At 34.2% G+C, this 144179-nt stretch overlaps 7 protein-coding genes, 1 long non-coding RNA gene and 8 other non-coding genes across 17 annotated transcripts; 3 read left to right on the top strand and 13 right to left on the bottom strand.

The window, feature by feature from the left end:
* The first annotated feature begins 9254 nt into the window (after positions 1 to 9254).
* Positions 9255 to 12444, top strand: LOC102616638 (protein AUXIN SIGNALING F-BOX 2). The gene is made up of 3 exons (XM_006468806.4): positions 9255 to 10344; positions 10861 to 11356; positions 11442 to 12444. Exons 1-3 carry the CDS (start codon positions 9890 to 9892, stop codon positions 12201 to 12203), a joined length of 1713 nt encoding a protein of 570 aa, XP_006468869.1. The 5' UTR covers positions 9255 to 9889; the 3' UTR covers positions 12204 to 12444.
* Positions 12445 to 12702: 258 nt separating this feature from the next.
* LOC102616349 (uncharacterized) lies at positions 12703 to 14684 on the bottom strand. The gene is made up of 3 exons (XM_006468805.3): positions 14523 to 14684; positions 14121 to 14400; positions 12703 to 13016 (listed from the first exon to the last, which is right to left on the bottom strand). The coding sequence occupies exons 1-3, from the start codon at positions 14566 to 14568 to the stop codon at positions 12953 to 12955; spliced, it is 390 nt and encodes a 129-aa protein (XP_006468868.1). The 5' UTR covers positions 14569 to 14684; the 3' UTR covers positions 12703 to 12952.
* Positions 14685 to 15984: 1300 nt separating this feature from the next.
* On the bottom strand, positions 15985 to 17663 carry LOC102616066 (hydroquinone glucosyltransferase-like). The gene has a single exon (XM_006468804.4). The coding sequence runs from the start codon at positions 17644 to 17646 to the stop codon at positions 16075 to 16077; it is 1572 nt and encodes a 523-aa protein (XP_006468867.3). The 5' UTR covers positions 17647 to 17663; the 3' UTR covers positions 15985 to 16074.
* Positions 17664 to 25572: 7909 nt separating this feature from the next.
* LOC102615765 (GEM-like protein 5) lies at positions 25573 to 26999 on the top strand. Its single transcript, XM_006468803.4, has 3 exons — positions 25573 to 26097; positions 26226 to 26500; positions 26588 to 26999. Exons 1-3 carry the CDS (start codon positions 25713 to 25715, stop codon positions 26795 to 26797), a joined length of 870 nt encoding a protein of 289 aa, XP_006468866.1. The 5' UTR covers positions 25573 to 25712; the 3' UTR covers positions 26798 to 26999.
* A 449-nt stretch (positions 27000 to 27448) lies between these two features.
* On the bottom strand, positions 27449 to 27520 carry TRNAD-GUC (transfer RNA aspartic acid (anticodon GUC)). Its single transcript has one exon. It is a non-coding gene; the product is annotated as a tRNA-Asp (tRNA).
* A 17017-nt stretch (positions 27521 to 44537) lies between these two features.
* Positions 44538 to 47140, bottom strand: LOC102615464 (uncharacterized). Its single transcript, XM_006468802.4, has 6 exons — positions 46823 to 47140; positions 46560 to 46658; positions 46343 to 46451; positions 46175 to 46246; positions 46045 to 46050; positions 44538 to 44954 (listed from the first exon to the last, which is right to left on the bottom strand). The coding sequence occupies exons 1-6, from the start codon at positions 47002 to 47004 to the stop codon at positions 44838 to 44840; spliced, it is 585 nt and encodes a 194-aa protein (XP_006468865.1). The 5' UTR covers positions 47005 to 47140; the 3' UTR covers positions 44538 to 44837.
* A 2012-nt stretch (positions 47141 to 49152) lies between these two features.
* Positions 49153 to 49311, bottom strand: MIR169E (microRNA MIR169e). The gene has a single exon (NR_161506.1). It is a non-coding gene; the product is annotated as a microRNA MIR169e (primary transcript).
* A 4179-nt stretch (positions 49312 to 53490) lies between these two features.
* Positions 53491 to 53643, bottom strand: MIR169D (microRNA MIR169d). Its single transcript, NR_161505.1, has one exon. It is a non-coding gene; the product is annotated as a microRNA MIR169d (primary transcript).
* Positions 53644 to 53741: 98 nt separating this feature from the next.
* Positions 53742 to 53897, bottom strand: MIR169I (microRNA MIR169i). Its single transcript, NR_161510.1, has one exon. It is a non-coding gene; the product is annotated as a microRNA MIR169i (primary transcript).
* An 8820-nt stretch (positions 53898 to 62717) lies between these two features.
* On the bottom strand, positions 62718 to 62824 carry LOC112497411 (small nucleolar RNA R71). The gene has a single exon (XR_003064207.1). It is a non-coding gene; the product is annotated as a small nucleolar RNA R71 (small nucleolar RNA).
* A 30539-nt stretch (positions 62825 to 93363) lies between these two features.
* MIR169H (microRNA MIR169h) lies at positions 93364 to 93525 on the bottom strand. The gene has a single exon (NR_161509.1). It is a non-coding gene; the product is annotated as a microRNA MIR169h (primary transcript).
* Positions 93526 to 102980: 9455 nt separating this feature from the next.
* LOC107175623 (uncharacterized) lies at positions 102981 to 103412 on the top strand. Its single transcript, XM_015527226.1, has one exon. The coding sequence runs from the start codon at positions 102981 to 102983 to the stop codon at positions 103410 to 103412; it is 432 nt and encodes a 143-aa protein (XP_015382712.1).
* A 10297-nt stretch (positions 103413 to 113709) lies between these two features.
* On the bottom strand, positions 113710 to 113864 carry MIR169C (microRNA MIR169c). Its single transcript, NR_161504.1, has one exon. It is a non-coding gene; the product is annotated as a microRNA MIR169c (primary transcript).
* A 1659-nt stretch (positions 113865 to 115523) lies between these two features.
* Positions 115524 to 115640, bottom strand: MIR169P (microRNA MIR169p). The gene has a single exon (NR_161570.1). It is a non-coding gene; the product is annotated as a microRNA MIR169p (primary transcript).
* A 5336-nt stretch (positions 115641 to 120976) lies between these two features.
* Positions 120977 to 123206, bottom strand: LOC102615280 (uncharacterized). Of its 2 annotated transcripts, XR_008052488.1 has the most exons (5): positions 123095 to 123206; positions 122876 to 122926; positions 122053 to 122125; positions 121147 to 121179; positions 120977 to 121056 (listed from the first exon to the last, which is right to left on the bottom strand). It is a non-coding gene; the product is annotated as an uncharacterized LOC102615280 (long non-coding RNA). The 2 variants fall into 2 exon arrangements; XR_003064010.2 differs by having other exon boundaries at positions 120986 to 121179.
* A 10850-nt stretch (positions 123207 to 134056) lies between these two features.
* LOC107175622 (uncharacterized) lies at positions 134057 to 136193 on the bottom strand. Its single transcript, XM_052434882.1, has 4 exons — positions 135715 to 136193; positions 135553 to 135616; positions 134588 to 135241; positions 134057 to 134518 (listed from the first exon to the last, which is right to left on the bottom strand). Exons 1-4 carry the CDS (start codon positions 136191 to 136193, stop codon positions 134057 to 134059), a joined length of 1659 nt encoding a protein of 552 aa, XP_052290842.1.
* Positions 136194 to 144179: the final 7986 nt, after the last annotated feature.

Raw genomic sequence — 144179 nt, forward strand, 5'->3', positions numbered from 1 at the left:
AGAGGATTCACAGTTCAGAATAACTCATCAAGATTGAATAAACTTGGTTTATTTGAACATTCTTAGAAAATGCAAATGAATATATGGGCATCTTTACTGAATGAAGCTTTCACAAACCATATGCGGAAGAATTTGTAATGCCTGCTTTTTCTTGGTTCTCTCACAGCGTCTGCTCAATGCATTGGTTACACGTTGTTTATGATTGATGGCTAATGAAAATGAAATGCAATAATAAAGTATAGATAATAATAATAATATTCGCACGTTAAAATTATATTTTAAAATCGACATAAATTCAAATTAATAGAAGATTTTATGATTTAGCCTTTAGGCAACCGTCCGTTGATCATTATTATCTTGCGCCGGCGGCTGGGACATGTAACATGTAAAGTAGTGATACACAAACAGTTAGACCAGGGTCCATCTTAAAGTTTAGCATGGACCCTGTGGCCATGGTAAGATTGCGGTTCATATTGTAACACGGCCCTCTTGTATCAATGGAGCCCCCCACTCAACCTCTTTTTTTGGGCTCTAATAATACCGAACAGGGCATTATCAATTGGCCCATGAGTTACCATGGTCCCTTTAACTGGCTGATTGCATCAGACATAAAAGCAGAACATCCCATGAATACCTTCACATCTCATGAAAATGAAAAACAAAATAAAAACTTTTTAGAAGCTTTTATTTTGTGTACACGTTCGTTTCCTTAAATTCTTGTCATGCATGTGCTTGTTTTACGTGATTAGTTTAAAAGTACGATTGTCAAGAATTCAACTGTAACATTGAAAGTACTCGAGACCTTTTCGATCGTTAAAATTTAAGATAGTAATTTGAACACATGTAGTGAAAGTGAATCCACCCCTCTACAGTCAGTCAATATATGCTACACTGTATCCATAACTAACTAATGCGTAACGTAAGAGCGTAGGCTTCTGTGTACACTCATTAAATTCATATCATGCATGTGCCTATTTCACATGAGTAGTTAAAAAATGTACATATGACAAGAATTTAACGATATACAATGTGAATCCACCACTCTACTGTCAGTTGAATAAGCCATGCTATACCAATACTAATCCGTTACGCAAGAGCGGGAGAGTCGTCAATGTGAGCCAAACCTGAACATTTCTCCAAATGCATGCAGATTGATGGATACTCCCATCCAGGACCAGCTGACAGGAGCACTGCACAATTAGATATGATCAGAAATTGCATATGGGTAGGTCTGCTCTTTACGTTACTCTATGGAAAATGAGAGAGGCTAACAATACATCGGCCGACCAAAATTATGTGGTCCTTTTACACGTTCATTCATTGTCTTTGTTGATTTGTAGTATTAGTAATTGCAAATGAATGTGAAAAATTGGACCACCTCAAAAAGAGACGTCTAATGTTTCATCTCCCTTTCAACCAAAAAAGCCCGTGGTCATATATATATATGCGAACGAGCCTTAACAGAGGACCACACTGCATTTTCCATGCGTTATCATTTCGCATGTTGCTTCAGTTATTCAATTGGCTCCAAAGATATGAGTGTGGATCAAATTTTATTGGATTCAAGTAACCTCATCTATTCAAGCGTTTTGATGTCATATACATGCCGAATTCAAATGTCTAACTAAGTACTTGATGGTTCACCTGTTAAGACCTCTAAGAATATTAGGACCCGTTCGGTATTGTTTCTCAATTAGTATTTTCTAAAAATAAAAATGAGATTGAAAATGATGTTTTGCAGTTGCTGTATTTTTAATTTAAGTATGCATTTGGTATCATTTTCTATATCTTGTATTTTAAAATTAGAAACAGTAATATGTGTTCGGTAGACACAATTGAGAATAATAAAAACATTTAAATATGTGTTTGGTAATACCATTTTCAAAAATAGATTTTACTAAATATTTAAGTCATACTTATAATTAAAGAGTAATTGTTTAACTAATACATACACAAACATACCATAAATAATTTAAACAAAATAATTATATAAAACTAAATGATAATAAAATTTAATTATTAGCATTAATTGAAAAAAGTTTTATATTATCTTTATTTTTACACTATATTTAAAATATTACAATACCTATGATTTAAACAAAATAATTATACAAATTACATGATGGACATCATGCATTATGTGTGTAATCATGCTGTATAGAAATTACAATTTTATCTCTTATACCATTCATCTCTGCAATTTAGATATCATATCAAATCATTCATAGAAAAGAATTAAAATAGAATAATAATTTAATTTTCAATATTCACATTTTATCAATGAGGAATACAACAACAATCAGTTATTTACAAAAGTAATTAATACAATGGAATCAACCCAATAAAAACAACGTTGTACGAGAGAGAGAGAGAGAGAGAGGGAGAAAAAGGACACCGGACAAACACATATCTTAGTGAAAAAGTGATGACAAGAATCATTCATAAAAAATGATCTAACAGGAAGTGTTTCTTGTGCAATAAATAAATGGTTGAGATTGAAAGTATTGCCACAAAAATTGCCATGAGCACATGCTTTCGGTTATGATGCGCTACATCTTGATCTCAAGGTCTTAGAGTTTGGGGCCATGCCTTTAATATTGCCTGCTGCGATGGAAGGTCCAATCTCAGTCTCACATGTCGTTGCAACTTCACGAAATTCATCCTTTTGATTCAAGGTATGAAATGGAAGATATAGTTTAAAAATTAAAACAAAATTATCATCGTCGGCGAGGAAATGAGAGAATACAACGAGCCTCTGAAAATTATATCGAACATGCCCTAAATATTCTTGAAAGAAATTCATAGTTTGAATTATGTCATATGAAGAGTTAGATTTTTCATTGAAGTAGTAATTAAACACAAGAAAAAACTATCCATTAGACATAACTCGGTTGGTTGTGAGTATTTTGCATCGTTAATCACATGAGTTTGAATAATGTCAAAGAATGTAAATTAATATTTATTGGGTGAAATTTCCCATCTTTATCTAAGCTCTTTGAAAGAGTAAAAAAAGAAATGCTATACGAAATCAAAATTTCCACTTCAACATTTATCATCATTAAGTCGTCGAATTTATAATTTTCAATGGATTACATTATTTATTTATTTTCTTGCTTTGAAATAATAGAAAAAGCAGATAAGTTAGTTGGATAACGTTGATTTAGTTTCAAAATCTTCATGTACTTCACATGGCAGCAATCGTTGCAAATGATGGGGGGTAGAGGCATATAAAGATGGAGACGATCATGAGTCATGACCACTTTGAAAAGAATAATAATTTTTATTGCGTCTCAATTATTTTCTTTCCTCTGCTTGTAATTATATGCAAGTGGGGCTATAATTATATTTGATTAGGCAACCCTTTTGGCCTAACCACTCCTCTTTTTAAATGCAGATCCCAATCCTCTGATTGGGGTATTGCCCATGCTCTTTAATTAACGTCATCTCTTGTTACGTATTTCTTGTTGATTTGTGAAGACGGTAGCCCGATGCCAGACAAAATTTGCCTCACTTTCACTTGGTTTATATTTTATTTTATTTCTTTCTTAATTTAATCCAAAAGCATATACACTGCACATGTATTCCCATTCTTCTTAAGCATCACCTTCGTCTTCACGTTAAATTATATAATTACTTTCTAAAGCGACATAGTTATTTAAGGCTGCCAATTACATATTAAACCAGGCTATAAGCCGATCGAGCAGTGGCCTTCCCACATAACCATTTATCTAACTTTCATACGAGCATGTAAATGTTTGTGATCAACAATAAATAGATCGTTTCCATAATTAAACAATTTACTTCACGTGTTATGCCACTGTCAGGATCTGGGTTAACTTCACTAGCAAGATTAGTTAGCAATTATAGAGTAATTAGTATGGCATCTTATACAACTCTAATGTCTTGCATTTTGATGAGGTATCATAGTATCTAAATCTAATGTCAGTAGCTCGCAATGTTACATTAATGTCTCTAATGTTGCCGATTAAGTTGTTCGTTTTATTATCTTAGCAAGTTTTTAGAATTTTGGATTAGGACAAAAGAAGATGCTCATAACATTTTTTTTTTTCTTTTTGTTACCTATATTTCTGCAAACATTCAATTTTGGTGAACAAAGGAAGCTTTAGATGGACAAAAATGAAGGGAAAAAGATAGACAAGAATGGCTTGTTCTTTTAACATTTGTGTGACTCAGGGTTTCACTGTCACATGCATGCATACGCTGGCTGGACATAAGCTAAATTGCTAACATGGGTCAATTTTAATGTAAAGAAATTAACTCGTAGCGTACGGGCTTACGGTTAGGCCCACTAAATGATAAAAAAAAGGGAAAGAATCATCGGTAAGTAAAGAAAAAATTTGATGTCCCACCATCACATGGCGATTGATCGATGATCCTTTGGCTGATGATGGCCCACTTTAAAGAAAAATTGGGGTGGGAAAGAAGAAAAAAAAAAAAAAAAAGAAAGGCGAAAAAATTCAAGTGAAGTAGGTGAAATTTGGAAATATCAGAGCCACGAGATCCACTAAAAATCTTCCGCATGGCATGGCGTTTGACTGGGGGCTGGCTCTGCATAGGGAGGGTCTATATCAGTTTATTTGGTTTGGTCTAATCTATGGTCTAGCTAGATTGGTTGCTTTACAAATTATAATTTATATAGCCTTTGTTGCTTTCCTCTGCTTGCTTGCTTGCTTGTGGCTGTGGATTTGCCTGCTCACAGCTTTTTCAACACAAAATCTCTCACCCTCCAATCTCTCACTCATTTCAACTATCAACAACTTTTTTTTTTTTAATAAAACAATCCATGAGGAAAAAAAATTAAACAAACAAAATATTTGATTTCATTTGACGTGAGAAATTTTATAATAATATATCATAACAAACATTTACATCAATTTACAAACAATTCATGAAGGTAGATAGATGAATAAATCAATGTGATTTTATTGACAGGCAAGGAGGAAAATTTGTATATAATAAATTTTTAAGTATTACCAAAAATACTCCTATATATATATATATATATTATATTATTCTCCATCGCTTGAGTAGGTCATGCCAGTTGATACGATGATGAACATTCTGAAAAGATCGATATATATTATTTATAATTCTTTATATATAAAATCTATAAGTTTTAGATCTACAAACGCAACACACGTTATAATTAAAAACAATAATAAAAGACCCAAGAAAATACCACAGATTTAGATAAAAGAAGACCAAATCTTATTCACATATTAGAGATTGAAGAAAACAAACAGAAATATAATAAGGAAAGAAAAGGAAGCGTGTCCGCCAGAGAGAAATTCTTTCCGGTTACATTAACACTTATTAGTAGTTTCAAAAAGTCAAATTAGGATTTTATTAGGCAAAAAATGGAATATATTCATACTTTATAATCGTTGGTCTAATTTATTTGTTACAAAATTTTGCAACAAGTAACTGAAAAAGGATTTTTTTTTTTAAAAGAAAAGAAAGAATATTATGGTGATTTTTATTCCAGTGTGTGAAGACTGAAGAATCTCTCCCTTATGAAAAAAAAAAAAAGAAAAAGAAAGAAAGCATGAGTTATCTTCACAGTAGTGTCAACATCTCTAAGAACAAATTTAGAACATGATGATAAATGCAATCGAAGTTGAATTCATAAGGCTAATCATTATTCATTTAGCTCGTTATCATGGAGATGTTGCAAATATCCTGGGTTGACTGATTCCTAACCTGTAATGTTGCAGCATCACCAATCATCTTCCCCTCCAGAATATTTAGCTCAACTCCATCAAATTGCTACCAGAAAATTGACACATACTTATATTTTATTTTTTGGTAAAAATAACTGCTTTAGGCCCAAATAACTTTCCACATATTTTAAATGCCCGTTATGCATGATATTGAATAATTATAATTTTTTCAATTAGAAATCTCTGGTTATATTAAATTTATGAATAAATTAAAAATAATAAAAACACGTACTCTAATACAATATATTTTATTCTGTACGATATTAAAATTTTTTGTTTTTTTTTTTTTTATATTTTTCAACTTATCCCAAAATTTAAGTTCTTACAGTAACTTTGATAATATCAAACTGTAACTTTGATATCATACTAGTAAAATCACATGACTCAAACAATTGTATGAAAGTAAGATTTAACAGCCAGTGATCAAAAGATTCAGATTAAACAGTTTATTTTATTTTATTTTTTTCAATGTTCAATCCAAACGAAACAGAAAAGCAAGAGTTTCTTTCAAAAAATACAAAATAAAAATAATTTTTTTGTTCTTCAAGGAGTGCGCTAACTAGAAGCAAGGATTAACACTTGGCTGTATGTATATAACGACCAAACAAGAGCGAATCCAAGACAGCAACCTTAGGTTACAATTAAGGACACATCAATATACAATATATAATATATTTATACACGCCTCAAATTTATCTCAAATTCAAACGATCGCAAATGAAAACGGCCAATACACTGGCCGTTCGGACCAGACACACGACAGCCTAATGCCTAGTTATTGCTTACAGTTTATGTCGTCTTGCAAAATGGGTTTTGGTCACGTAACAGAGAAAGATGAAAGGGCAAACTTATGCTCGGCAGGGAGTGAGTGCGACACAGCCATGCCCGTGTCTCTGTTTAAGGTCAGTCTGTGTGACGCCATGGGTTTAAGAAGCACAGGAACTTACTGTCTGTTACGAATCTTGAGACGCTGTGTTTTCGATTCCAACAGAGCTTAGATAATTTTTCACCCACTGTCCTAACAATTACTGCACGTGTCCAGCTGCATTCATTCAAATAATTTTATTTGATTGGCCATTCGATTTAAATTTTTTTGAGAGTTAAGTCGTAAAATATCAATTTGAATTTTGTCTATTCTTTTACTTATTTAAGACAAAAAAAAAAAAAAGTTACTACAACTACGTATTAAATGGATGAGACGAATTTGCAATAATTTTATCAATAAAATATTAGTAATAGCTGATTTTTTTTAATTACTAAATATAGTTATATTTCTCAATGGACCTTATCTAGATTGATTTTATTGTAGCACGATTGGGCGTTTGTTGGAATGCATGTGCTCATTTTTAGTTGTCACACACCCAAAATTTAGGTGAAATTCAGTCTCAATTATTGAAATGAGAGGCGCAGCTGATGAGCTCAAAGCTATATTATGAGAAGAGAACAAAGGAACCACCAATTTGACATTTCACGGTAGCCGAAAAGGACAAAAACAAAAATCATGAATTTGCAAAATCTTATAACAAAAGATTTGGACTAGACTTTTGAGCTTAGTGAAGCCTAATTCTCATTTCCATTTCCACACCGATAATGATTTCAACGTTGCAATTTAAGTTTGACCCATAAGCTAGTGCATCAATTCTTAATGGGAAATTGGATTTCTTTTTAAATAGGAATTTGGAGAAAAAAAAAAAAAAGGTGGATAATTGAGAGCGTATGGCAAATAGTCAAAGTGATAAATGATTGAGAATTACACAACCAAACCAATGAAACTCGAACAAAGTCTTCTTTTTCAATTATGCTTAGACACTTTAGCTAGTGATTTTTGTAATGGAATTCTCGTACTACGTATAGTAAAATTTACTTTTTATTTATTTATTTGTGTATTTAATTTAATTCTCTGGTGAGAATTGATCGCTTATCTTAAACCTTTGCTATTATGATCCAAAATTGACTTAAAAAAACACTTTACAATCACTTTTTCATTTAGTAATAAAACAATTATTATTTTGCTCACTATTTATGTAAGACTTTTCTAAATACCAAATTAAACAAGATTAAAAGAAAATATTTATAACTCTCATATGAAAAATATGAGTTCAACTCTAGCTCACATATGTGTTGATGAATAACAAAATTTTTATGCAAAATATATTGAGAGAGAGAGAGAGAGAGAGAGAGAGAGAGAAGAAATGTGTACCTTATAAGAATTTCAAAAGGGATTTAAAAAAAAAAATTCAAATGAAACCAAACAAAACATGCTAAGAATGCCACTAATGTCCATCTTGGACGATGTAGTTGGATTCACTATTTTAAATGTTTCAAGTATCAACAAAATGACAATAAACCATTATGATTGCAATTTTCTCACGAGTACTATCACAAATTGTACATCTCTACCTACAAAATCTAGACTTACCCTTTGAGCACATTTGCCGCTACCGAAGTGTGAACATAGAAAACTGAATTTACCTTTTCTAGATCATCACTAATTTGTCAATGGGAGACTGGCCGACTTGTCACACGCATGATTTATTTAAAATATGGGGTATCTAAGAATTTCTTTTTCTCTTAAAACAGAGATTAGGGGATTTGGAATTATTTTTAACATCTTGAAATGGAAAAAAAAAAACTTCATAAAAGAAAGTTTGAATCTCGCTTATGGTCACCACTCGCCATGAGTATGATGGATCATAATGACACAAAAATACCATACCTCAAGCTACACCAATACTTGCACAGTGGTTCATCATCATTAATGGCAGAAAAATACCAAACAAAAAAAAAAAAAAAGACAGAGATGCTCCTCACATTTAATATTATGAGGACACATTTAAAGCAGGTATAAGATTTTGTCAAAAATCATTTTCTTCTTCTCTTTTACTGAATTTCCTAATCATTAAAAAGCCCATGATTCAGATATATCCAATGTCATAAAGAGAGAAAAAGGGAAATAAATTTTTTTTTATAGAAAAAGAAAGATGTACAGTACAGTAAAAGTAAATTTCCTGACAAAACACTAGATTAACTGTAGAAGAAACGCAAAACCCACACCCGCGAGTATTTAAATCTCACACTCGCTTTTCACAATCTGTATGCTTTTACATCTTTCGCGTCAAACATCCCCCACATGAGGTGTCTTCGTCAGGGGCCGCGAGTTGAATCCACACGCGCAGGTACGAACAAAAGAATCTTATCTACACCGTGGCATCATCGTAATTTTCAATAAAACGAGTGTCGTTTTTCAGAGAGTCCATTACCGATCTCTTTGGTAAGACCTTTATCAGAGAGAGAGAGAGAGGGAAAGGGAGAGTGAGAGAGAATGAGAGAGACTTCGAAACGAGAGATAAGGACACATGCATGATGCCCCCCTGCTGAACGGTCAAGATTCTCTCAATCTTTTCATCAAAGCAACGCTGACCGTCAGATCCGTAACCCGGTTAATACTCTTAACCACGGTTGAAAACTAACCCTGGTTAATTACCTAAACTCAGAAAAGAGTTTCTTTTTTTTCCCTCGAGTTAGAGCGAGAGCTTCACTGAGTTACAAACACAAGCTCTTACATTGTGTTCTTTTTTAAGCTTGTGTTTTTCTTATTTATTTTCTTTCTCTCTGTATAGTTTTATCATTTCATTAGATTTTCGATTTAGTTTTTGTTAGTTTCTATTTACAGAAAATTTAGATTTTTTTTTCGAGATCTATGAATTTAATCTGTTTTTCAACGTTTTTTCATCGCTGTAATCATTTTGCAGATGATCACTGAATGAGAAAATAAGAAGATAAAAAAAATTTTCCTTCACTTTCTCTCTAAAAAAACCACGTTTTTTTTTTCCTCGCGAAAATTCGAGTTCTTTCTCTTTCTCTCTGTTGCCTTTAGATCTTAATAATCTAAAGTAGTAAAGAGAGGCGACACAATCTCAGTTGTCCTTGCACTCACATCATTCTGTCCGTACGTAGTAGTTTTTAGATTTTCAGATCTGGTCTCATTATTAGATTTTCCAAATAATTTTAAGATATTCCCCAAAATTAGATCTGGGTTTAATTTGTTCTCTCTTAAAAAGATAATTTTCTCGGGAAAGTTGGGTTTTTTCTGGGGAATTTTTTTTTTCTGGGAAAGTTGAGGAGTAAGACTGAATGTTAAGCGAAAGATGATGAATTATTTTCCAGATGAGGTAATAGAGCACGTGTTCGATTTCGTGACATCGCAGAAAGACAGAAACGCCGTATCGTTGGTGTGCAAATCATGGTACAAAATCGAACGACTGAGCAGGCAAAGTGTGTTCATCGGGAACTGCTACGCGATCAGCCCAGAAAGGGTGATCGGGAGGTTTCGGGGGCTGAAGTCGTTGACTTTGAAGGGGAAGCCGCATTTTGCGGACTTCAACTTGCTTCCGTATGACTGGGGCGGGTGGGTGTACCCGTGGGTCGAAGCTTTGGCTAAGAGTCGGGTCGGGTTAGAGGAGTTGAGATTGAAGAGGATGGTAGTGTCTGATGACTGTCTTGAGTTGCTGTCGAGGTCGTTTGTGAATTTTAAGTCGCTGGTTCTTGTTAGCTGTGAGGGGTTTACCACTGATGGATTGGCTGCTATTGCTGCCAATTGTAGGTAAGAATCTTTATTTATCATTGTTATTATTATTGTTTTTGAATTTTTTGTTGTTACTATTTGTTTTTGATGAGTTCTTTTATTTGATTGGTGGTGAGTTTTGGAGAGTTCACTGATAGGCTTGTTTCACTTTAGCCTATTTGAAAGTTAGCTTGTGATAGACTTGTGATAAGTTATCTAATGAATGCTTAGTCTGATGGTTCTTCCATTTTTGATGTTTTACTGCTAATGTATATCGATCCTGAAATTTGTAAGGAGATACAGAAATGTTGCCGATATAGTTTTTATTACTGAGCATGCTTGGCTACTTAATTTAATTGTTGCAGTGTCTTTTATAATTAAAAAACGATATCAATGGCTAAGTGGACAACTTTCGTTCTGTCAATCAATTTTCTATACTGTCTGTTTAGATGGTCTATTGTGATGTAATTTTCCTCAGTATGTTGGCTGGAGGTGAATACTTGGCAATTGGCATGGACTATGTTCCTAACTTTTCTTTGTTTTTGCTGTTCTTAGGTATCTTAGGGAGCTTGACTTGCAAGAAATTGAAGTAGATGATAATAGAGGACAGTGGATTAGCTGCTTTCCTGATAGCTGCACCTCTCTTGTCTCCCTGAATTTCTCATGCCTCAAAGGAGAAATTAATTTGACAGCCCTTGAGAGACTTGTAGCAAGGTCTCCTAATCTCAAAAGTTTGAGGTTAAATCGGGCAGTGCCTCTTGACACCCTCCAAAAATTGTTGATGCGAGCTCCTCAACTAGTAGACTTAGGCATCGGCTCATTTGTATATGATCCATCTTCTGAGGCCTACATCAAATTGAAGGCTACCCTTGTGAAGTGTAAGTCAATAAGAAGTTTGTCAGGATTTTTGGAGGTTGTTCCTTGCTGCCTGTCGGCTATTCATCCTGTTTGCCAGAACCTAACTTCGTTGAATCTAAGCTATGCTCCGGGCATTCATGGTAATGAGCTAATAAAGCTAATTCGGTTCTGCAGGAAACTTGAGCGATTATGGGTATGTTCTTAAAACCTGTTCACTCTTGCATATAAGATTATTTTCAAAGTGAGATGAATGACCATATCTTCCATAACCTATGCAGATACTGGATTCTATTGGAGACAGAGGACTAGGAGTTGTAGCTTTCACCTGTAAAGAATTGCAAGAATTGAGGGTTTTCCCATCTGGGGTCGACAATGCTGCTGTAACAGAGGAAGGCCTGGTTGCCATATCAGCTGGTTGCCCGAAGCTGCATTCATTGCTTTACTTCTGCCAGCAAATGACTAATGCCGCCCTAATAACTGTAGCCAAGAATAATTCAAATTTCACTCGCTTCAGATTGTGCATCCTTGACCGTGAAAAACCTGACCCTGTCACCATGCAGCCTTTGGATGAAGGTTTTGGGGCAATTGTACAATCATGCAAGCGTCTAAGGCGATTGTCACTCTCTGGCCTTTTAACTGACCAGGTTTTCCTTTACATTGGAATGTATGCTGAGCAGCTGGAAATGCTTTCTATTGCATTTGCTGGGAATAGCGACAAGGGAATGCTGTATGTATTGAACGGGTGCAAGAAGCTCCGCAAGCTGGAAATCAGGGACAGCCCCTTCGGTAACACAGCACTTCTGACGGACGTGGGAAAGTATGAGACAATGCGATCCCTTTGGATGTCGTCCTGCGAAGTTACCCTTGGAGGCTGCCAGACACTTGCGAAGAAGATGCCTAGGCTCAATGTGGAGATCATAAATGAAGATGATCAGATGGAGTTTAGCCTGGATGATAGACAAAAAGTAGGGAAGATGTATTTGTACCGCACCCTGGTCGGGCCAAGGAAAGATGCGCCAGATTTTGTGTGGACTCTCTAAGTTTATCTGGGGTGTGCATCATCGTCTTCTTGGCTCGGGTGGTTGTTTTCTTGTTATGAGTAGATGTACTTTGCGTAGGCCAGTTGATTTTATGGACTTTTAGGCTGTTGGTTATTTAGTTTTATGCTATTGCTTTTTTAATTTACCGAGGGATTTGCTATTTTTGCTATTTTTGCTATTTGTACTCGTTTGTGATTATAACAGATTGGTAATGGATCTTCAGGGTCTTGGAGCTGTCTTAGGAATTATGTTCTGTTGCTTGGTGTCTTATGCATCCGAGAACCTACCCTACTCTTTGGTTAAAAAAAAAAAAAAAAAAAACTCATTTAATATTCTCAGACCAGATCACTAGAACACCCAGACCAATTTGGTACTATCAACGTGTAGCAAACTGAGCAATCGATGAGTTGTCATCAGTAACGGCTCACGCTTAAGCCCTTCTAAGCTTAAAACGGTATGAATGAAAGGCTTCTTCAGAAAGGCATGTACAATGTTCAAATACAAAGTTTTAATATAGAGATTTATTTAAGGAGAAAGCTTCCATAAAGACGAATGTATTTATTTGTACAGCAAGCACACAGTCACACTACAATGATATCTTCTGCTTACAAATTCAAGAAAATGAAGTATTACATTTGAACGGGAATAGAACTACCAATATAAACATAAAACCTCTAAACAACCAGAATAGGAATTGAAAATTTATAAAAGCTGGTTTACAAGCTCCATTTCTCCGCCATGGGAAGCAACTAAATGCATCGAAGACAGCAGCAGAATTCCTCCATCATACAACAGCAACAAAGTGCAGCCAAACTACAATGTGAAAGAAATTAACTGATCAATTCAACACACAAGTAACATCTAATAGGCTTCTAATTTATTCCAAATATTGGATAATACTAGACTCCGGAGAGATATCTGATGCAGCCAATAAATGCTTTTTTGGACCATTCACCTACGTCTATATGAAAGGAAATATTACTACAGTTCTAATAACCATGCAAATGCTGCGTTCTTCAGTGACGCCTCTGTATGATAACTGGGAGGATTCAGCAAACCCTAAACACCCAACAGCTGGCACACCTGAACCGTTTACAACCTTGGACAGAATTAATTTGCTCATACAGAAAGAAACTCTCTCTGCTAGATGCATCAACTCTTAGGAAGCTTCAACGGGGCCACTTAAGAGGTAAAGGCAGGATGAGAGACTAGGCCAATGAACTCCTTACTGCCACGCTGAAGTGTAAGCATAAGCTTCAGATGGTAATATTGCAGGCACTAGGGAAGGATAATCTATAAAAAAATGATTAAAATGATAATATTGCAGGTTTAGCCCTGCTTTGCATCCTCATCCTTCTCTTTACCTGAAACGAGTAAGTAAAAGTCCATTCACGAATGCCCTCCTAAGCTAGCCTGCTCCAGGTGGCTTTTGGAAAAGATTATGAATCAAAGAGGTAATGACCTAGAGAATGAAAACTCAATGGAGAAAGAGATGCAAGAAAGGACCAACAGTAGGACTTCTTAGATAATAGCTGAAGGACATGAGATGAAGATACACTACAGTCGTAAGTCCTAAAAACCTAGAAGAGCAAAGGAACACGACACTTTTTAAGCATAATCTCCATTGATGATCATTCACTAAACTAGACCACAACTCCTCGTCTAAATGATAATTACACTCCAAAACTACCATCGCTTATTGATACTGTCATAATTTCCTCCTGATTAAAGTATAACAGAACTCTTAAATTCAACATAGCCATCAAAAAAGTCCGCTGAGACTAATCAATTATCTATACTATAATGAATGCAATTACTAATAGTCTAAATTAAAAGTACACAGCAATCAACAAATATGATATTTTGAATCCCAAATGAAGAAACGATGACAAATCAGAGAGAAGATATTTGACGTACCAGCCTTGTAAAATCGAAAAACAGCCATCGGACTGGTTCTGGTAATGATAGTGCTCGTAGTGACAGTGCTGCGGCGGAGGCGGCGGTGGAGGATGAGGATACCCTTCAGCAAAATAACCTTGGTACCCTTCATAAGGACGTGGCCCTCCAGGTGGCGGCGGCGGCTGTGGGTAAGGATACCCATGCGGCGCCGGTGGAGAAGGATACCTCTCGTACGGCGGTTGCGGTGGCGTCGGCGCTGAGGGGTACCCTGGTGGTGGTGGATAAGCAGATGAGTAGCCTATAAGAAGAAAAATATCCAAAGAAATTAGCAAAAAAATAAAAATTTTGAAACTTAATTGAGCAAAAAACAATTGATAAATAAAAATGAGTTTTAATTTAATTTATTTTTCATTTTTGTACCTGGAGGAGGGTAGGGTTCGGGATTATGTTTGTGGTGGTAACTCATTTTTCTTTCTCGTCTCTGTGACCGCTGACGCTGTGTATACTTAAAGAGGGTGGAAAACAAATCGATTTAAAGATTTTTCTTTTCTTTTTCTTTTTTCAGTCAACTTGGTTTTGCCAGCCTGTAACCACTCAGCTTTTGCCATATCATACAAAGTTGTTTTTTAAATTATTATTTTTCTTGGAACAATCATGCCATTAATGCGGGGCGTTTTAATCGCTTAATCGGAAAGAGATAATTGATTCTACTGGCCTATAAACTACAGCCCAATGTTGCAAAGGCTAGTGAAGCTTCGAATTTTGGACTTAAGCCATGACGAAAAGGGTGGGAACACTCCAAATTTTTCTCTCCATTTATTTAAAAAATTAATTCATTATTAAAAATTTACAATTTTAAGATCTCAAAATTACTCTTTGTTAATCTTTTTTTTCCTCTATCTTACAATCACATATTCTCTATTTACTCTCACATCTTATAATGTAAACATTCAATTTTACTCTCTTTAGAATTCATTTTTTTAGTTTTTTCTTATATCATAATTTTTATTTCATACTTTTTATATGCAATAACTTTTTTTTATATTCATTAACTTTTGTATTTAGTAAAAATTAATTTTTTGATATTTATTAACTTTCATAACGATAAAAATTGGTTAATATTTATTTTTAAATGATGGGTTTTGTTTTTCTTAGTTAATGATACCATTTATTACAACTTAAAGAATAAATTTGAATAAACAAACAATAATTTGTGAAATTGAGAAGAGAAAGAGAAGAAAAGATTAATTAAGTGATTTTTTAAAAAAAAATTTAAATAATAAAATTCTTAATTAAAAATAAGATATAGAGAGTAAATTTATAGATTCAAATAACTCTACCTAAAAACAAATCTACAATGTATGATATAGCCTCCAAATAATTAATAACAAATAGATGAGAATTTATAAAATTAAGAAGAAAAAAAGAAGAAAAGATTAATTAAGTATTTTTTTTAAAATATTTAAATAATAAAATTATTAATTAAAAAGAGGATATAGAGAGTAAATTTATAGAATCAAGTAACTCTACCTAACAAAATATCTACAATGTATCATCGTATTAACATAACCCACGCATGAAACTATATTATGTTTACAATATAACCTCCAATGATTAACAACAAGTATTATATTTAGGATGCGTTTGAAATGAAAGTTAGACTACTGTAACTTAAAAATTACAATAATAAAATATTTAGTAAACAATAATTACTCTAATTTGAAAATTATATCGATATAATTTTTTTTTATTTGTACAATAAAAATTTTATTATATCTTTAATAATTTTATCAAAATTATTATTTAAATTTTATATTTATTATATATTATTAACTTTTATTTCATAATTATAATTTTTTTTCAAAAACTTTAACTTTTTAACTTAAAAGTTAAAGGAACTTAATTCTAAATATAACCTTCAAATGGTTAACAACAAATAGATGTGAGTGATGTATTAAACGAAACCAAATAATTAATTTGTATCGTTTTCTAGGTTCTTCCACTTTTGAGCCACGTTGGCTAGTGATTTGGTAGAGAATCCATCTGGGCTCAAAGCATTTGCAGCAGCATCCTTTAGTACTCTCATCTTGTCCCTCAACAACTTGCCATCTTCTCCTTGAATCAATCCCCTCGCATATGTTGCTACCTCTTCTCTCCCCACTAGTCCATCTTCGTTGACTTTGACCCTCCATGCAACCTTCAAATCATCTGTGAGAAGCACAGCATTCATCTTTTGCTCTGCATACAGTGGCCACGCAATTATAGGGACACCATGCACAATGCTTTCTAGAACTGAGTTCCAGCCACAATGGCTCAAGAACCCTCCGGTGGAGCCATGGCTCAGGACTTGAATCTGAGGGGCCCAAGAGGGCACCACTAGACCCACACCTTTGGTTCTATCTAAGAACCCTTTCGGTAAATAATCAAAAGGATTTTCTTCTTTCATGCCGTGGACACCAAAGTAAGTGGCATTCGTAGCTTTCTCATCTGGGCATTTTACAACCCAGAGAAATCTTTGTCCACTCATCTCAAGTCCTAAAGCCAACTCATTTAACTGCTTTTGTGACAAAGTTCCCCCACTGCCAAAACAAACAAACAGAACTGACCCATTTGGCTGGTCATCTAACCACTTCAAACAGTCGGTTTTGTCGGATTCATTGATTGATCCGGTCAGAATCAGCGGTCCAACCGGGTAAACCGGAGGCAGCCTGAAGCTTGATTCCCTACTTTCCATTAAAGCCTTGAAAGCCCCCGGTTCCAAATCCATGAAACTATTAACCAGAATCCCAGCTGCTAAAGGGTACTGTTTGGCCAAGTGGATAATAGATTGATAAGTCTCGCTGTTTCTCTCTTGGAGACAGTCTTCCAAATCAGGACCGCAAATCGGGACACAGCCGGGCAATTGGACCGGTTCTGGCAAGTCTTTAAAGTCACAAGTAAACTTGTGATCAAGCTCAGGCAAATAAAATACCAGAGACAAGTCCATGGCTGTTGTTGAAAAGAAAACGTATATCGGAACACCGAATTCTCGAGTCACAGTGAAGGCCTCCAAGCCAAAAAGATCAACAACTAGAGCAACCAGTCGAGTTGACTGATCAGTTGTTAAGTTGTTGAGTGTCTCTCGCAGAGCAGAAAGAGAGCGAGTGAGGGTGAGCGTGATCCGAACTTCGATGCTAACGTCCTCGTGATCAGGCAAGTCGTCGAAACTCACAGGAGGAAGAAGGATGGTGGAGATGGAAGTGGGTGGCAAAGATTCAAGCACTTGTTTTCGTGGCTGCATGGGGGAGCCGTCGTGGGGGATAATGAAAGTGACGTGAAAGTTGTGTTGAAGAACGAGTCGCTTAGCTAGCTCAACTAGTGGAATAAAGTGACCCATGCCTGGTGTTGGCACCAGGGCCACGCTGATCGATTGTTTTATGTGTTGCGTGGTCTCCAACTCCATTGAGAGAGATAAAAAAAGAAAGAAATTAAGAAGACGATAATTGCGCATTGAAGATGAGAACAAAAGGCCACCGTAAATGTATAAATATTGATATGGGGCCATATCGTGCGGTCTTTGCGAGAAAAGATCAGTGGAGTTTTCATATTGATTTTGATGTACCACCCAGAAAGCAAATGATGGATGTTCTTGACTTAGTCCTGAATAGTGGTAGCACTGCAACAAAGGCATTATCATATGCCACGTACCTGCAATCAACACAAGACCTGTGTCGCCTAAAATAATCGGCTGTTTGAATAGGTCTGCAGAAGTTTATTAAGGTGTTAGCTGAAAACTTTTTGTACTTAATAGCAATTTGAAATACAAAAGGGTACGAGGGGTTAAATGAAAATTTACATACTGTAACAAATGATAAAAAAGTGACGTGGTACGGCTGTTTTAACATAACTTGACGTAGGGTTGGCAAAAATCTCTACGGGGACGGGTACTCTTGAGGATTTTTCTCATTCGGAAAAGATATGAGGATAATTTTATACCTAATTTTTTATTCGGGGAGGGGATGAAGATTATTTTTTACCCAATTTTTTATTCAGAGAGGGAACGGGGATGAGGTGGAATCCCCATCCCCTACCCATTTCCCCATTTTAATTTTTAATTTTATTTTTATTTTTAAAATTACTAATAAATAAATAAAAAAATTATAAATATTGTTAAAAATAATAAATATTAAAATAATTATATTATTAAACTTTTAAACTTAATTAACTAATTAAAGTCTTAAATTTTTAATCCAAACCACAATGATACAGGAGAGAGCTGCCTAATTATAATTTACAACAGTTCTAATCCTAATTCGTATCCTACATTAGCTTGAATTGCTAGAGATATTTTGGCAATTCTAATTACAACAGTTGCTTCTGAATCAGCTTTTAGTACCGGTGGTAGAGTTGTGAGCCCACACCGTAACAAACTTCATCCAAGCACATTAGAGGCCTTAATGTGCTGTCAAAGTTGGTTACGAGCTTACAATAGCAGTATGAGTTTATTTTACATTGTAATTATATTATACAGTTATTAATATTTGCGCTTATAAGTTACATTACTTATATCATTTTTCTTGTTTTAGGTTTGAAATCTGAGGCTATCTCTCAATTTGCCACATTTCTTGAGGAAGAACAGGAGGAGCAGGAGGTGAATAGTTTTATTAAAAATATTAATTAAGTATCTACATTTATTTCATTCATTTTATTGCCGATATAAAAATAATTTTTTCTACATTTATTTCATTCATTTTATTGCCGATATAAAAATAATTTTTTCTACATTTATTTCATTCATTTTATTGCCGATATAAAAATAATTTTTTTCTTTTTATTGTAGGATTATGAAGATTGAGTTATTGACAAAGATAATTATTTTAATAATTTATATTTTGAATGTGACTTTGTAATGGATCAATATTAATGCAAGATATATTTTGAACTTTATTTTTATCTGAATTTTTTATTTTAATATGATTAATTTAAAATCGAAAATAAAAAAATGTATTAGACTATTAGTTATTCGGGGACCGGGGACCCTCGAGGACCCCCTGTTATTATTCGGGGAGGGGATGAGGATTCTCTTAAGCAATTCTGACGGGGACGGGGACATAACAAAATATCGGGGATGGGTATGGGGAGATTGGTCCCCTCCCCTCCCCTCCCCATTGCCATCTTGACGTCTCAGCTTTTAGCGCATAATGCAGTGATTAAAATTACAGTATTAATATCATATTTAAATATAAATTATGTAAATAAAACATAAGATTTATAAATTAACATTAACTATAAAATAAAACATAAATTACGTAAATAAAGTATAAGACTTGTAAATAGAAAGTAAAATAAGTAAATTAACATACGAGTGATAAATTGATGTATCAACAGCAAATAAAACAAAAACTTATACATAAAACATAAAACTTGTAAACTAAAAATAAATGTCAAATAAAACATGTCTGGGAAATAAATATAATATTGAAAATGAAGCGCAACGTGTCGATGTGAATGTTATATGACTATAAGTTATTCTAGTAGGATACCCGACCTATACTAGCTACACTTGGTAATTAAGCGGGTACGTAAGGTACACCACATCAGAGTTAAAGAAAATATCCAAAAATACCCGCCACGCGTGATATTTCCATCACCCAAAGAGAATATTTGATTTGCCAAAATTAAATAAGGAATATTATATTAAAAAAGAGGATACAACTAGTTGTCACACCTACAAAAAGCAAAAAGCAACATGTAAAATATAGTGATCCTTAGCTGCCACACCCAAAAATTGTCCAGACAACCTCGGCAGAGCTGTCCTAGACCATCGGCAGCATGCGCCACGTGCACAAAACAACAAACCCTACCAAATAACCGACTCCTTACTTCCCAAGCATGCTCCTAATGGCTCAAAAAGCATGATAAAGGTAAAAATGATGAAAATATCTCATAAATAATAGTAGAATCACCACTACAGATGTGCCACATGGCATGGTACTTAGTGTATACTATATAAAGGCAATAAGGTTATATCTTTCTCAAACTTATCAAAAAATACACACAAAAAGGGGGCTTACAATCTCTTAACTCTATAAAAAGTTTAAGTAGCTGACTTAAACATCCGTAGTGGTCGCTAGCTACCGCCGGCTCCATCTCTAACCTCCTTCTATTATTTTACAGGTCCAAAGGCGTTCTTTTAAACCCTCTTCCTCCACGTCTGATCTCTCGCCATTATAAGTCTTTTTGCCACTCTTTTTCATTTCCTTCAAAGCTCTAAAACAACTCACATATTGTAGTTAAGTGAGGTACCTTAAATCCCAAAAAATAAATTCATCGTTGTGGTGGGATTTTGTCTCTTTTTCTTGCATCCAAAATCTACTTAAAACAAAACATAAATAAAGTAAATAAAAAATAAGACTAACAAATGGTAGGTAAAACAAGTAAATAAACATAGAAATAGTAAATATTACTAATAAACAAAGCAAAAACTTATAAATGTAAATTAAAACTTGTAAATTAATATTAAGTGTAAAATAAAACATAAATTATGTAAAGGAAAAATAATTCTTGCAAATGAAGGGTAAAACAAATAAATTAACATAGGAGTAGCAAATTAATGGATTATTAATAAACAAAATATGAACTTACAAATATAATATAAAATTTGTAAATCAACAGTAAGTGTAGAATAAAATATCAATTAAGTAAATGAAATATAAGACTTATAAATGGAAGGTAAATCAAGTAAATTAACATGGCAGTAATAAATTAAAATATTATTGGTAAATAAAATAAAAACTGATAGATGTAACATAAAAATTATAAATCATCATTAAGTGTAAAATTAAATATAAAATATGTAAATAAAACATAAAATTTGTAAATATAAGGTAAATAAATAAATTAATATAAGAATTATATTGAAAAAAATTAAACCTACAAATGTAAAATAAAAACTCATTATAATAATGATTACCTAAATTGAATAATGATAGTTTTAGGTTTATGTGATACATATGATATTTGTGAAACTTTATTAAGGATAAAACTTGTACTTAAAATAAGATTTTGAAAATTATTTTTTTATGTTTTCAAAGTTGTTTGTAATATAAAATATCTTGTGTCCTTCTAAACTTCCTGGACAACAACCCCAAATGAGTTTTAAGTAAAAAAAAATTAAATTATATGAAGTATGTATAAAATATAAAATTAGATTTGATTTTATTGATGTGTCATATACGTCTAGTAATATAATAATATTACTTTATTAATAAACAATACTATGATATTATGAATGTCTAGAATGAGTATAGAATTTATAGTTAACAAATTCAAAATAACACTTATTCTAATTGTTTTCATTACATTTTTTTTTCAATTCTCAATTAACAAGTGACTTTCTTATTTGTTTAACGAAATTTAATAAAAAAACTATTTTTTGTTTAATGAAAGTTTAATAGTGTTTAATGAAAATTTAACATTTTTTAAAATAAACTAAACATTTCATTCACCATAAGTGAAAATCAGTGCATCATCACATCTAGTACAAACATAGAATTATATAAACAATCTCAGCAGATACCTATTATAAGTACACAATTGATTGAATTAATGTATTTTTACATTGAAGCACAAAAGGCCAAAATTGATACACTAAATATATTTGAGTGACGTGTCTCTTCCAACAAAGAAGTACCAAACAGAGATAAGCCTTGTGTAATCATATGCCACGTACCTGCAATCAACACAAGACTTGTGTCACCTAAAACAATCAACTGTTTTCATAGGCCTGCAAAAGATTAATAGGAGTTGGTTGAAATATTTTGTACTTAAAAAACAATTCGAAATAAAAGAGAGTGCGAGGGGTTTTGTGAAAACTAATGGTAAGTTTACTCGAGAGTAAAGAATGGAAATCAAGAAATGAGAATAAAATTTATATTTATTTGATAAAATATAATTTAGTAATGAGAATAAAATATATGGGTTTTACATAATTTTGGAATAAGAAATGAGAATCTCATTCCATAGAAGGGGTTGGGAATGAGGATTTCCATTCTCTGAACTGACTTTTATATCCCTATAATTTTTTTATATTTTCTGAATTATCCTCGTTTAAATTAAAATTAATTTTATTATTTTAAATGTCATTACTATTATTATTATTATTATTAAATTTTATTAACTTTATTATTTTAGTTATTATTAATTATTTTTATTATCATTATTATCATTTATTATTATTATTAATTTTATTTTTGTAATTAATATCATTTTTATAATAATATTTATACATGTATCTTTTTAATGAAAATTACATTATTTAATACTATATGTATTTTGGTAAATTGATTCACATTTCCATTTCACATTCCCATTTATTTTACTAAGTAAACACATCAATGACATTCCAGTACATTTCAATTTCCATTTATTTTTGCCAAGTAAACATTAGAATCCCATTCTCATTTCAGTTCATTCCTATTCCACCCTATTTCTATTCAATGAAGTAAACACACCATAAGAGTAGTGTTGTAACAAAAAATAAAAAGGTGAGGTGGCACCACCATTTCAAGTTTTGGACATAGTTGGACCTCATAATATTTACTGGCTTTAAAAAAAAAAAGATAAATCACATGCCATAAATGAAAATTCTATGTCTATACTAGAAAGGGTTATTATATAAAAAAACATATTTAAAAAAAATTGCAGAAAATAGCTGGGACTTGAGTAAGTTCCAGTAATTTTTCCAAAAAGTTTTTTAATCATATCTTTTTACTCCACTTGAAAGGCCATAAAGGGCCTTTATATAATAATTCTAAATATCGAGAATTTATTAAAGGATAATTTTTAAAAACCTCCCCTGAGGTTTGGGCTTGTTGCAAGTAGATGGCGAGAATCCGTTTATTTATAAAAAACCTCCTACCGTCAGTTAATTTTAACATTGACCGTTAGTTGACTATGCAAAGACAATATTGCCCTTAACAATAGTTTGTAGACTGACATAACGAAAAAAAAACTAAAATTATTGGCGCGAAAAGCACAAATCCTATTTTTTGACAATTTTATCCTTGTCAATTCTAAAAATTTACAATATCATAGGTAAAGATTATGACTATTTCATTTTCAAGTTTTTAATTTTATTTTTCTTGTATGAACTTTAAGGAAATATCAATAATTTAAAGAGGATTTTTCAAGTTTTTAATTTCATCTTTTTTGTAGGAACTTTAAGAAAATATCAATAATTTAAAGAGGGTAAAATAGCCAACAATTTTAGTTTTTTTTTTTAGTTATTTCCGTCTACAAACTATTGTTAAGGGTAATATTATCTTTGCACAATCAACTAACGGTCAATGTTAAAATTAATTGACGGTAGGGGGCTTTTTACAAATAAATCAATTCTCGCTATCTACTTGTAACAAGCCCAAACCTCAGGGGAGGTTTTTAAAAATTACCCATTTATTAAGCTAAGTAAATATGAAATATTATTTTATAACAGAATTCTCATAATTAAAATAAGAAAAGCAAAACAAATGGTGTTCAAATCGATATCTAGGAAAAAAAAGATAAAAATCCTAAAAGAAACAGAAAAAAATATAAAAATATCTTAAAACTAAAAAATAACCAGAAAAGAAGCAGAATTTCTTACTCGACCACGAGACATAATACCACAACGATTGTGGGTTTCGTTTATCTCATTGTAAGATTTGAAATGATGTATTATAAACCTAAAACAGACATCTACAGTCCAATTTATGGCCTCTGAAAATATTCTACTCATCCCAAGCAACCGTCCTACCTCAAAATGACTATTACAATTAAAAGTCTTTTTAATCAATGATTTTTTGCTTGGCTGCAAACGAAATGAATAGAGAGAGGAAGCTTAGGAAGAACAAATATTTAGGTTTATTCTCAATTATGACAAGTTTGTAATTTCTATCAATTTATTTTATTATCACTCAATAATCTGCGCTTTTCAAAAAAAAAAAAAATTGCAACAAGCTATTGCAAAGTTAAATTTTTAAAACATACCGCCCATATTTATTGATTCTTTTTGTTTCTCTCTTTTTTTTAAAAAAAATTATTTATCAGGTACTTCATCAACATTATTTTCTTGTGATTGAGATGGCCGATTTGGGTCAAAAGAATACGAGAATTGACTGCAGTGTATAAATCTGGCAAAAGTGTTTTGGAAACTGTGCATTTGAGTCAAAATGAGTCTATTTACCTCCCGGCTTTCATGATTTTGATAACCCACCAGAGGGTATTGGATATTGGTTATGTAATGATATGTATGGGAATACTATTTCCCGCTCTGTTTTATCCTAATTTTTATTAGGCTCCATTGTATCAAAAAAATACATCATCATTCTTGCACCAATGCGGAAGATTGGTTTTGTGATTTAGAGACGATTGTGAAGAACAAAACATTGTGTTGCTGCAGGTGAAGAGAAAAAGAAGAAAATAAATGAACAACTAAATAGTTTACTTAACTGACCGAACTTAATAAATTTATAAAAGAAGCCCCTAAATGGTGATACGAAAAAATTTAGTGGTGAAACAAATATCCTGTTGGTCGGTTGCTTTTTGTATAATTACTTTTTTTTTCCTTCCTCAATATTCATGTGTATTGAGAGCGATCCAATAGTGGCTGGATTTTGTATTGAATAATTTTTCTCCCTCTTGATCATGTGATCTTTAAGAAGACCCAGATTAAATTATAGCGTTAAATTAAAAAAGTTGAGAAATCATACCGCACGCATGATTATTAGACACAAAAATAAATGAATTATACCTCACTCAAAAAATTATAATTTGAAAAAAATAACATATAAAAATAAAAAGAAATAAACTTTTGAGAGATAAATTGCCGCAATACCCTTCCATGTAAGATATTTTAAAATATTATTCTTATATGTACTTTTTCGATATTATAGTTAGAATTTTACTTATATTTATTCTGAGAAATCTATCAGTACTATTTTTAATAATTTTAATATGGTACAATCGAGTAATATCGAGGAGATATCTATTCTATTATATTAATAAAAAAACATTTTTTTTACTCCTATTCATATTTATAATAAAAAATTTATTAAAATTATTCTTAATAATTCTAATATGAATACGAACCAACTCAAATTTCTATATAACATAATACTGGAGAAATATCTATTTTATCCTATCAATGAAGAGGCTCAGCATCTAACTTGAATCCGTACATTCTGGCTTGAGTGCATGGATTGTTTTTTGTGGCCATGGGAGAAGAGCCCATTGGCAAGTCTTACTTTGATATGAGGTAACGTTTTGAGTAGCAATAACATTATATGATATAATTATCCTTTTTTTTTTTCGAATAAGATATAATTATCCTTACGAAAGGACACGGCTAAGCAACCGCCAAATCACTTATTCGGAAACCGCGTATCCGATTCCCAAGTCAAAGTTTTCGCTTTCACATGAAAGATCTCTATTTTATATAAATATTAATAATCGAATTGCTCATCCAATTTACGTCTCCCCTTCAAGAATCAAAACCACCGCACGCCTCACAATATTCCAATCAATCAGGCATAGAATCCCTCAAAGAAGCTCTTTCTTTCTTGCAAATTACTTGGCTTCAAATTTAAAACCAAAATGAACGGCACCACCACCCAGGAATCAAACCCTTCTCATCACCAAACATCACTAAGCAGTACTAATCAAGAAATGCAATCTCATCAAGCTGCCGGTCCATCATCGTCATCTGGACCAGCAAGCACTGCAAGTGCTGAGAAATGGGGAACTCATGTAATGGGGACGCCTGCTGCTCCCACGTGTCATCCGGACAACAAGAAAGCAGCCTTGTGGGGAGCTGGAGCTGCTGGTGATAATCGAGCTCAATACAACAATCATCACCACCCGTACCTCCAGTACAGTCCCGTTGAAAGGCCAAGCGGCAGCCCCATGGAATCTATTCTCAATGTCTTCAACTCTTGGAGCAACAAGGCTGAGACCTTGGCCAATAACATTTGGCACAACCGTAAGTGGTTCACACAGCTAGTGATCTGATCGCTTATGCTGTATATTGAATATTGTTTCAAAGCATAATTAATTAGATGCAATGAATATTTTGTTGAAATTAACATGGTTAATGCTCTGACTTTGCAGTTAAAACGAACTCATCTGTGTCAGAGGCAGCATGGGGGAAGATGAATCTGACTGCCAAAGCAATAAAAGGAGGAGGGTTTGAGACTATATACAAGCAAACTTTTGCAACCCACCAGAATGAGACTTTGAAGAAGACATTTGCCTGTTACCTTTCAACATCAACAGGACCAGTGGCTGGAACTCTGTATCTCTCCAATGTTCATGTGGCTTTTTGCAGCGATCGCCCCCTGTCTTTCACTGCACCCTCTGGTCAGAAGACTTGGAGCTACTACAAGGTATAAATTAATTACGTTATTAGGTTTTGAGTTTCCTTAATTAGAGATGTGTAATTTAAGAAATAGTTTGCTGAATACTTGACACAGGTTATGTTACCTTTGGCCATGATTGGTGCCATCAATCCAGTGATCATGAGGGAAAATTCTTCCGAGAAATACATCCAGATTGTTACAATCGATGGGCACGAGTTTTGGTTCATGGGGTTTGTTAATTATGACAAAGCAACTCGGCACCTTTCCGAAAGTATCTCAAATTTTGTAGCTACTGGCATAGCGGTTCAACCAAATGGTGCTTGATCTGAGAGCGGTCGTTTTTGTTAGTTGCTCTTTTTGTGAATTCCATCAGAGATTAGTTTCTGTTTCGGTTTCTCTTTTTCTGCCTTGATTATGTAAGCATGGATTTGTTGTACTGTAACCAATTCTTATCCTTGTGGTTTCATAAATACCTCGTTTGAGTTTACCTAATAAAGCCAGTGTAACGAAAAATTTTCTAGTTTAATTTGGTTATGTCATCTAACATGGGCAATGGCATTTCTATTTGTTGATTATCTGCTTGATGTTTTCGTCAAGAACCCTGCAGCTGCAATCCGAATACTTGCCTTACGTACACCGAGCAAGTGAGCATACCATTTTTCAGATAACTGAATCATTAGTTATGAATGGTTAAAATGCTAAGCAAGCAAAGGCCAAAATTTCAAATTTCCTACTTGCAGTGATCATAAAACTAGGCAAAAGGGCTTCGAAAATTACATAGCATCTCTGGGTAATGTTATGCGATGCCAGGAATTTGTTGATTTCTCGTTTCAGTATTTGTAGCTGCATGTATACTCCCAATATTATAAATGAGTTTATTGTTATGATGCAAGAGCCATGTAATGACCAACAGAAGGCATTTTGAGTACTTCCAAGAATACATACACGGAAAAATTCGTGAATTAAAAAAACCTACGCCGTTGCCGGGGATCGAACCCGGGTCACCCGCGTGACAGGCGGGAATACTCACCACTATACTACAACGACTTGTTGCCTTTCTTTTCATATGAAATTATATTCTACCTTTCTGTATGTAATAATGCAAACAATACAATTTTTGATGCTATACTGTATTAATTTTTTAATAATTAAAATCATATCTTATAAAAAAAATATTTAATATTATGAAAACTTAGAAAAATACTTGATATCAAAACCACTTAATTAGCTTTTTTTTATAGTATAATATGTAAAATCTATCAATATTTTGCATTATAATAAAACTATTAAATTTTATAATTGTGGACAAACATACCATCTCTTTTTTCCCACATTTCTCAAATATGTATTTCATGAAAAATAAATCTCCAAGGAAATAAAATGAATAACCTTTAATTTAACAAATATCTCAGTATAAATAAATATTTAAAAATGTGCTGTATTGAAAAACCAAAAGAAAACTCCCTACTCACTCTACTTCCTTAGAATACAACCAACCAAATAGCTATCCTCAACAGAAAATTAAATTTGCTACACTCGGACTCAGTTTACTTACACGACACATATTTTCATAGAAACAAATGAAAAATCCTTTCTTTATAAACATATTCACAGTAGACAAAGGATCCTCTTTTTCCATATCTTAAGAACTTCAAAATTCATCCATGTCTGCCAAAGTCTTGTCCTTCTCTTGGAAACATAAAACATATTAGCTTGAGTGCAAGATTATTCCATTTCCATACCACCATAACCATCCTCTTAAAGCACATCAAATTGGTTGTCAAAAAGTACCTTGTCAAAAAGTACCTCAAAAATCACTATATAACCTAAAAATTAACAAGTAATCACATAAAATAAAAAGGTTAAGAAATGACGAATTTTACAAACATTTGATTACGATATCGAAAAGATCAGGTCTTGCATTTGCAAGTCTCATTTCAATAATCAACCACCACTAAGAACCCCACAATTCAAGCAGAACATGCAAAACAAAATGATAAAAGTGGACGGCTATACTTACCTATAAATACAAGTAGTAGGAGATACCAAGCAAAATCCATATGGTGACAGCTTTAGGTTAAAGGCCCCTTTCAAAAAGTAAAGCAACAAAAACATTCCCCTGGTTCTTGGTTGATCAATTGGTTGGTTTATTCTTATATAGGAAAAATAGGAACTTCCATCATTTGGAGCAATTGGTTTCCCAACTTTACAAATGCTTCATTATGTCAGAAACGATTATTTCCCATATATAAAATAGCAAAAATTTTGTCGTAGTTTAAGGGATTAAATTTTTAGCTCATTGAACGAACAATTAAAACAACATTCCAAGACTCCAACTAAAGAAATAACTACATTCCATGCTCTGGTTTCATTACCTTCAATGTCTATGATATTAAACTAAGCATTATAAAACAGAATAAAGAAAATGATATCAGATATATTTGGGTCCAAATTCAATGTCACAACTCATTCACCTATAATTATTTTCAGATATTAATTATATCCAGTTAAGCAACTGAGATGGTAGCACATTAATGTTTGAACTTAAGTGAACGAGTATCCATCAATTTAGTTACAGAAAAACCATCCATGGAGAGGCTAAAAGCAAGGCTCTAAGAAAGAAAGAAAAGAAATAATTTTAGTAATGCTTGAATTCATTTACTTTATCAAATAGCAGCAGCAAAAAGAACTTTAATGTTAATTATAAAAGTTATGAACAATCAAATTAAAGAGGGTGTAGTTACAAATTTAAAATAATTTTGTGGACGTATGAACAATCAAATTCTCAATGATTGTTACACAATCAAATTCTCAGTAACTTTTAATTTATGTCGAATTATGGATGCTAGTTAGCTTAACTAGTAAAATCTCTTGTAATGATAAGAGAGAAGTGTCGCTCACATGAGTTGGAAGGGGTTTGGGTTGTTATTAGGCAACTTTTGAAATGAAAACATTCATCTGTCATATTTCGAGAAATCGTGGTGAAGCTAACTCCCGAAATGAAAAAGCTTTCAAACAAGAAGAAACAGGTGATTCTACATGCACTAAAATTACCCGCCTTTACTATTTCCTGATTTCGTAGATTTCCTTTGGTTGAGGATTATTTATCAATTACATCATGTAATTATTTGTGCTTTTTCCATCAGGTGTGGCATCCTAATAGTTTCGGATCACAGGGACAATGAATGCAGCAATAGTTACAAATTGAAGGTCTTTAATTGGGATATTCTTATTCTGAGTTGTTGATATTATTACTTGGGGCTGCTACCTTAGCTTTATAAAATAAGAGCTTGCTAGTCAGGTTTCTCATTAAAGATCATAAATTTCATTCGGTTGTGAAAATTCATTTGATAAGACTGATTGACACTAAAAAATGTATATTTAATAATGATATAATTATCAGTTTTTTATTTATAGTGTTGATTAATGTGCTTATTATTTCAAAATTTTCTTAACACTCTTCAAATATATTTTTATGTTAATTAATTTGTAATATGTTAATTTTATTTTAATTTTATATTGTAAATATATTTCAAGAATAAAGAAGAGTTGGAACTACGAGCGGAAAACAAAAAAGAATTGTTGGATCCATTTAAAATACATTATTAAGGAGATGTAATAAATAAATAAATAAAAAGAAAAAGTGAGCAAACATGCTCGTGATGGTCAGGTGGTCATTTTGCCACTTGACCATCACACTTCTCTATGTACATATATTATAAAAAATAAAAAAAAAATAAAAAAATAAAAAAGAGGATGCATTCTTCTCGCCTATAAAAGGTAAGAGAGCTGAAGGAGAAAGCCGGAGGGAAGGGGAGGAATTGTTTCTTTCTTTCTTCTTATATATATTTTTTTATTTTCTAGTGTAATCAATTTTCTTGTAATATATTCAAGAAATTTGTTAAATAAAATGAGTTTTTTTTTTTCAATATGAGTGGCTAAATTTTCTGAGCTAAGATAAAAAGTAAAGCTTAAGAATTTAAATTATTGAATTAATTACTTTCCCAAGTAAGTCTTAAATTTTATTTTATTTGTTGTATTTTTCTTCCTTACCAGTTTTTTTATGTCACTTTAATTTATAGATTTAGATCTCTTCAGATTTATATAGTATTTTGACATAATGTCGACACTTCAATATAATTGGGACACATTAGGTACTTGGTCTATACTTATCACACTAATAGATAGTTAAGAATTAAATAGCATAATAATTAACTGGCAGAATAAATGCAAAATACAAATATAAGTCAGTGTTATAATCATAATTTGAAATCCAAGAGTGGATCCCATAATCTTAGCATATTTTTAGATTGATTCATATTAATTTATTTTCCCGCATTTAATTTTCATTGCTTAATAAATTAACTATTATATTTTAAATTCCATGTGGTTCGACTTCAAACTTACCAGATTATACTATAACTAGACACTTTTATACATGAAAGTTATAACACTTTTGAGTCGTGTCAAAGACTATTACCATCTATGTCAAACTTTTGATCAGATCATATAAAGTCATCTAATTATATAAAATTTTGCTACTAAAACAGCCCCCTGACTATTGGAAAAGTCACAAAGTTGAAGAAATGAAATGGTCTACTTAGATTTAATTACTCTATTAAATAGCAACAGCAAAAAGTAACCATGGTGATGAAAGAGCATAAATCAATTTAAGGTTGTGAAATCAACAACTCATAAATCAAATTGAAATCAAATGGACATCATAATCAACAACTCAAATCAAACCTAAGAAGATTTAAAAAATAATTTAAGATTCAGTAATCAAAACCTTGTACTAACCTGCTACTGATGATTGAAGTAATGAAGAGCAAGCGGGGGATGGCGGAGCAGTGGCCATAGTGTCACGCAACACAGTGATGGCGTCAAGCGACGATGATGCGATCGAGGGCTGGTGCTGGTCTAGGTGAAATTTGTCGTGAAGGAATTTTGGTGTGAAAGGTTACAAAATTTTTTAATTTCTTGTTTTGGGTTTGTATTGTGAAGTGGTGTAAACCGCACCCCTCCCTCGAGTTTGGTTTACGCAGATTTCACTGCATTAATTTTTAAGTTAATGTAATGCCCATGCGTTGAATTTGGAGCCAAACATGAGTTAGTATTAAGTTAATACAAAATAGAAGTTTTATGTTATGCTATGTCGGCTGCAAAACACAACCATAGGTCATTATTTCACGGGTTGCTAACATTTGACCAACATCAAATGGTCAATCAACTCTAGCATACCTTTTGAGTCAAACTTCAGGTTTGTGGCACTACGGTTTCTTCTAAATTCAATATCAGTCTCTACGAAGTTGAATGTTTGAGAGGTGTACCTCCACATTTAGCAATATGCGATTTTTCTTTTTTCAAATAATGAAAATGGTTCCTATATATTCATCTCTCGAGTTTAGCTACAGTTCCCTGCTTTTTGTCCATATTCGGTCTAGTCGTTAGATTTTCATTACTTTAATCCAATGGTTGTGGTTGTATAATGGAATAATGATGTGTAGTCAAGCTACCATGAAAACCAGTAGCAGCAAATTGGTTATGGGGTTCTGCAAAACTTTTCTATTATTGGAAAATTCGTCAGCCGTTGGCGACTAATCAGAAGTAGCTCTAATTGCTTAAGTCTGGAGCACAATAACTCAAGCAACAACAACTTGTGAATTCGGATTCATGACATTCATTTATTCAAGCCACTTAATATTTAATCGTTCAACATCGATTTTAATTATGCAATAGGTAGTAATACCTGATGCCGAAGAAAAAATGAAGCATGAAATCCATAAAGCAGTATGTAGCACAAGTATAGAAAAAGTAAAAAATAGAAAAAGACAAAAGAACCAAGAACCAGGAACTAGAAACCAGGGACTAGGAACCAGGAACTAGGAACCAAGAATCAGGAACCAGGAACAAGTCAAAAGTAAATAGGAAACCAACAAATAAAAGAAAGCTGTAATAAAACTCTAATTAGTCTAGAAGCTTTGGAACGTTTTTTGAGAAAGAGACAAAAATAAGGCTTTAAATAAAATTCTAACTATGCGGGGGAAGTCAAGGAAAATTAGGAATTAGTAAGACCTAGGACACTAAAAATTTGTATTATAAATAGAGAATCCCAAAGGAGTAAAGGGGGGAAGAAAAATTTCTTGGCAAGAGAGTAGCAAGAAAAAAAAAATCCATTGTAATCATTATTTCATAGTGAATTTGTTCTCTCGACTTCGTGGACGTAGGCTAAGCGTTAAACCACGTAAATCTGTGGCGTTTTTGTTCTTTATATCATTCCCTTTATTCAATTCTTTGGTTGACCAAAAATTAGCGTCAACAAATTGGCACCATCCGTAGGGAAAGATATAATTAAATATAAAAAATCTTTTAACTCAACATCATGAGCCAGCGAAGCCACCGCAGTCATCACAATTTACCGCGAGTCCCCAGCTCCCCAAGGAGGCAGCATAGCAACATAGGCCCACTCCAACACTTGCCCAAACAAGTGGTTGATTTGACACAAAACATGAATTTGGTGCTCCAGTACATAGAGGGTCAAAGGAATCGAGGGTCTGCCCGACCAATAGAGGAGCAATGGCAGCATCACCATCAGCATGATCGTGAAAATGAAAGATCACAAGATGGCTAACGAGTCAGGAGCCATGCCAGTCACGCTAATTATGAAGAACTCGATCTACGACAAGCGTTGAACTCTAAAGATCTACGGGAGAAACTAAATGAAAAACGCCAGTCAAAAATCCAATCCAGAGGGTGTGAACTTGTTGAGTCTAGTGCTGACTCGGCAAGTTTGGAAGCGAAATTGAGAAAGCTCAAGAAAAGAATAGATGATATTGAGAAAACTCTGGTTGGACCATATATGGAGGAGACAGATCCTCATTTCACTAAGGATATATTGGATGCACCTCTCCCTTCAAAATTCAAGATGCCCCAAATAAAATTATACGGAGGAGAAGGAGACCTGATAGAACATCTAGAAACTTATAGATCTTGAATGGAGCTGCAAGGAGCGTCTGGAGCAGCCATGTGTACAGATTGCTCGCTAACACTCACAGGAGCAGTGTGAAGGTGGTATAGAAAGCTAAGACCAGGATCGATTTCCTCATTTGCCCAGTTAAGTCAAATATTTATTAGCCAATTTGTTGGAGATAGAGGCCATCAGCTTCCACCGACTCATCTTTTGTTGGTTAAACAAGGGAAGGATGAGTCGCTGAAAGATTATATTACCTGCTTCAACAAAGAAGCTGTAAGGGTAGAAAACTATACCGATGTAGTGGCCTTACTGCCATTATAGTAGGATTGCAACCAAGAAAGTTCCATTACTCGCTAGCAAAAAATCCACCAAGAACTTTCACAAAGCTACTATCAAGAGCCCAAAAGTATTTAAATGCGGACGAATTGAGCAATGTGAAAAGGTGGGCTGATTCAGATTCACAAAGAGTGGGAGAAAAGAGGAAGAGAAATGAGGAACAAACTGAGAACAAAGAGAAAATGAGTAGGCCAAAAAACAAAGGTCCAAGAATTCTGCAGAGCAGGTTTCCAGGCTACACACCACTTGTTCTACCCAGAGAACAAGTACTGATGCAAATTAGAAACCAAGATTTATTGCGAAAGCCAAAAGATATTAAGGCAGCACCCAATTGGAGAGATATGAGTAAATATTACTGATACCACCGAGATCATGGCCACAACATAGAAGATTGTTTTGATCTAAAGGAAGAAATAGAGTCCTTGATCCAAAGAGGATATTTTAAAAGATTTGTAAGGAAAGATGGTGGAAGAATAGAGGAGTCGTGTCATGTTCCACAGAAAATAACATCAACTGCAGTAGCTATACGAGCAAAAGGCCAAGGCATTACGGGTGGCACACCTATAAGGACTATATTTGGTGGACCCGCAGGTGGACGAGATTCTAATAGGGCTTGAAAAGCTCACACTAGAGAGGCCGAAAACACAACAGAAGTTTTCCTTGTAGATTTGGCCAGTAGACCTAACAAAGAAGCCAAAATAAGACATAATACCATCACATTTGCAGACGAAGAAGCAAGAGAAATACATCAGCCCCATGATGATGCCCTGGTCATCTTCATAATCTTGGCAAATATGAAGGTCTATAGAGTTTTGATCGACAATGGACGTTCGGTAAATATTTTGTATGCAGCAGCATTTAACAAAATAGAGAATGGAAGCGAGAAATTAAAACCAGTACGCACACCTTTTATAGATTTTGAAAGAGAATGTTTGATCCCTTTGGGTAGCATAAAGTTACTAGTGACAATTGGAGAACCACCTCACCAAGCTACTAAAATGATAAATTTTTTAGTAGTGGAACATCCGTCGGTTTATAATGTCATTTTAGGAAGACCTTCTTTAAATATGTTCCAAGTAGTAACTTCAACTTATCATTTGATGATGAAGTTTCCAACAGAAGGAGGAGTTGGAGTCTTAAGAGCTGATCAAGAGGAGTCCAGAAGATGCTATGCTACAGCTTTGAGAGGCAAGATTACGCTTGACCCAAGAGAAGAAAAAGGTGAGCAAAGGGGTTCTCCAGTAGAAGAATTGGACATAGTTCAGTTGCAACAAGGAGATGAAAGTAAGTGCACCTGAGTTAACCAGTCGTTGACTCCATAGCTACGTGCACAAATTGAAAATTTCCTTAGGGCTAATTCTGGCGTATTCGCATCATCCCATGAAGACATGTCTGGAATAAATCCTGAAGTAATAACCCATCGATTGAATGTTAATCCAGGCTTTAAATCAGTATGACAAAAAAAGAGGTCCTTTAATCCAGAAATGTATGAAGCAATTGTTGAGGTAGTTGATAAACTGCTAAAAGCGGGATTTATTAGAGAAGTGCATTACCCTGCTTGGTTAGTCAACATAGTAATGGTTAAAAAACCAAATGGAAAGTGGAGAATCTGCATAGATTTTACTGACTTGAACAAAGAATGTCCCAAGGATAGCTTTCCTTTACCAAGAATTGACCAGCTAGTTGATGCAATCGCCGGACATGAATTACTCACATTTATGAATGTTAATCCAGGCTTCAAACCAGTATGACAAAAAAAGAGGTCCTTTAATCCAGAAAGGTATGAAGCAATTGCTGAGGAAGTTGATAAACTGCTAAAAACGGGATTTATTAGAGAAGTGCATTACCCTGCTTGGTTAGTCAACGTAGTAATGATTAAAAAACCAAATGGAAAGTGGAGAATCTGCATAGATTTTACTAACTTGAACAAAGGATGCCCCAAGGATAGCTTTCATTTACCCAGAATTGACCAGCTAGTTGATGCAACCGCCGGGCATGAATTACTCACATTTATGGATGCGTACTCAGGTTACAACCAAATTCAAATGCATCATTCAGACAAGAAAAACAACATTCATCACAAATAAATGCTTATATTGTTATAATGTAATGCCTTTTGGGTTGAAAAATACTGGAGCAACTTATCAAAGGTTGGTCAACAAGATATTTCCGCGACAAATTAGAAGGAATATGGAGGTTTATGTAGATGACATGCTTGTTAAAAGTAGAAAAATGGAAGACCACGTTGCAGACCTAAAGGAAACTTTCAAAATACTGAAACAATTTAGTATGAAACTTAATCCAAGTAAATATGCTTTTGGAGTCTCCTCTGAAAAATTCTTAGGATTTATAGTCAGTCAACGAGGAATAGAAGCTAATTCAGAAAAAATTCAGGCTCTCTTAGATATGGAGTCACCAAACACGATAAAAGAGGTCCAAAGACTAACAGGGAGGGTTGCTGCCTTGAATCGATTCATTTCGCGAGCAACAAATAAATGCTTGCCATTATTTAAAACTCTCAGTGGAGGAAAGAATTTAGTATGGATAGATGAATGCAAGAAAGCATTCCAGGAACTGAAAAAGTACATGGGAAGCCCACCAATTCTTTCCAAACCAGTACCAGGGGAAAACTTGTACATTTACTTACTAGTGTCGGACTCAGTGGTGAGCTTAATATTAATAAGAGAGGAGGATAGAGTGCAAAAACCTATCTACTACATGAGCCATGCATTATTAGACGCTGAAACGAGATATTCGATGATTGAAAAAATGGCCCTGGCATTGATGGTCTTTGCTAAGAAATTAAGACCCTATTTTCAAGTCCACACGATAATAGTACTGACAAATCAACCCCTTAGACAGGTCATGCAAAAACTAGAAGCGTCTGGAAGATTAGTCTAATGGGCAGTAGAACTGGGAGAGCACGATATTCAGTATCAGCCTAGAACAACAATCAAAGGACAAGCTGTTGCCGATTTTGTGGTAGAATTTACCAGTATCAGCTCAGAAAGGAAAGAATTAACTATGGAGCTTTGCAAACCTGGAAGTTATATGTGGATGATTCATCAAATCGACAAGGAAGTGGGGCATGACTAATTCTAGTGACTCCAGAAAATATTGAACTGAGTTCTGCCCTTTGATTTGGATTCCAGGCCTCCAACAATGAAGCAGAATATGAAGCACTACTCGCTGGACTTAGATGGGCAAAAGAAATGGGGACAAAAACGTTGGAAATATATAGTGATTCACAATTGATTGTGAACCAAGTCAAGTCAGAATACTAGGCAAAAGAAGATAAAATGATGGAATATCTTGGGAAAGTTAAGGGATTGCGACAGTTTTGTGAAATACACCAACAACAAAAATTTCAAAGGAAGAAAATGGTAAAGCAGATGCTCTTGCTAGGTTAGTCTCAATTACTGACACAAGCCTAACCAGACTTATTCTTATGGAATTTTTACCAAGCCCAAGTATTAATGAAAGGAAAAGTGTTAAAGTCAGTCTCATTGTCACAAATTGGAGTTGGATGGATCCCATCATCGATTATCTAAAAAATAAAAGGTTACTAGACAGCAAACAAGAAGCAAGAAGGATAAGACCGAGGTCAGCACGGTACGTGATTCTAAAGGATGTATTATACAAAAGGGGATACTCATTGCCCTACCTTCGATGCCTGGATCCTGAAGAGACAAGTTATGTGATGAGAGAAATCCATGAGGGAATCTGCGGCAACCATTCTGGTGCTAGGTCCTTAGCTCTAAAAGTAGTTCGCCAAGGATACTTTTGGCCCACGATAAAAGAAGAAACATACAAGTTTGTCCAGCAGTGTGACAAATGTCAGAGATATTCCAATATCCCTCGCTAGCCTCCAGAACAACTCACCCCAATCACCAGCCCCTGGCTGTTTGCTCAGTGGGGCATAGACATCATTGGTCCAATGCCAACATACAAGGGACAAACCAAGGTTGTCGTAGTGGCAGTGGACTATTTTACTAAATGGGCCGAAGCAAAACTTTTGGCGCAAATTACAGAACAAAAGACAACGGCTTTTGTATGGAAATATATTATATGTAGATTCAGAATCCCTCAAGCTACTGTAATAGATAATGGAAAGCAATTTGACAATCCTCGTTTTAGGGGATTATGTTAGAGTGTTGGAATCAAGAATTTCTTTTCTTCACCATCCCACCCTCAAGCTAACGGGCAAGTGGAGGCTATTAATAAAATAATAAAGCACCACCTAAAGACCAAGTTAGAAAAGCACAAGGGAGCTTGGGCAGATTAGCTCCCATTCGTATTGTGGTCATATAGGAGAACGCATACTACAACAACTAGAGAAACACCATATTCCTTAGCGTTTGGTACGGAGGCAGTGATTCCAGTTGAAATAGGGATGCCATCATATAGAGTACAACATTTTCAGCCAGAGCAAAATGAGGAGCAGCTGAGATTCAGTCTTGACTTATTGGAAGAAAAAAGAGAACAAGCCCGACTTAGAACAAGCAAAAGGTAGCTCGATATTTTAATTGAAAAGTAAATTCAAGAAGCTTCCGGGTTGGGGACTTAGTAAATTCAAGAAGCTTCCGGGTTGGGGACTTAGTCCTTAGAAAAATATTTCAGAACACCAGAGAGCAGAATGTCGGGGTATTGGGGCCAAACTGGGAAGGTCTCTACAAAATAACAGAAATCGTTTGTCCTGGAACCTACAAGATAAAAGACATGAGTGGAGTCATGCTTCCACATCCTTGGAATGCAGAACATTTAAGGATCTACTATCAGTAGAAAGTTTAGTAATTCTTCAGTAGTAATAGTAAAGTTTTCTTTAAGCCATTATAAAATTTTGGTTGTTACCAAAGGACCATTTACGGTCAAGCTTATAGTTATTTATTAATAAAGGCATTTCTTTTGTCACAATCTATGTTCTTTTCTTTTTAGTTTCATGTTCTAACCAGAAAGAACCAGGAAAAGCTAAGAGCAAAGTTAAAGCAATTTCCTCAAGCGGGAAAAATTAAGGCATGCAAGAAAAGTTAAAGCATGCCGAAAAGAGTTAAAATAATTGTTAAAGCCTTGGTGCAGGAAACAAGAAAAAAAAAGATTGGTTCTTGAGTGAGAGAGAAAAGATCAATTGATGGGTAGAAGAAGTGACAACCAAGTATAAATGAGCAACGAAGTAGCTCTTTTGAGCTTGAGTAATAAAGCCCTAAAAGAGTTAGGGGGCAACTGATTCCGAAGAGAAAATGAAGCATGAAATCCATAAAGCAGTATGGAGCACAAGCATAGAAAAAGTAAAAAATAAAAAAGACAAAAGAACCAGGAACCAGGAACAAGTTAAAAGTAAATAGGAAACCAACAAATAAAAGGAAGCTGTAATAAAACTCTAATTAGTCTAGAAGCTTCAGAACCTTTTTTGAGAATGAGACAAAAATAAGACTTTAAATAAAATTCTAACTATGAGGGGGAAGTCAAGGAAAATTAGGAATTAGTAAAGACCTATGATACTAAAAATTTGTATTATAAATAGAGAACCCCAGAGGAGTAGAGGGGGGAAGAAAAATTTCTTGGCAAGAGAGTAGCAAGAAAGAAAAACTCCATTGTTATCATTATTTCATAGTGAATTTGTTCTTTCGACTCCATGGACGTAGGCTAAGCGCCGAACCACGTAAATCTGTGGTGTTTTTGTTCTTTATATCATTCCCTTTATTCAATTCTTTGGTTGACCAAAAATTAGCGTCAACAATACCAATAAACTAAAGGTAGGAGATTATAGAGTTTCTAAATGTTAGGCCATGAGGTTGACGCAATTACAAATTTGAAAATACATGGGTTATGTCCATTGATGGTTGAATTTAATTATGAGAATGTGGCAACATTTTATTGTGATAGGCAGATTAGAAGGGGGATTCCGCTTGGATGATGCAGCAGAAGTTTAAGCTTCTAATATTTCGTTGGTTCTTAGAGAATACTAGAATATGAGAATGGTTTAAATTTACATTAATTAAAAAGAATATCATGAATCTAGGGGGTTAAGGCTAATTGATTCTGTAGAATGCTGAGAATTAACTAAATTAAAAAAAAATCACATAGAGTTCTGATAACTGAAAATATTGTTGAACTCAAATCTACTTTCAAAAGCTATAAGAAAGAATTATTTATACTAATAGTAATTATTCTAAGCTATAAAGAAAAAAGAAAACAAATTCCTAAACTAGTAACAAAAGAAAAAAAAAACTTTTAGACAACAAGGAAACAAATTTAGATATGATTTAGATAAGGATTCCTAATCTACATCGATATCACTGAAGAAAAATCTAATACATGAAATTCTTTTTATTAGGTTATTGATGAATGAATGATGTTTTTGGATAGAGAAAACTTGAGAGCATGTTTATTTGCAAACAATTTTATGATTAACTAAAACAACTTTAACTGATATGTGGGCTTGTAAGTGCTTGGACACTCTTCCCTTATGAGCTAGATTTCAAGGATGATTTCTACATGATTTATGCATAGCAATTGGTATCAGCTAGGGATGGCAATTGTACCCGCAAACCCGCAAACCCGCCCAAACCCACCCGCCAAAATCCGCCCGTTGCGGGTAATTTTATCCGTTGCGGGCGGGTTTAGTATTATAAATTAAAACCCGCACATGGATGCGGGTGGGTTTGGTATTAACCTTATACCCGGTGGATACCCGCATGGATATCCACCAAACCCGCAATATTTTTTCCAAATATTTTTAATTTAATTTTAATATAAAAATGTATAAAGAAAATAATGTCATTAATCAAATTACCAAATAGCTAAAGACTCAAAGTTGTATATGTGTGTATGTGACCCATCTCTTATTCTAAAGTCATAACCTAAAGAAAATTAAAGGCATTTCCCTTCGAATTAGTGTTTGAAAATATTAATCTTAATTATTATTATAGGAATTGTGTTGGATGTGTGCTTATGGTGGTGAATGAAATGAATATCTTCTCTTGGAGCTTGTTTTAAATGATAATATGAAATGTAATTATTATTTTTAGATACTAGTTTGTGTTTTTTAAATGGATTTGTATAATTTATACTTAAATTTGAGAATTTGTGTTGAATTGATGTGGAAATTTTAATTTTTCATTTACATTGTTTAAATATAAAATTGAGTATGTTATATGAAATTTGAGGTTATTATTATAAATTTATATATTAAACATTTGTGATTTTAAATACGGAAACCCGCAAAAAATCCGCCGGATACCATTGCGGGTTTGGTAATTGTTAAAACCCGCTGCGGGTGGGTTTTTTTAAAAAAATTAAAACCCGCTGCGGGTTGCGGGTGGATTTGGTAATTCAAATTTTGTGCGGGTTTGGGTTTGGTAATGGCAAACCCGCTGCGGGCGGTGCCCATTGCCATCCCTAGTATCAGCGCAGGTTTTTTCTTTGAGGACGACCCTTGTTATGGCTGGTCCCGGCTTCGTTCCTTAGTGTGTCACCTAGCCGGGATATGAACCACCGCGTACGTCGGTGGACCTATAGGCATTTGAGCTCTTTCTACCCTGTAAACGTCAGTGGACTTATAAGCACCTATACTCCCTCTCCTTACAAGTCGGTTCTTAAAAATAAATTCTTATTTCTACCCATTGTGTGCGTTATATTAACTAAATTCTAATTACTTTTTCTAACTTTAATCACATTTATCAATATAAAATATTTTCTCGTTGTTATTGACACCAATATTGCTGCAACATCTTTTATGTCTAATTCAAAATACAAATTTCTAATAATGTTAACTTTTTTATTTCTCACAAATCATTAGATTCGTGAATTCTATTTTTATAATACATATTTAATTTTGACATCAATAAAGTTCTTTTTAAAATTTGATTCTCTAAATAGAAATCGAAATCATTTTCAAAAATTAAACTCACCCAAATGAGCACGTCTCAAAACACTATGTATGGATAGTACAAACTACTCAAAACAAGAATTTTTGAATAATGAACCATTGGAGCTATTACACAAAATCAATTTAATTAAGAGTTGAGTCAAGTGAATGAATGGATAGAGCCCTAGGGTTCCAATTATGGGGAAACAAAAAAAATAATGAGATTCAATTCTCAATTTGGATGATTATCCAATCTAATTAAATGTTAATAATTCAATATCTTTCCACCTCACACTATTATTGTTAATAGATCAACGAAATAGTGGCTTCGGTTTCAATTCGTTATGAAGGCAAACAAAGTAAAACAATCCTGTTTCATTTAATGATATCCCATCTAATTTAAATAAATATTGAGTCGATCCCTAATAGGCTATTCTATATGTTGTTAGATTTTACTTGAGACTTGTTACACAAATGGTTACCTTTTCTTTACCTGCTTAACCGGTTTATCAAGCTGTACACGTGTCATCTTTCGCATTGATAGATTTGCTCTTATTTCACCCAATGGTTGTTTTCAAAAATGACAAAAAAGGGGGTTGGGGCATGGTGTATCGGGTGCATTGTTGATAGAGCCTCATTTCTCATACTAAAAGAGTAACAGATTCTTTTCTATCTTTAAAAATAATTAAATAAACACAATTTTATTAAACCAAACATAAATACAACACAGATTTCATTTTAGCAAGATAACATCACTTATAAATAAAGTACAACCTCAATAAATTAATAGCTTTGGAATCATAAAAAAATCTATTAATTTAGCAAATATTAAGATAGATTAATAATTTATTATTTTATAATAGAGTTGGCAAAACCCCGAGTTCAGGTAAGGTTTGGACTTGCTGCGGACTAACTTGGATTCATAAAACAACTGCTTGGAACTAAGTTCATGCCCGAATTTATCACATACATGCCAGGTCAAGGCCGGCACCTCTTGGACACAAGTTTTTAATCCAGGCTTCCCTTGCCCCGGATATGAACTGAATTAAAAGAAACTGTAATAGTACAAATTTTACATAAATAAAAATTGTTTCAATCTACTTTATACTACCTAAAGTCATTCAATCTCTATAAAAAATTTAAATTCAGCTTGGCGGAACGATGGTGGCTGAGAAGGTGACGAGGGAGATTATGGCTATGATGGCAGCGGAGTCAGCTGTAGCGGTGGGTGGTGGCTGCTGGCATGGAGTGTTGGAGAATTGGAGATGACGCCGATGTGTGGAGGGAGGTTCGGGGAGGCACAACGCAATGGTCGCCGGTGGGTGGTGGGCTGATGGTTGGTGGCTTGGAGTGTTGGAGGTGCGGCAGCGATAGTACGACTTGTGGCCTTGTGCTTGTTAGAGTATTAATGGGTTACAATTTAGGGTTCATTTTGGGCAATGTTTGTTTGCATTTATATTTTCCTTTTTTTAATTTATTTATTAAAAAAGTGGGGGCAAGGGTCCTAGTTCCGGGTTTTTGGTGCCATGCTCAGGCCCGTGCTTGAAAATATCCAAAACTATTTTATTAATACATGTAGGCCAAGTTTTACTTGGATCACATTGGTTAGGTCCGGTCTGGATCCAGTTCAAGCGTATATTATTGCCACCTCTAATTTATAATGATAATATTACATTCGTACTATGAATTTTCATGAAATATAGATAGAGGTAATATAATTAGAGAATGTAGTAATTCTATCGAGTTGTAAAATACGATTCTTATTTGAACTTGATTAATTGATTAAATCAGTCACTTGATTATCATTTGGATGGATTACAATTATATAATAACTCATTAGAGTAGACCTATCAAAGGCAATTTATTAAATCAATCTCTCTTATTTCTCTCTACTTTTCAAATTAGAATACAACAAGGCTTCTCATTTGAAAGGTGTAAAGAAAGCAAAAACAACTGATGAAATGTACAAAGCATTATGCCAATACAACAGAGAAAATCATAAATATAAGTATTTAATTTCAAATTAGTTAATTATTAATTTATGTATTGATTGAGTCTTATAGAAAATTTAAGATTTTTTTAAAAAAATTATTACCTAATAAATTTATTGAATTACTCTTTCGCCTTAAGCTGGGATCAACAAAAACTATTATTTAATCAAGATTATCAATTTATTAAATATTAATTTAATAAAATTCTACTGTGATCTATTAATAAACAGGTGGTTGTAGTAATTTATAGTAATTTATCTTATTGAAGACCAAGGAGGACGACAATGCACCGAAGATACCTTTTTGAGATATTGCCATTAACGTTTGATATGCAAGTAACAAATTCGAGCCGCACAAGGAATAACTCAGCTCTTTTCCAATCCACCAATATATTCAACTATTCCAGCAGACACGATAACAAACTTTCTACAAAGATCCATCTTCTATGGCTTAAAATCTTCGGAATGTAAAGAGTGGAAGCCTTAGATTTAACGAAAACCATGCCATCACATTGCAAAATAACCAAAAAAAAAAAAAAAAAAAATCCACAAAAGGCATATGTCTACCTTCACAATAAATGGAAGGACAAAACATGTAAAAGGAGGAATAAAAAGTTTTGGTGGTGTATATAGAGTCTGGATTGAGCGGGAGAGAGTGAGGGGGGCTTCGCAGTCGCCCCCTTAAAGATTCCTTTGCCGTCGCAATTCAGACGATGATTCTTCTTCTTCGTCTTTTCCTTTTTGTAACAGCCATACCAAAACAAACAAGGTAAGTTCGATGACGACAACCTAAAATTCTACCAGGACTAATAATTTAAAATTGGAAGAAGAAAATCTTATTCGTCCATTTAGCAGGACTCAGCTCATTAAATGATCGACCAATATGCACCGAACAATCTTCCGAATATAGTTCACTATATAACGTTTTGATTTGACCACTCTTCAAAATCAAATCTGATCTAATAAGACCCAATGATCTATGTTTAGAATCTTAAAAGCAAAAAATTCAGTACACAATGCTAACTGGAACTAGGATTTAACAGTATATAATCCTGAGGTTCAACTTAAAAAGTGAAGATATAATTAATTTCCTCCCAAAAACAAAAATTGTGCTAAGATTGAATCAAATTACAGAAAACTGTCTCAAGTGTGGCTTTGATTGCATCGCTCCATTCTGGATTATAGCTCAAACTACTGCTTAGCGCTTCTTTTTGCTTCCTTTTGCAGCTGACTTTGATGGGGAAGTGATCAAATACACAAACAGAACAATAATGGAGATAACCGAGATTTGAGAGCCGTACTTTGCCAACAACCTCTGCAAAATAGGAAATGACGATAAGATCAAGGGAAATGTATACATACATATTCGTTTAGGCAGTGATCAAGAGAAATGTATACAATCATTATACAAACCTGATGCATATATGGTATATTAAAACAAGTTTTTAAGATAATTGAAATACAATTATTCAGAGTCAGTATAAACAATGCCTCTGCTTTTCAACCTACTTGGGCAAAATACAATATATTTGGCTAAATACTTAAACAAATAATAGGCTTGGTTAACACGAGATCCAGAAAACCATTAATCCATTGCAAATAGAAAACAATTAATACCTTGCACATTAAGTTGCCAAATACATTTTCAGATCATAAACTGTAAATTTCATGGACCAATCAGTAAAGATTTTTAGCATTGTAATTGGAATCTGATTTATCAAATGGAAATTAAACAAAAAAAAAAAAGAATTTTGTACTTTTGAGATCTGAGAAGCATTTCAAAGACAATTGTCTGAAAATAAAAAAAATCTTAGCTTTGGAACAAGTATCTTATGGAACAGGATTTTGTTTATTTTCTTTGTCCCACTTTCCAGAAATGTGGAAAGTGTTTTAACTGTTTTTGAATTTTAAAACTTTTTTCTTCAGCATGAATTGAGCTTTATAAATTGCAAGAAAGGCCAGTCTTCCGAAACAATATAAAACACGGCTTTTGTAGTTTGGTTCCATTCTGTAGTTTATCTAAAACCACTTCACAAAATCCTTAGCAAGCAGGACCAAAATAGAAACACTGAATTGCTTTTTCAGAAAAAATGCAACACTTGCTCTTCTACTTTCACAATACATATATGAAGTATGATAAAAAACAATCCTTCAATTAGTTACCAAATGTAACCATACACAAATCACTTCATCTAATTGCACTGTCATCCAAGGTTAAAAGATTCCAAGATTATTTAAGCAATAAAATTCATAAAATTGTCAGCTAATCATTATTATTTCAATCATCAAGCCATGCTCCAATAAACTATAGATTCAAGTCACTTCAAATCCATACAGAATCCAAACACAAGTTAAAAGAGAAAACTTCATAATTCAAATATTGTAAAGAAAAATATCATTCATACCTTAGCCTGCAGACGTTTTCCCACAACCAATGAAGATCATCCCATGAAACAACAACAAAGCATTGATGTTAAACCACAAGTTTACTCAATACATCAGCTACATTTTTTAACACAAAGAAAAATAACATACCAACTCCAATTTATTTTCAGTGGGTTTCTCTGCAAGGACATCTAGTGGCAACATGGGGGTCGAGTATGCCTCCTACATAAAAGAAACAGCACAATAAATTACAACTGCCTACGATTTGTGTTTATGCAAGATTTGAACACTGAACACTGAACACTGAATAAATCACACCTGAAGGGCAGCCTTAGTAGGGATACGGAAAGTAATGAGAGCTGGAGAACCATGAAACATTCCTTTAACTTTGGCATCCAATTCGAAAGAATGTGAAAGAATACCACCGCTGCAATTTCAACATACATAATTCAGCAATTACTCGTCGAATTCAAATTTTCGTTTAAGAGAAAAAAAATTATGAAAAATAGCATTACTGCAAATAATTATAACTCACGCATCAAGTCTTTCCCATGACTGTGAAATGTTACCGCTGATTACATCAAACTTATCTTGTGGCCAGCTATCATCTGTCAGGCTCACATCATAGGCAGTCCTGTCAAAAAGATTCTCAATCAATTTCCTCATACGATGTCGTTTTAGTTGTGATTATAGATTTAATAATTGAAAACATGCGCGAGATCAATCAAACAAAACATCAAGACTAGATCTGAATGAAGATAACAGAAGTGATTATTATTCTACGAAAAATGGACTTACGAAGTGCCTTGATTGTAGATATCGACGGAGACGGAGACCCGCTCGGCGCCGGATTTGAGGCGTTTAAGAGAAGCCTTCTTGTGGGCAACGATGAAGGGAACGTCTGAGCTGGCAAATGATGACGAGATCAAGAAGAGAGCGATCAAAACTGAGATCAGAGACTTGCTGATCGGACTCGCCATTGATGCGGGGGAGATTCGGACGATACGGCGATGGAGGATACGATAGGGCTTTGCAACAATAATTCAGAGGAGACGATGAAGTCAAAATGAGAGTTAGGGTTCGTCCATTAATTATCGTCAACTGTCGAAAAATCTCGGATCATGATGTGAAACGACGTGGTTTTCATATTTTGTAATTCCTTTTAGTTACTTAATTTCCAAAAGAAAAGAAAAAGAAAAAGAAAAAGAAAAAAATGGTGGAAGAAATTTGGATAAATATATATTTTCGTTTTTTTTTTTGGGATTAGGATAATAAGGTAAGGAAAGTTCAAATTCATTTTTTCTTTTACTTCTTTACAGATTCCAACTAAGATGATCAATAAAATAAAAGTACTTAAAAATTAACTGACCACACTTTCAAGAACATATTTTTATTGTTATAATAATTTATGTGCATATTCTAATATTATTTATTTGAAAATATCCAAAGTGTTTATATTTAACATGATACATTGGATATGAAAGGATAACTACGTGATTTTTTTTTCTTTGGTATAAAATACGTTCAATTTTTGTGAAATAATTTTTTTTTTGAAATTTGACATGCCTAAACATGAGAAAAGGATTGCATTGATTATAAGAATTGGCCACGATGGATAGTGCTGCCATAACGTGATTTTGAGTTGATGCGGTAAATCATAAAATAATTGCTATTTTTATTGTTATCCTTTTAATTTGTACTCCCACAACCATAATAAAACTTGAATCTTCATCTAATGATTGTTTATGATTTTCTTTGATATTGAGGTATTGTAATTTTTAATCTACAGCTGTTATAACATAAAATTAGTAGCAGTACAAAGAAAAAAAAATAGTTAAATATTTAATAAATCTAATAGTTGTGGAGTAAAAATTGATAATATTTTTAAAAGAAAATAGTTTTATGACATTAAGAAACTATTATAAAATAAAAAAATAAATTATTTAAATTTTTTGTAAGAGTATTTAATTACTTTCTTTAATAGACAATTAAGTCAATCTTAGAGTGGAGCTTTTAACATCCCTCTAAAATCCTTTTAGCACCCTTTTGAATTCATTTCCTCCGTTCATTTAATAAAATACGAATTCAGATATTAAAATTAACCATCTTTCCATAAAATTTTACCCAAAAAAGTATTTATTTTTTAAATCACATGCAAATATTAAAATATTCAATTTTTATCTTAATTTTTTCTTATTATATAAGTTCTATCTTCATAACTCTATAATTTTATAATTTTTTAAAAATTATTTCTCAATTAAAATTTAAAATATAAATATAAATTATGAAATAAGGTGGGTGTAAAAAATATGTTAAAGAATAACTCGTAAATTAATTTATCTTAAATTATTTAAGTAATTTTAATCGAAAGTGAATTTTAAGAGAAAATATTTTGAGGGGTGTCAAAAGCCAACACTAAATATTATTAATGGACCGACCTTGAGTCCTAAACACACGCAATGTCTCACCCGGCCCATGTTGTTTTATGCATTTCTGTCTGATATAAAGCATCATTATTCCTTTTGTTTGCATGGAGCGACAGAACTCAAAAGCATTATCGATTGGTGAGCTTTAATGATATTTTACTAGCAACTGTATCGTTAGATTACATCAGGGATCAAAAGAATAACCTTTTGCTTGCGTAGAAAATATCTCGTGATGATCTTCTTAGCTTTTATCTTAACAAACACGTAAATATTATTTTTAGTGAATAAATTAAATTGTGAAAAAAAGAGATTAATTACATATCTTTAAAATTTCAGAACAACTTGATAATTAACGAGAGGCTATCCCACTAAGATATAATTCCTTTCCGTCTTTTAATGATTTGTACAACATGAAGATGTAAGCTGGATCTTTTATAATAACTTCTTAATTACTTTACTGAATAATTGAGACAGTGACACGAAAATATCCTTCGGTTCAGGGGAAGGTTTGTTTTTCCATCGATAAATAAAATAAAGTAATTATGCTAATATTTAATTAATTCCAAGAAAAACCTATCTAATAATGCTTTTATTCATTACATCGCTTTTCTTCTTCGTTAATTTGACATATATATACTGAACTCTGGAGTTTCTTCATATTTAATGAAAAATAACAACAGAAGTGCAAGATCCAAGAAGAGAAGGCCTAGCATGAAAGATAAGAGCCTGTGACTTAGCCAAGGAGACTGCCTGGCAACCAAACAAGAGAGGCTTCCAGCCACTTGAAACCCTCGTCTTGCAATCAAGGTGCAGGCAAGTCATCCTTGGCTAACAAACAATGATATTATATTCATGTAAGACCCCTCTCCTTATATTTATCTGCATCAAACCTTTCTGCTAAGTGAGTAAGCACCAAATATTTGAGCTTCGTGAAGAAGAGAAAGGCTTACCGTGAAAGACATGCAAGAGACTGTCAAGTTAGCCAAAAGACGACCGCCTAATAATACCCCAAAGGGGTTTTAATCAAATTAGTAATTTAACCAACATTTGGACACCACTTGGAAATTAAGATCAGGCGCGAGTCATCCTTGGCTGCTAAACTATACTCTTGGCTTCAGGTAAGGCCTCTGTTCCTCTATTTATAGCCAATCCAAGATTGCATGTTAGACTCGGATCACCACATCTTTTGCCTCGTCATTGAGTTTCTTTTTTTTGTTTTAATATTTATTTTAACCCATTCCACTGGAGTTGAGATGAGGGAATATAGGGTGCGTTTGAAGTTGAGGTTGGACAATTATAATTTTTAAGTTATAATATTAAAATATTTAATAAATAATAACTACTATATTGATATAATTTTTTATTTATAAAATAAAAAATTTATTATTTAATAATTTTATTAAAATTATTATTTAAAATTTATATTTATTATATATTATTAATTTTTATTTTATTATTATAATTTTTTTCTACCACAACTGTATTTTAAAACTCAATTCTAAATATGACAATATTCTATTAACTTGCAGTGATCCCATGCAATTTATTTCAACTATTGTGGAGATAGAATTTCCACTGCTAATTAGGAAAGCCCTGGAAGGTATCCGCGTGGCAGAAGTGGAACTGCTTTCCAAGCACAATTGCTGGTGCAACTTGCTCTGACTCTGACCTCCAGAAATATCTTCATCCCTCAAAAGATAATGTAATAAACTAAAGCTGTAAGCTGATATTATGCCTTGCTTGTCCATGTTACATTGAACACTGATGTTGGCCATGGCACTTGGCGTGCACATGCATTTTGAGAGTTTGGATTCGATCGATCTGGTTGGCTCCAGTTGATACAAATTAAATTCATGGGCTTAAAGGCATACATAAGCCAAGCTTACATGCAAGCCAATTATGGCAAGCGATATAAGCCAGGGTTCATTCCATGATGTCCATATATATTCTTTAAGGACATTATCTTTATGTATGGCGCTCCTCTGACCTCTTTTATTTAATTTCTAGTAAAATATTTCTGACCTTTAAATTTCGAAACCTTTTGATACTTGATGATTTTGACCTCACATATAGAAGGGTAGAATAATATTATCAAGAAAAGATTTATTTGAAAGGTTTGTATATGGTTGATTTGCTCACAGACGAGAGCCACCGACCACGTCCCATTCTTATGCCTTTTCCCTATTCTTCTCTTCTTTAGGAGGCATCGTCAATCCATTAAGATTTCCATAAAATTTAAAGTTCTAGAAATAACATTAAATGTTATTTTCAGCATCTATGGAAGTGAATGCAACAGCTTATTAAATGACTGTTTTTAGTAGATTTTGAGAGTGTGAGTGAAAGTCACAAAATTAAATTAAGAAAAATGAATTTATTTTTGTTGGGATGTAGGATGTTTCGCTTGCTCTGGGTGAATTTTTTTTTTTTTCATAAATTTTAAGGAGTGAAGGAAGAGTGAGAGGATGATGGATAAAGTGAGAGGTTTTAATCCCGGCTAGGAGAGCTTGTCGAGTCGCCTTAGACCTACAAAATAATGAAAAAAGAGGTCATAGGTGGAGCTGAGGGTGGCTGACGACCACACTCTGACACTCAAATTAGAGTTGCTCAGGTTAGAGAGCTTGCAAACTCTTAATAATGGAGGTTGGAGGTAGAAGAAACTTAACCCTTGTGGTGTGTGTGTTGGCCCTTCTGATAAAAATAAAACACGGGTATTTTATAAGGTGTACCCTGACTGACGTACCACCTGGCGTTATTTTATTGGTGTTCCTTATTGGTACATCAGAGATATTCTTATCTTTCTCACGTGTGACTGCTTCAGTGTTTCAAAATATGCTTGGAGAGCAAGTATGAGGCGCATATACGTGTTAGGCGTAGAGGGATGGTCCCACATACCTTTGCTAAAGCTGTTGAGAATTTGCAGGCTTGGCAGGAGAGGACAGGTGGTCCCAACTGTCCTAATAACAACCTTTTGGCCTGTTTGAAGGCGTGACATGTTGTTGTTTCCTCTTTTTCAGCACAATATTCCCTCGTTGATTTCTTATTTTTTACTAAGGAATCAACCAATCTTTTTTCAAATAATGCCTCTTTTATCTCCTGACATTTTTAAAATATATTTTTGAGCTTTTTACCCTTACTCGGCGTACTTCGGGTATCCCACAGAACTACTGGAGTACTCGGTGTAAGCCAACATTTTTGTGATGACTCCAGCTACAAAACTCCATATCGACACCTGACATTTTTATTTCGTCTTCTACTTCTCCCCCAAACAATGACCTCATTATATATATATATTTTTTCCCATCAAATTTCATTGCTTGACTTGTTAGTAACATCTTCATTAGTTTTATCCATTTATATTGATGAATTTAACATCTACTCTTACTATATATCTTAGTGGTGACTAGTCGAATAGGTGGTAAAATCTCTTTGGATGTGGTACAAGTGATTTGAGATTCAAACCTCATACTCCTACTTATATTGGAAGAGATTTATTTTTATTATGTAATATAAGAAAAGAGTAGGTATACACGCACTCTAATTAAAAATATTATGAATAAACACCCTTATTTTAATAAAATTATTTATTGCAAAAGTATAAATAAGCTTTCTTCAAATACATAATCTCCAATTCACAGGCTTCTTTTACATTTATATTTCTATACTTATCTCAATTGACAAGTCACTATTCGAAATCTGTCATATATTAGATGTTTTTCATCATAATTGTTATAATTTCACATTATATGTCAATAAATTTCAAATCATATATATACCATATCATTTCAGATACAAGCTATAAATCCCAAACCAAATACATATTTGTAGCATTGCTCTATACATCATCAATGTTAAATGCTTTCTTACAGGAGTTTATTCATCAATTATTAACGTTTCAACAGTGTGACACTTATGTTCTAATACAATTTCCTAGATGATAATTTTTCTCTTCAGGCTGAAGGGGATACTTTCAAATATTTAAAAGAAATGACCTCTCCATTGATGCACACAGAACTTGAACCTCTTATCATTCATTAAAAAAGAAAAGTAATTTACCATTAACCAAATGGATAGCTTCCCAAATAAATATCAAAATTTGTGGACATTGAAGGGTCGACGGTGAATGCGCGTGCTTATAAGAATTTTTTGGCGTTCGGTTGATTAGCTAGCTTTTGCTGTCAGTCATGTCTTCTATTATAGTTCCAAAAACTGTGTTTTTGGAAGAATTTGTTCACCGTCGAGTTCTGAACAATATGGATTAACTATATATTGCCTTATATAACATGTCGAATAACGGACTTATTTCAAAACAATAAAGCTACAGTTTTCAATTAATATCTCAAAATTTTCATTAATTTACTAGTAAATTTTTGAGAATTTTAAAATTACTTATTAATTAGGAAGTGTATAGTAATATTACTCATTTATAAAAGTGAGGATTATACGTATAAGAATTCTTGAATTTTTTGTGAATGAAACTGCGAACGTTCCTTGATTCATCTTGCAGACAATACAAGGGACAATACGTACTACTTACAAGTTTGTGCGTAAATTAATAGAAATAAGGAAAGCTACCAGTGCGGTAATTACCTCCTGAATATTGATCTTGTTTACTAATAATTAAATAACACATTACTAGCCATTTGAGTATGATTATGGCTTGTAACGGTTGGTGAAGATACTGCTTGATTTCCTTTGATTTTTTCATGTGCAGAATTACAGAGTAATTAAAATGACTCCTTGATGGAGAATCCATTAGCCACGGCAGCAAAAAGGTCATGGAATTATATACAATGAAAATAAGAAAGCTGCATGTCATCTATCATAATTCAGAAGTGGCGTATATGTTTGTAATTCGTGTTACCATTTTAGTTTTTAGATTCGCCTCTGTAGCTTGCATTGCATATCTATTTACATACCTCTAATTTTCAGTTGTCCATTGTTTCACGAAATGCATTAATATGTAATTGCTGGCTAGTTTGAGCCCTTCGCACGACGGTACATAAATCAAACGAGCTGTGTCTTTATCGAGGAGGAAGAAAAGGTTTAGCATGAAAGAGAAGAAGCTGTCAGCTTAGCCAAGGAGACTGCCTGGCAACCAAACAAAAGGCTTCAAAGCTTGAAACCTAATTATATTGCAAGCCGCAGGCAAGTCATCCTTGGCTAACAAAAATTACTCTTATCTTCATGCAAGACCCCTCTTCCTTATTAGATTATTCATGCTTCATTTAGCACAATGCAATTGCTTTTATATAGTTTTGAGAGATCTTACTTAGCTTGGAGAAGAAGAGAAGGCCTAGCATGAGAGACAAGAGACTGTCAAGTTAGCCAAGGTGACTGCCTGGTAACCCATCAATGGCTTCATTTAAAAAACTAATTAATCAATATGATTAATCTGAAACCGCTTAATTGGAAGAATCAGGCAAGTCATCCTTGGCTACCAAACTAGACTCTCATTTTCATGCTAGGCCTCTCTCCCTCTATCTATGATATCGTATTCATTCACCAATATGGGAATTGTGGAATGGTTTTGTTGTGTTTTCAAGTGTCTATTTATAGGCGCCAACGAAAGGCTTGTTAGGTTCGGTCCATTGGTACCCAATTTAGCTAGTGATATATCATCTTATCAAATTGCCACATCGATAAATTTCTCTTTCCTTTCATTTTCCTCACATTTTTCTACTTATCGAGTTCACTACCATATTGCGTTGCCTGGCATTATATAGTTGGGATATATTCTCTTGAGTGACCCTATGCATTTTATTTCATTTAATTTATTTCCATTTTTGGAAAGTTTCCCACTAGCAAGCAATTGCCTGGGAATGGTTCAATTAATTAGCGAGGTGGCATAATTACCGGGTGATAACCTTTAATTATACCCTCTGTGTATAAGGCTGCTGTAAGATGATATATTATATATATGCCTTGCAGCTGGTTGCATTGATTCTTGGAATGTGCATGCATCTATAAAGGTTTGGTTATTAATTGTCACCAGTCTGAAACACATAAGCCGGAGAGCTAGCTCTCACTATTTTCGGACCAATTATGATAAAGAGTTCATTATTCATGTCATTACTTCTTTTCCGTTTTTATGTTGCGTTTACTTTTTGGATTGGAGTGGGAATCCCGAGGAGTGGGAATCCTTGGATTAGGAGTGTGGAATGAGAGTGAGAGTAGGTTGTTTACTTACACTAGAATGGAAGCATGAAATAGAGATCAGAATCCAATTTATGTGTTTACTTTGTCTTGGATTGGGAGTAAATAGTTTCAAATTACAATTTTATCCTTATTTAAAGAATTATAGTTTTTAATTACAAAACTAATAAAAAATATATTTAATGAATAATATTTATTTTATTATATTTATAAATTTATTATAATTATTAATATTCTTAATTATGAACAATAAATTATTAATTTTAATATAAAATGAAACCTTATTTTATTTTATTTAATATAATTATATTAAATTTATTATTATATAAAATAATAATATAATATTATTTAGTACAAAATTAATATTTTCTTAGAATAAACTATTTATTATTATTATTATTAAATAAATATAGTACTATTATTTTTAAAATAAATATAGTACTATTATTTTTAAAATAAATATAATAATATTATATTTATTAATTCTCTATTAATGTAATAGTATTATTTTAAAATAATTTTAACTTAGAATCAATGTAAATTATTATTTAGTTAAATATAATATTATTATTCAAATAAATATTATTTATTTTATTTATTAATTATAAAATATTAAATTAAATTAAATTAAATGAAAGGGTAAAAATGGGAGAGGTGGGAGTGGATTCCCACTCCCACCTCCCCCAATGGGAGTCCCACTCCCACTCCCCACTCCAAAAATGAGTGGGGCCAACGAAGTGGGATTCCCAATCCGTGGCCATTTTAAGCAAGTAAACGCTGGAGTGGGAGGAATCCACACTCCTCACTCCCACTCCAGCAAATAAACACAACCTTAATAAATTCTTTGACCTTTCTAGATTCTTTTGACATTATATGATTTTGACATCCCATGGAATGGAAGGAAAGAAGAATAATATGAAAAAACAAATGTTGCAAATGGGATATGGTGGCACTGAAGGCTGTCATTTGCTCAGATAACCAAAACCAATTAATCCCCATCTTCTTCTATTTTTATAGAGAAAACAGCCAAAATCCCCCTGATTTTTAACATAATCCTACCATTTTAAAGACTACCATAACTTCCACATTGTTAAAACATTCATGGTTAGACTCACTTTTTGAAGATGATAATATTCTGCTAGCTTCCATGATGAACCTGCTCTTTGTTGCTAAAAAGGTGGGTTTCTTTTAGTCTCTCTCTCTTTTAAGATTATTTGTTATATTATGTTTAGAAGCTAACTAAGGTAGTATCTTTTTTATCTGAAATTTGAATAAATTTGAATTTTGCTGAAGTTTGAATAAGCGTGAATATAAATATCTAAATAATATGTTTATTTTTTTTAAACGTTTAAATATAAATGTTAAGTTGTTTGTTTTATGAAAATAAATGTTTTAAATTTGGTATTTTGACATTTATGTTCTCTGTAGGTGGTATATATAATAATTTTTACATTTTTGTCTGTTTGTAAGAAATGAAATGAAGAAAATCAAGAAATTTAGATTTATTTATGTTTCCTTTCAAAAGAATAGATTTTATATTTTGTAATAATTTTTATGTATTCGTCATCAATAATAACAATTCTTGTATTTTCATAATGATTTTAATTATTATTGTAATTCTATAAGAATTTGTTTGATTTATTGTAATCCATATTGTGAAATTACTTTCATTTCTTTCATATTCGGTAATGAAAATATTTGTCTCCAAATGCAACAACTTGCGACTAAACCAATTTTGTTGTAAATTACGATATTAAGCAACAAACATTTTTTTATTGCATGATGATAGCCAATTCAATTCCCTTGTCATTTTCAAACTTATTGGCAACGTTTTTTTTTAAACAATCTGAGACAAAATAAATAGTTGTAATATGCGTCATTTAGCAAATGAATTTTTGAACATTTTCAAGCTTCTTTTGCAATGGTTTTTAAACTAAATAAATCATTGTTATACGACCTATTTGGCAATGAAATTTTTGCTAGATAATTTCGTTGCAAAATATTTTCTAAGATGGACATTTAGCCCCTGAGTTTCAAAAAAAAAATTTATTTTGTGGAAAAATGCATTTTGCAATGATATTCTTTATTCTATGACGAAATGAGTTTGTCATAGAATATAATTTTTCTTTCAGTAAATACAAATGATTGAGATATACATAATGTTGAATAAAATTTATTTACGAAACATGTATATAATTTTTTTTATTGTGTATATATAATGATTGATAGGTAAAACAAATATTTTATATTAGTAAATTTTTTATTTTGTCATCTCAATATGATTGGCAATAATAATAATCTCTTTTTTATTTACTAATTAATAAGGATAATTTTTATTCTTGTACTATGCATAAAGATATTATGGAATTATATTAAGTATAAAACTGATTTTAGAATTAGATTTTGAAAAGTAACTCCTTCCTTACTTTTTAAAATTTATTGTAAGATATGATGATTGTTTTTAAAAAATTATCAAATATCAAAATTTTTAAAAAATTATCAAATATCAAAATTTTTAAAAAATTATCAAATATCAAAATTAACTTTCAAAATTACTTTCAAATATCTTAAAAGCAATTCCAAATGGACCGTCAGCCACATTTTGTAGCCTTAATGTTTGGCATTTGGTTGCCATTTAAGAGCCAATGAAGGATTTTGACAAAATTCGTAGTAAATCTTGGCGAAGGTTGAGTTTGAAGTTAATTTGCTGTGTTGAGCTTTGGTTTCTGAAGGGGACATTTTTTACGTCTCCATTCCTTGATCAGTTTCGATCCAAGCGTCATGTATGTTGACAATGGTATTTGTTGATGTTTGGATGGTATAGTTTGTTGTGTTGATGTTAGAGTTAGACTATTTTGTCCCCCTTCTCTTAGATGTTTATTTATTTTTATTTTTTTAATGCATTTATAATCTTCCAATAATTTTTTTTTATGATCTGTAAATATATTGTCCCTCAAAATTGACAAAAAATTAAAATAAGAAGAGTTGAGATCTTGTGATTATGTAATTATTTTTATCAATAGAAATTTGTGTTTTCCATTGTATAATGGATATGGTACCCGCTAGGGAAAATATCCCACATTAACTGAGTATTGAACTTGGGTTAAGTTTAAGTATATAAAACCTTGTCACTCTTAACTCTTGAGTTGGCTTTTGGATTAAGTTAGGATTGTAGACTTCTATATGATATCGGAGTCAAACTCATATACTACCTTATTATGTGATGGGAGTATTAGGGAAAATATCCTATATCAACTCAGTATTGAACTTGGATTAAGTATAAAAGACTTAAGGAACCCTTAACTCCTAATCTAGCTTTTGGGTTGAGTTAGGCTCGTTGGTCTGTAGACTTTTGGAATGCGTTTAGCCTTAGACTTCTATAGTAAGTGCTTCAACATAAATTAGAAATTAAAGGATTTTTGTTTTCGCCATTACGAATGATAATGCCAATATCTTTTTAGCATATTTGCATCCTTGACTATAAAAAATAACATATTTAATTCTTAGGAGAAAGGTACTTACGGGGTATTTACTAACTAGCAATCTGTAGGAGAATTAAGGAACGAGAATAAATAATGAGTTTACTTGCTTAAATGAGAGGGAGAACTAAAATTAAAGCGGCAAGCTCCATCTAAAATTAGGAATAATTATGAGAGTTCTCATTCCTTGGACTGACCATACTACCTTCCTTAATGTTTAAAATTCTCATTTCGTCATTCTTTATGTATTTGAAAAAAAATATCAATGTTCCTGCCATTCGTCATTGTCACAACTACTTACTGTTGTCATTGCACTTTTGCTACTATTGCTACTGCTACTACTACTACTTGCTGCTGTTGTTGCCGTTGTCGATCGCTGATGATGATGATGATTATTATTATTATTATAATTATGGACATTTTTATTATTGTTAAAAATAAAATTTTCTAATAATAAGTTTTTGAATTATAATAATCACAATTATTTTAGCAAATAATAACAATGATATTAATTAAGGGTATTTTAGTAACTTATAATAATCCATTCTGATTTTAAGATAAAGTAAACACATCAATGATAATGTAGTTTATTCTAATTTTGGTTGCTATAGATCAAGATAACATATTATTGTTATTTTGATGAGAAGAATTAGGATGTGATTATTTGCGCTATAGAAGCTACTATGAATACTCTTATTTTAATAAAATAATTTATTGCAAAAACACCCATAATGTGAATTACTATTTAGGACTACTTATTATGAGCTAATATAGGAAAATTCTATGATACCATAATTAAAATCACGACATCAATGCCATAATTATTGTTTATCGTTAGATTAAATCAACGACACATGATAATTATAATATAATAATTATTATATCACGCGGATTGAATGATTCCTAATCCAAGGAGGTGTTATCTCTTCTTTTTCTTCCGTGGTTTCTCAGCCACTTATTGTATAGTTCTTTCATCTCGAGTTCATGCTCGTCATCTTTCCAAAGAACACTATTTCTTATTTCTTCCTTGTTAAAAAGATCTGGTGTAGTCACAATATTTGGTGAGAGAGGGCTGTGAGTGTTGTACAAGGGCTGCATGTTGTAGACTTCCCCCAATGCTTGTCTTGCATGTAGGTATCCATTCCACATTGCATGATGGTCATCTCTAGTGTGATCATGATCTACAACTCGAACTAAAGGTGGTTTGTCTTGTCCCCAAATATCTTTTAATTTTACTATGACTATAGTAATTTGAGATATTTGATACCTATTGATTAGCTTCAATGTGAGGGGATCTTCATAGATTGGAGCAAAAAGTCTATCGAACCACCTTCCATAGTTGTACCTTCGGCTTTTGTGGATGACATGAGGTTGGAATAACATAGCCATAGGATACATGTTGAGGAGTAACAAGAATGAATAATATGCTCATGGCATAGCATCACAAATCACATAATGTCCCCAATTTGTGTATTCATTAATAACATGATGGAAGAATAGAGTAGGTTGAAAGACAAACTCATGGATTTGGTCTATGTTTGGTTATGGATTGAAAAGTTGAAAGTATAAGAACTTTTCTCCAACTTTCTTTGCTGTATAAAGATGAATGCTGTCGATCAGTGCCCAAACTCTCCATTTTGTATTGCTAGAGCTTGTCGGGTAGGTCAAATGGCTTGTGACTTTGTCAAAGATTAACTCTTTGAGTTCGGCAGGGAGATTTTCAATTATTTCAGAAGGGCTGTAAGAAAATTATTTTTCAAATCATGCTGGTGGCAACCTTCTGCTGGATTCTGGTGGATGTGACTTTACTGAAGCTGGTAATTGATACCACTTCAAAGGTTTCTTTAAAGACTAGGTGCACCATGTTTGAGAGATTGCCATGGCTGGTCTTGAGAGGAAATCTGCAACTGTGTTGGATTCTCCTTTGATGTGTTTTACCTCAAACTTGAATCTCGAGAGAAACTCAGACCATCGTGTTAGTTGAGGATCCAAAATTTCTCCTTCTTTTCTTCTGAGTAATCCTTGGAGATATTTGTAATATGTTTTAATCACAAAAGGAGTAAGTGAGAGAAAGAATTAGAACTTCTTGATTTCTTTGATTACTGCTAGCACTTCTTTCTTTGAGGATGGGTAGTGATGCTAAGCTTCACTGAACTGTCCTGATTTATAGCCACAGACTCTCCTGTTTCCATTGGATTCTTCAATCAATATTGCACTCCAATAATGATCACTACAGTGCTGTGCACAAATCCTTCGTGATGGAATGTGAATGGTGCAATGAGGCTAAGGAAGTCTGTTCTAAGCAGTAAATCTTGTACCAAAGAGTCATAAGCAAAGAAACTATGCCTTTTACTAAATGGTAAAGTTCAATAGTTTTAGTGTACTTATGACTATAGAATTGATCACCACTTGCTGTTGTAAAATTGACTTATGTTGGTTGATAACTCTATGAAATGAGAGTTATTACATCAATTCTAAACTTAAATCAAGATCACTTAGAGAGCAAATAAGATGTTTTTATTACATTTTGGTTATATTTTGCATAAACATTCATTTTAGTTAAGTCTTAATAAGTTTTGCTCGAATCAAAGTAATTTGTGCTCAAAACAGTTGCATAATTATAGGTTTTCAGAAAGTCTTAATTCATGAAGGGATGCTGAGACATTAGATTAGCAAGAGGAGGAAATAAGATGGCCGCAAAAAAAGTAAAGCACAATCGGGAACAGTGCAGTGTTGTAGCTGTTGTTAGAGCAACTAGTGCTGTAGCAATTTGGGAGCAATGAGGGAGAAAACTTAGACGCGGGCCAGTTGCAGAATCGCGATTTGCATGTTTCCTAATTTAACTCATGAACACCCACATACTTTTATTTACCCCAGTTTGCAGCATAAAAGGGGGGGCGCGCACCACATAGAAAGGCGGCAAGGAAATTATCGTGAAATCATTAGAGAAGAAAGGAGAAGAAGATCAGAATTGAAGAGTGCAATTTTGGCAACATTGAGGAATTGTGCAGAGTTATTTGGATTTGCTTTTTACCATTCTCAACTTATACTTCTCTTCTTTATTTGATTGTTCTGATGTATCCCATGAATAATATATTTATGTTTATTTTTGTCATTCAGAATATGAACTAGATTTGCTTGTAGTTGAGTGACAAACAATCCAATGGGTTTTTTGACTATTCTTATGTGTTGTTATGTCGTTGCTGTAGCATTTTACTCTAGTAGTTATTATTAATATAACTGTTATTTCGGTTGACCACCCATTTAATAGTTCAAGTTAAGATAGAGCCGTAAAAGGGAATATCTCAGTGGATATTATTAGAGTATTACTCGATCTTAATTTAAGTTTCTTGGATTAAGTTATCTTGAATCCTATAAGAGCTATACTTGAAGTTAAGATTTGTGACACACTAGACATATGTGATCACCTTGTAGGGTGGAGAGACTAAAGGATCATAAAGCCATATTATAATTAGATTAGCAACTGGTCATTGTTAATAGATTTAAGGGTATGAGAGTTCTAATATGCGACAGCTGAGGATGCATATTAATTCTACCCAGTGCTGCAGCACTTGCCGTAACAACTGGTGTTAACTTGATAAAAAACAGTCAGCCCATAAGGAGAGTTTGATCATTCAGCTACCATAGTCTTAATTGAATCTTAGACACATTTAATTTAATTTATTGCATTACGACATTGTTTTACTTTATTCTCTCACAATCATCAATTACGATAGAACCCACTTTATATTTGTTAACTTCGGACTTAAGTAGTTTGCATTATTGTGATTGCTATAACATTTCAAGTAACATCAATCCCTGTGGAGACAATCTTGAATATTCATCACTTTGTTACTTGTTGTGTATACTTGCACATTGGCATCTGTAGCATTTGATTATAAAATTAACCAACAAGTTTTTGGTGTCATTACCGGGGATTGATTGTTTATTTTTGAAGTGTGAAGTAAATCTTGATAGCGCCAATTTGATTTGATTTATTTTATTTATTGACAGATTAGTACTTGCATGCACAAAGACGAGTCTGTGGTATTCTAATTCGATCCTGAGATTGAAAGGACTGTTAGGAGACTGCGAAGAGAACAAAGGAATTCAAAAACTGTTTCAGGCATGAATAATTTGCAGGATGCAGGAAATTTGGACCCTCAGGGGCCCTTACAACTAGTGAACATTCAAGAAGAGAAGAATGTACATGCTAACGAGAGATAGCCAGGCAATAACAACATTATTTACATGGCTGATGACAGAGATAGAGCTATTAGAGATTATAATGTGTTAACTCCTCAAGTTGTACACCCTGGGATTATCAGACCTAAAGTAGAAGCTGCAAACTTTGAGTTGAAGCCAGTGATATTTCAAATGTTGCAAACAATTGGTCAATTCAATGGATTGCCAAATGAAGATCCTCATCTCCATCATAAACTGTTCTTGGAAGTGAGTGATACTTTCAAGATTGCTGGAGCAACACAAGATGCCTTAAGACTGAGGCTTTTTCCTTATTCCTTAAGAGATCGAGCAAGAGCATGGTTAAATTCGTTACCATTTGATTCCATTACTACATGGAATGAGTTGGCTGATAAATTCCTAATGAAATATTTTCCACTGACAAAAAATGTAAAATTGCGGAATGAGATTACTTATTTCCATCAACTTAAAGATAAGAGTTTGTATGAGGCTTGGGAAATATTCAAAGAACTGCTCAGAAGGTGTCTTCATCATAGCGTATGAGGCTTGGGAAATATTCAAAGAAATGCTCAGAAGGTGTCTTCATCATGGCATTCTTTGTTGCATTTAATTGGAAACTTTATACAATAGGTTGAATCCGAGTACAAGATTAATGGTGGATGCTTCAGCAAATGGAGCCCTGTTAACCAAATTGTACACTGAAGCTTATGAAATTCTGGAGATAATTGCAAATAATAATTATCAATGGCCATCAGCCAGGCAACCAGTAGCAAGAGGAACAACAAGGGTACATAACATAGATGCATTTACAGCATTATCAGCACAAGTAACCTTATTGACTAACATGGTAAAGGCCATGACATCTGCTCTAGGAGTGGTAAAGCAAGTTACTGAACTTTCTTGTTTATACTGTGGTAAAGAACATGACTTTGATAATTGTCCTGGAAATCCAGCTTTAGTAAACTATGTGGGTAATTTCAATCGACAGCTTCAGAACAGCCCATATTCAAATATTTACAACCCTGGCTAGAAACAACACCCAAATTTTTCATGGAGCAGTCAGAATCGAAATACTCCAGCATTAAATGGACAAAATAGGAACACTCAACCACTTGGTTTTCATCAGCAGAGTCAAGGGTAAAAACATATCAGTTAGGATCCAATCACTTCACTGGAAGCACTGATTAAGGAATACATTGCAAAGAATGAAGCAATTGTACAGAGTCAAGCTGTATCCTTGAGGAACCTGGAAAATCAAATGGGACAACTTGCCACAATAATGAGTAGCATGATTCAATGAAGCTTACCTAGCAACACAGAAGACCCTAAAAGAGATGGCAAAGAACACTGCAAAGTAATTAATTTGAGATCTGGAAAGAATATTGATGTCCCAGTTGATGTGACTAAAAAAGGGATGGAATTTATTTCCTCACAAAAACCACCTCAAGATGGAAGCATGTTACAGCAACCCAACCATCAAGACACTAGTTACAAGGGCCAAGCTACAGCAACTTCAAAGGGACCTCAACCAGAACATACTGAAAAAGAAGTTGCAACACCAGTAGCAACGACCTACACCAAACCAAACAAGCAGAGTTTGGTACCTTCAGAAGCTACCTAACAGTTTAGACATCCGCCACTTTTCCCACAGAGATTCCAGAAGCAAAAACAAGACAAGCAGTTCAGCCAATTCCTGGAAGTGCTGAAGCAATTACACATCAACATACCTTTTGTGGAAGCTTTAGAACAAATGCCTAATTATGTGAAATTTCTAAAAGATATCTTAGCACGAAAGAGAAGGCTGGGAGAATTTGAAACTGTTGCTTTAACACAGGAGAGCAGTCATATGCTCCAAAGTAAGATTCCTACAAAAGTGAAGGATCCAGAAAATTTTACAATACCCTATTCTATAGGAACTAGGTACACTGGCAGAGCACTTTGTGACTTGGGAGTCAGTATTAATCTGATGCCATTGTCTGTATTTAAACAGATGGGAGTAGGAGAATCCAGACCAACAACAGTTATGCTGCAATTAGCTGACATATCTTATGCATATCCTGAAGGAAAAATTGAGGATGTACTGGTGAAGATGGACAAATTCATCTTCCCAGTAAACTTCATTGTACTGGACTTTGAAGCTGATAAAGAGGTACTCATTATACTTGGAAGACCTTTCCTATCAACTGGAAAGACTCTGATAGATGTGTAGAAATGAGAGCTCACCATGAGAGCGAATGATCAACAAGTCATATTTAATGTACTAGAGGCTATGAAGAAACTTGATGAAGTAGAAGATTGTAATTTCCTAAGTGTTGTGGATTTTGTTGTAGCAGACAGAATGGACAGATGCTGCAGTAATGAGATCAACAGAGGCACCACCTTTGAAGATTTAGAAGAGGAAGATGTTGCAGCAAACCAGATAGATTGGATGGAAGAAAAGCAATATGATAGGCATAACAGGTTTATTGAGCATCTGAATCTTTCAGACAGGGAAGTAAAAATCACTTTATCATCTATTGAATCACCTCCTAGTCTTGAATTAAAATTGTTACCTTCACATTTGAAATATGTTTATCTTGGTCAAAAGAACACACTCCATGTAATCATTTCCTCTACCTTGAATGTAGGTCAAGAACAAAGTTTAGTAGATTTGCTTGGAAGATATAGAAGAGCAATTAGATGGACCATGGCAGACATCAAGGGGATAAGCCCATCAATATGCTTGCATAAAATCCTGTTAGAAGATTGCTACAGCAATTCGGTGGAGCATTAAAGAAGGTTGAACCCTATTATGAAAGAAGTGGTGAAAAAGAAAATCATCAAATGGTTGGATGCTGGAATCATATATCCAATATCAGACAGTTTATGGGTGAGCCCAGTTCAATGTGTTCCAAAGAAGGGAGGGATAACAATGATAGCTAATGAGAGGGATGAACTTATTTCTATAAGGACAGTGACTGGATGGAGGGTATGTATGAATTACAGGAAGCTCAACAAAGCCATAAGGAAAGATCACTTCCCACTCTTATTTATAGATCAAATGTTGGACAGACTTGCTGGAAAACAGTACTATTGCTTCTTAGATGGGTATTCAGGCTACAACCAGATTGCTATAGCTCCAGAAGATTAGGAGAAGACTATATTTACTTATCCTTATAGAACATTTGCCTTCAGAAGAATGCCTTTTGGTTTGTGCAATGCTCCAGGAACTTTTCAGAGATGCATGATGTCTATTTTTTCTGATATGGTAGAGCAGACTTTAGAAGTTTTCATGGATGACTTCTCAGTTTTTGGAGAGACATACAATGATTGTTTACACAACTTGGAAGAAGTTCTTAAAAGATGTGAGATGACTAACTTAGTACTCAATTGGGAAAAGTGCCATTTCATGGTGCAAGAAGGAATAATGTTGGGTCATAAGGTGTCCAAGAATGACATTGAGGTAGACAAAACTAAGATAAAGGTAATAGATAAACTGCCACCTCTCACTTCAATAAAGGATATTAGGAGTTTTTTAGGTCATGTTGGATTTTACAGAAGATTCATTAAGGATTTTTCCAAGGTACCAAAACCATTATGCTCATTCCTGGAACATGACAAGCCTTTTCACTTTTACAAAGATTGTCTCCAAGCATTTGGAGAATTAAAGAAAGCTCTGATCACTGCACTAATGGTTATATCTCCAGACTGAACTCTACCATTTGAACTGATGTGTGATGCTAATGACCATTCTGTGGGAGCAGTATTAGGGCAAAGAAATGATAAGGTTTTTCACTCCATATACTATGCAAGCAAAACTCTTACTCAAACTCAAATCAATTACACAACTACAGAGAAGGAGTTGCTAGCAGTAGTATTTGCTTTTGATAAATTCAGAGCTTACTTGGTGGGTACTAAAGTGACTGTATACATAGACCATGCAGCCATCAAATACTTAATTTCAAAAAAGGATGCCAAACCAAGATTAATCAGATGGATATTATTGCTTCAAGAATTTGATCTGGAAATTAAACATAGAAAGGGGACTGAGAATCAAGTAGCAGACCAACTGTCACGGCTTGAAGCAAACACAAGTACATTGACAAGGAGGGACTTCACTGAAACTTTTCCTGATGAACAACTATTGGTAGTACAACAAGCACAGATTCTGCGGCAGTTAGGATCTCCATGGTATGCAGATTTTGCTAACTACTTAGTAAGTGGGTTGCTACCACCTGAGCTGAAGTTTCAGGAGAAAAAGAAATTTCTTCATGATGTTAGAAGTTATCAATGGGATGACCCACATTTATATAAGCTATGCTCAGATAATGTAATTCGAAAATGTGCTTCAGAAGGAGAAATTCCCCACATACTGGAGTCATGCCATGCTGCAGCATATGGAGGACATTTTGGTAGTCACAGAACAACTGCTAAAGTTCTACAATCAGGTTATTACTGGCCTTCTATTTTTAAAGATGCTTGTGAATTTGTTAAATGTTGTGACATGTGTCAAAGGACAGGGAACATCACTAAAAGACATGAAATGCCATTGACCAACATTATGGAAGTGGAAGTTTTTGATGTCTGGGGAATAGATTTCATGGGACCTTTTCCACTATCCTTTGGGAACTTATATATCATTGTTGCTGTGGATTATGTCTCCAAATGGGTAAAAACTGCAGCATTACCTACCAATGATGCTAAAACAGTGGTGGCTTTTCTTCAGAAAAATATTTTTTTCCAGGTTTGGCAATCCTAGAGTAATTATTAGTAATGAGGGTACTCATTTTTGCAACAAAGTCTTTGCTACAGCTATGGTAAAATATAGAGTCAGATACAAGGTAGCAATAACATATCACCCACAATCCAATGGTCAGGCTGAAGTGTCCACCAGAGAAATTAAAAAGATCTTAGAAAAAGTGGTGAACCCAACAAGGAAGGATTGGTCTTTGCAGTTACATGACTCCCTATGGGCCTACAGAACAACATACAAAACTCCACTTGGCATGTCTCCTTACCGAATTGTTTATGAGAAGGCTTGTCACTTGCCACTAGAGCTAGAGCATAAAGCACACTAGGCATTGAAGTAATTAAATTGGGATATTCATGCCGCTGCAGAGCAAAGGAAGCTTCAACTTTGTGAGCTTGATGAATTACGGTTATTCTCATATGAAAATGCAAGAATCTATAAAGAGAGGACAAAACACTAGCACGACAAGCATATTCAAAACAGAAAATTCAGCCTTGGTCAATTAGTGCTGTTCCATAATACAAGACTAAGATTATTTCTGGGAAAGCTAAAATCACGATGGTCTGGACCTTTTAAACTGTTGAAATTTTACCCTCATGGAGCTATTGATCTTTTAGATGAACAAACATGTCAAGAATTTAAAGTTAATGGACAGTGGGTTAAGCATTACATACACCCAGCGGTAGATTGTTCAAAGGAGGTTTTACTCCTTAAAGAACCCAGCTATTGAGCAGTGAAAGAAGGTCAGGCTGAAGGACCTTAAATCAAGTGCTCAATGGGAGGCAACCCATTGTAGAGACAACCATCTCAAACCGAGTTTGATCCTCTTTAGTTTTGTTGACGACTCTCTATCTCTTCCATTTTATTTAATTTGGTTCTTCAATTCAAGTTATTTAGTTTTATCTTTTCACATTATTGCACTCTTTACTTTTGCTATCATTTGATCTCTTTATTTTTAATTATTTTTAGAATTAGTTTTAGTTTTTGTGGTAAGTATGTGTGGCGATTGAATTCCATTTTGACAAATGAGGTTGTATGGTTACAGAGTGCAGAGGCACGCCATGTGTTAGAAGGTATGGGAGTGGAGTATGTAACCATTGCTAGAGCACATAAATGGGTACTGCAACAACCAATATTACCGTTACAATAAATAAAAATTGGAGCCTCTCACTTACCGTTGGAGATAAATCATGACAGATGGCTGCATGGATTTGGATAGTAATTGATAAAAAATCTCCAAAATTAATGCATTAATTTCGCTGGCCTATGTTTTTGGGATATACTCATTATATTCAAAATATTTTCTTCCCTAATTTATCTTTATTTACCGGATTTATCTTCATTTAAATTCAACTATAAAAGGGAATCACTGTGCGTAGTGACCTACGACACTATTCCCTCTCTCCTTCACAAGCACAACTCTAATAATTCTTACCTTCATCTTCTCATTTTACTCTCAGGGACATTATCCTCAATTTGTTAATATTATAGCCATGCCAAGGTATAAGAAAACAGCCAGCCGCCTCAAAGATCCTTCATGCTTCTAGAGTTACCACGCTGAAGAAAAATATGAAGAATTCATTGAGCCGCGTAAGACTCTGGGAGAAAAAGGGTTTCAATTTCCAGAACAACTCACCGGAATTGTGCAAACAATACATAATGCTGCAACAAAGCGTGGATGGTTAGAGTTTTGCAACCACCCTTGAGATCCTGTACTACCAGTAGTCAAGGAATTTTACGCCAATTTGGTAAACCCTGATCAGCACAACATTTGGGTAAGAAACACACTTGTTCCATTAGACTCCCGCGTTATAAATGCTTTTTATAATTTACCTGCTGAAATTAATTGTGCGTATGCCAAGTTGCTTGATAAATTGACCACGAAAATATAGAATACCATCTTCACAATTCTTACAATAGAAGGGGCATCATGGGCTAATGAGGAAGGGCATGTAGTTAATAGGATAGATTTGAAACATATTGCTAAAGTGTGGGTGAAATTTCTGAAATCTAGGCTTATGCCAACCACTCACACTACTACGGTTTCACAAGAAAGGTTGGTGTTGTTATATGCCATTGTTCAAGGGCTTCTCATAGATGTGGACAACATCATCGAAAAAGAAATAAGAGATTGTGTAGTAAAGAATCACAAAATTGCTGCCTTGACGTGAAAGATGAACATGTCAAGAATGAGGGTGCCTTTACGGCCCGTACCATTGTGAGAGTTGCTGGAACAACAACTGAACCAGCTGCTGTAACAGGAGCAAGACGAGCTATTAGTTTAGAACAGACAATCCAGGCGCTAAGCACCAGTATAACGCAATGTGCTGAGGCTCAGCAAAGGAAAAACGATCGGTTTTGGAGCTATTTACAACACCTGGACAACCGACTACACCAATTTGCTCTTTACATGAAACGTACTCACCGGAACTTCCCTGATTCATTGCTCCAGCAGTACAATTTTGACACCAACACCACAGGTGCTCCACTAGAAGCCAGTGAGGAAGCCACTGAGGAAGCCACTGGCATAAATGAACCAGAAGCAGAAGCTGCAGCAGAACCACAAGCGGAGGTAGAATCAGAAGATGCTGAACCATCTGATCAACCTGAGGAAGAAGGTGACAAGTCTGCGACTGACAGCTTACCCACAGAGGCAGATGACGACTCTGAGAAAGAGCGTAAGGAACCCTCAATCAAGACGCATTCCAAAACTAAGAAAATGCACATTATACAAGAAGAGGAAGAGGAGGAATCTGAAGAAGAACCCTCCATTCCAGTCCTTTCGGGAAACGGCAAGGCCAAAATAGCAACACCTTCAGCCTCTGAAGATGAAATAGAGCAAATCGATGCAGAGCTGGCTGTTGCAGCAACTAGAGTTATGCCTACACCTGCAGAAGCCAAGCAGCTGCTTGATATAATTACTGTCATCACAGCTGAGGGCCAAATAGCTGATGCATCAACCCCAACTCCTCTACAACAAACTTCTAGCCAACCTGCTCGTACCAGTCTGCGACAATCCAACAAAAGAAAAGGCAGTACGTCTAGAGCTACTGTCACAGCAGCCTTGCCACAACCAAAACGGACCAGATCGGTGTCAACCATGCAAGCTGCCCCAGCCGCAACTCCTCTCACCAAGCTAGTGAAGAAAAAGATAAAGACGTTGTCAGCTACTTCCCCACAAGTTTCACTAAATGATAATCTTCGCAGTGCATCCAAGAAGCGCTGATGTCATCTCGTCATGTTGCAGCAGTACCAACCACAGGGAAGTATTCCCTCATTGCTAGTCAATTTATTTATTGTTCTAAAAAAAACTTTTCTTTCATTATGTTTTTCAATTTGTGTGGTATTTTTTTAGGTATTCCATGTCCTTGTCAACTTGTGTGACTTTGTTGTGTATGCTTGTGAGGACACAACACCTCTCAAGTTTGGGGGGGTTGTGTTTCTGAGTGCATGTGTTATGCTTATGTGTTGTGTGAAGCTCTGTTATCTAATATTTGTGTATGAATTTGAAAACCTAATAAATGTGTTTTGCAAGTTGAAGGCTCAAGATATCTCGTGTGTTTTTTGTTTTTGCTTGTTGGAAAAGTTGAAAATGAGTTGGATTTGAGTTCTTATAGTTTGAGCTCAAAAACTATTTGTTATGCACATTTTAGTCGTAACCGGAATTCCGGTTATGGACATCCGGTTAGCCGCTTAATGTTACCATTACAGCCACAATTTTAAATTTCTGAACATCCAGTATGCCGCTTTGTCAAATCCGGATTGCCGTTTATGCTCAGAAGCTTACTGCCCAACAACCGGATTTCCGTTTGTCAGGATCCGGTTAGCCGCTTGCTACAGTGAAATATTTTTTAATTTTACAGTTTGACCCCAAACTTTATAAAACTATATTATGGTCCAAAACATTATGAAATTTTACAAATAGGTCCAATTTCAGAATTTCTAAATATTACTTTGTCAATCCCAAAACTTTTTAAAATTATGATTTCGCCCAAACTATGTGAAATTATAGAATGACTTAAAATATTTAAATAGTTTCAAATAGGTCCAAATCTGAAATTTAAAACAATATCAAAGGTTCTAAAATACATTCATTTTAGTCCAAAACACTTTGATTCTACAACATCATTTTCTTATTATAAAAACACAATTCATAAATTATTGTTTAATCAATACATGTGGTTTGTTATCATCAAAATCAATATCTATAGCTATATAAGCTAACAATCTCCCCCCTTTTGATGATGGCAAAACACATTACAAAAATTTAATCTAGTTAGGAAAAGCTCCCCCTTAATCAATGTAAGGTTAAAAAAAATTGATTTAAAACAGACTCCCTCTGCATACATGCATACTTCCCCTGGATACAAACATATTTTTATAACACTTTTTATAACACTTTTTATAACACATATTAAATTATTCTCCCCCTTCATCATAAAAAAGAATAAAAGAATAAAAAAAAAAGAGCTCCCTCTATCAATCATCAAAATCGCAATAAGCACATTAGTTCAAAAATATCCATAAGCATAAGGAAATCCATATAATCCATAACAAACAATCAAAACAAATCCATATTATCCAAAACAAAACCATATCATCCAAAACAAATACATAATTCAAAAGCATAATAACCATCCATAGAGTCGAAAATAAAAGAACATAATATAGTAAATGAGATGTAGGTGTGTCCAAATACAAGCATAAGAAAACTACTCAGGTGGTGAGGATGGAGGTGAAGGAGGTGGATACGGATATGGAATGCCGAAGTGCTCAAAGAGAAGGCGTTGTCCATGAATGAGCTGGTGCTGCAGCTGAAACTCAATCTGCCGCACCGAGAGTGTCCGCACCTCATCCATAAGCTGCTGAAGAGTAACATATTCAGAGATAGGAGGCTGTGGAGGTGATAAAACGGATGCGGAGACATCAGGAGCTGAAGCAATCACAGGAGGATCTTGGCGTCTACGCTGCCCCCGAAATGAGAGTGAGAAAATGGGTAGCTGATCGGCTGGAACCACAACATTAAGTGGTCGATCATCACTTGGAGCAAGAAAGGTAAACTTGTTCTCAGTGTATTTGACGCAAGTTCCATTTTTCCACTCAAAGCCTAAGCCGAAAATAGCATCATCCCCGATACCCTTAGACGGTCTACACGACGGTTCTTTAATCGGTACATCAAAAAATTTCAGAATTCGGGTAATGAAATGACCATAAGGTATGGAGCGGGTAATCAACTTAGGTATACTGAGCATGTTTCGGACAATGGTATATCCTAAGTCGACTGGATGATGTCTAAGAATACAATCAATCAAGGCGACATCCATATGAGAGACCTCATCCAAATGGCCTGATCGAGGACGGACAATACTTTGAATAAAATGAAGTAATATCCGAGTTTGAAGACAAAGACATTTGTTGCGAAAATGGATAGTACAATCTTCATCGGAAAGGTCGACACAATGACATATATTATTAACAGCATCAATATAAACATAGTCATCAATGTCAGGAGGTTTCCTAGGTGAAAACATTTCTAGGCCATCATCGGAAGATCTTAGGATGAAGTTCAACTCCAAATCATCAAACTCAATCAAAACTCCTCCAATTGTGGTGATTACTCGATTCTCTTTCTCCGCGGAACAATCCATATTCAAGTAAAACACTTTCACCAAGTCAGGATATACATTTTCCTCAACAACAAGTGCATTAAGCCAACCAACATCTTCCAACAATTGCAATAAAATTCTATTGCTAATACTAAGATGATTTAACCAATCCGGTAAAACAAAAAAGGTTTGGAGTACCTCATGAGTCATGAACTGTTGGTGAAAACATTTGGCTATATGTTTTTTGTTCTGAAAGTGTGTAGACTCGAAATTGGATTGATTGGAGGTGCCCCTTGTTTCCCGTGACCAGTTGGTTTGTTGAACCGGCTCTTTGCCTTTTCTTCGAACCGACCGTGAGCTTGACATTTGGATTTTGGTTGATTTGGAGTTAAAAACGATGAAGAGAATGAAGATGATGAAGATTGAAAGTGATTTTGAGAAGCAATTTGAATAAAAAACGGCTTGATAGTGAGATATTTAGAGAGAGAAAAATCGGCCTAAAACCTAGGTTGAAATTGGGATCTAGAGATTTGGATATTGAAAATGGATTTCAAGGATGGTTTTGAGTTCTTAATGAGATGAGAAATGATTTTTAAGACTCAATTTGATGTGAAAAAGATAGAAAATGAAGGATTTTAGAGTGAGAAAGAGAGAGAAGCAAACGGTTTTTAGAGAGAGTGAGAGAACCGGAATGCCGAATAAGAGGAAGAGGAAGAACAGTGCAAAAAGCTCACGAATCTGGCTTGCCGGATTGCATATCCGGTTGGCCAGATATGGACCCGAGAGCAACTAGCGCGATTTTGGCTTACTGGTTTCCTTAACCGGTTGGCCGGATATGGACCCGAGAGTGAGAAACACAAATTCGGCTTGCCAGTTTTCTTAACCGGCTGGCCGGTTTTCTTAATCGGCTGGCCGGCTTCGAGAACCCCCTTAAATTCGGCTTTCCAGATTGTCTTAAACCGGAAATTCGGTTTTGTTCCAGCAAGATTCCATGCGAATCCGGCTTTTCGGTTTTGCTAACCGGTACACCGGTTATGAGGCAGAGAGGTGGCTTAGTAAATCCGATTTTCCGGATTGAAAATCCAGTTATCCAAATGTTGTCCCGAGAGCAACCAAAGCTAATCCGGTTTTCTGGATTGAAAATCCGGTTATTCGGAATTTGTCCCGAGAGAAATCAATAAGAAAGAATGTTTTTCCGGATGAATGGAAAAGGAATATTTGCTAGTTCTTATACTTGTATTACACACACTATTTTATTTCCGGCCTTAAAAATTGATTAATTTTAAATCATTTTGAGATTTAAAACTTTTCAGTAAGCCATTTAATGCATGAAACACAAAATCATAAAATCATAAATTCACAAGCATATCATGCTATCTAATTCATGAAGCATAAAACCATATGATAACAAACATATCAAGTCATGTAGTAAAACATGAATTAAGATTCAACATTCATCATTCCAAGCTCATGTCTTATCTTTATAAAATGCTCTTCGCTAAGAGGTTTTGTAAAGATATCTACAAGTTAATTTTCAGTAGAAACAAATTTAATTACGACATCTCCTTTTTGAACATGATCTCTAGGGAAATGATGTCTAATTTCTATATGCTTAGTCCTAGAATGTTGAATGGGATTCTTGGAAAGATTTATAGCACTAGTATTGTCACATAAGATAGGTATTTGATCAAGTTTAATGCCATAGTCTCTAAGGGTTTGTTTCATCCAAAGAATTTGTGCATAACAACTACCTGCGACAATATATTCTGCCTCGGTAGTTGAAAGCGCAACCGAGTTTTGTTTCTTACTAAACCAAGAGACAAGAGAATGACCTAGGAAGTGACATATTCCACTAGTACTTTTTCTATCAACCTTATACCCAGCAAAATCGGCATCCGAATAACAAGTTAAATCAATATGAGTTCTTCTAGGATACCAAAGGCCAAGATTAATAGTGCCAATTAAATATCGAAAAATGCGTTTGACAGCAAGCATGTGAGACTCTTTAGGACAAGATTGAAATCTAGCACACAAGCAAACACTAAACATAATATCAGGCCTACTAGCAGTCAAGTAGAGTAAGGATCCGATCATACCTCGATATGTCTTGATATCAACTTCCTTACCTTTCTCATCTTTGTCTAGCTTGATGGTAGTACTCATAGGAGTGCTTTTCGCCGTTCCATTATCATAGCCAAATCTTTTGAGTAGATATTTCACGTACTTGGCTTGGTTTATGAAAATTCCTTCCTCGTTTTGTTTGATTTGAAGTCCAAGGAAGTACTTCAACTCTCCCATCATACTCATCTCAAACTCTTGGCTCATACATGATGAAAAATCTTTACACAACAACTCATTAATAGAATAAAAAATAATATCATCAACATAAATTTGAACAATAAGTATGTCTTGATTCTTATGCTTAACAAAAAGAGTTGTGTTCGTTTTTCCCATCGAAAAATCATTATCCAACAAGAAGTTTTTAAGCCTATCATACCAAGCTCTAGGTGCTTGTTTTAAACCATACAAAGCCTTGGATAACTTATACACATGATCTGGAAATTTTTCATTTTCAAAACCAGGAGGTTGTTTCACATAAACTTCCTCCATGATATATCAATTTAAGAAAGCACTCTTGACATCCATTTGATATAAAATAAAATCCTTATGACATGCATATGCTAACAACATCCTAATGGATTCTAACCTTGCTACAGGTGCAAAAGTTTCATCAAAATCAATTCCTTCTTCTTGGTTGTAACCTTGAGCCACTAATCTAGCTTTATTTCTTACAACCACACCGGATTCATCAATTTTATTTCTAAATACCCATTTAGTACTTATAATGGATTAATGTTCCAGATTAGGAACTAACTCCTACACATTGTTTCTCTCAAATTGATTCAACTCCTCTTGCATTGCCATAATCCAAGATTTATCATTTTCCGCATCCGCAAAGGATTTTGGTCAATTTGAGAAATAAATGCAGCATGTTCACATGTGTTCCTAAGAAATGATCTAGTGGTAACACCTCGTGAGGGATCTCCTAAAATTACATCCTTAGGGTGAGAAGATACATACCTCTACTCCTTGGGGAGTGTTTGAGAAGTACCTTCATTTTGCTCTACATTTGTTTCTTCATGATGTTCCTCTTGAATTCCAAGTGGTGCGTCTTCTTGGTTGTCATTTGATGCTTCTTCTTGTTGTTGTTCTTCTACATTATCATCAACAACAACTTTCTCCGTAGAGGAGGTGTTAGACTCATCAAACGTAACATGCATAGATTCTTCCACAACTAAAGTTCTTTTATTATAAACTCTATAAGCTTTGCTTGAATTTGAATAACCAAGAATGATACCAACATCAGATTTTGGATCAAATTTACCAAGATTATCTTTTGTGTTCAAAACAAAACATTTGTATCCAAAAACTTTAAAATAGCCAATGTTGGGTTTTCTATCTTTCCAAAGCTCATATGGAGTTTTATTAAGATTAGGTCTAATCAACACATGATTTAAAACATAACAAACAGTGTTGACGGCTTCGGCCCAAGTACTTAGGCAAAGAGTTTTCATTCAACATGGTCTTAGCCATTTCTTGAATAGACCTATTCTTTCTCTCTACTACTCCATTTTGTTGTGGAGTCCTAGGTGATGAAAATTGATGTTCAATGCCAAAGTCATTACAAAAATTTTCAAATGCATGATTTTCAAATTCTCCACCATGATCACTTCTAATACAAGAAATAGAATAACCTTTTTCATTTTGAACCTTTTTATAGAAAATTCGAAATGCATCAATGGCATCATCCTTATTAGCTAAGAACAATACCCATGTGTACCTAGAATAATCATCCACAATTACAAATGCATAAAATTTGCCACTTAAGCTAGCATATCTAGAAGGACCAAGCAAATCTATGTGAAGTAAATGAAGTGGTTTTGAAGTAGAGATATGATTCTTGCTTTTGAAGGAAGTTTTGATTTGTTTTCCAAATTGGCATGCTTCACAAATTCTATCTTTTTGAAAACTGATTTTTGGAAGACCTTTAACTAAATCATTTTTCGCGATTTTTGAAATCAAATCCATGCTTGCATGACCTAATCTTCTATGCTATAACCAACCATCATCATGCAATGCGGAGAGACATTTTTCATGTATTGATGCACAATCTATATTAATGGTATAGATATTAACACATCTATTTCCTACAAACAAGACTTTCCCATCACATGCATTTTCAATAACACATTTTTATTCATCAAAGATAACTCTATATCCTTTATCACATAATTGACTAATACTAAGCAAATTGTGTTTCAGGTTTTCAACTAAACACACATTTTCAATGAGAGTAGAGGATACATTACCGACATTTCCAATCCTAATGATTTTTCCTTTTGAATTATCTCCAAATGATACATCTCCACCATTTTCGATCTTAGTAAAGCTTGAAAACCAAGAATAATTCCCTGTCATGTGTCTTGAACAACCACTGTCCAAGTACCACTTATTTTTCTTCTTCTTCAAGCCCTGTAGAGAAAATCTCAAGTTTTAGGTACCCAAACCTTTTTGGGTCCTTAAGAGTTAGCAATGGTTCCTTTCGGAACCCAAACACATTTCACACCATAATATACATTTCTCTTTACTGCACATCTATTTTTCATATGACCATCTTGATTACAATAATGACATACAATTTGATTGTTGATAGATGTATTCTTCACAAAATAACTCTTGTAAAATTTTTGTTTCAAATTTGGTTTATAACCAATGCCACTTTTGTCAAATACACATTTTTGTGAGTTTAGCAAATTGTCCAACATTTTTTGCCCATTTGTGAATTTTAGCACAATTTCATTTAGTTCATTGCTCTTCAAAATTTATTGTTTTCACAAGTTACCTTTATTATTTCCTACTAATTAATTTTGTATTGGTAAATAATCTATTTGTTGGACTTCAAGACTAAGCAAGTTAATTTAACTTGATTAGATGTCTATTAAAATAGTGTTTTTTTTGGTTTGTTGCAAGCAATTCTAATTGTACAGTACTAAATGAACTTCAACATGATTAGATCTTGATACATGTAAGGGATAACAATCGTATATGCTATTAACCCAAGAAAAATATGTAAATCCTCAGTTTGAGGTGCAAATTTTCTCTCATATGTTTTTTTTTATTTTGTAATTAATTTCATAAAGAATTGATTGTTAACATTTCATTTCATCATTGTAGGTGTCAATATAGTCATAGTTTCATTTTTTACAAACCCACTTAGAAAAATTTCTTTGTTCGTGGTTCTATATTTATTTGTTTATTTTTGAGTGTTTTGCCAATGTGTTAAATTTGTGCTTGGATCCTACACATTGGTAATTAATGTTGATGTTTTGATGGAATTTTTCTAAGCAGAGTCTTCAAGTTATTTGTTGAAATGTTTGACAAAAACAAGAAGTTTGTATATGTTCTATTATTCAAATATGAGGTATGAAAATAATGCAATCCAAACACTATCCTTGTTTTGCAGTTTTTGTCAATGTTATGTTTCAAGGTTATTTTATGACCTGATATTTTCATCATTGTAGGTGTCAATATAGTCATAGTTTCATTTTTTACAAACCCACTTAGAAAAATTTCTTTGTTCGTGGTTCTATATTTATTTGTTTATTTTTGAGTGTTTTGCCAATGTGTTAAATTTGTGCTTGGATCCTACACATTGGTAATTAATGTTGATGTTTTGATGGAATTTTTCTAAGCAGAGTCTTCAAGTTATTTGTTGAAATGTTTGACAAAAACAAGAAGTTTGTATATGTTCTATTATTCAAATATGAGGTATGAAAATAATGCAATCCAAACACTATCCTTGTTTTGCAGTTTTTGTCAATGTTATGTTTCAAGGTTATTTTATGACCTGATATTTTCATAATTATGTGTAAATTTATAATTAATGCAGGTTGAGCATCTTGGGCTAAGAAATAGAATTGGGGAAAAAAATTTGCCTATCAGCAAGAACTTGACGATCAAATAAGAAAAATTAGAATTAGTTTTTCATAATCTTGATTTTGTGTCATAGTTGTCAAACTTTTATATATGTATATTTTATTTTATTTTTTAACATAATTTCCGTGCTTTAGCATTAGGTTGAACAAGAAGTGAGCAAATATTGCATTGACCTTTCTATAGATCTAAATTGTAAGTCTAAGTCTTAGAACTTGGCGATTTACTATGTTGGCTGCATTTGCTTTATTACTATGAAATTGTTTTTTGTCTTTATATCATTTAAAGGTTTGAAAGAAGTGAATGCAATTGAGAAAATTGCATCATTATTTTTATTATATTTTATTCCTTAACAGGTGTAACAAATATATGCAACCAAAATTGTGTTATAAACTAATAAGCAAATCTTTATTTTCTTGTTATTAATTTTAATTGAATGTTGTATCGGTTCTTGTAAATTAATGGTGAAGTGAAAAAAAAAATCAATAGCTAATTTTTTCTCTGATTTTCTTAATTTTTCAAAAATTTGTTTTATTATATTCTATTTTATTAACAACCAACACTAGTTTGTATTACTCAAATATAAATTTAAAATAAGAAATGATCTTAATTCGTATATATAAAAGAATTTATTGATTACTGTTGACGCTCAAAACAAAATAAAGGAAGAAATTATAAATATGTATAATGATACCATTTGAGCGATCTCTATTTCCATTTAAAGTTTTAGTGGCATCTAGGTTATGATTAATTACGTCTGCACTTCAAATATTGTATGAATTATTAATTTTGAAGGAGAATGAAAACGTGAACCAATAAAATGAATTTTAAGAAAAAAATGGCCTTTCATTGAGTATTTGTAAGTCTTCTTACATTAAACATTATGTATTTGATTGTATGTAAATTTATGAATATTTAATAAAGTCAAGTATAATAATATGTGACAGTGAACTAATTAATTGGATGTATACAATAATCCTTTGAAATTGACCATAGGTTTGGTGATATGATTTGCTGATATAATGAAATAGTAAGATCTATGTTTGTCTTTTTGTTTTATTTTTTTTCCATTGGTTTGTAATGAGGGTGTTTTCATTTCTATTGTTCATATTAACAGGCTCTTGCATGCTGACCAATGAAGGATTTAATAGGCCGGTGATCAATTACTTTGACATCTGCACGTGCCAATTAGTATATTCAAATTTTGTTGACTGATTTTGATACTGTTATGATTATGGTGAATGATTTATTCTTTTCTTTTTTGTTCAATATCATAATTTTGCTTCTATATTTTAATAAAAATTAGTAACATATCTATATTTAGTTGGATTTATTTTTTCCAAGGAAATTATATTGTTTATACCATGAAAGTGGCTTGATTCTATGTAAAATGTGCGCAAGGAAAATTATACTATTATTCTATCTTCAAATTAAGTTTGGTCTGAATTCTGTATGGTTACTGACTCATTATGGTAAACCCTCTAAGCATTAGAGAAACCATTTAACTTTAGGCTAACTACTAAATTTACCTTTGTAATTTAGCTAAACAGATAAAATTATTCAAAAGCTCTCTTTCTCATAGGGAAATTAAAAAAAATATTTTAGTTTTTTTATCCTAAATGATGGGAGATGTTTTGACATATTGGACTATTTTGAATTTAATGATACTTTGTATTTAATTTATTCATTGTTTCATCTAACATTGCTTGATGAGTGATAATAGTGTTATACACTATTGTATAAACTAATTTTGTACAAACTGATGTAATCCAAATTTATTGGTTGACAAAAATTACAAAATAATAAAAATAAATAATGTAGGCTAAGAGCTGTTTTGTCCAACCAAATGAATTATCTTGCATCAGTTTATAAAAAAATAAATTTATACAAGAGTTTGTATGATATAATTTTTTCCCTAATCCATCATATATTTATGTTTTTTGCTATATATCCAAATTCCAAAAACAACATAGAATGAATCATACCTATTATAGATAAATAAAAATAAAAATTAAGATGCAAACATATATACATGCATCAAAGACTCGGGGTAAATTTTTGCCCAATTGACCTGATCTGATTTTTTTGATTTTTGACCTGAATTTAAGGGTCACGAGTCAGACTCGGTATATTTTGGACCCAATTAAGTTTAGGTCAGGTTTCGGGTCCTACATGCCCTGACACGACTCGGCCATAAAATTTGTAAAAATTATGTTTGTATATGTTTATTTTATGTTAACTATTTATATAATTATATGGTTAAGACCTTCAATAATTTTTATCTTTATTTTACTTTAAACAAGTTCTAAAGCTTCTAAATTTTAGTATATAGGGGAAGGCCATGTCCATTGTTTAAATTTAAATTAATTAAAAATTAAAAAAATCTTTAGAAATAATTATGGTAGGGCTCAAGCTTTCAAATAACCAGGCTCCTTTCGGGCTTGGAACTTTTATTTCGGTGATTCAACCCATTGTCATCCCTATGAACATATTATTGATCTATTATGAACTCATCAATTAAATTCAAACTCACTCTAAATGTGTTACTATCATTTAAATCTCAGAGAATCTAAAATAGTAAAATATACAAAAAGTTTTTCAAAGACTTTTAAAAGAATGCCAATAGGAATGCCAATAGTCTAACTCTCTAACCAATTTAACATTAGATTTGGGTCGGGTTAACCCCACTAACTAATGAAACAAAATTTCGATTAAGCATGAAATGAAACAAAAAATCAGTAAACCGAAAATGGAACTAGTAAATTGAAGGAAAATTGAGTAAATTAATGTTGGAGTAATAAATTGGTATTTAGAATTGAAAAAAAAGTAAAAACTTAGAAAAATGACATAAAACTTGTAAATTGACATTAAGTGTGGAGTGCAACAAAAAATTTGTAAACCTCACATAGGACTAGTAAATTAATGAAAAAAATGGTAAATTAATGTTAGAGTGGTAAATTGATCTTTAGAATTGTAAAAAAAAATAAAAACTTAAAAAAATGACATAAAACTTATAAATTGACATTAAGTGTGAAATGCAATAAAAAATTTGTAAACCTCACATAGTACTAGTAAATTGAAGGAAATAAGGGTAAATTAATGTTGGAGTAGTAAAATGGTCTTTAAAGTTGCCAAAAAAAAAACTTAGAAAAATAACATAAAACTTGTAAATTAACATTAAATGTGAAATGCAACAAAAATTTTGTAAACGTCATATAAGACTAGTAAATTGAAGAAAAAATGGTAAATTAATATTCGAGTGGTAAATTGGTCTTTACAATTATAAAATAAAAAAAATTAGAAAAATGACATAAAACTTGTAAATTGACATTAAGTCTAAAATAAAATTAAAAATGTGTAAATCATACATAAAATTAATAAATTTATGGAAAAGAGAGTAAATTGATGTTGGAGTAGTAAATTACAAGAAGAAATTGTAAATAAAACAAAAGCTTAGAAAAATGACATAAAACATGTAAATTGACATTAAGTCTAAAATAAAACAAAAAATGTGTAAACCACACATAAAACTAGTAAATTGATGGAAAATAGGGTAAATTAATATTAAAGTTGTAAATTACAAGAAAAAATTATAAGCAAAACAAAAACTTAGAAAAATAACATAAAACTTGCAAATTGACATTAAGTCTAAAATAAAACAAAAAAGCCGTGAACCACACATAAAACTAGTAAAATTGATGAAAAATATAGTAAATTAATGTTAGAGTAGTAAATTACAAGAATAAATTGTAAATCAAATAAAAACTTATAAAAATGATATAAAACTTGTAAATTGACAGTAAGTCTTAAATAAAACAAAAAATGTGTAACTATACGTAAACTAGTAAATTGATAGAAAATGAAGTAAATTAATGTTAGTGTTGTAAATTACAAAAAAAAAATGTAAGCAAAACAAAAACTTAAAAAAATGACATAAAACTTGTAAATGGACATTAAGTCTAAAATAAAACAAAAAATGTGTAAACCACACATAAAACTAGTAAATTGATGAAAAATGGGGTAAATTAATGTTAAACTTATAAATTACAAGAAACAACTGTAAATAAAACAAAAACATTAAAAAAATGACATAAAACTTGTAAAGATTGAAGTGTTTGTGACATTGATGGCATGGGTGAAGTTGTTGGCGTGATGCATGGGTGAAGATTGAAGTTGGCGTGGGCTTGGTACCAAGAGGCATCACGCCTGATCAAGTGCGATAGTGTGCCTGTCGCACATGATCCGGGTGACAGGCGCGCCTGTTGCACTCACTTGGTGCGATAGGTAGCATGTTGCACATACTTAGTGCGACAGGTAGCCTGTCGCACCAAATTCTCTTGGTGCAACAAGCACCTGTCGCACTAAATTTTTGCGACAGGTGCCTGTCGCACCAAGAGATAGTTTCAGCGCAACTCACTCTTAGTGCGACAGGTTGCTTGTCGCACAAATTCAGTGCGATAGACACATGTCGCACCAACATACAATTGCACTGAAACTCTCTTATCGCACGAAATCAAGTTGACTCTATTTCACTTTGTTATAATTGTATCGGATTGGTGTTGGATCCAGATGGATTTGATCGGAGTTTACTTTTACCGTTTGCCGTCGTCGTTTGCTATTGTCGTTTACCGGTGATGATTCAAGAGTACAAGGCTGCATTTGGTTTGATAAAGAGGGAGAAGAAAAGTTGTGGTTGGTTTGATAGACAAGGGTAAATTGACATTAAGCTTAAAAATAAACTAAAAAAATGCATAAATCACACCTAAAACTAGTAAAATGATGGAAAAGAGGGTAAATTAATGTTGAATTGTAAATTGGTCTTCAGAATTGTAAATAAAATAAAAACTTGTAAATATCGCATAGAACTTATAAATCAAAATTAAGTGGCAACACATTAATCTTATAAATCACACATAGGACTAGTAAATTGAAGGAAAAAATGATAAATTAATGTTGCAATAGTAAATTGATCTTTGGAACTGTAAACAAAATAAAAATTTAGAAAAATGAAATAAATCTTGTAAATTACCATTAAATGTGAAATGAAACAAAATTTTTGTAAACTACACATAAAACTAGTAAATTGATGGAAAAGTGAGTAAATTAAAGATTGAGTTGTAAATTGGAAGAAAAAATTGAAAAAAAAACTTATAAAAATGACATAGAACTTGTAAATTGACATTAAATTTGATATAAAACAAAAAATGTATAAACCACACATAAAATTAGTAAATTAATGGAAAAGAGAGTAAATTAATATTGGAGTTGTAAAATACAAGAAGAAATTGTAAATATAACAAAAACTTAGAAAAATGACATAAAACTTGTAAATTGACATTAAGTCTAAAATAAAAAAAAATGTGTAAACCACATATAAAATTAGTAAATTGATGGAAAATAGGATAAATAAATGTTAAAGTTGTAAATTACAAGAAAATATTTTAAACAAAACAAAAACTTAGAAAAATTATATAAAATTTGTAAATTGACATTAAGTCTAAAATAAAACAAAAAATATGTAAACCATACATAAAACTAGTAAATTAATGGAAAAGATGGTAAATTAATGTTGGATTTGTAAATTGGTCTTCAGAATTGTAAATAAAACAAAAACTTGTAAATATCGCATAAAACTTGAAATCAACATTAAGTGACAAATAACACATTAATCTTGTAAATCACACATAAGATTAGTAAATGTAACCTACAACTTGAACCAAAAAGAGTAATTGTCTGCTACTTAGGTAGCATGTTACCTATTTATTTAGAATTAATGGTGGTAAATTTTCATTCAAATCTAACGGTTTACATCCCTTACGGCATTGATGTCGTAATTTTAATTACTGCATTATAGAATGACCCTTATTATTATTATTATTATTATTATTATGTTTTTATGTTGTGAATTTATTATGTTGTTATTTTAATTGTTTGACATTTATGATAACTTTAATGGCTAGTTCTATAATACTGCCTATATTGTTATTATTTTGTTGATATGTTATCATTCTGTTAATATGATTTGTTTAATTTATTTATAAGGTTGGTTTAACCGCCCTTTTTGTTTAATTTATTTGCTTGTATAGCTGGTTTAACCGCTTATCAAGTCATTTGCAATAAATTATAATTTGTTCTTGCATGTATTTATCGTTGAATATTATTGTTGTACTTTAAAGTTTATAACACAAATGAGGAGATGAGAATTTGAAGTTCTAAGTTATGATTTTAAGTTAGAATTTGAAGTTTAAAATACATCCATTAAATATCTACATATTTCATATTTTTTTGGTCTATATTTACTTAATTTATATTTATATTGTGGTATTTTTTTTCTTTTTTATTTCTTTGCTTATTAATAACAAGGTCCTTTTTAAAATGGCAAATCTCATGAATTCATATATTTCCGCTCTTGAAGTTTTTGGAAGAAACTACCTTTCTTGGGTGTTGGATGCAAAAATGCACTTGCAAACTATGGGCCTGAAAGGCACTATAGAAAAATGAAATGAAACATCCTTGCAGGAGAAATGAAGCATCCTTGCAGGAAAGCTCAATATATGACAGTGAAAGATATATTATAATTATGGAATAATTTCAAGGATAGATGTTGCGATAAATTCAAATGCTATTGGCGTCAATGTGCATATGTATACAACAAGTAATATAATGATGAATATTTAAGATCGTCTCCACACAGATTGATGTTACCAGATTTGCTACAATAATTTATAACAATACAGTGGTTGCTCTAAATTAAAATTAGAAAATTAATAAAATTAAAGAACTAACTAAACTATAAAATACAATAAATAAAACTCTCACGTCAAATACAAGAGTAAAACCAATGGGAATGAAGTAGTCAAGTGATTAAACATTTTTAATGGTTTGACTATTTCTTCAAATCTTAGGCTCGATTACTATAATATCTGCTGCAGCACTGGGTAGAATCCTTATATATCCTTAGCTTTCCCATGTTAGATGTCTTATATCTATATGCAACATAACAGTGACCAATTGTTAAGCCATCATAAGATATAACATTACATACTCAGGTTCTAATTATCCTACAAGGTGAATCCCTATATCTAGTTCATCACTAATTTTAGATTAGGCATGACCGTTTTGGAATAAAGTGAAACTTAACTTAGGAAACCCAATCTAAAACCAAGTAATGCTTTGATATGTTTCACTAAGATAGGCACTTTTGTGGCTCTTTCTTAACTTGTATCATTAAATGAGTGATCAGCCGAAATAATGAATAAAGTAAGCTTTACCAAAACAAAATGCTTTAGCAAACGTGCAGCAACATATAAATTCAGTCAAGAAACCATCAACATTGTCAATCACTCAACCATAATTAAATTAGTTCATTATTTGCGAAAGTAAAAGAAACAAAAGAGTTTTAGCCATCAAATACATCCCCATGATTAAAGAGTAAATAAGACAACAAGAGAAGAATAAGAAGGACTGAAATCCAATTGACTTTTGTAAATTCTCCTGTGGTGCAGCCTTAATTCTTGCTCTTGAATTCAGTTTTGCCTTTATTTCTTCTGGGTTTTTGTTCCTGGTTAACGACTCTCCTTTCTCATTTGCTTGTGTGTTTCTTTTATAGTTGAAAATTAGGGTAAACAGAAGTTTAGGGCACACATCTTCCAAATTAAGAAACTCCATATCGCAGTTTGCTAAGTATCTCACACGAAATCTTTTTTGTCAATGCTGTAGGATTGCTACAACAATGGTTGCTAAGACAATTACTATAATATTTGCACTGTTTCGGACTTGCTTCAATTCTTTGTAGCCATGGTTTTTTTATTCTTTTTACTGGCCTATTGCAACAACATCATTTCCTTGAAATTTGAGCTTTCAATTACCTATAATTATGCATATGATTTAAACACACAATTATTCGAAATCAAACAAACTTTATTAAATTAAACTCAAATGAATGTTCATGCAAAGCATAATTAAAATATGTGAACTTTTGTATTTTTTTGTAGTTTCATCATATGTATTTAATGTTTTTATCTAATCTTGATGCCTAGCATGAAATTTTATTTAATGTAAGGTTATGCATTTTAGAAATAAATCATTTATTTTGGAAACGATAGCTGGAGATGTATTTATAGTTTAGAGTGCAACTGCACGTGCTATTCTTTAAGATAAAAAAATCTTGAAAATAAAATTACTTGAAGGAAAAGGCTTGGTCTTGCAGATCTGATAAAAGGCTTCAGAAGAGCTATACTCTTATTAGCAAGTGGAATAAAACTAATAATCTAGAATACTTTATATTCAACAAGATCTAAAGGAAATCTACTGAGCTTTAAAGATATCCGCCAAAATCGATATTATATTGAGATTTTAAATGAAAATAATGCAAAATATCTATGAATTACTAAAAATATCTTAGGGAAGAAATACATATTAAAAAAGCTCAAAGACTTTCATAAGGATTGTATTACGCAATCACAAATGTGATTGAAAGTTACGCAATGATAAACCAAAAGTGTATAGATCTAAATATATTTATTTTATGACATGATCACCTTGGAAATCCTAGATCTACAATGATGCATGTAACTTTTAAAAATTCTCATGGACATCTATTAAAAGAACCAACAAATCTATTGTCTAATTAGATTGTATATACAGCTTGCTCACAAAAAAAAAAAAAATTGTGGCTAGACAATTCCCTTCTAAGCTTGGTCATAAATCTATATTATTTCTACTAAGAATTAAGGGAGATATATGTGGACAAATATATCCACATAGTAGATAATTTCTTTACTTTATGATTTTGAATAATGTTTCTGCGTGGTAGTTGCATGTTTATTTATTATGCACACACAATATTGCATTTGTTGATATCTTGTACCCCTATAGGGTGATCTTTTCATCGCACATTTTGTGAATTGTCACTTTGATGAGACAATTTTTCCATCATTGGGGAATAGAAAACCTTTTGAAATAGGGCATGAATTGTCCTGGAAAGTTTTTCCACATTATCTCAGTTAGATCTTCGTACTAATCAATGTGAAAATGCAGTATGTGTAGAGAATAATGTTTTTACAACAAATTATAAATAAATTATTAGATGTAGATTTAATAAAAGAACCAAGTTACATATTGCAACTGCTAATGTACTAACCCAAATGATTATTCCTACTGAACAATCAAATGTATAAATAGCTAATGAGTTATCTGTTATACATCAGAAACGTAGTAGATTATTTAGTTCTAAAGATAATACTCCTCAGTAGAGGAGAATGGAAAATCAGAATCCTGTTGGAAATAAAGCTTTAGCTATTAATGTATCTATATTTTTTGCATCACAATTTTAGATAAATTGATGGTCCCTGAAGAAACACAAGAAATAGTGAGATTTCTGTTAACTATACTTAGGGTAATATTTTAAAAGGCATCTGGTCCATGATGACACCAAGCACCCTGAATGACCTCTTAAAAAGGTACTTGACGAAGATGAGGCATAAGCCCTTGAAGTGTCTGGACATAAAAAAATGTCAATAAATTTTACAAACACAAATGTGTGGAATCGTAAATAAATTATCATCAATGATGTATTTGCGTTTATAGTAGCTATTGGCGTTGTAAATGATCATGATTTGCAAACTATTCATGAATATAGACAAAGGCATGATTGACCTCAATGGATAGAAGCAATTCTAGCATAATTGACATCTTTAACTAAATGTAAAGGTTTTGTCCTTATAGTCCAAATACTTAAAATGTCCAACCCATTAGAATCAAATGAGTATTTGTGAGAAAACATAGAGAAATAAAAAGTATGAATAACTATTACAATATTTCTCTGTAATTTAGATATATCCTTAAAGGATATAAAGAAAATTTGTATTCCCCAATGATGGATATTGTTACGTTTTGATCTTAATCAATTTAATTAGCAATGTCAGAAAGACTTGACTTACGTCTCATGGATATATTGACTATATATGTATATAGGTCACTTGATACTAATATTTAGATGAAAATCCCTGAAGAATTCAAAATGCCTAAAGCATGTAAGTCAAAGAATCGTAATCTATATTCAATCAAGCTACAACGGTCCTTATGCGAACTGAAACAATCTTGATGCATGTGGTATATCATTTGAATGAATATTTAATTGAAGAAGGTTATAAAAGTAACCTTATTTGCCCATGTATATTCATTGGAAAATTCGAATTTGGATTTGCAATTATAGCAGGTTATGTTATGACATGAACTTAATTGAAACTCTTAAAGAACTCTTAAAAATTGCTGAATATTTAAAAATAATAATTTAAAATGAAAGATTTAAGGAAAACAAAATATTATTTCAGCTTATAGATCGAACATAAAACAAATGGAGTGCTTATCCATTAATCATCTTACATTGAGAAAATCTTAAAACGATTCAATATAGGAAATTCTCATCCATTAGATACTCCTATGGTTGTTCGGTTTCTCTGTTATAAAAAGGATCCCTTCCACCCTAAAGAGGATGATGAAAAGATACTTGATCCAAAAGTATCATATCTAAATGCAATTAGTGCTTTATTGTATTTAGCTCAATGCACCAGACCAAACATTGCATCATTTGAACTTGTTGGAGAGATTTAGCTTAGTGCCAACACGGCAACATTAGAACGGCATAGTGGCGGGATTATGTGTGGGCTAGAGTGGGTTACAGCCCATCCAAAATTTTAGAAAATTTACAAAAATACCATTGTGCTCAGTTTACAAAATTGTCATTGTTTTATACTTTTATTTACAACTGTATCACTCCATTATTTACAACTTTGTCATTTAGCCCATTCATATGAATAAATTTAAAAAAGGGGGATTCTGTTTATTAAATAAAAAGGCCCATTCATATTAATAAATTAAAAAAAGGGGATTCCATTTATTAAATAAAAAGGACACATTCATATAAATAAAAAGAGATTCCCTTTTTCGAGGTTTCAGATTCCAAAATGTCTTACACTCTCTTGTGGCTTCTTCAATTATTTGTCTTCTTCTTGTTTGGCTTTTGGATAGTGTCAATGTATTATTGTGACAGACTTACGATTCTATGCTTTCATTAATTTGTTAATTAAACTTATCGGTGATTGCTTTTTTTTTAATGTCTTTTATGTTTTTACTTTTTTTTTATTTTTCAGGTATTAATTAATGTCAAACAATCAATCATTAAAGCTTAGAAAAACTCTTTTTGCATTTTTTAAGAAAAAAGATAGTGGTCAGTCGTCAAGTGGGGTTCCATGTGATGTTGATGATCCTAAACTAGATGAGCAACCCGCATCTAAGTCTCGAAAAGTTGAAGCTCAAAGTGAAAATATTGCTCAATTAGAACGTGATGTGAAGTTACGTAAACCAATATGGACATATCTTGTTAATCAACAAGATGATGTTAGGAAAATGTATATCAACATGGGTCCATATCAACCAAAGTTAGAAGAGTTTCCACCTTCATTTGATGGGCAACAATTGCGTTGATTTCAATACACTTGGTATGCACAATTTCCTTGGCTTGAGTATTCTAAATAAATCGATGCTGCATATTGTTTTGCATGCTTTCTTTTTGATGAAAAAAGCAAAATATCCTAAGTTTACAATTGAAGGGTTTAGGAGTTGGAAGATGATTAATAATGGAGAGAGATGCTCTTTTTTGCACTATGAAGGGAGCTTAATTCACATTATACTAAGGCTATGCTAAAGTGTGGTGGTTTAAAGAATCCATCTCAGCATATAAATAGAGTCATGAATGCACAATCATCACAATAGATTTTACAAAATAGATTGTGACTTCAAACCTCAATAGAAGCTGTAAAATGGCTTGCAAAGCAAGCATGTGCTTTTAGAGGCCATGATGAGTTCATTAAATCCTCTAATTCTGGAAATTTTATTGAAATGATAAAGTATTCAGCAATGATGAATAAAGATATTGTTGAAGTTGTCTTGGAAAATGCTCTAGGCAATGCAAAATATACTTCATCTAATATTCAAAAAGAGCTTTTGAATATCATTGCCAATAAAGTGTGGCAAAAGATTCATGAAGGAATTAGAGATGTAAAATTTTGTAATCTTATTGATGAAGAACAAGATTAATCTAAAAAAGAACAAATGGCTATTATTTTGAGATATGTTGATTGTGATGGATTTGTTCATGAACGATTTTTTGACATTGTGAATGTGAAGGAAACTAGTGCATCAACTCTAAAAAAAAACATATGTAATGTCCTTACTCGTTATAATCTTTTAGTTGAAGATTTACGAGGACAAGGATATAATGGTGCTAGTAATATGCGAGGTGCATGGAATGAATTGCAAGCATTATTTTGATAAGATTGTCCATATGCATATTATGTACATTGTTTTGCTCATCGGCTGCAACTTGCATTAGTGAAAATTTTCAAAGATGTGCCTGTTGTATGGACATTTTTTTGCAACTTTGAATTCCATTGTCAATGTTTTTGGTTCCTCTCTTAAGTGTCATTCGGAGTTGAAATCTATTAGGGAGGCTGAAATTATTAATTTGATAGCCTCTAAGGAGCTTGAAACTGGTACAGGAACTAATCAAATTTGTTCATTACAACGACCTGGAGCAACTCATTAGTGCTCTCCTTTTACTTTGGTCAGTAGGTTGATTAGTATATTTGATGTTGTTCATGAGCATCTTGAAAAGATGACTTGCAATGGATCGAATAATGACATACGAGGAGAAGCTAAAGGTGTCTATGATGCAATGTCAACCTTTAAATTTTTTTTTATCTTGCATTTGATGAATAAGGTTTTAGGATAAGTAATTTTCTTTGTCAAGCATTACAAATGAAATCTCAAGACATTTTGAATGCTATACATTTAATATTGACTACAAAATTACTTCTTCAAAGATTAAGGGAGAATGGTTGGAATACTTTTATTAAGAGTGTGACATCATTTAGTGAAAGTCATCATATTGATGTGTTTGGAATGAATGATCGCCATATGAAAAGTATGATGCGTTATTGTCAGCAGAAAGATTATGTTATAGTGGAGCATTATTATTGAATTTATTTGTTTAATACTGTAGATTTTCAATTGATGGAGTTACATAATAGATTTACATATTAGACGATGGAACTTCTTACTCTGAGCTCTGCTTTGAATCTTGTTGATTCTTTCAAATCATTTGATATTGATGATATTTGTAATCTTGCAGAGAGATTTTATCCTTGAGATTTTACTAAATTTGAGATACTTGCTTTGAGAAGACAATTAGAATGTTTTCATATTGATGTGCTTCATCTTGTTGAGTTTCAGTGTATTTCTTCACTTTCTAAATTATGTTGAAAATTAATTGAGACAAGAAAGTCTCAAATTTACTTCTTGATAAACATATTGATTCATTTATTGTTAACTCTTCCTGTTTCAACTACAACGACTGAACGAACATTTTCAACCATGAAGCTTATCAAGACACCACTTTGAAATAAGATGGAGTTTTTACCAGATTGTATGGTTATCTACACTGAAAGAGAATTTGTAGACACTATCGATTCAGATTCAATAATAGATGAATTTAATTCTTGAAAGTTTCACAAGACGCAACTGAAATAGTGCTTAATTGTATTTGAATTGTTTCTTGGATTTGATGTATTTCTTATATATTAATGAATTTTTCATTTAGCTTTATATTTTCAGTTGGGATAATATTTGGACTAGGAAAAAAAATTTAGCCCACCTCGAAATTTTTTCTAGCCTCGCCCTTAGAATGGCATTAAATATATCTACTGATATCTATGCGGAACGATGGATTTAAGGGTATTTTATGCAAATGAGCCAACTAAGAATCCTAGTTTTATCGGTTCTGTAGACATATGCTATCTCTCGGATCCCCACAAAGCCCATTCACTGACAATATATACTTTGACAGCAATTTTATAAAGATCTACTTAATGGACTTATGTTGCCACATCTTCTAATTACTCAGAAATCCTTGGGCTACATTGAGCAAACAGAGAGTGCGTTGGATTGAGGTCTATTATCTATCATATTCAGATCACGTGCAATTTTGATTTCTCTCTTATAAACAATCACTTGGCCCATGTTGTCCTAAACACAAGCAATGTGTCACTTGGCCCATGTTGTTTTATGCATCTGTCTCATATAAAGCATCACTATTCCTTTTGTTTGCATGGAGCTACAGAACTCAAAAGCATTATCGATTGGTGAGCTTTAATAATATTTTACTAGTAATATCGTTAGATTACACCAGGGATCAAAAGAATAACATTTTGCTTGCGTAGACCCATATCTCGTGATGATCTTCTTAGCTTTTATCTTAACAAATTTTTAGTGAATAAATTAAATTGTGACAAAAAAGATTAATTTCATATCTTTAAAATTTCAGAACAACTTGATAATTAACGAGAGGCTATCCCACTGAGATATAATTCCTTTCCCTCTTTTAATGATTCGTACAACATGAAGATGTAAGCTGGATCTTTTATAATAATTTCTTAATTACTTTACTGAATAATTGGAGACAGCGACACGAACATATCCTTCGGTTCAGGTGAAGGTTTGTTTTTCCATCCACAAATAAAAGAAAGTAATTATACTAAAATTTAATTAATTCCAAGATAAACCTACCTAATTATGCTTTAATTCGTTACATCGCTTGTCTTCATCGTTAATTTGCACGTATATATACTGAACTCCGGAGTTTCTTCATATTTAATGAAAAATAACAACAGAAGTGCAAGAATCAAGAAGAGAAGGCCTAGCATGAAAGATAAGAGCCTGTCAGCTTAGCCAAGGAGACCGCCTGGCAACCAAACAAGAGAGGCTTCCAGCCACTTGAAACCCTCGTCTTGCAATCAAGGCGCAGGCAAGTCATCCTTGGCTAGCAAACAATGCTATTATATTCATGCAAGACCCCTCTCCTTATATTTATCTGCATCAAAACATTCTGCTAAGTGAGTAAGCACCAAATATTTGAGCTTCGTGAAGAAGAGAAAGGCCTACCGTGAAAGACAAGAGACTGTCAAGTTAGCCAAAAGATGACTGCGTAATAATACCCCAAACGGGTTTTAATCAAATAAGTGATTTAACCAACATTAATTTGGAAACCACTTAGAAATTAAGATCAGGCAAGTCATCCCTGGCTGCTAAACTAGACTCTTGGCTTCATGTAAGACCTCTCTTGCTCTATTTATAGCCAATCCAAGATTGCATGTTAGACTCGGATCACCACATCTTTTGCCTCGTCATCAAGTTTTTGTTTTCGTTTTAATCTTTATTTTAACCCATTTCCGCTGGATTTGAGATGAGGGAATATGTTCTATTAACTTGCAGTGATCCCATGCAATTTATTTCAACTTTTGTGGAGATAGAATTTCCACTGCTAATTAGGAAAGCCCTGGAAGGTATCCGCGTGGCAGAAGTGGGACTGCTTTCCAGGCACAATTGCTGGTGCAACTTGCTCTGACTCTGACCTCCAGATATATCTTCATCCCTCAAAAGATAATGTAATAAATTAAAGATGTAAGCTGATAATATGCCTTGCTTGTCCATGTTACATTGAACACTGATGTTGGCCATGGCACTTGGCGTGTACATGCATTTTGGGAGTTTGGATTCGATCGATCTGGTTGGCTCCAGTTGATACAAATTAAATTCATGGGCTTAAAGGCATGCATAAGCCAAGCTCACATGCAAGCCAATTATGGCAAGCGGTATAAGCCAGGGTTCATTCCATGATGTCCGTATATATTCTTTAAGGACATTATCTTTATGTATGGGGCTTCTCTGACCTCTTTTATTTAATTTCTAGTAAAATATTTCTGACCTTTAAATTTCGAAACCTTCTGACACCTGATGATTTTGACCTCACATATAGAAGGATAGAATAACATTATCAAGAAAAGATTTATTTGAAAGGTTTGTATATGGTTGATTTGCCCACAGACGAGAGCCACCGACCACGTCCCATTCTTATGCCTTTTCCCGAAAGCTATTCTTCTCTTCTTTTGGTGGCACCGTCCATCCATTAAGATTTTCATAAAATTTAAAGTTCTAGAAATAACATTAAATGTTATTTTCAGCATCTATGGAAGTGAATGCAACAGCTTATTAAATGACTGTTTTTAGTAGATTTTGAGTGATTGAGTGAAAGCCACAAAACTAAATTGAGAAAATCAATTTATTTTTGTTGGGATGTAGGATGCCTCGTTTATTCTGGGTGTACGAGTTTTTTTATTTTAAGGAGTGAAGGTAGATTGAGAGGATGATGGATAGACTGAGAGGTTTTAATTCCGGCTCGGAGAGCTTGCCGAGTCGCCTCAGACCTACAAACAAATGAAAAAAGAGGTCAAAGGTGGAGCCGAGGGTGGCTAACGACTGCACTCCAACACTCAAGTTAGAGTTGGATTATCTCATATTAGAGAGCTTGCAAGCTCTCAATAATGGAGGTTGGAGGTAGAAGAAACTATGGCCCTTATGGTGTGTGTGTTGGCTCTTCTGATAAAATAAAACATGGGTATTTTATAAGGTGTACCCTGACTGCTGTGCCACTTGGCGTTATTTTATTGGCGTTCCTTATTGTTACATAAGAGATATTCTTATCTTTCTCACGTGTGACTGCTTCGGTGTTTCAAACTATGCTTGGAGAGCAAGTATGAGACGCATATACTTGTTAGGCGTAGAGGGATGGTCCCGTGTACCTTTGCTAAAGCTATTGAGAATTTGTAGACTTGGCAGGAGAGGACAAGTGATCTCAACTATCCTAATAACAACCTTTTGGCTTGTTTGCAGGCGTAATAGGTCGTTGTCTCCTCTTTTTCAGCACAATATTCCCTCATTGATTTCTTATTTTTTACTAGGGAATCAACCAATATTTTTTGAGATAATGTCTCTTCATCTCCTGACATTTTTTAAATATTTTTCTGACTTTTTTACCCTTACTCGACGTACTCCGAGTACCCCACAGAACTACTGTGGTACTCGGTATAAGTCAACATTCTTGTGATGACTCCAGTTACAAAACTCCATATCGACACCTAGCATTTTTATTTAGTCTTCTACTTCGCCCCCAAACAATGACCTCATTATAGTTTTTTTTTTCCATTGAATTTTCATTGCTTGACTTGTTAGTAACATCTTCATTAGTTTTATCCATTTATATTGATGAATTTAACATCTATTCTTACTATATATCTTAGTGGTGACTAGTCGAATAGGCGGAAAAATCTCTTTGGATGTGGTACAAGTGATTGAGATTCAAATCTCGTACTCCTATTTATATTGGAAGAGATTTAATTTTATTATGTAATACAAGAAAAGAGTAAGGATACATGCACTCTAATTAAAAATATAATGAATAAACACCCTTATTTTAATAAAATTATTTATTACAAAAATATAAATAAGGTTTCTTCAAATACATAATCTTCAATTCACATGCTTCTTTTATATTTATATTTCTGTACTTATCTCAATGGATAAGTCACTATTCGAAATCTGTCATATATTAGATGTTGTTTTTCATCACAATTGTTATAATTTCACATTATATGTCAATAAATTTCAAATCATATATATACCATATCGTTTGAGATACAAGCTATAAATCCCAAACCAAATACATATTTGTAGCATTGCTCTATACAACATCAATGTTAAATGCTTTCTTACAGGAGTTTATTCATCAATTATTAACGTTTCAACGGTGTGACACTTATGTTCTAATACAATTTCCTAGATGATATTTTTCTCTTCAGGCTGAAGGGGATACTTTCAAATATTTAAAAGAAATGACCTCTCCATTGATGCACACAGAACTTGAACCTCTTATCATTCATTAAAAAAGAAAAGTAATTTACCATTAACCAAATAGATAGCTTCCCAAATAAATATCAAAATTTGTGGACATTGAAGGGTCGACGGTGAACGCGCGTGCTTATAAGAATTTTTTGGCGTTCGGTTGATTAGCTAGCTTCTGCTGTCAGTCATGTCTTCTATTATAGTTCCAAAAACTGTGTTTTTGGAAGAATTTGTTCACCGTCGAGTTCTGAACAATATGGATTAACTATATGTTGCCTTATATAACATGTCGAATAACGGACTTATTTCAAAACAATAAAGCTACAGTTTTCAATTAATATCTCTAAATTTTCATTAATTTACTAGTAAATATTTGAAAATTTGAAAATTACTTATTAATTAGGAAGTGTATAGTAATATTACTCATTTATAAAAGTGAAGATTATACGTATAAGAATTCTTGAATTCTTTGTAAATGAAACTGCGAACGTTCCTTGATTCATCTTGCAGACAATACAAGGGACAATACGTACTACTTACAACACTACTAGAAAAATGGTCTTTACTGACACTTGGTTTGTGACACTTTATTACAAAGTAGCAGTATTTGTAAACATATGGGCCATTTTCCGTGTTTAACACATAAGTATCACCATGGGTGGCTTTAAGTATAGGCGAACAAAGCGGTCGCCTAAGGCCCCAAATTTTAAAAATGCCTCAGTTTTTTAGTATTAGTAATAATTCTCTAGTTAATAAAATCTTTTAAAAAAAATTATATGTGTGGTAGAAAAGCCTATTAGACATATCTCTAATTAATAATTATCCTATAATTAATCATTATTATTTTTTATATAAAAACCTATAATTAGTTATCTTATTGTTAAAGAGATATAATTAATAATATTGTCTAACCATTAATTTATTCATTATTAGTTTTTCTAATAAAAATAAGTAAATTTTTTATCTTTTCAACTTCTTAAAAAAACTCAATTATTCAACATTAGAATCTTTGACTTTGAGTATTCCTTTTAATTTCTACTAAAAATCTTATAATCTAGAAAATTATAGATGAAAAATTTATTGTTCTCTTCTCTACAATGAGGATTATTACATGCATTAGTTCATTCAAAAAAGAAAAAGAAAAAATTAGTTACTTGAAATACAAAGTCCATATCCATTATCTAACCATCAATTCATGATCTCAACTTTTTATGTGCTACCATTCTAAATATTCTATTTGAAAATAGTATTGTTCTCATTTATTCGTTTGCTTCTTTTTGTATAATTTCTAATGGTAAATTTTAGATTTTGTTTTTGAAAATTTTTAGAATCCTCTTGATTATTTGTTGAAATTCATGAATTAAAACTAAAATGGATTTTCAGTTCTTTATTGTTTTATTGAGTATTGAAATTACTAAATAAAAAGAGACCTTATAAAAAAAAAGAAAAAGTTCACCTAAGACCCCTAATACTATAAAGCCGGCCCTGAGTATCACAAATTAATGATACTATGGTGTCTGAAATTTGGACATCAGAAATCGCTGACACTAAAGTATTAGTAATAAAAATAAAATAATTCTAATCATGTAACGGATGGAATTCGAACCGGGGACCTCAAACATCAAAACATTTAAGTTTAAGAAAATGGTCTTTTTCTTGGTGACACTAAGGTATCAGTAAAAGAAAATAAAATTTGAATCCCGTTCCAAACTGATATTCGAACCTAGGACTTTTCAAAGCCAAAGCTTTTAAGTTTAAAATTGAAACCGTTCTGACTTTTTGTTAGTTATGCTACTGAATTAGTAGAATATTATGTTTCTAATATAAAGAACTTGAAATGTATTGAGCGCACCTGAGTGAATATTTTAGTGGGTTTTGGCTGAAATTTTACTAGTAAATAATATATTTTCAGTTAGAAACGGTATCGTTTCACTTAGAAAAAATAAAGATAAGTAAATCGCATCATTTTATCCTAACCCTAAGACCAAAATCGAAGCTAATTTTTTTCTAAGTCATTCACTCATCATTCTTTCACCACTCGGTTCTCCTTCTCTGTCAAAGCTAAGTAAACCAAACCCTAAAATCATATCCTCCACTGTAATCAAGCTTCACGTTGATCCCAACCAAGGCCGAAGTAGAGGAATTCATTTCTATCACGATTTGGCCCTCTCTCTCTCTCTCTCTCTCTCCACTGCGATAAATTCATTTATGAAGGTGCTATTTATTCATTTTTATTTATATTTTAATTATTATGTTTCCAATTTACAGTGCCTATTTTACTCATGCATGTTGTTTTGTTGCGGTTTAACTATAGAATGAGTTTTAAAATTCTTAGTTTTTTTCTGCAATCTTGATTGTTTATAATTTGGGACCTGGGAAAACCTAGCAGAGAGGTAAAGGTAACTGAAGTTGAATTATTGTTCTTTCCTCTCTTTCTTTAGTTGCCATGTCACTGGACTTTGAATTTCATGTACACTTTAACTGGAATTTATGGATATAATGTCAATACATATTTGGGTTTTTCTCCTTTTCCCCATTTCTCGAAATTGCATTTTAAATTTTGCATGATGCTTTTAATTTTGGGCCTAACTTGTTCCATTTAATTAGCGCCTGATAAAGATACATATTCAATTCGGGTCAATTCATCAATCCTTTCCCTGTAATGCACTTGCTGGACTTAGTATAAATGCAATATCTCACATGCAAACCCTTCAACAACAACAGGTATTGTCCTTAATTGTTTTTTTTTTATGTGATTTCCCTTGTACAGCTCTCTGACATAGTAATTAACAATCTCTCGCTTTTGAAGAATCAAAAAAGTTTACGGTGTAATAGCTGTCTTCATTTGGTAATTCTTTTAAATCACTCACTTTCTTTCAGTTTCTATTATCGTTGTGTTCTGAGTTTTACTTGTATTGACATGTTTTAAATATTGACATGCATGGTTTTACTTTCGTTTTTGTTGCATAGACTCTTCTGGAATAAAATTTTTTGTTCTAATATATACTTTTGTTTGTTCTAATATGAAAATGAAATTTTGAAAAATATGGATGTGGCATGTTTTGTTGGCTTGCTGAATGTGTACATGTAAGTTAGATTTGCTGGCTTGGTGAATGTGTACATGTATGCTCTGTTGGCTTGTTGAATGTGTACATGTATGCGCTGTTGGGTTGTTGAATGCTTACATATATGCTCTGTTAGGTTGCTGAGTGCGTACATATATTTAAGTGACTCTAAACAAATAGAATTTAGATTTATTTTGTAATTTGTATTTTTTAATTTAAACCTAAAAGTTGGGAGTTATTTGTGCAATTTAAGTAAACTTATTAAACTAACAACATCTAACAAATGAACACGTAACAAAACATATTATGGACAAAACTTGGATATTCTGTGATAGATTGTCTGATGAGTATAGTGATGGGGTTGATGATTTCTTAGAGTTTTCCATTCTTAATTCAGGAAATAGAATGTCAATTAGATGTCCTTGTACCACTTGTTGTAATATGGAGTTTTTGAGTCCTCAACAAGTGAGGCTACATCTATTTAAAAAAGGTTTTCTAGAAAACTATTTAGTTTGGAATTGGCACGGTGAGGTGGACTGGAAACCTACCTCTGTAAAATGCCAAGACCAGCCACAAAATCAATGTTTTAGATGTCCGGATTATAGTTATGTAAATGACATAGTTCATGATGCTTTTGAGCATTGTGATAAAGATCCTATTTCTTTTAAGAATGTGCTTGAAGATGCTGAAAAACCCTTATATCTGGGTTCAAAGCATTCAAAGTTATTGAGTCTAATGAAACTGTACAATATAAAAGGACTTTATGGCTGGTCTGATAGTGGGTTTTTAGTTTTATTGGAAGTGCTTAATGAGATATTGCCAAATGATAATAGTTTGCCTAAGTCCATGTATGAGGCCAGAAAAATAATGAAGCTATTAGGCTTAGATTATAACAAAATACATGCATGTCGAAATGATTGCATTTTTTATAGGAATGAGTTCGAGAATCTTAGTGAATGCCCAAGGTGTGAAGCATCTAGGTGGCAAATAAGAAAAGATGGATAAAACAAAATTAGAAAGGGAGTCCCTAAAAAGGTGTTATAGTATTTTCCTATAATTCCTAGGTTGAAAATAATGTTTCAATTACCACAAACTACTGAGAACTTAACATGGCATGAAAATAAAAGAATTAGAGATGGCAAGCTTCGCCACCTAGCATATTCACCAGCTTGGCAGTTAATTGACAAGAAATGGTCTGCTTTTGCCCAAGAGCCGAGAAATCTTCGGTTCGCTTTATCATCTGATGGGATTAACCCACATAGCCCACATAGTACACTTAGCACTACTTATAGTTGTTGGCCTGTTACATTGATAACATATAACCTTCCTCCGTGGCTGTGTATGAAGAGGAAGTTTATGATGTTGTCTCTACTGATATCTGGCCCTAAACAGCCTAGAAATGACATAGATGTATACATAGCGCTATTGATTGAGGACTTAAAAACCCTATGGGATGTAGGCATCGATGTGTTTGATGCTTATAGGAAATAAACTTTTAATTTACGAGCTGTGTTGATGTGGACAATTAGTGATTTTCCAGCTTATGGAAACCTGTCTGGGTGTACTGTTAAAGAGTATTATGGTTGTCCAGTTTGTGGGATAAACAAATGTGCATGTTGGCTACCGCATAGTTGGAAAATGTCATATATGGGTCATAGGCTGTTTATTGAAAATTCTCCTAAGCCTTTGTCTGATACAAAGATCTTAAACTTGGTGGCTGACATTGACACCAAGTTTGGGAAAAAGGTCCAAAAAAAGCAAAAACAGAGTGAGGTTGAAGGTCACAATAATGGTAAAGGTGAGGGTGACAGTAAGGGTAACAGTAAGGTGAAGGTGAAGGTGAGGGTCAGGGTAATAGGGATGTAGCTTAGTTGCTGTACAAAAAGATATAAATCTTCTTTGATTTAGAATATTGGGAACATTTGTTAGTTCGCCATCAACTAGATGTGATACATATTGAGAAAAATGTATGCGAGAGCATCTATGGCACATTACTCCATCAACCGGGGAAAAAAAAAGATGGAATTAATGCTAGAAAAGTTCTTACACATCCAGAGCTTGAAGAAAAAAATTAACAAAGCATTTAGTACATTAGCTCCTGATGAACAAAACAAAATCCTACCCCCTGCCCCGTACACTTTAAGTAAGAAGGAAAAAAAAATGTTCTGTGAAACCTTACAAAGTGTCAAAGTTCCTGATGGCTATTGTTCTAATTTTAGAAATATTGTTTCAATGGATGATTGTCGTTTTCACGGGCTTAAGTCTCATGATTGTCACACCTTGATGCAACAACCACTAACATTAGCAATTCGAAATTATTTACCTCAAAATGTTAGATCTGTCATAATTAGGTTGTGCCTCTTCTTTAATTCTTTGTGTTCTAAGGTAGTAGAGCCCAATTCTCTAGACCAATTGCAAAAAGAACTTACAATCACCTTATACAATTTAGAACAATCTTTCCTACCTGCCTTCTTCGATATAATAGTCCATTTAATAGTCCATCCAGTTGAAGAAGTTAGATTATGTAACCCAGTTTACCTTCGATGGATGTATCCATTTGAGACAGAAATGAAACCTATAAAGGGTTATGTACGCAACCGATACCGTCCTGAAGGTTGCATTGCAGAGTGCTATATTGTTGAGGAAGCACTATTTTGTGCTGAATACCTTTCAAATTGTAATTCAATCGGACTACCTACTGGTTGTCTAATTGATTTTACAGTCGAAAGGCCACTCGGAGGTGCAAATATTAAGGTGGTTGATAGCCCTACATTGGCGTAAGCGCACCGATGTGGTTTGTAAGCGCACCGATGTGGTTTAGTGAACACCCTCGAGATTCAACCATACATAGAGTATGTGACTGAAAATTTGAACTTCTTTTTCGTTAATTTTTTTCAATTTTATTAATTCTATTGGTATAATTTTAGGGGGCATTTGGCCTTATTGCAATCAACACACCCTCGTCAATTAAAAAAGCCTTTATGGTTGCCAACCGAGCACTCCCGTACGTTTGCTGATTGGCTGAAACAAAAGGTTAGATTAACTTCATTAGATCTAATAAAAGTACCCAAGTAAAGGCACACAAACTTTTCTCATTCAACTAATTATTGTGATTTTATTAATTGAACAATAGGTAACAACTGATAAAGCAAATAATGTAGTGGTTGACGAAAAAGTATGGTGGCTGTCAAACAAACCACGCTCCAGCGTGCTTACATATGATGGCTACTGTATTAATGGTTTTAATTTTGCTACGAGAGATCGGGACAGCAACCGCATAACACAAAATAGTGGCGTTTATGTGGTTGCTAACACTTTATAGATTTCAAGTTCGAAAGACAAAAATCATCATTCTGGGGATATGCCTTTTTATGGGGTTGTCGGTGAAATTTGGCAGCTTGATTATCTGGGGGTTAAAGAACATACTTTTCAAGTGCGATTGGGTAGATGATAGATGGGTTAATGTTGATGAGTTAGGGTTCACTGTAATCAATTTAGATCCAACATGGGAGGGCCTTGGCACTTTGCTGGTGCGTTGATTGTTATGATAGAACCGAAGGGCATAAGAGATGTTAATAATCAACAGTTCACACATACGTCCTTTTGGGTACAAATCCACAATGTGCCTTTTATGTGTATGCATAAAGGCGCAATCCAAAAATTGGGAGAGAAAATTGGAGATGTTGAGGAGGTTGAAACAGATGATGATGAGGAGTGCATCGGCCTATATGCTCGATTAAGAATTTCGGTAAACGTTACAAAACCCCTTAAAAAGATCTTATTTCTAGAGGAAGAAGGCAAGAAGAAGATTCCAATGGCAGTACTGTATGAGAGATTGCTAGACTTTTACTTTTGTTGTGGTATCCTAGGACACCAATACAGAGAGTGCCTCAAGTACCAAGGACATCGAAAGGATAAATTGCCATATAGGAGTTAGCTGAGGGCCAAAACCACAACCGAGAGAGCAAAGCTTAATAGAGACAAAGAGGGATAGAGTAAAGAGCACCATAAACCAAACTCTCCACCTGTAAATTTGAAACAACAGCAACTGCAACACTTGCAACCCAACCTGGTTAGTGGAAGCGGGTTAGGGGCAACCCATGCTGAGCAAAATAAAAATGCAGAACAAATGAGAGGGCAACATGTGGCAGAAGTATGTGAAGGGCAATCAATGCATAATACTAAAGGATTGAGGCAGACGTTGACAAGCAGTAAGGTGCAAGCTAACATAGATGATACCATGGACTCAACTAGAACTCTGTGCAAAAATGAGGGAAAGAGTGGCGGGAAGGAAACTAAGGTTAAAAATGAGAGAATAAACTTTGTGGAATGGATTACCAAAAAGCCCATGCAAGTTCAAAAGGAGAATGACAAGGAAGAAGAGATAAATGGGCTGAAGGATGTTGCTCTGAAGCCCAAAAGGAAGAAGTGGAAGTCCAAAGCTAGAAATTCAATAAGTGGAGAAGCAAGTGCAACTGAGGTGCTTGTGACTAAAAGGCCTAGAACTAAGAATGGTAAACTAAGCCCAGAAAAGAAAAGATCAAAGCTCACGAGCCCATGCTAGCTTTTAACTAACAAACCCCAGTTATATCCCCCTGCAGTTAAAACTACGTTGAACTGGGAGAATCTTGAAGATGTGGTAAGTGAAGATTCAGCAGAAATGCAAGAGGATGTATCGGCGGTGGCTGGCGAACAACCCCGTCGGGAGCCATGAAAATCTAAATTGGAACGTTCGGGGTTTGGGGAATACCCGGGTGCGTCTAGAAGTAAAGAATATTCTCCAAACGCATAGGCCTCAGATTTGTTTTTTCTGTGAAACTAAGTTGTTGGTTGTACAAGCTAGAGAGGAGTGTAGAAGGCTAAGTATTGAGAATTGATTTGTTATAAATAGGATGGGCTTAAAAAGAGGGCTAGTGTTATATTGGAACACAGAGGTCCTTGTAAATATCACTTCATATAGTAATCACCACATAGATGTTGTAGTCCAGCTAGAGAATGGAAAGCAATGGAGATGCACGGGGATATACAGACATCCAGAAATGCAACAAAAACAACACACTTGGACGCTGCTTCGAAGGCTGTCAAGTTTGTGTAATCTCCCGTGGTTATGTTTTGGTGATTTTAATGAAATTTTGAGCCTAAATGAGAAATGCAGTGTGAAGGATCAAAATTTGAGTATGATGGCTAGTTTTAAAGAGGCTACTCAAGCCTGTAATTTAGTGGATTTAGGTTGCACAGGCTACCCTTTTACTTAGTCTAACCAGAGATTTAGCCCACATCTTGTTGAGAAGAGATTGGACAGGTTTCTGTGTAGTAGGGATTAGGTTAACAATTTTTATGATCATGCAGCAACAAACCTTTTAAGTATGAGCTCTGATCACTGCCCAGTGTTGATGGAAGTTCAAGAAAGAGGTAAAAGTGTCCGTTATGAGAGGAACGCACCTCATAGGATTAAGTGTCAGTTATGAGAGGAATGCACCTCGTATGATTGATTATGAAGATATGTGGAGTGCCTATGATACGTGCAAGAGCATTGTTCAGGAGGAATGAAGTAGTCAAGGGAAATGGAAATATAAGAATCCAGTACTTCAATTTAAAAAATCCGCCAAAGTTCTATGGCTAAGCTTAAATGGTGGAGCAAGCAGGAGTTCGGGGGAAGAGAAAAAGAGTTAAAGCAGATGACGAAGCAGCTAAAAAGATTGAAATAGAATTTTAAACATTACAACAGCGGAGATGAAATTAAAAAGTTAGAGAGGAGAATCAATAATTTGTTGATTGATAAAGAAATGTACTGGAAGCAAAGATCAAGGGCTGACTGGTTAAAAGAGGGAGACAAAAACACTAAGTTCTTTCATTTAAAGGCTTCAGCAAGGAAGCGAAAGAACAAAATTTGGGGGATCGAGGATAAACAAGGACATTGGATAGAAGAGGAAGCTGATGTGGAAGCAGAATTTTGTGAGTACTTTCAAGAGATTTTCACTTCTTTAAGGCCAAACCAAGCTCAAATAAATGCTGCTTTAACTAGATTGCTACCAAAGATAACTGAAGACATAAAGAATCAGCTGAATCAGCCGTTTACAGCTGAGGAGATTTCGGAGGCTCTAAACCAAATGTGCCCCACAAAGGCACCTGGTCCGGATGGACTTCCTGTTGTTTCCTTTTAGAAGTATTGGCAAGCAGTGGAGTGTGGAGTTGTTTCAACTTATCTGCATATTCTGAATGAACGAGGTAACTTAACTTCGTTAAACCACACTTATATTGCTTTAATTCTGAAAGTTCATAAGCCTAGAAAAGTCACTGAGTTTAGACTCATCAGCTTTTGCAATGTAATTTATAGAATTATCACTAAGGTTATAACAAATAGAATAAAGCCTATACTTGTGCAAATTATTTTGCCGTCTCAGAGTGCATTTATCCCAAATAGACTTATCACCGACAATATTATTATTAGTTATAAGTGCCTCCATAAAATTAGGCACAATAAAGGGAAAAGAAACGAGTTAGTGGCTTTAAAGTTAGATATTAGCAAAGCCTATGATAGGGTGTAATGAGATTTTTTGAAACAAACAATGACAAAGTTGGGATTTCCAAATAAATGGGTAGACTTAGTAATGAATTGTATCACCACATCATCTTTCTCTATACTCATAAATGGGAGTCTTAAGGGGATGATTCACCCGCAAAGAGGCCTTAGACAAGGCTGCCCTCTGTCTCCATATTTGTTCATTTTATGTGCAGAATCTTTTTCCAACTTATTGCTACAAGCAGAGCAAAATCATCAATTCTAGGGGCTGATGTTTGGAAAGGAGATTACTATTTCACATTTACTTTTCACTGATGACAGCTTGGTGTTCACAAAAGCTTCAATTGATAGTTGTAAGGCTCTTAAAGCGATCTTCGACCGTTATGCTGCAGCCTCAGGATAACTCTTCAATTTTGACAAGTCGTCTATGGTTTTCAGTGGCAAAATCCCAGCAGGCAGAATTAATGCAATCAAGAGCATATTTGAACTCAAGGTGGTGTCTAGACACGAAAAGTATTTAGGCTTGCCATCTATGGTTGGAAGAAACAAGAAAAACTTCTTTAATTAAGTGAAACTCAAAGTGGTGAGTAAGATTTCGAATTGGCAGCATAAATTCTTTTTGAGTGGAGGTAAAGAAGTCATTATCAAAGCAGTGGCTCAAGCAGTTCCAGCCTATGCTATAAGCGTTTTTAAGCTCCTTATAGGACTATGCGATGACATTTAGATGGCAATAGCGAAGTTTTGGTGGAGATTAAAAAAGGACAAGCGTGGAATCCATTGGGTAAGGTGGGAAAATATGAGCCAAGAAAAGAGTAGAGGAGGCCTCAGATTTAGAGAGATGTCTAGTTTTAATCAGGCTTTAGTGGCAAAACGAGGATGGAGATTGCTGCAATACCCGCAATTATTGGTTTCCAAAGTGTTGAAGGCTAGGTATTTTCAGAAGTCAGACTTCTTTGAGAGCTCAAGCTGGATCTAATCCATCTTACATATGGAGGAGCATATTGTGGGGAAGACAAGTGCTGCAAAAAGGAATTCGGTAAAGGATTGGCAATGGTGAACAAATACATATTTGCAGAGATAATTGGATACCAAGGCCCGAAACATTTAGGCCCCTCTCAATCCAAAATCTGCCAGCAGAAGCTACAGTCTCAGAGCTTATTAATTCTGAAAACCAGTAGGATCACAGAAAGGTAAAGCAGTGGTTTTCAGAAAAAGATGTAAAGGAGATTTTGAGAATTCTTCTACCGAAAAAGCTGAGAATGGATGAGACAATCTGGCATTTTGATAAAAAAAAAAAAAAGGATTATATGCCGTGAAAAGTGGATATCAGCTAGCTTTAAAAATGAAGTACCCTGATAAGCCAAGCTGTTCATATAAGAGCTTCAATCACTGGAACCGTTTATGGACCCTTCAACTTCCAAAAAAAAATCAAAATATTTATGTGGAGAGCTTAACAAAACCTACTGCCCACTGCCGAGAGCCTGTGGAAAAAAAAAAAAAGATATTGCTAGAGCCTCACAATCACGTCTGCAAACAAGGAGTGAAAATCGTATCATATGCATTGGTGCATTGAAAAGATGCAAGGAAGGTTTGGGTTCATGCTCCCTTTGAAATATGCTTTCCTGATGCTACTAACCAAGATATGTGGAATGTTATGCTCGAAATAACTAAGAAGCTGAGCAAGTCAGACATAGAAATTTTTGTTGCATATTACTAGGCCATCTGGTATGGTAGGAATCACAATATATTTGAGGGAAGAAAGATGGACTGCTGTCGAGTAGTGGCTAAAGCAGGGGCTGTAGTTGAGGCTTATAAACGAGTGAGTCATCAAGGGCAAGGATCAGGGGGAAAGCATAATCCAATGAAGAGCCAAAAGTGGGGTCCTCCTCCTGCAAATGTTTTCAAGGCTAATGTGGATGCCGTTGTTAACTATGAAAAAGGGATAACAGGGTTAAGAGCTGTAATCTGAGATTCAAATAGCAGAATCATAGTGGTTACTGTCAAGATCACAGAATTTACTGGAGATGTAAAGGCTGCAGAAGCAGAAGCTGTTGAATGGGGATTAGTTGTGGCAAAAAATGCAGCTCTTAGTTCATTAATGGTGGAGACGGATTGTCAAGATGTGGCGAAGTTGATCAACAACCAAGAGGGCAGCAAAACAGAGATTGTTTGGGTGATTTCTGAAATCTAAGATCAAAGGAAGGATTTCCAGCACATTAGCTTCCATTACACCCCCAGATCATGTAATGCTCATGCCCACTCCTTGGCTAAGCTAGCTTTAAGGAGTAATAGAAATGTTGTATGGATAGCACCGTTACCAGTTGATGTGGAGTCTGTATTCTCTTTTTTACTTTAATGAAAGTTTAATTTCCTTCTCAAAAAATAAAAGTCTGAATATAAATGTTAAGTTGTTTGTTTTATGAAAACAAATGTCTTAAATTTGGTGTTTTGACATTTATGTTCTCTGTAGGTAGAATATATAATAATTTTTGCATTTTTGTCTGTTTGTAGGAAATGAGATGAAGAAAATTAAGAAATTTAGATTTATTTATGTTTCCTTTCAAAAGAATAGATTTTATATTTTGTAATAATTTTTATGTATTCGTCATCAATAATAATAATTCTTGTATTTTCATAATGATTTTAATTATTATTGTAATTCTATAAGAATTTGTTTGATTTACTGTAATCCATATTGTGAAATTACTTTCATTTCTTTCATATTCCGTAATGAAAATTTTGTCTCCAAATGTACCAACTTGCGACTAAACCAATTTTGTTGTAAATTATGATATTAAGCAACAAAATTTTTTTTATTTCATGATGTTAGCCAATTCAATTCCCTTGTCATTTTCAAACTTATTGGCAACGTTTTTTTTTTTTTAAACAATCTGAGACAAAATAAATAGTTGTAATAGGCGTCATTTAGCAAATGAATTTTTGAACATTTTCAAGCTTCTTTTGCAATGGTTTGTAAACTATTTGAGACGAAATAAATCATTGTTATACGACCTATTTGGCATGAAATTTTTGCTAGATAATTTCGTTGCAAAATATTTTCTAAGATGGGCATTTAGCCCCTGAGTTTCAAAAAAAATTATTTTGTGGAAAATGCATTTTGCAATGATATTCTTTATTCTATGACGAGATGATTTTTTCGTAGAATATAATTTTTCTCAGTAAATATAAATGATTGAGATAGATATAATGTTGAATAAAATTTATTTATGAAACATGTATATAATTTTTTTTTATTGTATATATGTAATGATTGATAGGTAAAACAAATGTTTTATATTATTAAATTTTTTATTTTGTCATCTCAATATGATTGGCAATAATAATAATCTCTTTTTTATTTACTAATTAATAAGGATAATTTTTTATTCTTATAATATATATAAGGATATTATGGAATTATATTAAGTATAAAACTGATTTTAGAATTAGATTTTGAAAAGTAACTCCTTCCTTACTTTTTAAAATTTACTATAAGATATGATGATTTTTAAAATTTTTTATCAAATATCAAAATTAACTTTCAAAATTACTTTCGAAAATCTTAAAAGCAATTCCAAATGGACCGTCAGCCATATTTTGTAGCCTTAATGTTTGGCATTTGGTTGCCATTTAAGAGCCAATGAAGGATTTTGACAAAATTCGTAGTAAATCTTGGCGAAGGTTGAGTTTGAAGTTAATTTGCTGTGTTGAGCTTTGGTTTTTGAATGGGACATTTTTGACTTCTCCATTCCTTGATCAGTTTCGACCCAAGTGTCGTGTATGTTGACAATGGTATTTGTTGATGTTTGGATGGTATTCGTAGTTTAGTTTGTTGTGTTGAAGTTAGAGTTAGACTATTTTGTCCCCCTTCTCTTGGATGTTTATTTATTTTTATTTTTTTAATGCATTTATAAACTTCCAATAAATGTTTTTATCGTCTGTAAATATATATTGTCCCTCAAAATTGACAAAAAACTAAAGTAAGAAGAGTTGAGATCTTGTGAATAGGTTATTATTTCTATCAATGGAAATTTGTGCTTTCCATTGTATAATGGATATGGTACCTGCTAGGAAAAATATCTCACATTGATTGAGTATTCAACTTAGGTCAAGTTTAAGTATATAAAACCTAGGCCCTCTTAACTCTTGAGCTAGCTTTCGGGTTGAGTTAAGACTGTAAAATTCTATATGATATCACAGTCAAACTCATATGCTGAGTGAGTTCATACTACCTTATTATGTGAAGGAAGTATAAGGGAAAATATCATATATCGACTCAGTATTGAACTTGGATTAAATATATGACTTGAGGAACCCTTAACTCCTAAACTAGCTTTTGGGTTGAGTTAGGCTTGTAGACTTTTACAATAGAATTTGGTCGGTAGACTTTTGGAATGAGTTAGGCCTTAGACTTCAATAGTAACTGCTTCAACATAAATTAGAAATTAAAGGATTTTTTTTTTCATTACGAATGATAATGCCAATATCTTTTTAGCATATTTGTATCCTTGACTATAAAAAATAACATCTTTAATTCTTAGGAGAAAGATACTGATGGGTTGTTTTCTAATTAGCAATCTGTAGGAGAATTAAGGAATGAGAATGAATAATGAGTTTACTTATTTAAATGAGAGGCATAACTAGAATTAAAGCAGCATGCTCCATCTAAAATTAAGAATAATTATGAGAGTTCTCATTATTTGGACTGACCATACTACCTTCCTCAATTTTTAAAATTCTCATTTCATCCTTCTTTATGTATTTGAAAAAAAATATATCAATGTTGCTGCCATTCGTCATTGTCACTGCTGCTTACTGTTGTCTTTACAGCTTTTGCTACTGTTTGCTGCTATTGCTACTGCTACTACTACTACTTGCTGCTGTTGTTGCCGTTGTCGATCGCTGACGATGATGATGATGATGATTATTATTATTATTATTATTATTATTATGGACATTGTTATTATTATTTTTATTATTGTTAAAAATAAAATTTTCTAATAATAAATTTTTGAATAATAATAATCACAATTATTTTAACAAATAATAACAATGATATTAATTAAGGGCATTTTAGTAAATTAAAATAATCAATTCCGATTTTAAGATAAAATAAACACATCAATGATAATGTAGCTTATTCTGATTTCGGTTGGTATAGATCAAGAAAACATATTATTGTTATTTTGATGAGAAGAATTAGGATGTGATTATTTACGCTATAGAAACTAGTATAAATACTCTTATTTTAATAAAATAATTTATTACAAAAACACCCATAATGTGAACCACTATAATACAACTACTTTGAAAGCTCATTATTCAACCAATAATTCTTTTGCTTTAAATCCTAAAAGGAATTCAATCTTGTAAGTGCCAGAAAACATAACCATTTACATCGCACCAAGTGACATCGCACCAAGTGTCTATTAAAAATTGATTAATTCAAATAATCGGATATATACTATGATGGTCCCAAATTAAAGACCAATATAGACATGGTTCAGATTTATTCCAGATTTAGAATCAATGCTGGATGCGAGATATACTTAAACCTTAGATTTAAAGGTTAATATCCGCCAGATGACTCACACGACAATCTGGAAAGGATAAACAATAAACAACCCGGAAATATTGATAAGCGACAACATATCGTTACTAATGAAACCATGTGCTAAGGATTTAAATACAGACAAAAATGGTTATTAGATCTAATGATCTAAATCAAATCAAAAGAGCAAATGGAGAGAATTCAGATTTGAAATAAATTTTCTTGCCTTTCATCCACCTCTCGTCTATAAATAACAGCCAAAAGCTTGTGAAATGATCTTTTGGCCAAATTCAGAGAAATTATGTTCTTGAAAAAATATTCAAAAAATCAAAAACTGACTTGAGTGTTGAAAGTGTTTCTTGCATGCACACACTCGAGTAAAATCAATAAGGATTCGCGAAGATTTCAAGTTTAATCCAGTTCAATTAAAGGAATCAGGTATTGTTCTTCGTTCCTCTAACCACAAAGTATTTTACATCCAGTATTTAAGATATCTAGGACTGTCACATCTTAAAAAACCTTAGTTGAACAATGAGCAAATCTAGATTTTAAAATATTTTGATTACAAGATATGTGCGACCCTTTTGAATTTTCAAAAATAAAGTAAAAAGAATATTATCCAGATAACCATATTTTTGTTTTTTGGATTAAAAGAAAAAAAGACCAGAAGAAAGAGAGGAAGCTAAAAACGAAGTCAAATCAACTGGAGCTGCATCCAGTATCGGCATCTCCTAGCGTCTTCTTCTCCTTTTGTTAGATGGCCACTTCTTTTGACTATAAAACTAAGGGAAATTTGTAACCTACCCCTAAATAAATTGACATTTTGCATCACGTCCCTAACAAATTTAACTTGTTGCACTGCACACCCAAAAAAATTGACATTTTTACACCACGCCCCCAATTCCGTTATTTTCTCAGTTAAGTTTAACGGCTCCGTTTAACTTTTGATTGAATGACAAAAATGCCCCTCTATGTAAAAAAACAAAATTTTTAGCTCATTTAATTTTTTAAGGTTTTTTTTTCAATTGCAATAAAAAAAACAATTCTTCTTACATGTTCATTGTCACCACTATTATTTTTTCTTTAATTTTTTTAAGATTTGTTTTTCAATTTTAATAAAAAAAATTCTTGTTACATGTACATTTGTCACCACTATTATTTTCCTTTAATTTTTTTAAAGATCTTTATTTCAATTGCAATAAAAAAAATTTCTTATTACACGTACATTGTCACCACTATTATTTTTTCTTTAATTTTTTAAAGATTTTTATTTCAATTTTAATAAAAAAAATTCTTGTTACATGTACATTTATTACCACTATTATTTTCCTTTAATTTTTTAAAGATTTTTATTTTAATTGTAATAAAAAAATTTCTTGTTACATGTACATTGTCACCACTATTATTTTTCCTTTAATTTTTTAAAGATTTTTATTTTAATTACAATAAAGAGAATTCCCATTAAAATTAATTTAAGGAATAAACTTCCAATTTTACCCCTCCACCGTTAAACTTAACTGAGAAAATAACGGAATTGGGGGCGTGGTGCAAAAATGTCAATTTTTTTGGGTGCGCAGTGCAACAAGTCAAATTTGTTAGGGACGCGGTGCAAAATGTCAATTTATTTGGGAATAGGTTACAAATTTCCCTAAAACTAATCATTAAATTGTGTTAAAGATGTTGTTTACAAATTTTACTTTGATTTCATTTGTTGTAAGTGTTGTTAATTTTTTTAATTTATTTTTTGACTGGGCTTGATAGGTTGATTACGGTTCAATTAAATTAATTAATTTAAATATTTCAGGACATTTTTGACATTTTAAAAATTATATAAAATAAAACTAATAAAATATTTAAAATAATTTTTAAAGTGCAAATAGTCTCACCCTAATATATATATATATTTTTAATGTAACCAATAATTTAGTAATTGATTTCTGCTTTCCTTATTGTCATACATCATCAAAATTAATTTCTTCATCCATATATATAGTAAACGTAATAAATTCTAACTACGGTATATTAGTATCCTAGCGTATATTTTCCCCAGGTTGAAATATATACCTGATCAATCCTGGAGCTTGTGGCGGTTCACACGACATTGGTGAATATTGTAGAAGCTGCAGGCTCATTAAGCTCTTTTCGGGGGCAAGAAGGGAAGGCCTAGCATGAAAGAGAAGAGGCTGTCAGCTTAGCCAAGGAGACTGCCTGGCAACCAAACAGTAGAGCTTTTCTATAGCTACTCGAAACCCTCTTGCATGACGCAGGCAAGTCATCCTTGGCTAACAAACATTTCTCCTCTCTTCATGTAAGGCCCCTCTTCCTTATTATATTATACATGCTTCAATACGATGCAAAACATGCATCCTCTCCAACCACACAATGCAATTAATATATATGTGTGTGTGTGTGTGTATAGTGTTTTGAGATCTTATTTGGAGTGAAGAACAGAAGGCCTAGCATGAGAGAAAAGAGTCTGTCAAGTTGGCCAAGATAACTGCCTAACACCCATCCAGGGTCTTAATGAGATAATTGAATTTAACTAATCGACATTTTGAAGCCACTAGCAAGAGATTAGGCAAGTCATCCTTGGCTACTCTGCAAGACTCATTTAATTTCATGTTAGGCGTCCCTTCCTCTCTAAAATTATTGATGCACTGATGGGATGCCAATACTAAGTTTTCAAGTTTCTATTTATAACCACTCAAAAGAATAAAGATTATATTCGGATCGCCACATAATAATTTACATATCGTGATCTTATCATGAAATTGGCGTGACGGTCAGCGTGATGAGCTTTCTTGTCTTTTATTCTTTTACAGACTTTTACCCATTTATGATTTATCAAGTTAAATATTCCATTATTAGCTTGACGTGTATAACGGAATGTATTCTCCTAATTAGTTGCTGTGACCCCACCTTCAAGCAATTCTTCAAAATTTCCGCTGATAGAAGAAAATTAAAATTTAAAAGCCCCAAAAGGTTTCGGTTTTTTAGCTAACTGCATGCTTACAAGACACACATGCTATGCAGCTTGCATTTTGACCTTATTAGTTAGCTCTGCTCTTCGAAATGATGTCAACATTTGTATGAAGTAAGATGATATATCACTGTATATCTTGCTTGCCTTCTTGGCCAGGTTTCACGTTGATGCCGGCATGTGCGTGCATTTAGGCAGTTTGGATTTCCTCAATTTGGTGCAAATTGTCAAATCTTGTATTTGATGGTAATGTTAGGTAATAACTTTAGATTTTAGGTTAAATGATTTATCTAACATAATATCAAAGTCAAGGTTTTACTAATTATTGACTGATAATATTGAATATCATGTCATTTTTTTAGGCCATGTATGATTGTCAAGCATAAAATACGTGCTTAAATTCTTCTCTCGAATCAGTCAAGAGGAGAGATTTTCTCAATTAACCACGTGAATGGGCTTCTCTGTCCTCTTTTTCATTTCTAGTAAATTCATGACTCAACCTCCAAATTAAGCCCTTTGACATTCGATGATTTTGACCATACATAAATCGAGATGTAATCATCAAGAAAAATATGTCTTCGAAACGATTTATAGCTTTAATTTGTTTGCATAATCATTGACCAATTCCCCTTCCACCTCTTTTTATATCCTCTTATATTCTTGAGCACATGATTCCAATGACAACATCAGTTCGTCGACACTTCTTTTATCCAACAGCATTGGTCCAATTATGAAGAAAGTGTTAAGTACTCTCGTGTATGCAATTTCTCTTATTTGAATATTGTCATGCATGTGTGTTTGTTAACTAAACACTGAATAATATCGCAAGCCGCAGGCAAGTCATCCTTGGCTACCAAACAATACTGTTATCTGCATGTAAGACCCTCCCATCTTGATTAATCTTACGACATAGTATTCTTCTAATTAAGCAGCATTGCTTGTCCAATTGCTTATGACTTGTTGAAGAAAAGGAAGGCTAGCATGAAAGAAAAGAGTCTGTCAAATTAGTCAATGAGATTGCCTGCTACCACACAAGGGCTTTATAAATGTTCAACATTTTTTGAAAGACCATTGAGGACAGATGAGGCAAGTCATCCTTGGCTACCAAACTAGCACTCTTTTCTTCATGTTAGACCTCTCTTCCTCTGTTAATATAGACCTCTCTTCCCAGGTTAATGTGCATTCATGCAACACTGTAATGCCATTTCTACGTTTTCCATTGTCTATTTATAGCCTCTATTTAAAGATGAGGTTCCGATCACCAATAATTATTTCAATATCCTTAACTTAATTTTGATTCTTTTACTATTTAGAATTTACTTTCACTAGAAAATCAGAGAATTTTCTTTTACTTATCAAGTGCATAATTTAGTTGGACATAGCTGCATTGGCCATTGACCCATGCAAGGAATTCACTTTTCTTTCTAAAATTTCCATTTGGATTCTGGAGAAAGAATTTCCATGATCCCTCTGAAGGTCTCAATCTTCCAACACCAAGCACACTGATCTCAGGCAACAGCTTAATTGTCTTACTTTTAGCTCCTCCAATCCCTTAATACGTTATTAGTAGTTAGCTTCCTTATTCTTATAAATTTATCAATATTTAAGTTGAAATTCTCTATGTCTCGTATATATATATATATATAGCGCCTGCGTTGAGAGAATTAATCATTTGGGCCTAATTTTTCTTTTTTAACAAAATATTGGGTCTCAATTCTAAATTGTACGATTTTATAACTTTCTATATTAATAAAATCTTTATTTTATTTTATTTTAGAGAACTGTTATATAAATAGAAAAATTAAACAGAAGGAAAATAGAAATAATTATAACATCATAAGGTGTGAGAAGAAAAAGATGAAATAAACAGTTAACATATGATGTTTTAGTTCATACTGTTTTTCCTTCTGTCTTCCTTCAGTTTCTTTAGCATTTTTCTTTCTTTTATCTTTCTATCCCTTAAAGCTAGAGTAAATGCAGCAAGATTGCGAGAGCACTATATAAAAGCTGTACGTATCGAACGTACAAAGAAGCTACAATTCGGATTTTGAAGCCAACTAGACATTTCTAGCACATATCAGAATAATCTTTTTTGATTTATCAAAGCAAATCAAATGTGGTTGAGCGGTTTTTAAACAGTTTTAGTTGACTAGTTGCCTTCGTCTATTGTGTGGGTTTGAGATAATTTGACTCTATCCACGGTAATCAAATCCAAGTATATATAATAATAATAATAATAATTCTCTAATGACGATATTCTTATTTTGTTAAAGTGAAAGTGCCATTAATAAATAAAAAATACATATTTCAATATACTAACAAATAAAAATTACAATTTTCAATATATATAGAGAGATAAAGTACTTTCTAGTACGAGTTTACATATTTTTCACATGAAAACATATCTTTTAAGTCGTCTGATTTAGTAGATTCTGCTTTAATCCTATTAAACCACACGGCTTTATAGTGCATTAAAAATAACTCTACTAAACTACACTTAACAACATGTTCGTATTAAAAAAAAAATAAGAGTGTCTGCTGCAGAGAATAATTACTCTCTCTCTCTCTTTGTGTGCGTCTATATATATATATATATATATATATATATATATATAACAAGTTTTTAGGCAAAGACTCATAATCAAGTGGAGATTTATTCATCATAATAAAAAAAAAAACCAAACTGACAAATTGAGCCAATTAATGCAAGCAAAATTAAGAGTTAAAGTCATAATGCATGTTTACTCTCTATATATCATCGCATCTTCCTTCATGCATAAATGGTATGTGCCTCTCTGACCCTTCAAATCCCATTGACATTAGATGATTTTGACCTCACAGAAAAGACAGGAGGACAAGATAAATCAAGAAAGATCCATCACAAAGTATTGATATGATTTGCGGTCGCACCTGTCGGTCATGACTTTCCTCCCACCGCCATTGACCTAGCCCCTCTCTCTGACACTTTTTCTATCTCCCTCTTGTCATACAAAATTCCACATTCCAAATTCCAAAAGCAACCCTTTCAATAAAAAGAATTCCAGAAGCAATACCTAATCCATTTAAGAGATGCCCTTTGTAACGAATAGTATGTTTTTTTTCTAAATGAAAGAACCCACTAAAGATTTTAAAGAATACTATACATAAATAAATTTCACTCATATTGATTCATGAGCGCGCAAAGACTCAACTTATTCGATATCTTTTTATTTGAGGTAGAGGGCTGGGAAATTCAAATTAATTTTTTTGTTCCTTCGTTTTTTAAAGACACATTGGTCAAATAAATAAAATTACTTAAAAGTCAAGATAGCCTATGGATAATTTCATTTATAGACTGAAAAAAATAATACAACAATCAATATTTGAATTGATTAACAAAAATTAAGACAATCACTCATTTTATTATAAATTTTGTTATCGATATTAAAAAAAAAAATTGATTAACTCAGTTTTCAACCTCGATTGTCGTGTTCAGAATTTTCTTAACAAATCCATCTTTGTATGTTGGAAGTGATTGCTAATTTTTTTTTCCTTCTCATTAATTAGCTTCAACTGAAACCCAATATTTTTCTCTTTTTTCCTTTTCTTAAGCATAAATCCGGCCAAAGCACTCCTAAGATCTAAGACTCCGTACTTAGAGAAGGTGAGAAAACCTAATTCACCATTATTCTTTTAAAGACACACACTCTTGTATTACATTTCAATCCACCACTCTCTTGCAAAGCCATCATCCATGTAGTGGATGTAACAACATCGCTGGCTTCTATTAGACTCTTAAAACCCTCTCTGATCACATGACAAATTTAGAAAGAAATAAAATAAACTTTCATCTCTTTTTTCAATAGTGATCAAATGCCAAATATAAACAAAGATATTGAATGATCCGAATGGAAAATACTCAAATACAATAATTTGGGTTATTCATATTTTTCATTCCATAATGGTCACAACTGATTACTCTTACCATCTTTACATTTTATAATGGCTATGATTCTGGTCATATATCAATGCCAAGATAGTCATGATTCGATCATATCTGGAGGAAGATCTTCATCTAATGCTAATCATGATCTTTGGGATCATTATAGCTTTGTACTCGATCATCATTTGATTCCTATCACTACGAAGTTATCGCATTAATGATAATTAAAATGACAACTATTGCCTTGATTGGTGACATGTTATTCGGTAGATAAACTTTATATTTTGTTGATATAAAAAATTTGACCCAACAATAATTAATTAGATTTACTTAGAGAAACGGCTGTAAGTCCGTAAGAGAGGTTGATGTCCTCGAGTTTGCTATTGGTGTAAGTGGAGAGCTTAGTGGTTAAAATCTTGTAAAATAACAACTAATAACAACTAGAAGGTAAATATCAAGTGAACAATAACAGAGATAAAAACCCCTCCTCCATTATACCTCTTTTTTGTGATCCTACTTTTAGGTGGTAGTTTATCTAATAAAAATAATTTCGGAGACCCAATAACTCATTCGTTTTTTCATCCGATTTATCGTTTGTGCATATTATTTAAAAGCCCGTACATAATATATTCCAACTTTATTAACCTCTTATTATATTTTTTAAGTGTAATTTCCACACCATATCAAAATATTTTTTAAGTGCCAATTCATGAGTGTAAAAATAACTATCAAAATGTTTTTTTTTTCTTCCGAATGATCCAACGTTTTCTCTCCAATTCCCATGAGCTGATTGGCATTCTATTTAAATGGGAGAGGCCTTTGTAACTATGTCGTTCCTATGTCGTGCAAGATATACTATCGTAAAACCTCGATAAATAAATATTCGATAAATTAAAAATTTTAATTAAATGATAAAAATTTTCAATCCCAACTTGTGCAAGTGTACTATATTAATAATTTCGCTAAATGGATACGATAATAATCTTTTTTAGTCCTTTAGGGTCCATTGAAAATATAAATTAATGATTAGTCAAATAAAAAATAAATAATGAATAAAATATGAAATTCATAACGTTAAATTTTTGTTTTCTTACAATTTCAATTATCTAAATTCAACTCTTTGTACACTACAACAAATATGACTTTTGATAGCGCTCAAAAAATGTTATATTATCGTTATTATAGCATTTATTTAATGTCGTGATTGCCCATGCTATCTTTTCTCTATAGCGTTTTTAAAAACCGCTATCGATATATAGCGGTTGTTAAATGTTGTTATAACACTATAATAACATTTATTTAACGTTATCAAATATTATGATAGAGCGTTTTTTGGAGTGCTATTTTTTTATAACGTTTTTTAAATGTTAAAGGAGTAATTGTTATTCAAGTAATTTATAGCATTTATATCAATGTTTTAATTTAGCCGAAGAGTCTATAGCATTAGCCGAAACGCCATAACATGTTTTCATGCTACAAACTGTTGATAGCATTTATGAAGTTTGGTAATGCTATATTAATCTTTTCTGGAATGCCATTGTGCTTGGTTAATTTTGTAATTTTTTTTTTTACTTTATAGCATTTATCATATATTTACAACATAATCGAATACAATATGATTTATAATTAAAACTGACAATTTTAACAAAAGGAATACAATACATTTTATTAATTCATGAACAACAAATACCATCAGGTATTTTAAGAGTGAAAAAATTAATATCATACATATATAAAAACAAACTAAAGTTAATGTCCAAAAGAAGACCTAGCATTACAGTAAACATCATTCAAAACTGTGAATGCCAAGTTTAACAAATACCAATAGTCACTCCAACAATGATATATACCATTAGACCCATCAAAATCATCTAGCCAAAACACTACCTTTAGACCCATCAAAATCATCTAATCAAAACACTAAGTCAAAATATTGTCTTCAATTAAACTTTTAACCATTCATACCAAAATTAATCTTCCATAACAATAATCGCTTCTGTTGGTCATGCAATTGAACTTCCCAAAGCATCTTCTATTGTTTCCATATCTGCATATTTTTTCCACAACTCAGCAGAAGGATTTTTCATCTCATCTACCCACACACGAGAAGCATTTTTTCCAAGAGCTACACAATGCACCATTGCATTAGGATCATTTGTTACCCAACGTCCTATTGCAACTACGTCATCTACTTCAAGTCAATTCAACAACTTGCACTTTTGGCCTTTCCGATTTGGGCTTACATGATGTACTCATAAGCAAAACAAAGAAAACAACATTTCTAATTATAATTAAGTTGATAGTTACTAAATTATTAATTATGACAACATAAATTGTTTTTCTTCTGTAATGAAAATATTTTTAAGTCAGAATTAACTATATATATATATCTCAAAGTAATAACAGACACTAGCTAGATAACTACTATATTGTTTGAATATAATTAAAGATTTACCATCTTATCTTGCATACGAGCATATCCCATTCGACTTCCGGTATATGGAATATCTTGCTTCGCCCTCATTTCCGTAATTGGTGCATCACTAGACTCAAACCTACTTGATATACTTTCCTTCCTTTTTCTTTTGGAAGCTTGTCGAGAACTCTATTGATCACATATAAAATGAATTGGCATAATTTCTCATTTTTAACATATATAAATATAGTAATCTTCAAAACAATATTAAGTATTTACCTCTGGGGCACACATGGTACATCCCCAATGTTCCTAAAATACAGGGCAACTTCAAAAAATCACAAAATATTCTACAAAAACGATATTAACATGAAACTACTTTTAAATGAATGCTACTTAAGTCTAGAATGCAATAATATTCATGACGCATTCCAGAGTATAACGGATAAATACAGTTTATTCATTGTTTCCAGGTCTGTCAGTAAGTTCTTTGTCAGTGTTCTTAAAATACAGGGTTGAATTCAAAAAATCACAAAAAATTCTACAAAAATGATATTGACATGAAACTAATTTTAAATGAAAGCTAATTAAGTCTAGAATGCAAAAATATTCAAGAATTACTCTAGAATATAACCAATCAATACAGTTTATTCATTGTTTCCAGGTCTGTCAGTAAGTTATTTGTCAGTGTTCTTAAAATACAGGGTTGAATTCAAAAACTCACAACAAATTCTACAAAAATGATATTGACATGAAAATAATTTTAAATGAAAGCTAATTAAGTCTAGAATGCAAAAATATTCAAGAATTACTCTAGAATATAACCGATCAATACAGTTTATTCATTGTTTCCAGGTCTGTCAGTAAGTTCTTTGTCAGTGTTCTTAAAATACAGGGTTGAATTCAAAATATCACAACAAATTCTACAAAAATGATATTGACATGAAACTAATTTTAAATGAAAGCTAATTAAGTCTAGAATGCCAAAATATTCAAGAATTACTCTAGAATATAATCGATCAGTACAGTTTATTCATTGTTTCCAGGTCTGTCAGTAAGTTCTTAAAATACAGGGTCAACTACAGAAAATCATAAAAAATTATACAAAAATGATATAAACAATTCTGCATACATTATCTTAACATGACAAATACAAAAGTTTGCTAGGTACAAGTGTTTCCATACCTAATAAAAGTGATCGCACAGAATTGCTGAAATGAATCAAAATATATCCTCGTACGACATGCTTTATAATGAACTGCATAAAAGAAAAACATCTAACTTCCAGCTAGAAGATCCACATTTAGGACATGTTTCACTTTTCTCTAGGTCATTTCTAAACAAGCAACAGTCATTAACACAAGTATGTATCCTTATACAATCTAGTTGAAATGGTTTCAATAACATTTCAACTTAATGAGAAGAATTCAGAATAGTATTTAATTCGGGTAACATATCACACAAAATCTCCAAGAGGTTATCAAAACTCTTATTTGAGTATCCGTACATAGTCTTGTGCTTATATAAGACAGCCGCTGCAGATAACCTAGTGTACTTTGGGCAACTTGGGTACAATGAGATTTCAGCATCTTCTACAAAATTCAATGGGCAATTATCTTGCTGCTTATCAATATTTTCATGAACACCTCTATAATGATCATCTACATCTCTAGACATGTTATATGTATTAGTCATTTTGACATCAATACTTTTTTCCCTAATTGTTCCCCATGCCAAATCCAAGTAGTGTAAGACATATCCATCCCGTCTTTCAACAAATGCAGTACAATTGTTTCACCATTTTGATGACATAGGTTTTGACATATTTTACATGGACATCTCACTAAACCTTGGTTTTCTACATTTAATGTTGCATTTTCCACAAACTTTTTTACTCCTTCACGATATTCTTTTGTATTTCTACAAATAAACATAAAATATCAATTAAAATTAATAACATTATAAGAAAATAGTAAATACATAATTTTTATTTGGTGAGTTAAAAAACCTTTTAAGTTGAACCCAAGTTTTGTCCATCATCTTAAAGTCCTCACTTGACCTGAGACCATGGAGCCATGAAATATATAAAAAAGAAAGGATATTTTTATTATTTTTACAGCTAAAAGGAAAAAAAATGCAAGTAATAGAAAGCTTAAAGCTTTGTATTATTTTTATTATTCCTTTTGATCTTTTAAAGCACGTAACAAGCTTAAAGCTTTTTACATACCTGATGGATTGATTTGAGAAGATGAACCAACTACTTTTGACCGATTAGGAAAAGGGAAAAAGAGAAAGTTTAGAGCTGCAGAGAGAAACAAATGAAAGGGATTTGGAGAAAATTTTGGGCTTTTTCTTGGGATGGGAAGAATGGGCGCCAATATAAAAAAATTAGCGCCATTTTGGAGATTTTTTTAAAATAAATTTTATAACACTTTATATAAAGGTATCTTTTTAATATTTATTTTATAATGATTTTTTTATTTCTATAGCATTTTATAAATGTTATAATTTGTTTTTTCCAATAGCTTTTACAAAGAATGTCATAAAAACTATTAAGTAACAATTTATTTTATAACTTTTTTTACAAAATGCTATGCTAACTAACATTTTTTACAAAATGCTATGCTAACTAACATTTTTATAACTTGTAAAAAATATGTCATAAAAGTAATGTTATACATCTAATAAAATTTTAGTTTAATAGCAATTTTTATCAAAAATGCTGTAAAATGTATGATTGTGATGACATTTGGTATAAAACGCTATAAATTAGTGCTATAACAAGTCATATTTGTTGTAGTGGTAAAATATACATCTATTTGTCTTTTCTTTATTCCTAAATTGAAATCAGCCTTATCCTTAATCTTTTGCTCGCCATGCACTAAATTTGGTATATATATATATATATATATTTTCATGTGATAGAAAATAGTTATTTAAGGTAAACATTACTTGAAAAGCCTCATCTGTGAAAACATTTGGAAAAGTACAATTGTATCTAGATCATGATCATCATCAGTAGATATCCATTACTCCTTGAGTAATCTTTCAATCAGTAGACAATTCCATCACTGTATCTACGCTATTATGGATAGTAACCATTAAAGGAGATATTGTTGACTTAAAGGAACACAATTTGTGCTCTTTGATAGGTAAGTGTCTGCATGTTTTAACAAAATTTAGTTTAAAACAAAGAAAAATTTCTCTTTCTAAATTAATAAATATTCAGTTGTTAATAAATTAATAATTTATTCATTTGTTGATAAATAATTTCAATAAAACATTATTTTTCTTAGTACCAACAATATTATTTTATAGAGGTTTTACTATATTTAAAAAAAGAAAAAGAAAAATGTCATACTTTCAATTATCTCAATCATTAAATTGAAGTGACATGAAGATATTTTAAGTGATCATGTAAAGATCCGCGTTCAATACCGAGATATTATTTAAAAAGTCTAATATTATTCATTAACAAAAGAAAAGGAAAAGAAAAGGAAACATAAATTCTATTTCAAATCTCAATATATAGAGTATCATGTAACTACTACAAGAATTGTAAAATATTAAATGAATATAAGAAGTATTCTGTCGATAATTTACTATTGAATCATTGCAAAATCTTTCATTTTATTACAATTTTATTTACATTGTTAGTGCAATTTTAATATCATGCTCACATTGTAGAGGCAAAAATGACTCAACAGTAAAAATCAAGATAAAATTCTATATATTTTAAATTACAAAGGTAATATAATCATTATTGAACAAAATACAGATTAACTCATCCTTCAAAGATTAAATATTGACAGCCGCATGGTTGGACTCTGAGCATACACATTGATTTTTTTAAGTTTTATTTATTTGAAATTTAATTATTATTATTTTTTTATGTAAGGGTATTATTATTATTATTATTTTACTAGTTAATTAGCAGTATTAATGAAAACATAGTAAAATAAAAGATTTTACAAAAATTTAGTAGTAGAATGATAAAAATTAATATTTTCTAATTGTTTAAGTAGTTGAACCATAATAATCCCAATATATATTGATAAAATAACAAACTGGTCCGAGGTGGCCTCATCGTAAAGAAAGACAACGGAGAATGAGAATGTGTGACTGGAAAATAATAAATTAAGCAGATAACCACTATATACCTTTGTTGTGATGCCATTGAGTTATTTATCTACTATTGTTGAATGATTTCAGATCATATTTCGACGCCGTCAAAATCCTTGGTTAGACACCTCCTCATCTTAATCACTGCGAAAAAGCCGGCTGTAGCGTAAAATTGACAAAAGTTAAACAGAAAATAGAAGTTAATTAGTTCTTAAATTTATCTGAACGAAACGTAAATGGCAAGTAACATGCTGCTATTTACTTTTTTAACAAGGTTGATGGTCCCTTTGATGTAACACCACCGTCACGCACAAGCCGTCTCTTGGCGGAACACGTAACTTAAAAAATTTTCATGTACATAACACACAAAATATTCGAAGATCTAATAATAATTCGGTTGCCTTCTACCTCCTGTTGTTCTGGTGCATAATTTGACTCTAATCTTCAAAGGTCTAGTTAAGACTTCATTTTATTATTTTTAGGTTCATCCTGTCAGAAGGTGAAACTACTGTACAATTCATCGTCAAACTTGAAATAGATGTGGCGCATTCCTCTTTTGCTGAAAATTGTCCATCCTCTTTCCTCAGCAAATTAGCATATACTTCAGCACCAAGGTGATAAAGAACCACGAAGATCAGTGAGAGTACCCAAGCCTAACTACAAGTATGAGGGTTATGCTTGAGCTACGTAACGTAACCCATGCAAGCCATGCACGGCACATACAAGACATGTTTCACGTGAAGTTTGTGTGTGGATGCTTACTAGAGCAATAACGGTTGGTTTACCACGTCAAGTGATCGTTGCAGATTGAGTGGGGAGTCAAATCTTGGTTGTTACATTTGATTTGAATTTTGTTTCGAGTTTATAGCTAGGCTGATATTTTCCTTTATTTTTATTTTTTACTTAATTTGAGCTTGTTACGCTTGCTGTTATAAATAAGCTCCAATACTGGAATAAAAGTCATTCAGAAATTATCTCAAATATTTGTTTGTGGTCGTTCTCACCAAAAGCAGAACAATTATATTACTCGCAATTGTTAGCAAGCATCTGATTGGGATCTTATCATTTGGTATCAGAGCAGGCTAAACAATGGCAACCAACAAGGAACGAATTGAACGAGTCGAAGCGAAGTTGGGGGGAATGCAGGACAGCATGAAGCGAATGGAGTTGGGTATCAACGACAAACTACATCACTTGGAGGAAACTATCAGTAAGCTAGTGGAGTCTCTAAGTGCAACCAAAGGAACACCGAGTCACAGCACCCATGAGAACGCTGGTTCGTCGCAACCAAGCAAAGAAGAAAATGCAGGGGGGCAGCAACAGCTTCCACTGAGAGTGGCCAAGTTGGAATTTCTTCGTTATTCTGGTGATGACCCGATCGAGTGGTTCAATCAGGCATCTCAATTTTTTGAATACCAGGAAACTAAAAATGGCCAGAAGGTGGCATTGACTTCTTTTCACTTGGAGGGTGAAGCTAATCAATGGTGGCAGTGGTTACGTACGGCCTATCGAGAAGAAGCACGAATAGTTACATGGGATACATTTGTAGAGGAGTTGTGGGCTCGCTTTAGTCCAACAGAATGCGAGGACTTGGACAAAGCGTTATCTCCAGTAAAGCAAATGGACTCTCTTCGAGACTATTAGAAAGAATTTGAATGACTTGGCATAGGTGTTAAGTAAATAAAAGCACCAGGTCGGCCATGCTACTATCCACGCCGGCGTGGATCACCTCAGCCAAAGTAGTACGAGCAGAACACGGGGGCAAACATGAACTGACCAGAGACGAATACTGACCAGAATCATATACCGAGCCAGCACTCATCCCCCAAGAAAGCGGGAACACGATCCCACAGAATCGTGGTAGTTGCGCTTTTCCCAGAACCGATCGAAGGACACGCGAGATCCCACGTTTGCCCACAATGTAACAGTTAGAGCCCCATGAGGGGCTGCCACCACCCAAAAAAGGAGGGATAAAGGGTAAACGGAAAACGTGGGACAAAGGGCGGCTATAAAAGAGGGAGAAATCGATGAAGAGGAGGACAGAAAAATTGAAAGAGGGAAAACGCTGCCAAATTACAATCAGGCCTTTTTTTTACAAACTTCGAATAAGTCAGAAACCATTATTGAATCCAAATTGTACTGTTTTTCCGTAAACACCTTGTGCTAACTTAGGCATCGGAGGGTTTACGCTAGCAAAACCACCGGCGTCTCTGATCCGTTTTTGGTGAACGCAGGTTTAGTAAGAGAAAGGAGGGTGATTCCAACCCCAGTGGTTCGAGCAACAGTTGATAACACAAACGTTGGTGAAAGAATCTGGTCGGTCAATAAGGTGAGCAAATTTAAGCATCAACATTTTGGCGCCGTCTGTGGGGAGCTGGATAAAAAGCTACCACCGAATTAGTACTTACTGGAGAAACAGCGAACGATTAGATATGGATGTGCCAAGGGAGGACGCTTTGAGGGAGGATAACGAAGCTGGGGAGACAATCACTCTTCTGGAAATTACAAATGAAGCCAGGGAGAGGATGATGCAAGATCGATTAGAGCGGATGGAGAAACAAATGGAGACTCTCGCGACCATACTGCACGAGATGAGGGATGAGCGGAGAAGGGTTTGTGAAACCCCCGTGGGAAGAGATGATGTTGGAGCAGAACCCAGCCTCCGGAGGCATAGAGTCGAGGAAATCCCTCCGCCGGCAGACCAACCTAACGGGGTGCATCCCCACAGAAGCACTGGTCGGGTTTCAGGAGAACGAATAGATGAAGGGAGGGACCAACCTCTCCCCGGACAGGTACTGGAAGTCAATGGCCGAGGGAGCAGTGTTGATGAAGGAGAGCTCAGACAGCGGTTGCACAATACCGAGCTAGAACGAGACCATATAACTACACGTGATCCTGACCGTGCAGCAGAATTGGAGGGGGAGATACGCAGACAGGCGCAGGTTATGGAGGAGATACAGGGCAAGAGAAAGCCCCCGAACTGGAGGATAATGCTTGATGAAGAATCTCCGTTATCAACCGAGATCATAGGTACAGTAATCTCAAGACATTTTCGCTTCCCCGACCTCAAATACTCTGGTCGAAGTGACCCGCTGGTGCATATTGAGCGTTTCAACGACATGATGGGGGTGTAGGGGTTGACACCAGCTCAGAGGTGCAAGGTATTCCCATTGACACTCGAGGAGCGAGCCCGAGAATGGTACCGCAAGCTGCCCCGAGAATGGTATCGCAAGCTCCCCCGAGGAGGTATAAAAGGGTACGTGCAGATGTGCCAAGAGTTGGCCGAACAGTTCCGAGGAGCAGTAACCCCAGAGGACGACATGATGGAATTGATGGGGATGAAACATGAGGAGCATGAGTCCCTCCGGGATTTTGTAAAGCGATATCACCGGGCCGTGTTAGATTTGAGAGCTTTTAATCACCCACAAGCGTTGAGAGGATTAAAAGAAGGTGTAAAAATCGGCCGATTGTGGTATAACTTAAGAAGCCCTCTAGTGCAGAATTATTCGGCGGGGTACGAACAGGCGAGGCGAGATATAGAAATCGAAGAGGAGAAATCGGCAAGGATAAAGAGTGAGCAGCTGGAAGAGCTGAGGCAAAAAAAATGGAGAGCCCTAAACGGGAGCTGATCGGGAAAGCGAGCTGGGGAATCCTCAGTTATGGGCGGAATATCAGTTCGATCTCGGCCTTACCCCGTAGCTCAGAGACCACAGCAGTTCCAATACAGCCGAGCCCAACCTCCGCGCACCTCGTTCCCGGAGCGGCAACGAGAATTCAGGCAGATGGCTGCCCACCCTTATCACAACACTCCCAGAGCGTTACATGCAAATGGTTCCAGGACTGGACGACCAGATCAGCTTGCGACAATACTAGCCCGAGATGGCATTCAGGATAGTCAAGCAGTTCAGCTGATTGACCAGAGCTTGGCATATAGACAGTACACTCCATTGAAGATCTCCATGGAGGAATTGTATCAGAGGATCGAAGGACGAGGCCTGCTGTACCCTCCAACCCCTATAACCAAACCAGCTCACCGACGGGACAAGAGCAAATTCTGCAAGTTCCACGACACTCATGGTCACACTATCAGCCAATGTCGTGACCTGAAGATTCAGGTGGAGGATTTAGTGAGGAACCGATACTTGGATGAGTATGTAGATGGAGTGTCCCCTATTATTGAATCACAGTACACGCGGGATGAAGGAGTTGAGAGGGGTCTGGAACGTGAACAGCCGACCATCCGTGTGATAGCAAGAGGGTCAACATTGGCCAGGGATTCGAATAGAGCACGGAAGAACTACGGGAGATACGTCATGACTAGCAAAGAAGTGCTTTTCAATTTGCCAGCAGCCAAGAAGGCAAAATTACAGCAAGTTCCCATTATGTGGACAGATGACTATGAAGAGGGTATCTTATACCCTCATGAGGATGCACTGGTGATTAAGGCAATGGTGGCTGGTACAGAATTGCGACGAATACTGGTAGACACGGGCAGCTCAGTTGACATCTTATTTAAGTCGGCCCTAGATGATATGGGAATTGCAGACTTAAAATTGGAACGGATAAATACATCCTTAAAAGGATTTAGAGGGGGACGGCTAACTCCCATGGGGATCATCAAACTCCCAATTACTGTGAGGACAAAGCCGTTTGAAAGAACGATGATGCTGGATTTTGTCATAGTAGAGGAAAGAAGCCTTTACCAAATGATATTGGGGAGACTCTTCATGAGGATAAGCCAATGTGTTGTATCTACGCATTATCTGGCACTAAAATACAGAGTAAACAGAGTGGTTGGCGTAGTAAAAGGCGACCAGAGGATGACAAGGAGTTGTTATGCTACAGCGGCCAAGGAGACACTGCAGGTTACTTCTCTAGATAATCGAGGAGAATCTAAAAAGGGCCGCCAAGAGCCTGTTGAGAAACTGGAAGAAGTTGCGGTAAGCAAAAGCAACCCAAGCAGAGTGGTGAAGATCGGATCAGGATTGGTGGGGGCAGTAAAAGACGAGCTGGTAAATTGTCTACAGTCTCATGCAGATATATTCGCCTGGTCTCACGAGGATATGCCAGGAATTGATCATGGGGTAGCTTGCCACAAGTTGGCAATCAAGAAGAGGGCAAGGCCGGTGAGACAGAAGAGGAGATGCTTTAACCAGGAAAGATACGAGGCCATAAACACCGAGGTGGAGAAGCTATTGAAAGCAGGGTTTATAAGGGAGGCCAGGTACCCGGAGTGGATTTCCAATGTAGTACTGGTAAAAAAGGCCAACGGAAAATGGAGAATGTGTGTGGATTTCACAAATCTTAATAAGGCATGCCCGAAGGACAGATTTTCCCTACCAAAGATAGATCAATTGGTGGACTCAACAGCGGGTCACAGTCTGCTCAGCTTCATGGATGCTTTTTCAAGATACAACCAGATACCTATAGACGAGCAGGATGAGGAAAACACCACCTTTATAACTAACATAGGTTTGTTTTGCTACAGGGTGATGCCTTTTGGCCTGAAAAATGTAAGAGCTACCTATCAAAGGTTGGTGAACAAGATCTTCAAGCCCTTGATCGGCCATACTATGGAAGTATATGTGGACGATATGATCACAAAGTCCAGAGAACCGAGGGATCACGTGAAACACTTGGAAGAAACCTTTGAATTATTGAGGAAGTATGAAATGAAGCTAAACCCGGAGAAATGTGCATTTGGGGTCAGCTCGGGCAAATTTCTGGGATTCCTAGTGAGCCACCGAGGGATCGAGGCTAACCCGGAGAAAATACGGGCAGTAACAGAAATGAGATCCCCCCAAACAGTTAAGGAGGTGCAGAGCCTTACAGGGAAAGTGGCAGCATTGAACCGATTCATCTCGCGAGCCACGGATAAATGCCACCATTTCTTCCAAACCATAAAGAAAGGGAGGAAGATGGAGTGGACATCAGAATGTGATGAGGCGTTTGGACAGCTGAAGGAGTATCTGGCCCATGCCCCGTTACTATCAACTCCGAGGGAAGGTGACCAGCTGTTTTTGTACTTGGCAATCTCAAAATGGGCTACCAACTCAGTGTTAGTCCGAGAAGAAGAAGGGAAGCAACACCCCGTGTATTACACTAGTAAAGCCCTGGTAGACGCAGAAACTAGGTACCCATTGATGGAGAAATAGGCACTGGCTTTAATAACAGCAGCACGAAAATTGCGACCATATTTTCAGGCCCACCTGATAATTGTGATGACTGACCAGCCTCTTCGGCAAATACTCTAAAAACCAGATGCATCAGGGCGGTTACTGAAGTGGTCCATGGAACTGAGCGAATTCGACCTATCCTACAGGCCCCGAGGAGCGATCAAGGCCCAAGCCCTGGCTGATTTTATGGTTGACTGTGTTGAACCAGGGGAAGAGGTCCAAGAGGAACAGCCAGCAGAGTAGGGGGATAAAAAAGGGGTATGACTGGTAACGGTTGATGGGTCACATAGTGAACATGGATCCGGAGTAGGAGTTATAATACGAAGCCCAAAAGGTGTCGAGGTATCCTATGCTGTAAAGTTCGAGTTCCAGCTTACGAACAACCAAGCTGAATATGAGGCCTTCATTACTGGGCTCGGTCTTGCACATGCACTACAGGCAAAAAGAGTAAAAATCCAAGCAGATTCCCAGCTAGTATGTAACCAGCTCAGCAATCAATTCCAAGTAAGGGAAGAGAAATTGAGGCTTTATTTGAAGAAGGCGAAGCAAATGGTTGAACTCTTCAATGAAGTAAAAGTAAAGCAAATATCCCAGAATAAAAATTACCGAGCTGATATGTTGGCTAGAATGGCTGCAACTGCAGATCCGAAATTACCTAAGTCGGTCCCACTAGAGGTAAGGACCTTGCCAAGTATAGGGGAAGAAGTAGAAGTGATGAGAGTAAGCACTGGAGAATCTTGGATGGACCCGATTCGCACATATGTCTGTGATGGAGTTCTACCGGAGGACAAAAGGCAAGCAAGAAAATCAAAATGCCGTGCAGCGAGGTACACGCTACTAGATGGAGTGCTGTACCGCCGAGGGTTCACCTTGCCCCTTTTGAGATGTTTGGATGAGGAGGAGACAGATTATGTACTGAGGGAGATTCATGAAGGAATATGCGGCAATCACTCGGGGGCAAGAACTTTAGCCTTCAAGGCACTTCGACAAGGATACTTCTGGTCGACCATGCACCAAGATGCGAAAAAGATGGCAAGGAACTGTAAAACCTGCCAAAGCTTCTCTGAGATTCCTGTACAACCCCCAGAAAAGCTGACCACTATGGCATCCCCATGGCCTTTTGCTCAATGGGGAATCGACTTGATTGGTCCGTTACCTAAGGGCCGAAGAGCGGCGACACATGCAATTGTGGCAATAGACTACTTCACCAAGTGGGTAGAAGTGGGAGTCCTCAGCCAAATCACGGAGAGAAAGACAATGGATTTTATTTGGAAGAATATCATCTACAGATACGGGATCCCCTATGCCATCATTACAGACAATGGGAGGCAATTTGACAACAGCAACTTCAGGGAGTTTTGCCGAAATTTGGGGGTGGACCTGAAGTTCTGTACCCCCGCACACCCCCAGGCAAACGGACAAGTGGAAGCAGCCAACAAAGTGATAAAGAAGCTCTTGAAAACTAGATTGGGAGAGAAGAAGAGAGCTTGGGTTGACGAACTACCAGGAGTATTATAGGCCTACAGGACAACTCACAAAACCGCCACAGGAGAAACTCCGTTCGCTTTAGCTTTTGGTCATGAGGCGGTAGTCCCAGCAGAAATTGGAGTGGGGACACATCGAACAGAATATTTCACTGAGGAGCAAAAGACGAGTAGATCTGCTTAAGTCTGGACCTGCTAGAGGAGAAAAGGGAAGAGGCCTCGCAGAAAGTGGCCCAGTGCCAACAAATGGTCATGCGTTATTACAACAAGAACGTACGCGTAAGGCAATTCCGAGCAGGAGATTGGGTACTTAGGAAGGTGAACCAAAACACCAGGGATCCTAACCATGGCACTCTTGGCCCGAAATGGGAAGGCCCATACAGGGTGATACGAGCCACGGGACCAGAAGCTTATAAGTTAGCATACCAAGATGGACGAGACGTGAAGAGGTCGTGGAACGCCGAGCACTTGGAGAAGTATTTCCAGTAAGCAAAGTGCTCTACTAAATCCTTATTTTGATAAGTTATTTTTGTTAACTGCATGATGGCTTGTTACAACATGCATAGATTTTGTATTTTTTGTAATACATTCAAATTTCAAATAAAGATGAATTCAATATGAAATCCGCCTGTTAGCAAGCCCGACGAAAATTTTACTAAGGCAAGTAAGTGTCTGTTTCTGCTAGGTCATTGAAAGACCAGCAGCTAATTTTACGAGAATTTTACAAAGGCAAGCAAGTGCCTGTTTCTGCTCAGTCATTGAAAGACCAGCAGCTAATTTTACGAGAATTTTACAAAGGCAAACAAGTGCATGTTTCTGCTCGGTCATTGAAAGACCAACAGCTAATTTTACGAGAATTTTATAAAGGCAAGCAAGTGCATGTTTCTGCTCGGTCAGAGAAAGACCAGCAGCTAATTTTACGAGAATTTTACAAAGGCAAGTAAGTGCCAGTTTCTGCTCGGTCAGCGAATGACCAGCAACTAATTTTACGAGAATTTTACAAAGGCAAGCAAGCATCTGTTTCTGCTCGGTCAGTGAAAGACCAGCAGCCAATTATACTAGAATTTTACAGAAGCAAATAAGTGTCTGTTTCTGCTCGGACAACGAGAGATCAGTAGCTAATTTTACGAGAACATTACCAAGGCAAGTAAATGTCTACTTCTGTTCGGTCAATGAAAAACCAGCAGCTAATTCTACAAAAAATTTTACTAAGGCAAGTAAATGCCTACTCCTGCTCGGTCCACTAAGGAACCAGCAGGCAAAATCAGATAAGTTGTCCAATCATTTCGCAGAAACAATCTATGAGCCAAAACCAGACAAGAAAGCCAATAGAGAACATTTAAAAGTTTATAAGTGTTCAATTATTTACAAAATAAATGCAAATTTAAAGTTTATACAAAAATAGACTCAAAGATTAGGAGAGTCAGCGGTTCCAGCAGCTGAAGGATCAACAGTCTCGGAAGGTAAAGGATCAGCAATCTGAGGAGGTGGGAGATCAGGAATACCAGGAGGAGGAGGCACGGACCCTTGACCCACTTCGAAAGTACGTCCCCCAGCTTCCCCCTCTTGCACCCTATCCAAAGGAGCCTCCACCTGATCCTGTTCACCCTGCCCCTTATCTCCCTGGCCGGCCTCAGCCATATATCTCTCCACTCCAGCCTCCAGCTTGCTCATGTCCAGCTCGGGATATTCTTCCTTAAGCACAGACATGAAGCACTTATAGGAGAAAGCAACCCCAGAATCATACTCGGCATCCAGCCGATCGTCCACATCAGCGGATTTGCCTTTCTCCTCAGCCAGCTGCTCGCTCAGAGACTTGATTTCTCCCTCAATGGCGGTCCTCAAAGTATCTCTCTCACTTTGAGTAGCCTAAAGATCAGATTTTAGGTCACCCAACTCACCCCCAAGTTTAGAAGTGGTGGATTCAGCAACAACAACTTTCTCCTCCAGGTCTGTGATCTGCTTGTTCAACTCCGCCAACTTCTCTTTCGAGCGATCAGCAGATTCGGCCTTCTTCTTCAACTCCTGGTTGTCCGCTTGAAGCCTTCTCTCAAGGCGCGTGGACCCATTCTTGTAACACGAAACCAAGGTGGCCAGCCTAAAGGAGACCTTTTGAACAGAACCAGCCAGCTCGGAGAGGTCCATGCTCTCGATGTCCTTCACCATCTTGGGCCCCACCGATTTTCTGTAATCCTTTTGATACGGACTCAGGTGGTCACCTTGATCCTGGGATGGAAGAGGAGAGGATCGGTCCCCAGACTGGATGCTGACCTCAGGACTCTTGTCGGAAGCTTTCTCCCCACCACTCCTACGAGGTGGAGGAGGGGGCAGAGCAGGAACATGCGCCTTAGAAGGACCGACGTTGGTTTTCTTTGGAGGAGGGGGAGGGTTGCTGGAGCTGCTTGAAGCCCGACCACGCTTTCTGCTCATCGCGCTAAGGATCTTGTTATCCATTCCAGGAGCTATGTCCACTAGACCCGAACCGACCAGGTTTGTTGGTGACATGAGGTCTTGGCAGGTAGTCGCGTTCACCAGAGCAGTTTCCACTTGAAGCAAAGGTCGGTCTTCAAGCCCCTCAATCAAACCCCACGACTTTGAAATAGCAAAAAAGGTTAAAGAACCCAATAAGTGACAATTTGATTAAGAACATAGGCAAAAATGAACGACCTAGGGTGACAAAATGTGTTGGAAGATAAATATCCCCACCAAGCGACCGAACTGCTGGACACCAGTTTCCTCCAGCAAAGAAGAATTTATTCTTCCAATTTTTACATGAAGAAGGAAACCCAGTGATCAGTTTCCTCTTTGCAGAACTGGGCATAAAGTAGTACCAGCCCGCTTCCCTTGGGCTACTCCGCAGCTGGTACAGGTGCTTCACTTCAACAAGGGAAGGCTCCCCTAACCCGCATCTCTCCTACAATACAAACATCCCCGAGAGAACCCTCCACCCGTTTGGGTGTAGCTGACCTAGGGCCAGGTGCATACCGCCCAGTATCTTCGCAAAATAACTTTGAAGGGGCAGCCGAGCTCCTAATTTGAAACTTTCTAGGTGCATCGTCATATACCCTTTCGGAGGCCGACTAAGGACGTCACCTTTTCCAGGAGCTACCAGGAGAACCTCATTGGGAATGTTGTAGAGGTTCCTAAGTTTAAATAGATCAGTGTGGGTGGTGGCACAAGTTATGAAATCAATAGGGTAGGAATCCGCCTCCACCCTATGGCCGAGATTCCTTTTCTTAGCAGGTCCGCTCGGTTCAGAGCTACTCCCCTCACCATCACCAACTCCCTCAGGGTCCCCAACCCCACCAAAGCTGTGGTTCTCACCAGAGCCCGACGCGGGTCCACCTCTATTCCCTACAAGCTCTAGTTCGGGGGTGGGAGAAACAGCCAAGGAGCGTGGGTACTCAAGGGTAGCCCTACCATAGGAGGGCCCTACACTACTAGAGGGACGTAAAAAGTCAGTGGGTATCGACAAGTTAAGGTCTGAATCCCTCGTTTCTTCGTCACTCTCATCGGCAATCAATTTCCTTTTCTGATTTGACATATCGGAGCCCCAAAAGGAAACCAAAACAAATCCAAGTATACGAATACAAAAAGGGGCAACACAGAACCCAATCAACAACAACCAAACAAGAAGTTAAAGGCTATACCTGGAATAGACTGGCACTGATAATGTCGCTGTGATGGAGGAAAGACCCCGCAAACGGAAGTCCTAGACGCAGAGAGTATGAACGAAGTTCGTAGGAGTTGCCTCACAACAGAGAAGCGAATAGAACAAAGCGACGATGATTTAAGTCTAGGAATTTGAAACGAAAAGGAAAATGAAAGCATTTAAGTGATAGGGATGCCAGCTCACTCACCGAATATCGAGGACAGATAGCCCGTCATTTCAAATTTCAAATGTGAAGAGTCTGGAAAGGCCACGTCACTAACCGTTACAAGAGGCCAAGCTAGATGCAAGCCCATATAGGCAATGGACACGCTTATTCAAGCCCATGCTCAGGTCGGGATCTCCCCAGAATAAGGATGGTATCTCAGGTCCGTCCCAGTAAACAGGAGATCAGATGTGAAGCTCCCCAGGTTGGTCAGATTTGGCTATCAGTTTCTACCATTGACTCATTTCACTCACAAGACCAGAAACTGGGGGACTGGTGTTAAGTAAATAAAAGCACCAGGTCGGCCATGCTACTATCCACGCAGGCGTGGATCACCTCAGCCAAAGTAGTACGAGCAAAACACGGGGGCAAACATGAACCAACCAGAGACGAATACCGATCAGAATCATATACCGACCCGGCACTCATCCCCCAGGAAAGCGGGTACACGATCCCACAGAATCGCGGTAGTTACGCTTTTCCCAGAATGGATCGAAGGACACGCGAGATCCCACGTTTGCCCACAATGTAACAGTTAGAGCCACATGAGGGGCTGCCACCACCCGAAAAAGGAGGGATAAAGGGTAAACGGAAAACGTGGGACAAAGGGCGGCTATAAAAGAGGGAGAAATTGATGAAGAGGAGGACAAAAAAATTGAAAGAGGGAAAACGCTGCCAAATTACAATCAGTCCTTTTTCTTACAAACTTCGAATAAGTCAGAAACCATTCTTGAATCCAAATTGCACTGTTTTCCCGTAAACACCTTGTGCTAACTTAGGCATCAGAGGGTTTATGCCGGCAAAACCACCGGCGTCTCTGATCCGTTTTTGGTGAACGCAGGTTTAGTAAGAGAAAGGAGGGCGATTCCAACCCCAGTGGTTCGAGCAACAGTTGATAACACAAATGTTGGTGAAGGAATCTGGTCGATCAATAAGGCGAGCAGATTTAAGCATCAACATTAGGGTTCACGGGTGGACGCAGAAAGCGCTGGTAGGAACTTTCATGGGTGGGCTAAAATCAGAAATTTCAGAGGACATTCACATATTTAAACCGCAGACATTAAATGAGGCAATTAGCCTGGCGCGCATGAAAGATGATCAACTATCGAGACAAAAGAAGTTGTTGCGACCTCAAATTATCAGCCCTAGTTTCCTTAATAGTGCCATTCAAAAGGTTGTCTTGGGAATAGATGCAATGACATCGTGCACATGGGCTATGTTTCAACTGCACTGAGAAATTCATGGTTGGGCACAAATGTTCAAGGGCTCAACTTTTGATCCTGGAGAGTGAAACCAATTCCGATGATGCCATCTATGAGGAAGTCACATAAGAGGTACAACGAAGCATAGAAACAGGAGAAACCATATACCCCAAGATCACTTTGTACGCGTTGACGGGATGAGTAGCGCCTCAGACCATGTGTGTATTGGCGAAAATTGGGCCGCATGAGATTGTTGTCCTAATCGACAGTGGGTCGACGCATAATTTCATTAGTACAAGATTGGCCAACATGCTTCAATTACCAATCAAGCCCACATCGGCATTTTTAGTCCGGATTTCAAATAGAGAAAAATTGACATGTCAAGAAAAATTTGAAAAAGTACAAGTTTTAATTTAAGATGTTCTTTTTTCACTTACTGTCTACTCACTGCCAATAACATGATTAGACATGGTACTCGGCATCCAATGGCTCGAGATGTTGGGATCCGTCATGTGCAATTGGAAATCCTTCACCATGGATTTTAATTGGAAAAATGAAAAGAGACGCTTACAAGGGCTTGGGCTTCAATCATTACAATCGGCTTCTTTAAATGAAATCACAAAGGAGATACGACAAGGCCATGAGGTTTTTGCAATTTGCCTACACATGAATATGGAGGAGTCTTGGAGCACGACACCACCGGATATGCAAAAGCTATTAAGAGAGTACATTGAACTATTCTAGGAACCAACATAGTTGCACCCTATACGCGACATTGGCCATTGTATCACACTTAAAGAGGGAACTGAACCTGTCAATGTAAGGCCATACCGTTACGCTTATTTCCAAAAGGCCAAGATAAAAAAACAAGCATATGAGATGTTGAGCTCGGGGTTGATAAGGCCTAATACTAGCCCATTCTCTTCTCTCGTGTTGTCGGTCAAGAAGAAAGACGGTAGTTGGAGGTTCCGTATTGACTATCATTCCCTCAAAGAAGTCACGGTCAAAGATCAGTTTCCCACACCCACGGTAGAGGACATGCTCGATGAACTACATGGTGCCGCCTATTTTACCAAGCTGGACCTAGGGCCGGGTATAATCAAGTACGGATAAATCCCCCTGATATTCATAAAATAGCCTTTCGTACACACAATGGACATTATAAATATTTGGTGATGTCGTTTGGGTTGTGCAACGCGCCATCAACATTCCAAGCTATATTGAATTCCATTTTTTCGGCCCCACCTCAAGAAATTAATACTTTTTTAATGATATACTAATTTATAGCCCTACATGGAGTTGCCATCTTGAGCATGTCAAATAGGCCTTGGAAATTCTCAAACAGCAGAAGTTTTTTTATTAAGGGGAGCAAGTGCAATTTCGGGGTAACAAGAACTGGAATACTTGGATCACATAGTTACTTGCCGTGGCGTAAAAGTAGATGAAAAGAAAATTTTGGCCATGGTGTCTTAGCCTCAACTGCAAAATATCTCGGAGCTAAGGGGATTCCTGGGCTTAATTGGGTACTATCGTAAATTTGTGCGTGGATATGGCTTGTTGGCTCGACCTCTTACAGACCTCCTCAGCAGGGGCGGAGGCCATATAAGGCCAAAGGGTGCCATGGCCCCCCCAGGATTTTAAAATATTTTGAGATTTTTAAATAAAATATGAATAATTTATGTGAAATGTCCACACTGGCCCTTGTACAATTAATATATAAGGTTGATAAATTAGATAATATTGTAATTTTATAAGCCCAAAAGCAAAATAATTAAAACAATTAAATCAATCCCAAAAACACTTTATGCAGTCCGAAAGCCCACTTAAGTCACTAACAATGGCATCAAAATAATTAAAACAAAAAAGAAAAAAGAAACCTGCCGCAAAACCCCGAACATCAGCCAACAAATTGCAATCACGAATAACATATCCCAAAAATCACCTGCAACTCAATCGAAATCCCTAAATTTCCCTGTAGCAAACATGAGAAAGCCATAAAAAATTAATCAATACTTCAAAAGAAAAAATGCAGAAGCCAATACCAAATCTCCAAATACTGAAAATTCACAAGTCTCATTTACCAATTCACCAAATTTTAGAAATCCACCTTTAAAATCTCCAAGAATTTAGACAAATCCAGTTAATACTCAACTTTTGGAGCGTGATCCAGGGTTGCGTCCACAAATATGGGTTTATGATGTTAATCAACGGGATCAAATTCGCAGATCATACATAATGGTTGGTCCATATCAACCAAGACTTTCAGAGTATCCCAAATCTGGACCAGAAAAGCACCTTCGTCGTTTTCAATCTTCATGGTTCGATTCTTTTCCTTCTTGGTTGGAATATTCACTTATAAAAGATGCTGCTTTTTGTCTACCATGTTATCTCTTCAATACACCATCTGTACATCCAAAATGTAATGCTTATACTGTTAATGGGTTTAATGTCTGGAGAAAGGTTAAAGATGGGAAAAATTATGCCTTCCTTAATCATGTGGGAAAGGATCCGAATTCAACTCATAAAAATGCTGAAAAATCATGTGAGGATTTGATGAGGCAATCTCAGCATCTGCCACAGGTATTTAATCGTTATTCCTCTCAAGAAATTGAAAATAATAGACTACGGTTAAAAACTACTGTTGAAGCAATTAGATACTTAGCTTTTCAAGGTTGTTCTTTTAGAGGCCATGATGAGAGCAAAAAATCATTAAATCGTGGAAATTTTTTGCAATTACTTAAAGCATTTGCCTCTAATAATGAAAAGATTGCAAAAGTTATACTTGATAAGCTCCAAAATATGCCTCCTATATATCACCAAATATTCAAAAAGAAATTTTACATGTCTTTTTCATGAAAGTGAAAAAGGCAATTCGTGAAGAAATAGGAGATGCAAAGTTTTGTTTAATTGTAGATGAATCACGCGATGAATCGAAGAAAGAACAGATGGCTGTAGTTTTTAGATTTGTTGACAAAGATGGTTTTGTACGAGAACCTTTTTTTAGACTTGTTCATGTCTCTAACACTTCTGCAATGACCTTGAAAGATGGGATATACTCTTTATTGTCTCATAATAATTTAAATATTCAAAATATTCGAGGGCAAGGATATGATGGTGCAAGTAAAATGCGGGGTGAGTGGAATGGTTTACAAGCTTTAATTTTGAAAGATTGTCCATATGCTTACTACATTCATTGTTTGGCCCATCGACTACAATTGGCTTTAGTTGCAGTATCTCATGAGATTGTTCATATTCATCATTTCTTTATTAAACTGACTTCTGTTGTGAATATTGTTGGTGCTTCTTGTAAGCGCAATGAAGAATTGAAACGTGCTCAAGCTGCTGACATTGAGTACATGATTTCCATTGATGAGCTTGAGAGTAGGAGAGGGCTTAATCAAATTGGCACTTTACAAAGACCTTTGGATGCTTGGTGGAGTTCTCACTTCAGATCAGTCTCCAATTTAATAAAATTGTTCAGTGCAACATGTTCTGTTCTACTTAATATCATTGAAGATGGCATTAATGCTTTCCAACGAGGAGATGCTGATGCTGCATATAAGGCAATGACTACTTTTGAGTTTGTCTTTATCTTGAACCTTATGAAAGCAATTATGGCAATCACTGATATACTTTGCCAAGCTTTGCAATCTAAATCTCAAGATATTTTACATGCTATGCATCTTGTTTCATCAACTAAAGCACTTATGCAGAAATTTAGAGATGATGGGTGGATTACTTTGCTTAATCAAGTGAAATCATTTTGTAAGGCAAGAAATATAGATATTCCAGAAATGAATGCTCATTGTGTTGCAAGACAAGGTAGAGCCCGACGTTAAGAAGATAACTTTACTGTTGCTGAACATTATAGGGTAAATTTGTTTTATGCTGTTATAGATTGCCAATTACAAGAGTTAAGTAGTCGATTTAATGAACATGCAGTGTTGTTGCTTATACTTAGTTCAGCACTTGATCCTCATGAATGTAAGGAGTCATTTAGAATTGGTGGTGATTGTCAATTGGCTGACAAGTTTTATCCAGCAAACTTCACAGACGTTGATAAAATGAATTTAAAAATCCAACTTGAGCATTATGAGTACAATGTAGTTCAATATCCAGAGTTCAAAAGTTTGTCGACCATTTCTGACTTGAGCCAATGGTTGGTTAGAACTAGAAAAGCAACAATATTCCCCCTTGTCTATAGAATAATTATTCTTGTGCTAACTCTTCCAGTGTCTACTGCAACTACGGAACGATCATTTTCACTATGCGTATAGTAAAGACAGACTTCGCAATAAAATGGAGGATGAATTTATTACAGATTCATTGATTATGTACATTGAAAGGGAAATTGTAGAAAAATTAAGTATTGAATCAATAGTCAACGAGTTTCGAGATATGAAAGAACGTCGTATTCCATTTTAATGTTGGAGATCCTGATTTTGGTGGGTTTAGTATCTTATGTTAAGAATATTTTGTTGCTTGAGGAAGCTTTTTCCCTTTACAGTTATGATGGTTTTTGTTTAAGTTTGTTATTTTCTTTTGATAGCTTCAGTACTTTAACACTTGGAATTTTGTATGGGTGGAGGCTCTTTTGTTTTGTAATCATCTTCCTTCATGAATTATAAATGTAAATTTTTTTTTTCATTTAGTATCTTACTATTTTTTTGGATGATTTGGTCTAGTTGTAATTTATTACTTCTAATAGCATCAAAATTATAAGTTTAAATTTGGCCCCCCTTAAATTTCCTCCTGAGGTCCGCCCCTGCTCCTTAGAAAGGGACAATTCGGCTAGAATAAAAAAGCAGAGGAAGCGTTCGTCAAAATAAAATTGGCCATGACTAGTACTCCAACACTAGCCATGCTGGATTTCAACGACACCTTTATCATTGAAATAGATGCTTCTGACGAAGGAATATAAGTAGTACAACAACAAAAAATAAAGCCTATTGCTTTAATGAGTCGAGCCCTAGGAGTGTCAAAGAAGTCATGGTCAACATATGCAAATGAGATGCTTGCAATTGTGGAAGCCGTACAGATGTGGAGACCATATTTACTGGGTCAAAAGTTCATAATTCAGACAAACCAATATAGCTTAAAATATTTTTTGGCACAGAAAATAGCTACACCGGAGCAACAAAAATGGATGACCAAATTGATAGGATACGATTACGAGATCATCTATCGTCTATGCCGTGAAAATGTCGCTGCCGACGCTCTCTCACTACGGCCCGACAACGACACTCTTAACCATTTTTTTGTGCCACAGGCAGTTATATGGGAGGAAATTAAACGAGCTGCCAGAGAGGATGATTATATGAAGAAAATTGCACAGACAGCTCAAACTGGTGGCCCTCACGAAATGGATTATTATTTTTTAAAGGCAAAGTAGTGGTCCCATGCAAATTACGTGAAACATTACTATTTGAAGCACACGACACAAATATGGGGGGTCATTCTAGTGTTGGAGAAAAATCAGTTTTTAAAATTTTATAAAAACTTTTAGGATCGCTCTTATACAATATATAAGAATTTGTAATCTAGAAATCGTACCTTGAAAATTCGATTTGGCTTTTTCCGCTGAAGTGATTTGGGCTCCAAGATCACGATCCGTCGCCACTACTCCTGTTAGATCACGATCCATCACCAAATAATCTTCCAGGCTATGACTCAAGTTTGATCTGTACTTGACGTGTGATCGCCTTTATCACCACTAAAGCAACTAGAACGAGAAAAATTTTCTCTCAACAATGGAGAGAAAAATTATTTTCTCTAATTTGTATAAAGTGGCTGCTCTATTTCTTTTAGGAGAAAATAAGCTCTTTTATATTTCTATCTAGTGGAAACCTTAGGCTCCATTTTTTATATTATTTAATTCTATTAAATCAAGTTTGATTTAAATTAAAAATAATAAACCAAAAGTAACGTTACTTCTTTCTTGTCATAGGGGCTCACCTTGTAAAATAACACAAGGCCCCTTAGACACAAGTACATTACATGGAACCTCCCACTAAATAATATATTTAGGCTTTTAACCCAAATAACTAGTTATCTTGCTTATTAATCCAGTAGTGGCGTAGTCAATTAAATGAGCTAACCCGGGGATCATTTAGAAACATACAATAGTGGCTACAATAATTAGGCCTGTAATTAAACTAACCCAATTATTTAATTCCAAATATACTCCACTAAAAGATTGGAACTAGCCTTCATAATTGTATGCTCGAATAATAATTCATCCCAAGCCACATTGATTTCTTTACTGCACAGTCCTTTGTACCACATCATTAATTAAATCGATATCTCAACTGTCCAATCAATTTAACTACATCTTGTTCCTTGATTCTTACTGGTTTTCTCTAATGATTATTTTCAACATACTAAATATGTTGACACACTTTGGCCAGAGAATTCTATGATCAAGTGCTGAAAACCCATCAAGAGATGTGTTGT

This window comes from Citrus sinensis, chromosome 2 (genome assembly GCF_022201045.2).
Source record: "Citrus sinensis cultivar Valencia sweet orange chromosome 2, DVS_A1.0, whole genome shotgun sequence".
NCBI lineage: Eukaryota > Viridiplantae > Streptophyta > Magnoliopsida > Sapindales > Rutaceae > Citrus > Citrus sinensis.

Bases quoted from the DNA above. Each gene is read 5' to 3' on its own strand.
- LOC102616638 (XM_006468806.4), top strand. From the start codon at position 9,890: ATGATGAATTATTTTCCAGATGAGGTAATAGAGCACGTGTTCGATTTC. The intron at 10,345-10,860 runs GTAAGAATCTTT...TGCTGTTCTTAG, and splicing joins GCTATTGCTGCCAATTGTAG to GTATCTTAGGGAGCTTGACT. The intron at 11,357-11,441 runs GTATGTTCTTAA...TAACCTATGCAG, and splicing joins GGAAACTTGAGCGATTATGG to ATACTGGATTCTATTGGAGA.
- LOC102616349 (XM_006468805.3), bottom strand. From the start codon at position 14,568: ATGAGTTACCACCACAAACATAATCCCGAACCCTACCCTCCTCCAG. The intron at 14,401-14,522 runs GTACAAAAATGA...TTCTTCTTATAG, and splicing joins CGAACCCTACCCTCCTCCAG to GCTACTCATCTGCTTATCCA. The intron at 13,017-14,120 runs GTACGTCAAATA...TTCACATTGTAG, and splicing joins TTTTCGATTTTACAAGGCTG to TTTGGCTGCACTTTGTTGCT.
- LOC102616066 (XM_006468804.4), bottom strand. From the start codon at position 17,646: ATGGCCCCATATCAATATTTATACATTTACGGTGGCCTTTTGTTCTCA.
- LOC102615765 (XM_006468803.4), top strand. From the start codon at position 25,713: ATGAACGGCACCACCACCCAGGAATCAAACCCTTCTCATCACCAAACA. The intron at 26,098-26,225 runs GTAAGTGGTTCA...CTGACTTTGCAG, and splicing joins CAATAACATTTGGCACAACC to TTAAAACGAACTCATCTGTG. The intron at 26,501-26,587 runs GTATAAATTAAT...TACTTGACACAG, and splicing joins AGACTTGGAGCTACTACAAG to GTTATGTTACCTTTGGCCAT.
- LOC102615464 (XM_006468802.4), bottom strand. From the start codon at position 47,004: ATGGCGAGTCCGATCAGCAAGTCTCTGATCTCAGTTTTGATCGCTCTC. The intron at 46,452-46,559 runs GTGAGTTATAAT...TTGAAATTGCAG, and splicing joins TCATGGGAAAGACTTGATGC to CGGTGGTATTCTTTCACATT. The intron at 46,247-46,342 runs GTGTGATTTATT...TCTTTTATGTAG, and splicing joins CTACTAAGGCTGCCCTTCAG to GAGGCATACTCGACCCCCAT.
- LOC107175623 (XM_015527226.1), top strand. From the start codon at position 102,981: ATGGGAGGGCCTTGGCACTTTGCTGGTGCGTTGATTGTTATGATAGAA.
- LOC107175622 (XM_052434882.1), bottom strand. From the start codon at position 136,193: ATGTCAAATCAGAAAAGGAAATTGATTGCCGATGAGAGTGACGAAGAA. The intron at 135,242-135,552 runs GTTAGGGGAGCC...GCTATTTCAAAG, and splicing joins GTATTGTAGGAGAGATGCGG to TCGTGGGGTTTGATTGAGGG. The intron at 134,519-134,587 runs GTTGTTGTTGCT...TCTGATCTTTAG, and splicing joins TCACAGACCTGGAGGAGAAA to GCTACTCAAAGTGAGAGAGA.